Here is a 144,179-nt window from a genome sequence, read left to right as displayed (position 1 = left end):
TAACCTTCTTAGGTTACATCATTTCCGCTGAGGGGTTCTCCATGGACCCCGAGAAGGTTTCGGCTGTCTTACAGTGGCCTCAGCCCAGTGGTCTTCGTTCCTTGCAGCGCTTTTTGGGCTTCGCCAATTATTATCGGAAGTTCATCAGGGACTTCTCCATGCTGGCCAAGCCTCTCACGGATCTGACCAGGAAGGGCAGTAATTCCCAGGTCTGGCCGCTCGAGGCCATCTGGGCTTTTGAGGCCCTAAAATCCGCCTTTGTGTCGGCTCCGATTCTGTCTCATCCCAACCCTGGGTTGCCCTTTGTCCTCGAGGTGGACGCGTCTGAGACGGGAGTAGGCGCCCTTCTGTCTCAGCGTAGAAAACCAGAGGGTCCGCTGCTTCCTTGTGGGTTTTACTCCCGGAAACTGTCACCCGCGGAGTGCAACTATCAGATTGGTGACAGGGAGTTATTGGCCATAGTGCAGGCTCTCAAAGAGTGGAGGCACTTGCTCGAGGGCTCGGTGGTTCCGGTTCTCATCCTGACGGACCACAAGAATCTGACCTACCTTTCTGAGGCCAAGAGATTGACACCACGTCAGGCCAGATGGGCTCTGTTCTTGTCACGTTTTAATTACGTGGTCTCCTACCTACCCGGTTCCAAGAACATCAGGGCGGATGCCTTATCACGGCAGTACTCCGAGCTGTCCAGGGAGGAATCTATACCGACTTCGGTCATACCTCCGAATCAGATCCTGGCCGCCATTCGCACCAGCCTGACCTCTCCCCTTGGTGAGCAGATTTTGGCGGCTCAATCTGGTGCTCCCTCTGGGAGACCCAACGGCAGATGTCTTGTGCCTGAGGAGTTGCGCACTCGGTTGTTGCGAACCTACCATAACTCCAAGACCGCGGGGCATCCTGGTAAGAATCAGCTGTCCTGGGCTGTTTCACGTCTGTTCTGGTGGCCTTCCCTACGTTCCGACATCGCCGCATATGTAGCGGCATGCTCCGTTTGTGCCCAAAGTAAGTCCCCTCGGCACCTTCCGTTGGGCCTGCTGCAACCCATAGCCACCGGGGAGCGCCCATGGTCACACCTAGGGATGGATTTCATTGTGGACCTCCCTGCATCCCGAGGCCATACGGTCATTCTCATGATTGTGGATCGGTTTTCCAAAATGTGCCACTGTGTTCCTCTCAAGAAGTTACCCTCTGCACAAGAGTTGGCCACGATTTTTGCCTGGGAGGTCTTCCGGTTGCACGGTTTGCCCAGGGAGATAGTGTCGGATCGGGGGAGTCAGTTTGTGTCCAGGTTCTGGCGCGCCTTTTGCTCCCAGTTGGGGATTCATCTCTCCTTCTCCTCGGCCTACCACCCTCAGTCCAATGGGGCCGCAGAACGATCCAATCAGGCCTTGGAGCAATTCCTTCGTTGCTATGTCTCCGATCACCAGGACAATTGGGTTGACCTCCTGCCTTGGGCTGAGTTTGCCAGGAACACGGCGGTGAACTCTTCCTCTGGGACGTCTCCCTTCATGGCCAATTATGGGTTCCAACCTGCCGTGTTACCAGAGGCATTCTCTCCCCAGGATATTCCGGCTGTGGAGGATCACCTTTCCGTCCTACGCTCCTCTTGGGTACAGATCCAGAAGTCCCTTGAGGTCTCTGCGCAGCGCCAGAAACTCCAGGCTGATCGCAGACGAGCGCCTGATCCTTCCTACCAGGTCGGAGACCGTGTATGGTTGTCCACTCGCAACCTCAACCTTCGAGTGCCCACTCCCAAGCTGGCTCCTCGCTTTGTTGGTCCCTTCCGAGTGCTTCGCAGGGTAAACCCGGTAGCCTATGCCCTTGCGCTTCCTCCTGGCATGCGGATCTCCAACGTGTTTCATGTCTCCCTGTTGAAGCCACTGGTGTGCAATCGCTTCACTTCCTCGGTTCCTCGGCCTCGTCCGGTCCAAGTGGGCAATCATGAGGAGTATGAGGTGAGCAATATCCTGGACTCACGCCTGGTCCGCGGTCGGGTGCAGTTTTTGGTCCACTGGCGTGGTTATGGTCCAGAGGAGCGTTCCTGGGTTCCCTCCGCAGATGTCCATGCTCCTGCCTTGCTCCGAGCCTTCCACGCATGCTTCCCTCAGAAACCGTTTTTTGCACCGCGGAGGAGGTGCCCTTGAGGGGGAGGTACTGTCATGGTCTTACCTCTCTCCTGTCTCCTTCGTTTGACATGTGCTGGCGGCCATCTTGGTTTCTGGGTCTCTTGTAGCCTCCCACCCTGCGGCTCCTCCTTCCCACTGGGAGGAGCTGGATGCCTGGCTCATATATATAGGAGGTCTGTGGCTTCAGTTCCTTGCTTGGTCCTCCTGTGTTCACATGCTTCTAAGACTGCTGCTGCTTCTGGTTCCGATCCTGGCTTCGTCTGACTTCCCTGCTGGTTCCTGATCCTGGCTTCGTCTGACTACCCTTCTGGTTCCTGACCTCTGGCTTCGCAAGACTCTGCTTCGGTTTCACCATCCGTTTGGACTTTTGCTTTACAGCTTGATTTTCAATAAAGCCTTCTTATTTTCACTTATCTCTTGTTGTACGTCTGGTTCATGGTTCCGTAACACAAGGACAGTTAAAACCGTGTACACATGATCGGTTTGTCAGATGAAAACAGGTGTTAAAACATCGGTGTTAAAAAATAGAACATGTTTTATATTTTTCCTATGGATAAAAAAAACAATAGAAAAATCCGATCGTCTGTGTGGAACTCCATTGGAGAAAAACCCACGCATGCTCAGAATCAAGTCGACGCATGCTTGGAAGCATTGAACTTCATTTTTTTTTTTTGGCTCGTCGTAGTGTTTTACGTCACAGCGTTTTGGCACGGTCGGAATTTAGTCTGATGGTGTGTATGCAAGACTGATGAAAGTCAGCTTCATCGGATATCCGACGAAAAAATCCATCGGATTAGATTCCATCAGATATCTGATCGTGTGTACAGGGCTTTACACTTTGATCAAAATGTAGCCGGTCTCTGCTGAACCAGCTGCATTTTAATCAGTGTAAAGCCAACTATAGTAAAAAAAAGAATTTCCAGGTAGGAATCGCTCTTCGAATGGAGGTCACACAAAAATAGGAGTCTATGCTTCCACAGTTTGATGGACTGGTAAAATGGTTTTGTGTTAAAAAGTCGATAAAGCAATTTTAAAGAGGAAGTAAAGCCTGATGGGTTTTACGTCCTCTTTTTTCCCTTGGAAAGTAAAAGCATAACGGGCTTTTGTACATACTAGCCCATTATGTGGCACTTACCTGCAAACAAAGCCAGCATTGTCCCCGCTGGTGGCCGAATCCCTCTTCCTTCCGGGGCCGAGGACTCCTGCTCTGTAACTGGCCAGAGTCGCGTGACGTCACTCCCACGCATGAGCCAAATTAACCAGCAACTATCCAGTTTTCGGTGTCACAGACACACCAGTTTGGAATATATCCCCACTCACCATTAACCTACAGCAGCAGCCCATGAAGGGGGAGTCTTTGTTGGCTTGATAATTTTTTGCTACTTTAAATAAAACGACTACATATTCACCTCCATTTTGTGTCTAATTTTATATCAGGCGCTCCGTTTAGCCACCCCTACAAGTATATATGGAAACGGCCTTGAGGCCATACCCAGAAGTAGCAGCCCAAGCCCCTCAACTGGGCTCACCTCCACCCTTCTGTTAAGTTGGGCCAGAATTATCAAGAGCGAACTCTCCCAATCCGCCTCCCCCATCACCCAATCACAGACGCTCAACTAAGGGAGTCAATCCAAGGCAATCTCCAACCTTTAAGAGGTACACCAATAGCAATGGCATTATTTAAAGTGATTGTAAGGGATCTTTTTAAAACAAATAACAAAAAAGAGGAGCCAATGGGTTCCGATGCAGCATTGCTGTTCTTGCTGACAGCGCAGGTCTAAGATTTGGCTTAGGTAAGTATTTAGGAGGGGGAAAGGAGAATGTATTAAGGTAAAAAAAATTGGGCCTTTACAAGCATTTTATAGAGGAGTTCTGCCCCCCACCCACCCAAATTAAAAGTCAGAAGCTACAAATACTGTAGCTGCTGACTTTTACTTTTAGGGAACTTACCTGTCCAGGCATCCAGCAGTGTCTTCATCCAAGCCGATTCTTAAATCGGCTCTCGGGTGCAGGTGCCGCCATCTTGGCTAAGGGAAACTGGCAGAAAAGGCTTGCGGCTTCACAGCCGGTTTCCTACTGCATATGCATGAATTGTGCTGCGGGGGGGGGGGACAAAATGTTGTCTTACTTCGTCGCAGCAAACAAGGTACCTGCTCCCCCCCATAAAGAGGTGCCAAATGTGGCAGCAGAGGAGGGGCGAGAGGAGGCAGACACGTGGAGCTTCCCCTTTTGGGTGGAGCCCTGCTTTAAAGGGTCACTAAAGGAATTTTTTTTTTTAGCTAAATAGCTTCCTTTACCTTACTGCAGTCCTGGTTTAATGTCCTCATTGTTTGTTTTTGCTCTGATGTTGCTGTAATTACTCTCTGTTCTGGACACTTCCTGGTTGTCTGTTTCCTGAGGACCACAGTACTGGGAGATTCTAGTTTCATTTTCCAAACCATCACTGCTCTATGGCTCTGTACATGCACAGAGGCAGGATAACATGCAAAAACGAAACTAGAGGTACATTATATGATTGATTTTTATCTATTTTTAATCAATTTTAAAATGAATCTGTTAACTATTATGTCTCTATACCCTGTAAACAGTCATTTCAGCAAAAAAAAAAAAAATCCTTTACAACTCCTTTAACTTTGATCAAAACTGCACAGATTTTATTCTCAGGAGTATTTTGGTAAGAGTAAACCAACCCATACTCTGGCAGACCCTTAAAGGGAGACATAGCCAAACAGGTTGAGAATTACTGTGATACTTTGTATTTTATTCTACTGAAAGCACAGCAACAACATTTTGTAACAGTGATAAACCATTTCTCAACCCGGGGCACTCAGGTTTGTTCCAGTTCATGGACATAGCATGTCTTTCAGAACTGGGTGTGTGTTGCTTTACTATGGGTATAGTCCTGCCACTATGTATATAAACCGGGTGTGTATATCAGCCACTGATTGATTGTGTAACCACAGAATTATCACAGCTTGGCTGCTATGGAAATGTTCAGAATTGTGAGAGTCTGAATAGCAAAACATTAACACTGCCTTACGGAAGGATTCCTGGAAAGTATATAAAAGCATATTTACCTATTTAAGAAGTCCAAGGTCAGAAAAAAACACTTCTTAGTTCAATTAGTATAATTGCCTGAAACCTGTATGTAGCGCCTATGTACTTACAGTACTGGTGCTAGTAAAATTTAAGGGTAGATCAGAGTGTAGTTAAACTCTGATCCAGATTGTTAGTAGCAAAATGCGGTCTCTGTCTCAGCTTGGCTGTGCTGTGAGTCCATTCTGCTGTACTGGGGTGTTCTTCCAGCCCCTGTGCTGCAGGTGGCAGCAGTGGAGTCAAGGTTTGGGTGCTCTTCCCAGCAGCCAATAACGGGGGTTTGTCCCCACTGTGCATGCTGGGGAGGGGTATTTATGGGGCAGACGCCATCGGCTCTGGCTCTTCTTCGTCAAGTGTGGCACCCACCTTTAGGGTGGCCACACCACGGCGCCCCGGTGCTATGGCCTACCTGGCTGGGGCGTGCGTGTCACGCGGTGTTTCTGGTTCTGGGGCCATGCTGACCCGGAGCATCTGAACAGCGACGGGAACACAGTGAGTGACTGGGTTCCCATTCTTGAAGATCCCAAGCTGTACTGCTGTTCGGTGGGGAGTCGGTCTGAGGAGCGCCATTGAGAGGCTGACGGTCCAAAAGGGCGTGGAGAAACCACCGGGGATCAAGGTAGCCGGAAACCGAGGGTTTGCTCACCTGACGGTCGGTACCTGGGTGGCAAGTTGAAGGAGATCCAGACGTAACTCAATTAAGAAAGCATATCTCCAATAATTCAACCCGGAGGGGACCTGTGGCAGAGGTATCTGAGGCTCTTTGAGAGGGGTCTGTGGCAGAGACTTTCTCCCAAGTTCAAGTTCACTAAGGAGGGTCTGTGGCAGAGACTTATCCTACAATTTTCCGAGTGACACTCCGGCTGCCAGGTCAGTGAGAGAGGCCTGTCCGGGTACACTAAACCCACTCCGGCAGGAGTGGTAAAAAGAAGTGTTACGCTTGGGAGCTGGACTGTTTCCCATCATTACGCCTGAATCTGCTATTCTCCTATCTTCTTCAACTTTACTTTCCTCACCACAAGTTTACTGTTTTTACCTGGCTGGGTAATAAAGAGCACAGCAAAGAGCACCTGTCTGGACATTCCTTTACTTCTACTACATGCAATACGCATCATTCACCCCTAGGAATTTCAGAGGAGCCACAAGGTAACACGCCACCCAAAAATCCAGCAGCTCCACTGGGGGTAATGCTACATGTATAAATCTGTATGCTGGGCTGCCAGCTAAAATTAAGCTTGGGGTGTCTGGGCAGGAGGGGGGTACTTAGCTGGGCTTACAGAAGAAGTTGAAGGCACAGGCGTCACTAGACTCAGGAACAGTGCCGATCCTGACCTCCCTGGGGCCCTAAGCAAAGTTCTGCTAAGGGGCCCTCTATCTGACCCGTGAATAATGGGCGTGGTTTAAGCATAATATCGGGCGTGGCTTAAAGAGGCGTGGCTCAAAGGGGTGTGGTTAGAGTCCAAAATGGAGGGAGAAACAAATGAAGAAAGCAAAAGAGAGAGAGAGAGGGGAAGTAAAAAAAGGGGGATGAAGGGACAGCAAGCCCAGATCCTACACCACAATAGCAATATGTGTATACCAGAAAGTTTAACAGTCAGTCAGCAGATAAAGATACTCCAAACACCTGGTGTTAGTGCCTCAATTATCCCGGCACCATGGTTGTTATGGTGTCAGGATGATTGAAGTACATTATTTCTCATGCTTGTGGCTGTCAGTCTTGCTATGCCTCATGGGACTTGTAGTTCTGCAACAGCTGGAGGTCCGCTAATTGCATATCCCTGGTGTAGAGGATATATATACATCCCAGGAGTTGTAAATATATTTATACACTGTATAGTTTAGTTAGATTAGTTCTTCCTAATCTGTCAGGCAGTTGATTGTGCTAGCTGAAGTGTTCTTCTCACGTGTTGTATTGCCCGTGTGCTCAGTGCACCTAACCCCACTTGCTGTATACTGCAAGTTTGCTCATTACCTTGCAACTAAACCCACTTGGTGCATAGTGCAAGTGTGCTCATTACTTTGCAACTAAACCTACTTGGTGCATAGTGCAAGTGTGCTCATTACTTTGCACCTAAACACACTTTGTGTATAGTGCAAGTGTGCTCATTACTTTGCACCTAAACACACTTTGTGTATAGTGCAAGTGTGCTCATTACTTTGCAACTAAACCCACTTGGTTTATAGTGCAAGTGTGCTCATTACTTTGCACCTAAACACACTTTGTATATAGTGCAAGTGTGCTCATTACTTTCCAACTAAACCCACTTGGTGCATAGTGCAAGTGTGCTCATTACTTTCCAACTAAACCCACTTGCTGCATAGTGCAAGTGTGCTCATTACTTTGCACCTAAACCCACTTGGTTTATAGTGAAAGTGTGCTAATTACTTTGCACCTAAACCCACTTGGTTTATAGTGCAAGTGTGCTAATTACTTTGCACCTAAACCCACTTTGTGTATAGTGCAAGTGTGCTAATTACTTTGCACCTAAACCCACTTGGTGCATAGTGCAAGTGTGCTCATTACTTTGCACCTAAACCCACTTGGTTTATAGTGAAAGTGTGCTAATTACTTTGCACCTAAACCCACTTGGTTTATAGTGCAAGTGTGCTAATTACTTTGCACCTAAACCCACTTTGTGTATAGTGCAAGTGTGCTAATTACTTTGCACCTAAACCCACTTGGTTTATAGTGCAAGTGTGCTAATTACTTTGCACCTAAACCCACTTGGTTTATAGTGCAAGTGTGCTAATTACTTTGCACCTAAACCCACTTTGTGTATAGTGCAAGTGTGCTAATTACTTTGCACCTAAACCCACTTGGTTTATAGTGCAAGTGTGCTAATTACGTCCAGCAACCATCGCCAGCGTCTGGTTTACATGGTGCGGGAATACCTAGGGGCAAGATCAGACTTGGACACCTTCCCCACCGAAAATCCTCTGGCTTACTGGGTCTTGAGGATGGATCACTGGCCAGAGCTTGCACAGTACGCAATTGAGCTACTGGCTTGTCCTGCATCCAGCGTTCTTTTAGAACGCACATTCAGTGCTGCTGGAGGCTTTGTGATCGATCACAGGGTGCGCCTCTCCACCGACTCCGTCGATCGACTGACCTTCATAATAATGAATCAAGCTTGGATCAACGCCAGCTACCAAGCACCTGATGCTGATGTAACTGAATACTTTTTTTGAAATGTCAGATTCCTTGGAGACTGCCTATGCTGATGCTGAGTGACTGTCCTGTTATGCTGCTGACTGAATATCCTTTTCCTCCTCAATGATCTTGCTGATAGCTAGTAAGAACATTGTTGGTTCTGTGCACCGCCAGCAGTGCCTAAGGCCCAATTTTTCTGCCCCTGTTTAATAGGGGCGTATAATAACAATTGTTAATGCAATACTTTGCATGTGGCTCTTTGCTGCGCTCCACTTACATTATCTGTGAGGGGTTGCAGTGTTGTGCCTAAGGCCCAATTTTTCTGGCCCTGTTTAACAGGGGCTTGTAATAACAATTTTTGATGCAATACTTTGCAGCAGGGCTTATTAATGCGCTCCAACTAGAGTATTTGTAAGGGGTTGCAGTGTTGTGGCACCGCCACCAGTGCCTAAGGCCCAATTTTTCTGCCCCTGTTTAACAGGGGCGTATAATAGCAATTTTTGATGCAATTCTTTGCATGTGGCTCTTTGCTGCGTTTCACTTACAGTATCTGTGAGGGGTTGCAGTGTTGTGCCTAAGGCCCAATTTTTCTGGCCCTGGTTAACAGGGGAATGTAATAACAATTTTTGATGTAATACTTTGCAGCAGGGCTTATTAATGCGCTCCAACTAGAGTATCTGTAAGGGGTTGCAGTAATGTGGCACCACCACGTATTTTTCTTTGTTTGATTATTTTCTAATTTGGGTTTGTCTGCTCAAGTCTTGAAGCTTGATTGCACACTATGAGATTGTAAAAAAGGGATACATGATTCAAAAAGATTAGAGGCCTGAAAGAGGAATATCAATCATTCTTTTTATAAAGTGTGGTACAATTGTGGTACAATTGTCTGTTTTTGCAATCCTTCTAAGCTTAACACAGGATTTTATCCATTACCAAAGCTGCTACATTTCTCTATCTTTGGCCAAGTTTCCTACATGGAAACACACCAAGTATCCACTGGATCACCTCTGTGCGACACCCTAACTAGGTTGTTCTTGTGGCCAACACTCAGTGGCGATCCTGACCTCCCTGGGGCCCTAAGCAAAATTACATGGCACATTAAAAATGAGAAGCGGGGGGCGCTGACGACAGTGACATGTCACATTAAAGAAAGTTGAGAAGTGGGGGGAGGGGGTGTTCTGCTGTTGGAAGTTACATCTTACATTAATTTGAGAAGCAGGGGGTGCTGACTTCTTACCTCGGGGTGAGGGGCGAAAATGACTTCTCACCAGGCGGGGCCTCTAGTAATTTGGGGGGCCCTAAGCGGCTTGCATTGTGAGCCTATAGGGCGGATCGGCCCTGCCAACACTTGTGCTACTGAGTCAATATGTGTAACCAACTACTGAGCATACTCTCCTTTTACTGTATATTGACTTAAGTTGGATTATTTAAATCTAGTTAAGAGCACATCTACATTAATAAAAAAAAAATTGGTCTCACATTAATAGATCTTAAATAGAATGAACGACGACTCAAACGACCAATTATTATGCCCACAAACATGAACCTTGAGACATCTATTTTTGAACTGTATATATACAACCTGAAAGAAAAAGCACATGCCGCACAATAATAAAAACAAATAATCAGAGTACACATGAAAATTACTTACTTCTTCTGATGACTTTTTTAATCCTCTACATTTTCTCTGGCTCTCTTAATTTAAGGTCAGACCACCTTATACGCAACTGTTCCCTTGACCTGTGCACCCCAAATTTATGACAGATACTCCTCTGCACATTGTCCATGATCTGGGCCTTTAGTTTGTTTGGGTTCTTGTAAGGGCCATGTTTTGCATTATAGTCCTCCCTCCTTAGGATTGCCATCATTTCTACCAACTCCTTAAACGCCATATTTGTGGCCTTGTACCTCCTGCTCCTATGTCTGGTGTGTGCTGCCGCCTGGCCTCGCTCCTGGCTTGAGGTTGCAGCTTGCTGTGTGCCCTCCATGGTGTCTTCACTGTCTTGCATTGATTGACCGACCGAAAAGGGGCGTGGAAAGTACTAGAACGATCGTCAGGAAATGTGCGGAGCTTCTCCCATGCGCAGTGTATAAAGGGATATCGCGTGAGTGAAAACATCGTTCACAGTCTGTAGAAAAAGGCGGAAGAAACTATTGTGTAGTACGACGGTACGTAACTTGATTTTGGACTTTATGATCAGTGGATGAGTCTGTGGGTTAGATATGGGGAGAAAGCTTAGTAGTAGAGGCTTGACTGACATTAGCTTTTTTTGCTTAATTTTGACTTGCAGAAATAATGGAGGCCTTCAGAGAACAGGAGTTCTTCACAGAATTTGTTTAACCACTTGCCGTCGCCGCACCGTCATAATACGTCCACAAGGTGGCTCTCCTGGGCGAGATCACGTATTATGACGTCCGGCGCGTGAACAGCGATGGGGCGCGCGCGCGCGCCCCCCCGCCGTTCCCGATGATCAGATTCGATGCAGAACTGATCAATCACCAGGTCCAGGCCAATAAAATCTGGCCTGGACCTGGTGATCGCTCCAACCAATGTTTGTCTTCCCCTGGCAATGTTTTGTAAACATTGGCAGGGGAAGTACTGCTCTCTCCCTCGTGTCGGTCTTTCCGTTCCAGACCGAGAGGGAGAGAGCATCTGAAACGTGAGTTGTACAACACTACTCTAACACAGGTCACATAGGCACACATTTAACCCCCTGATCACCCCCCGATCACCCCCCAAATTAACCCATTCACTGCCTGTCACTGTGTCACCCAGTACAGCAATCAGATTTTTTTTTGATCGCTGTACTAGTGTCATTAGTGACAAAAATAAGTGTTAGGGTCATCAGTCTTAGGCTCTAAATAGTCTAGGGACCCCCCCTAACCCCCCCAATAAAGGTTTAACCCCATAATTACCCCCTGTCACCAGTGATCACAGTATAAGTGTCACCGGTGACGCAGTTTAGCTAGTTAATTTTTTATTGCATCAAGGCACCCGCCATATTTTTTGCAATAAAATTTTAACCCCCTGATCGCCCGGCGGGTGATCAAAGTTTGGTTTTAGCGCCAGATAGGGTCTGCGTCGCCCCAGGCAGCGGCCAATAGCGCTAACACCCACGCACGCACCATACGCATCCCTTTAGTGGTATAGTATCTGATCGGATCGATACTTGATCTGATCAGATCTATACTAGCGTCCCCTGCAGTTTAGGGTTCCCAAAAACGCATGGTTAGCGGGATCAGCCCAGATACCTGCTAGCACCTGCGTTTAGCCCCTTCGCCCAGTCCAGCCCACCGAAGTGCAGTATCGATCGATCGATCGATCACTGACACAAAACACAAAAACACATAACTGCAGCGTTCGCAGAGTCAGGCCTGATCTCTGCGATCGCTAACAGTTTTTTTGGTAGCGCTTGACTCGGTCACTAACAGGTCAGGTGCTTTTTTGCCTGTGAATCTCACCACTGTACCCCTAAATTTAGAGCCCAAAATGGCAAATCGATGGTACAGTGATGAAGAGGCCTACTTGTTTATGAGCCTGACGGATAGTGATGAGGAGGTCACGCATCTGTCAAATTCTTGCTCAGAATACGATCCTGTAGACGACAGTGGCTCCCTGACAGATAGCTCTGACGACGGAGTGGTCCCTGCTAGGGTCAGGCGTACCAGACCCCGATCTTCTGCTGTCGCTGAGGTGCAAGAACCGCAGGGCTCTCGTATGGAGGAGAGAAGTACTAGCGCCGCTATTCCTTCTGGTGAACTGGCAAGCACCAGCGGCCTAGTACATCCTGGTCATATATCCAGCACTGCAGTAACACTTGGTGACGTGGCGAGTCCCATAAGTGCAGTTCAAGCTGGAGAGGTGGCAAGCACTAGTAGTGTCCCGCTGCCACCAAGAAGAAGAAGACGACAAAGACAGGCCCGTCCCCATAGTGCCCTTCCTGCTGCATTCGCCAATCCTGATTGGGTACCCACCACTTCTGCAGCACCCGTACTTCCCCCATTCACTGGCCAACCCGGAATTCAGGTGAATACAGTTGATTTTACGTCACTGGATTTTTATTCGCTGTATTTCACGGAAGATCTCTATAGATCTATTGTGGACCAAAGCAATTTGTACGCTGGTCAATTCTTCGCCGCTAATCCCCAGCTGTCCCTTGCCAGAGATTGGAAGCCAATTACGGTTTCCGAATTTAAGATCTTTCTGGGCCTTTCCCTCATCATGGGCATTACTAAAAAAGAGTGAGCTGCGGATGTATTGGTCCACGCACCCAGTTCACCATATGCCCATTTTCTCTGCCTCCATGACCAGGACACGATACGAGCAGATCTTGCGGTTCATGCATTTTAGTGACAATGAACTCTGTCGTCCTCGGGGAGACCCTGGATTCGATCGGCCCCTCGTAAACCACTTCAACGAACGGTTTGCAGCCTTGTATAATCCCAATCAAGTTGTCTGCGTTGATGAGTCCCTGGTTAAGTTTTCTGGCCGCTTGTCATTCAAACAATTCCTTCCCAGCAAGCGTGCCAGATACGGGGTCAAGTTGTATAAGCTCTGTGACAGGGCAACAGGCTATACATCTAGCTTTATGGTTTACGAGGGAAAAGACAGTCACGTAGAGCCGGAGAATTGCCCTGATTACATAGGGAGCGCTGGTAAGATAGTGTGGGAATTGGTGTCACCCTTATTCGGAAAGGGGTACCACTTGTACGTGGACAATTATTACACAAGCGTGCCACTTTTTAGTCACCTTTTTGATTATGGAATTGGCGCATGTGGCACCGTGCGACCTAATCGCCGGGGCATCCCCCAACGGCTTGTAGAATCCCGTCTTAGTCGGGGGGAGAGAGCCTGCTTACAGTGTAATAATTTGTTAGCAGTGAAGTGGAGGGATTCACGGAATGTTTTCGTTCTGTCCACGCTTCACGCAGACACGGCAGTCCAAATTCCTACGGCGACTGGTGTTGTGGAGAAACCCCTCTGTATCCACGAGTACAACCTTAACATGGGAGGGGTGGACCTCAATGACCAGTTGTTGGCGCCGTACCTAATTGCCCGGAGGTCCAAACGCTGGTACAAAAAAGTGTCAGTTTATTTGTTTCAATTGGCTTTGCTGAACGCTCATGTGCTATACAGAGCTTCAGGACGGACTGGATCCTTCCTAAAATTCCAGGAAGAGATCGTCGAAGCCCTTCTGTTTCCAGATGGTGCTGTGCCCCACCTTCCCAACGCAAATGCAGTGAGCCGGCTGTATGAGAGGCATTTTCCTTTTGTCCTCCCTGGTACCCCTACCCAAAGATCCCGCCAAAAAAGATGTCGTGTCTGCAGCAAACTCGGATTTAGGCGTGACACCCGCTTTTATTGTCCCGACTGTCCTGACCAACCTGGTCTCTGCATTGGTGTATGTTTCAAACGCTACCACACACTAATTGAGTTTTAGCGTAGGGTACAGCACCACACAGTCCTAGGCACACCAACACAGGGTCTCGGAATATGTGATGGCCATCACATTTTGAGAGACCATAATCTGCAAGGTTCAGTTTACAGTTTTCTTACAGTTTTTTATAAAAGTGAAAAAAAGTGGAAAAAAATTTAAAAAAACTCACACAAAAACACAAAAAAAATATAAAATAAAAAATCCAAAAATAGTTGTGGTTGTATTTTTCTCCTCTCTTTATTGTTCTCTTATGTTCACTCTCTACTGTCCACTCACTATTGTTCTATATCTATTCTCTCTATTTTTACAATGTTTTATTGTATTTGCTTTGCAGGTATGGTATGTTATACTGTAATGTTTGTTTTATTGTTAACCATCATTTGTTTAGCAGGTACGCCATTCAGTTGCATCGCGGATTTATTTAGCGTGACAGCAACAGCGTTTGCTCCCACGATTTATAAAGCTGTGACTCCAACGCTGTAGGAGGTGATTTCACCACCACGGTTAAAAAAAAAGCATATATGCCGAAGCATGGGGGCAGCAGGGGCGGAGGAGCGATTTTGCTCCTAATGCCGCGTACATACGGTCGAAATTCCGACGGAGGCTTGCCCATGGAAAAGTTCGACCGTGTGTATGCGGCATAACTTTTTATGCGGGATGATGCCCCCATGCTTCGGCATGTATATTTTTTAGGCACAGGTTGCGTTAAAAAATGTTTTATTTTTTACTGTATTTATTTTTTTGGTATTTGCTTTGCAGGTATGGTATGGTAAGATCTTAATGTTAAAATGTAATGTTACTTTGTTATAATGTTTAACCATCATTTGCTTAGCAGGTACGTCATTCAGTTGCAGCACGGATTTATTTAGCGTGACAGCAAAAGCGTTTGCTCCCACGATACATAAAGCCGCGACTCCAACACTGTGGGAGGTGATTTCACCACCACAGTTAAAAAAAGAGCATATATGCCGAAGCATGGGGGCATTAGGGGCGGAGGAGCGATTTTGCTCCTAATGCCGCGTACATACGGTCGAAATTCCGTCGGAAGCTTGCCCGTGGAAAAGTCCGACCGTGTGTATGCGCCATAACTTTTTATGCGGCGTACATACGTGTGTGAGCGGCATAACTTTTTTGCGGGAGGATGCCCCCATGCTTCGGCATATATAAATGGTGTGTGTATGCCCATCATTAGAAGTGGGTGGATGAAGGGAGGTATTCTAATGGTGGGCATACCCACCGATCAATCTTTTTTTCGTTCAGCCAACAGGCTGCATGAAAAAAAAAAAAGATTACAATACATGTCCAACAAGAACCATCAACGTATGGTATGTTGCTGGACTTTGAATGGTTATACCAGAATGATGCCTGCGGGTTTAGGTATCATCTTGGTATCATTCTTTTCAGCCAGCGGTCGGCTTTCATGTAAAAGCAGTCCTAGCGGCTAATTAGCCTCTAAACTGCTTTTACAAGCAGTGGGAGGGTATGTCCCCTCCCCGGATATAAACTGCGCCATTGGGAAAGTGGGAAAACATTTTATCACACCGATCTTGGTGTGGTCAGATGCTTTAAGGGCAGAGGAGAGATCTAGGGTCTAATAGACCCCAATTTTTTCAAAAAAGAGTACCTGTCACTAACTATTGCTATCATAGGGGATATTTACATGCCCTAAGATGGCAATAAAAATTATAAAAATAATAAAAAAAAAGTAAGGAACAGTTTAAAATAAAATTAAAAAAAGCAAATTAAATAATAATAAAAAAAAAAAAAAAAAAAAGCACCCCTGTCCCCCCCTGCTCTTGCGCAAAGCGAACGCAAGCATCGGTTTGGCGTCATATGTAAACAGCAATTGTACCATGCATGTGAGGTATCACCGCGAAGGTCAGATCGAGGGCAGTAATTTTAGCAGTAGACCTCCTCTGTAAATCGAATGTGGTAACCCGTAGAGGCTTTTAAAGGCTTTTAAAAATGTATGTAGTTTGTCGCCACTGCGCATTTGTGCGCAATTTTAAAGCATGTCGTGTTTGGTATCTATGTACTCGGCCTAAGATCATCTTTTTTATTTCATCAAACATTTGGGCAATATAGTGTGTTTTAGTGCATTAAAATAAAAAAATATGTATTTTTGCCCAAAAAAATGCATTTGAAAAATCGCTGCGCAAATACTGCGTGGTAAAAAAAAATGCAACACCCACCATTTTAATCTGTAGGGCCTTTGCTTTAAAATAATATATAATGTTTGGGGGTTCAACTTAACTTTCTTGCAAAAAAATAATATGTTTTTATGTGAACAAACAGTGTCAGAAAGGGCTTTTTCTTCAAGTGGTTAGAAGAGTGGGTAATGTGTGACATAAGCTTCTAAATGTTGTTCATAAAATGCCAGGACAGTTCAAAACCCCCCCAAATGACCCCATTTTGGAAAGTAGACACCCCAAGCTATTTGCTGAGAGGCATCTCGAGTCCATGGAATATTTTATATTTTGACACAAGTTGTAGGAAAGAGAATTATTATTATTTTATTTTATTTTTTTTGCACAAAGTTGTCACTAAATGATATATTGCTCAAACATGCCATGGGCATATGTGGAATTACACCCCAAAATACATTCTGCTGCTTCTCCTGAGTACGGGGATACCACATGTTTGAGACTTTTTGGGAGCCTAGCCGCGTACGGGACCCCAAAAACCAATCACCACCTTCAGGCTTTCTAAGGGTGTAAATTTTTGATTTCACTCCTCACTACCTATCACGGTTTCGGATGCCATGGAATGCCCAGATGGCACAAAACCCCCCCAAATGACCCCATTTTGGAAAGTAGACACCCCAAGCTATTTGCTGAGAGGTATGTTGAGTATTTTGCAGATCTTGCTTTTTGTCACAAAGATTTGAAAATTGAAAAAAGAAAAAAAAAATATATATATATCTTTCTTCATTTTCAAAAATAAATGAGCGCTGTAAAATACTCACCATGCCTCTCAGCAAATAGCTTGGGGTGTCTACTTTCCAAAATGGGGTCATTTGGGGGGGTTGTGTGCCATCTGGGAATTCCATGGCCTCCGAAACTGTGATAGGCAGCGAGGAGTGAAATCAAAAATTTGCGCCCTTAGAAATCCTGAAGGCGGTGCTTGGTTTTCGGGGCCCCGTACGCGGCTAGGCTCCCGAAAAGTCCCACACATGTGGTATCCCCGTACTCAGGAGAAGCAGCAGAATGTATTTTGGGGTGCAATTCCACATATAACCATGGCATGTGTGAGCAATATATCATTTAGTGACAACTTTGTGGAAAAAAAAAAAAAAAAAAAAAAAGTTTGTCATATTCCAGCAACTGGTGGCAAGATATAAAATATTCCATGAACTCAAAATGCCTCTCAGAAAATAGCTTGGGGTGTCTACTTTCCAAAATGGGGTCATTTGGCATTTGGGGGGGTTGTGTGCCATCTTGGCCTTTTATGGCCTTCAATACTGTGATAGGTAGTGATCGGTAGTGAGGAGTGAAATCAAAAATGTATGCCCTTAGAAATCCTGAAGGCCGTGCTTGGTTTTCGGGGTCCCGTACGCGGCTAGGCTCCCAAAAAGTCCCACACATGTGGTATCCCCGTACTCAGGAGAAGCTGCAGAATGTATTTTGGGGTGTAATTCCACATATGCCCATGGCATGTGTGAGCAATATATCATTTAGTGACAACTTTGTGCAAAAAAAAAAAAAATTGTCATATTCCCGCAACTTGTGGCAAAATATTAAATATTCCATGGACTCAACATGCCTCTCAGCAAATAGCCTGGGGTGTCTACTTTCCAAAATGGGGTCATTTGGGGGGGGGTTGTGCTATTTGGGCATTTTATGGCCTTCAAAACTGTGATAGGTAGTGAGGAGTGAAATAAAAAATTTGCGCCCTTAGAAATCCTGAAGGCGATGCTTGGTTTTCGGGGTCCCGTACGCGGCTAGACTCGCAAAAAGTCCCACACATGTGGTATCCCCGTACTCAGGAGAAGCAGCAGAATGTATTTTGGGGTGCAATTCCACATAAAACCATGGCATGTATGAGCAATATATCATTTAGTTACAACTTTTTGTAATTTCTTTTTTCTTTTTTTTTTTTGTCATTATTCAATCACTTGGTACAAAAAAAAAAAATATTCAGTGGGCTCAATATGCCCCTCAGCAGATTCCTTGGGGTGTCTACTTTCCAAAATGGGGTCATTTGGGGGGATTTCGTGCTATTTGGGCATTTTATGGCCTTCAAAACTGTCTTAGGTAGTGAGAAGTGAAATCAAAAATTTGCGCCCTTAGAAATCCTGAAGGCGGTGCTTGATTTTCGGGGCCCCGTACGTGGTTGGGCTCCCAAAAAGTCTCACACATGTGGTATCCCCGTACTCAGGAGAAGCAGGAGAATGTATTTTGGGGTGCAATTCCACATATAACTATGGCATGTGTGAGCAATATATCATTTAGTGACAACTTTTTGTAATTTCTTTTTTTTTTTTTTTTTTGTCATTATTCAATCACTTGTTACAAAAAAAAAAAATATTCAATGGACTCAACATGCCTTTCAGCAGGTTCCTTGGGGTGTCTACTTTCCAAAATGGGGTCATTTGGGGGGGTTTTGTACTTCCCTGCTATTTTAGCACCTCAAGAATTGAGATAGGCAGTCATAAAATAAAAGCTGTGTAAATTCCAGAAAATGTACCCTAGTTTGTAGATGCTATAACTTTTGCGCAAACCAATAAATATACGCTTATTGGCATTTTTTTTACTAAAGACATGTGGCTGAATACATTTTGGCCAAAATGTATGACTAAAATTGAGTTTGTTCGATTTTTCTTATAACAAAAAGTAGAAAATATCATTTTTTCTCAAAATTTTCGCTCTTTTTCCGTTTATATCGTAAACATTAAAAATCGCAGAGGCAATCAAATACCATCAAAAGAAAGCTCTATTTGTGGGAAAAAAAGGACGCAAATTTTGTTTGGGTACAACATTGTATGGCCGCGCAATTACCAGTTAAAGCAGCGCAGTGGAAAATTGTAAAAACACCTCTGGTCTTAAGGCTGACAAATGGTCCGGTGGGAAAGTGGTTAAAGGGGGCCCCGGATGGCAACCCCCCTTTTTTCTAGGATTTTTCTTTCCCAAAAATTTTTTTATTCAGCCAAGATCTGGCATTGGAATGCCCCCCCCCCCCACCCCTAAAATAATCAACATATTGTTGCCGCACAGCACGTGCGCTTTGGGGGGCCAAGCCTGTATGGCCAGGCTCACAGGCTGCCACTGGAACATCAATTGTCATGTCGTTTGTTGAGGGTCTCTTTAGGAAATTGTGCAATATGCAGCAGCAAAGTATGACATGGTTCAGATTCTACTTAACAACAAACCTACAGTCCTTGTCTTGTTTGCACCGCCTGTATACTGCTGTTCAAAGTATATAGGGCCAAAGGGGCTTGTAATGACCTGGGGGGAGTGGGGGGAAACCCATGCTATTTTTCTCAATGATTTTCATCCATATTGCAGGGACCAGACATTACATTAAAGCCGCAAGCAGTTTTAAATGACTTTTTTCTTATAGTAATCTCATTTTGTGCAGGGACAGTTCTAAACACGTGCCACCTCACAGGCATACTATAGACACCCAGCAGGGACTATATTTAAAGGAAATTTGCATTTTTTTTTTACTTTAAGCATCATTAAAATAGCTAAAAAGATTCCCAAGAGAAATCCCTAGGAAAAACACTGCGCTAACAAGTGATAAATATAATTAAATATTGTGAGTAAAAAGCTGCCAGTACCTGTTGCTCAAAATACCCAAAGCAAAAAACACATAAATACAAAGAAGGTACAGCGCTAAATGGATAATTGAAGTGGCCAGCAGTGCGTGTCACGTCATTGCGTTTGCGCAAGAGAGTTACACACACGGAGAACAGCTGACAGGACCCGATCGGATGCACATGCCGCGTTCTGTCTTTACATGCTATTGACATCAGCTTAACTGTAAGTGCAATCTATCTTATTAAAACCCCCCCGAATCCACAGTACTTCACCATGGAGTGTTTTTATTTTGTTTCCTTCAATGTATAAACCATTAACCTCTCATGTGCTGGGGACTGTTGCTGAGGATTTGACCTTCTTCTTTTTTCACCTGCTGGATCTAAGTCTGATTGAGAAGACTATAAACATCTCTGAGCCTTACTGACCGCTGTACTTACGGTCAGTGGATCTGGTAAGGAGACTACATTCATCACACGGGTGTTTCCTTTTGGTGGAAGAAAACCAATTTTATCTCCTCTCACTACTCAACATTTAATGGACTTTATATGACCTTTTAGTACTTTATTATTGAGCAATTCACTATTTTGATTATTTCACTAAACCCTCCTGCTTTTTTCCATTTTTTTCACAAATTTGGTTTTATCAATTATCCATTTAGCGCTGTACCTTCTTTGTATTTAATCATTAAAATAGCTGCTCCAGAAAAAAACTTTTTTTTCCATTGATACATGTTTCCTGGGGCAAGACCCGGGTTCTCAAAGACGTTTTCTGACAATAACTTGCATATTGGGCTTTAAAATGATCACTTTTGAATTCGAACGTTCGAGTCCCATAGACGTCAATGGGGTTCTAAATGTTCGCGCGAACGTTCAGTCCGTTCGAAGGTTCTGGTGCGAACCGAACGCGGGGGTGTTCGGCTCATCCCTACTCCTGTCACTAAATAAAATGATTAGCTTACAGTCCTGTTTACACCTTTTGCTTCCAGCCTCCATAGAAGTCTATGGCAAAGATCGCTTGAAGATTCATTGAAGCCCCACCAAAGGCTCATCGAAGCCCCACCAAAGGCTCATCGAAGCCCCACCAAAGCACCAAGCAAAAGCAAGGTGTAAACAGGACTGTAAGCTAACCATTTTATTTAGTGACAGGCAGGGCAGGACTTAGGGTGGTGGGGGCCCCTGGGCTTGAGTGTTGAAGGGGCCCCCTGGAGCCGAGAATTGGGGTGGGGGATCGAAGATGTTGAGCGAGGGGGGGGATCATAGTTGTTGAGCGGGGGGGGGGTGCATTAAAGTTGTTGAGCGGGGGAGGTGCATTAAAAAAGTTGTTGAGCGCGGGGGGAGGGGGTGCGCATTAAAGTTGTTGAGCGGGGGGTGACTCTTACCTGTGCAGACATCCACACACCGCTCTGGTTCCTTCTGGGGGGGGGGGGTTTGCAGTTGTTGAGCGGGGGGGAGTGCCTCTCACCTGTGCCGACAGCCGGGGCCACAGACTGTCATTAGCCCGGCTGTTGACTTTCTTCCCTTCAGCAGCCACAGTCCTCCACACACCGCTCCGGTTCCTCCAGCTTCCGTGCTGCCTCCAGCTTCCGTGCTGCCTCCTCTTGCAGTGCGGGAAAATTAACCCTTTTGCGGGACTGCGGGAAGAAGCTGTCTGTGCGGGAAAGTCCCGCAGAATCCGTGCGTGTTGGGAGGTATGCGCAGGGCCGCCATCAGGAATTTTGGGGCCCCTTACACAGCTTAAGGCATGGGCCCCCTAAAGCAGAGAACCAGGGGGGGGGGGTGCTGCGGGGGGGGCCTTTACAAAAAAAAAGAAGAAATAAAGAAAAAATTATATATATATGTATAAAAAAAGAGGGGTAGCCATCCGGGGCCCTGGGGACCTCTGGGCCCATTAATAAAAAGAAAAAAGAAACCTCTGGGCCCTTAAATAAAAAATAAATATACATTTAGAAAAAATACATAAAAAAAGGGAGGTTGCCATCCGGGGCCCTGGGGGGGGGGGGCGTTTAATAAAAAAGAAAATATATGAAAAAATGTTTTTATTTTTTTTTATAAAAAAAAAAAAGGGGGGGGGGTTGCCATCCAGGGACCCTGGAGACCTCTGTGCCCTTTAATAATAATAATAAAAATAATTATATATATATATATATATATATATATATATATATATATACACACACACTGTATATATAAAAAAAAAAAATTTTAATAAAAAAAAGGGGGAGGGTTGCCGTCCGGGGCCCTGGGGGCCTCTGGACCCCTAAACAAATATAAAAAATAAAATAAAAAAGGGGGTTGCCATCCGGGGCCCCCTATTGGGCGGGGCCCATGGGCTTGAGCCCAGTCAAGCCCAATGGTAAGTCCGGCCCTGGTGACAGGGGCTTTGACTGGCGTTCAGAGAGCTTTAACAAAGCAAGTCCGAAGCCATGTTTTGAAGCAAGTGTAAACTAGCCCAAAGAGTAGGTCCATCCTACAAACTTACCTTTCACTTTAGCAAATAGTTGCATGCAGACAGCAGTAACAGGTCAGCATTTAGTAATTTCAGATCTTTTACTGCATAATAGCAACAATCAAACATAATGTTACAAGCACCCAGTGCCTTGAGAAAGGAGTCCTGTGTGTCCTTGAAATGTCAGTAGGCTGCTTTTATGCAGTAAAAGATCTAAAATTACCAAGCGATTGCTGGTGTTCTCTCACTATAATAGAGAATGTCACTTTGACAGCATAACTTAGAACCAGCAACGAGTCTGGGTTTAATCGGAACTGGGTTCAGTCTGAACCTGGAGGTTAGCTGTATCGATGGGCAGTAGATTCCCCACCCAGCTGCTGCATGTATACAAAGGGAACGCGTGTTACATCATTGACCTAATATGGCCACATGGGATGACATTGGATAATGTGAGGAAGACCACAAGCCAGCTGGGCCCGGGAAAGTAGCTTTTTCTAGGAAATAATTTACACTATACAGATGTTTAAAGAAGCACGCCTTGCACAACTTCCCATATGTGAGCTCTGCATTATTGCCTCACGTTGTGTTACCATTATATTTGTGTCTTGTTTGGAAATTCATGAGGAGGGGAATACCGTGTTGCAACTGCAGATTTCTCTAATAAAGGTGAAGGAGAAATGGTGCCACCTGTTTATTTTCAATCTCTGCCAAACACCAAGCACCCACTAATTGCACTTTTCTTTTGCCCAGTATTGGCACCCATTATGGTGATGGTCAGTAGAAAAGTGCAGAAGGGAAGGGCAAGACCACAACACAACAGACTAATGTTCAAATTGTACAAATTGCACCATGGACACTGGATGTGGCTTGGGAAGCTATACATTTCATCCTAGTGCAGGCAGTCCCTGACTTACGAACTACTCCTGACTTACGAACGGCCTCAATCCCTTCTGCTTGTGCTCCACGCTGGTCCTGGATACCTCCGAGCAGCTATCTTGCCACATTCCACACTGCAGTACTTTATGTACTGCATGGCCAGAGGAGCCCCAGAAGCGCCCGGAACATCCCACATCCCTCCACAGGCGGACGCCGCAACATCCCACATCCCTCCACAGGCGGACGCCGCAACATCCCACATCCCTCCACAGGCGGACGCCGCAACATCCCACATCCCTCCACAGGCGGACGCCGCAACATCCCACATCCCTCCACAGGCGGACGCCGCAACATCCCACATCCCTCCACAGGCGGACGCCGCAACATCCCACATCCCTCCACAGGTGGACGCCGCAACATCCCACCACAGGCAGACACCGCAACATCCCACCACAGGCAGACACCGCAACATCCCACATCCCTCCACAGGCGGACGCCGCAACATCCCACATCCCTCCACAGGCGGACGCCGCAACATCCCACATCCCTCCACAGGCGAACGCCGCAACATCCCACATCCCTCCACAGGCGGACGCCGCAACATCCCACATCCCTCCACAGGCGGACGCCGCAACATCCCACCACAGGCAGACACCGCAACACAGGGATGGACTGGTCATAGGGACTACAGGGAGTTTCCCGGTGGGCCGATGGCTCAGTGGGCCATTTTTTTTTTTTTCAAACTGAGACTCTTTCAGACCCCCCCTTTCTCTCAGTCCCCCCCTATGTCTCTCAGTCCCCGTGTCTTAGTCCCCCCCTCTTTTAGCCCCCTCCTCTGTCTCTCAGCCCCCTCCCTCCCTCTGTCTCTCAGCTCCCTCCCTCCCTCTGTCTCTCAGCTCCCTCCGTCTCTCAGCTCCCTCCCCCCCTCTGTCTCTCAGCTCCCTCCCTCCCTCTGTCTCTCACCCCCCCCCCCTCTGTCTCTCAGCTCCCCCCCCTCTGTCTCTCAGCTCCCCCCCCTCTGTCTCTCAGCTCCCCCCTGTCTCTCTGCCCCCTCCTCTGTCTGATTCACTCCCTGACTCTTAGGCTGCTTTCACACCTGGGTGGGCATTGACGGTAAAACACTGCTAGTTTTAGCAGCACTTTACTGTCGTTTTAACTGCACTATTCGGCGTCTAGCAGGTGATTTTAACCCCCACTGGCAGCCGAATTCAAGGTTAAATGCGCCCGTGTAGTGCTGCTGCCGAAGTGCTTTGCAGGCGCTTCAGCAGCGGTGGCAATTCATTTCAATGGGCAGGAGCGGTTTGTACACCGCTCCTCCACCTCCCCAAAGATGCTGCTTGGAGGACTTTTTTTAACGCCCTGGCAGCGCCCCAGTGTGAAAGCACTCGGGCTTTCACACTGGGACTGCAGCGGATGCGTTTTCAGGCGCTTTACAAGTGCTATTTTTAGCCCAAAAGCGCCTGAAAAATGTCTCAGTGTGAAAGGGGTCCTACACTCACCCCCTCTCTTTTACACTCACTCTCTTTTTCTTACACTCACCCCCCTCTCTCTCACCCCCTTTCCCTCAACCCTCTCTCTCTCTCACCCTCTCATGATATACAATAATGGATGTAGGGGCCTTTTGGTGGGCTTGATTTTTCGGGGGGGTGGGGCAGCATTTTATTGAATTAAAGTGGGCCGGTCTGGATGAAGTCCAGGGCCAAATTTTTGTCCCAGTCCAGCCCTGCCGCAACATCCCACATCCCTCCACAGGCGGAAGCCGCAACATCCCACATCCCTCCACAGGCGGACGCCGCAACATCCCACCACAGGCAGACACCGCAACATCCCACATCCCTCCACAGGCGGACTCCGCAACATCCCACCACAGGCAGACACCGCAACATCCCACATCCCTCCACAGGCGGACGCCGCAACATCCCACCACAGGCAGACACCGCAACATCCCACATCCCTCCACAGGCGGAAGCCGCAACATCCCACATCCCTCCACAGGCGGACGCCGCAACATCCCACCACAGGCAGACACCGCAACATCCCACCACAGGCAGACACCGCAACATCCCACATCCCTCCACAGGCGGACGCCGCAACATCCCACCACAGGCAGACACCGCAACATCCCTCCACAGGCGGACGCCGCAACATCCCACCACAGGCGGACGCCGCAACATCCCACATCCCTCCACAGGCGGAGGCCGCAACATCCCACATCCCTCCACAGGCGGACGCCGCAACATCCCACATCCCTCCACAGGCGGACGCCGCAACATCCCACATCCCTCCACAGGCGGACGCCGCAACATCCCACATCCCTCCACAGGCGGACGCCGCAACATCCCACATCCCTCCACAGGCGGACGCCGCAACATCCCACATCCCTCCACAGACGGACGCCGCAACATCCCTCCACAGGCAGACGCCGCAACATCCCACATCCCTCCACAGGCGGACGCCGCAACATCCCTCCACAGGCGGACGCCGCAACATCCCACATCCTTCCACAGGCGGACGACGCAACATCCCACATCCCTCCACAGGCGGACGCCGCAACATCCCACATCCCTCCACAGGCGGACGCCGCAACATCCCACATCCCTCCACAGGCGGACGCCGCAACATCCCACATCCATCCACAGGCAGACGCCGCAACATCCCACATCCCTCCACAGGCGGATGCCGCAACATCCCACATCCCTCCACAGGCGGACGCCGCAACATCCCACATCCCTCCACAGGCGGACACCGCAACATCCCACCACAGGCAGACACCGCAACATCCCACATCCCTCCACAGGCGGACGCCGCAACATCCCACCACAGGCAGACACCGCAACATCCCTCCACAGGCGGACGCCGCAACATCCCACCACAGGCGGACGCCGCAACATCCCACATCCCTCCACAGGCGGAGGCCGCAACATCCCACATCCCTCCACAGGCGGACGCCGCAACATCCCACATCCCTCCACAGGCGGACGCCGCAACATCCCACATCCCTCCACAGGCGGACGCCGCAACATCCCACATCCCTCCACAGGCGGACGCCGCAACATCCCACATCCCTCCACAGGCGGATGCCGCAACATCCCACATCCCTCCACAGACGGACGCCGCAACATCCCTCCACAGGCAGACGCCGCAACATCCCACATCCCTCCACAGGCGGACGCCGCAACATCCCTCCACAGGCGGACGCCGCAACATCCCACATCCTTCCACAGGCGGACGCCGCAACATCCCACATCCCTCCACAGGCGGACGCCGCAACATCCCACATCCCTCCACAGGCGGACGCCGCAACATCCCACATCCCTCCACAGGCGGACGCCGCAACATCCCACATCCCTCCACAGGCGGACGCCGCAACATCCCACATCCCTCCACAGGCGGACGCCGCAACATCCCACATCCCTCCACAGGCGGATGCCGCAACATCCCACATCCCTCCACAGGCGGACGCCGCAACATCCCACATCCCTCCACAGGCAGACACCGCAACATCCCACATCCCTCCACAGGCGGACGCCGCAACATCCCACCACAGGCAGACACCGCAACATCCCTCCACAGGCGGACGCCGCAACATCCCACCACAGGCGGACGCCGCAACATCCCACATCCCTCCACAGGCGGAGGCCGCAACATCCCACATCCCTCCACAGGCGGACGCCGCAACATCCCACATCCCTCCACAGGCGGACGCCGCAACATCCCACATCCCTCCACAGGCGGACGCCGCAACATCCCACATCCCTCCACAGGCGGACGCCGCAACATCCCACATCCCTCCACAGGCGGATGCCGCAACATCCCACATCCCTCCACAGACGGACGCCGCAACATCCCTCCACAGGCAGACGCCGCAACATCCCACATCCCTCCACAGGCGGACGCCGCAACATCCCTCCACAGGCGGACGCCGCAACATCCCACATCCTTCCACAGGCGGACGCCGCAACATCCCACATCCCTCCACAGGCGGACGCCGCAACATCCCACATCCCTCCACAGGCGGACGCCGCAACATCCCACATCCCTCCACAGGCGGACGCCGCAACATCCCACATCCCTCCACAGGCGGACGCCGCAACATCCCACATCCCTCCACAGGCGGACGCCGCAACATCCCACATCCCTCCACAGGCGGATGCCGCAACATCCCACATCCCTCCACAGGCGGACGCCGCAACATCCCACATCCCTCCACAGGCGGACGCCGCAACATCCCACCACAGGCAGACACCGCAACATCCCACATCCCTCCACAGGCGGACGCCGCAACATCCCACCACAGGCGGACGCCGCAACATCCCACATCCCTCCACAGGCGGAGGCCGAAACATCCCACATCCCTCATCCCTCCACAGGCGGACGCCGCAACATCCCACATCCCTCCACAGGCGGACGCCGCAACATCCCACATCCCTCCACAGGCGGACGCCGCAACATCCCACATCCCTCCACAGGCGGACGCCGCAACATCCCACATCCCTCCACAGGCGGAAGCCGCAACATCCCACATCCCTCCACAGGCGGACGCCGCAACATCCCACATCCCTCCACAGGCGGACGCCGCAACATCCCTCCACAGGCAGAGGCCGCAACATCCCACCACAGGCGGACACCGCAACATCCCACATCCCTCCACAGGCGGACGCCGCAACATCCCACATCCCTCCACAGGCGGACGCCACAACATCCCTCCACAGGCGGACGCGGCAACATCCCACATCCCTCCACAGGCGGACGCCGCAACATCCCACCACAGGCAGATGCTCGAACATCCCGAGTGTGGTTTTAACCCCTGCTAGCGGCCGAAAAAGGGTTAATACCGCCGGCAATGCGCCTCTGTAGAGGCGCACTGCCGGCGGTATAGCCACGGTTTCCCATTGATTTCAATGGGAAGGAGCGGTGGAGGAGCGGTAAACACAGCTCCAAAGACATTGCTAGCAGGACTTTTGGAGTGGTCCCGCCAGCGCACCGCTCCAGTGTGAAAGTCCTCAAGCTTTCACACTGGAGAAACAGCAGCCGCTGTTTAGGGTCAGTTTGCAGGCGCTATTTTCAGCGCAATAACACCTGCAAACCGCTCCAGTGTGAAAGGGGTCTTACAAGCAGTGTTCCGACTTATGAACACATTCCACTTACAAACAAACCTACAGTCCTTAGACCCCTTTCACACTGGGGTGTTTTTCAGGCACTTTGGCGTTAAAAAAAGCGCCTGAAAGAAGCCTCATCTTCAATCCCAATGTGAAAGTCTGAGTGCTTTCAGAGCCCTTTCACACTGCCAGCACCAGAAAAACGCTGGTAAAGCTCCGCTAAGACCCCTTTCACACTGGGGCGTTTTGGCGTTAAAAATGGGAAGCACTGCAAAGAAGCTGCTTGCAGGACTTTTTTTGATATCGCCTCTATGTGAAAGCACTCAGGCTTTCACATTGAGATTGCAGATGAGGCTTCTTTCAGGCGCTTTACAAGCTAAGACCCCTTTCACACCGGGGTGTTTTTTCAGGTGCTTTAGGCCCCTTTCACACTGGGGCGGGAGGTGCACAGACGCTATTGCGGCGGTATTCGGCTGCTATCGGTGCGGTTTTAAACCCTGCTAGCGGCCGAAAAAGGGTTAATACCGCCTGCAATGTGCCTCTGCAGAGGCGCATTGCTGGCAGTATTACCGCGGTTTCCCATTGCTTTCAATGGGACGGAGCAGTGGAGGAGCGGTAAACGCACTGCTCCCTTACCGCTCCAAAGATGCTGCTAGCAGGACTTTTAGAGCGGTCCTGCTAGAGCACCGCTCCAGTGTGAAAGCCCTCGGGATTTTACATTGAGACTGCAGGGCAGGAGTTTTTCAGGCGGTATTTAGGTGCCATTTTTAGCACTAAAACGCCTTAAAAAACTCAGTGTGAAAGGGGCCTTAGTGTGAAAGCACTCAAGCTTTCACATTGGAATTGCAGATGCAGCTTCTTTCAGGCGCTTTTTTTTTAACGCTAAAGCGCCTGAAAAACACCCCAGTGTGAAAGGGGTCTAAATGTGTTCGTAACTCGGGGACTGCCTGTATTATATTCTAGTGGCACACATTGAACATTGACTGAAAAGAGGACATCAGCCCTGTGCATTGTCATAGAAGAGTTCAACATGTGCTGCAACGTCCTGAAAGCTGGTATCTGCATAGGTACTTCATGGGGCTCTTTGCATGGTTGGCCACTAACCCTAAAACACCTATGCGTTTGTAATGCATTTCGCAGTTTACAGACACGCACATACAGTCCATTTAGCATGGTTTCCTATGGTATATGTTCACATCTATGCATTTTGTGGCCGGTGAATTTTTGGAAGGGGTCAGGGACTTTTTTCTGCGTTTTGCATGTAATAGACTTCAATAGAATCACACCAGAAAGGCAAGTGTTGTGTTTGTGATGCGATTTTTGATATGTTCTGTGTTTTTTCTTTTTCTGTTTAAACGCTGTATATAGCTGGTTGCTAAGGAAGGGGTCGGGAAGCCGGCCGCTGCGTCCTTAACAGCCGACGAGTCATCAGCTGTCAGCAGGGTTCCCCGCTGACAGCTGAATGTGAAAAAAAAAATTGCTGACAATAAGAAAATGATGATCCCAGACCCCCCCCCCCCCCCCCATGTGAATGGGTATTGGGAACATCATACCCCTACCCGTTCATCCAAAAAAGCAGGAAAATGTTAAAAAAAAATATGTATAAGAATAAATATCAGCCTAAACTGAGAAAAAAATAGTTAAAAAAATGGGATATTTATTATAGCAAAAAGTAAAAAATATTATGTTTTTTTTTTTCAAAATTGTCAGCCTTCTTTGTTTATAGCTCAAAAAATAAAAACCGCAGAGATGATCAAATACCACCAAAAGAAAGCTCTATTTGTGGAAAAAAAAAAAAGATGTCAATTTTGTTTGGGAGCCACGTCGCACGACCGCGTAATTGTCATTCAAAGCGTGACAGTGCTGAAAGCTCGCCTGGGCAGGAAGGGGGTATATGTGCCCAGTAAGCAAGTGGTTAATGGCAAAATATATGTAAAGTTTATGCAAAAAAAAAAAAAATTGCTCTGCGCTGTTAGTGTTTCAGGTTTACTATGACTTGGAAAAAAAAGGTGGCAACCCTAATTGTCCCACATCTGGGGTCTGACCTTCCACAGCAGATCAGGGAGATAGAAATGTAATTAAAAAAAAAAGAGAAAACATGAGCCTAATGCATTCATTCAATAATGAATATCTTTATTGACCATAGAGCTGCCAGTCATCACGTGACTCCAGAGGGCTCAGCCCTGACAACAAATCCTTCCTCGCAGTCTCGGACGCCAGGACCAACAATGGCCTCCGCCCGGACATCTCCTGCACTTGCAGAGACAGACGTGTGTCTAGAATGACGTGCGGCGTGCATGCTCCGGATTCCTGTGCGCTCACACCTCCCCGCTGTCATCCTATCCTTCCCTTTCCATTTTCCCGCGACCACACGCCACACCCCCCTAACAGAGCCACGCCCACACACGTCAGGCAGCTCCTGGGGTACGTGCACACCGACACAGTACTCATGGCAAAACATTCCTCACTACTGGCCTGGAAACTCCCACTGAAGCGATGGAGGGGTCTAAAAACAATATCCCTGACATGCCATATAGAAAGCTCCTAAAACGATTATTAATGGCTAGAATTATTACTAGGACTATAATGGTATCGCTACGAGCGCTCCTCCATCCGGGGGGCGAGGATTCTTTAATTGGCTCAGATCGAGATTAATCAGGTTCCACCTCTGGGTGGGGTGATAAGTGGTACACTCCTCAAAGTAAGACGTGCAGAAATGAACGCACCGCTCCCCAACCGATGGGCTGGGCGTGGCTTCAGGAGGTGTGATACGCCCATCGTTAGAGCAATTGGCTACTTATCGAAAGAAGGTGGGCTAACAAGGTGGAAGGCTAAAAGCTTATTGGCTGAACCGCCTGAGACCCTTGAAGGGCGGATGAAGCTGTTGCGGGTGGCAGGTGTTGTGGGCAGGGCTGAGCCAGCTGCAAGTTACAGGCTCATTGATGTATCCCAAGCCAAGGAAACTTTCAGCTTTAATTCTGCTCTGCAATCTGGATCATTGGGATAAGAATACATGTTATGGGCAAGGTGGGTAAGTGGTGATGCCAATAGTCTACATTGATTTCACATTGACCAGTTTTATCAGGTTGGTAATACTGCTGAGATCTTTTAGATGCACATAGACAGAGTATGTATGTATATAGTCTGGCCATGGAAACCCCTGAAATCCTTCATCTTCTATTATGGCTGTATCTATAATGTTTTGTTAAATATATAAATTCAGGAATACAGATCATTTATTATTATTATTATTATTATTATGTTGAAATGTGGTCATTAGAATTTTGAAGTATGTATGTATGTGTGTGTGTGTGTGTGTGTGTATATATATATATATATACACCCATACACCAGATTTTATGCTAGTGAACGTTGTCGTCCTATAGAAAACAAATCACATTTTAAACTTTGTCGGATTAATTTTTTTGGGCTTATTTTCCATAAATATATCAAAATGTAAAATTGTGTATATACAATTTCACATGTATTATTGATAAATCCCTATACTGGAGGTCAAGGAAGTTCAGGAATAGGGCATGGACACATCATGGCATGTCATAAATAAATAATAAAAAAAAAAAAAAATTATATATATATATATATATAATAATTTTTTTTTTTCTCTGTCTTGATTGCCAAGCTTCCATCTTGTCTTGTAGGAATTCTTAGAAACTTCAGTGCCCTCGCTGTCTATTGGGTTAAACTTGTAGAGGAAGTTTTAGTGGGTGAGAGTGGAGAGTTATACATAGTCAGGGCTGACATGTCTATAATGAATCCATATGATGCCCCTCCTCCCCCAGCAGAGGAATGCAGGAGTCCATTCTGCGACATCAGCTCTGGAAAATAAAGCATGGGCAGAAAAGAAGATTTAGTGTCGGGGTGTGACTCCAAATGACACCTAAAACCCCATTTAAAGTGGAGGTTCACCTGGAAATGTACATTTTTAACATTAGATTGAGGCTCATTTTGTGAAGGGGAGTCGACTAGTTTTTTTTAAAACGAAGCAGTACTTACCGTTTTAGAGAGCGATCTTCTCTGCCGCTTCCGGGTATGGGCTGCGGGACTGGGCGTTCCTATTTGATTGACAGGCTTCCGACGGTCGCGTCACGATTTTCCGAAAGTAGCCGAACGTCGGTGTGCAGGCGCCGTATAGAGCCACACCGACGTTCGGCTACTCGTGACGCGATAGATGCGACCGTCGGAATCCTGTCAATCAAATCGGAACGCCCAGTCCCGAAGACCATACCCGGAAGCGGCGGAGAAGATCGCTCTCTAAAATGGTAAGTACTGCTTCGATTTTAAAAAAACTACCCGATTCCTCTTGACAAAATGAGTATCAATCTAATGTTAAAAAAAAAATTCCGGGTGAACTCCCGCTTTAAGCTTTAAAATATGAATGTCATCCCAAAAGTTTTAAAAGTTGCAGCTTTCATTAATCCCTTCACCTCTCACACCTGCACATCGCCCGTGGGTCAGAGCAATTTCTGCAGTGGGCCTGTTTATTCAGCAATCACTTTATCTGGCTTTACACAGATTGTGTGTCTTTTCCCACTCTTGCTATATAGTGCTGATGGACGAATGTATTCAGACTGGCAGCTGTCAGAATACCCAAACAGTATCTGCATCTGATTGGATGTGGTCACTGTTGGAACAACAGTGTTTTTTTTTTTTTTTTTACCCAGCACCTTCGATTTTTAATGGTAGGTTGTCAGACCAGGCTTGTAAAAGCATTAAGGCCCGTACACCCGATCAGATTTTCCGACGGGAATTGTGTAATGACAGGCTTTTGTCGTAAAATCCGACCGTTTGTATGCTCCATCGGACAATTTTTGTCAGATTTTCCGACAACAAATGTTGGATAGCATGCTTTTAAATTTTCGGACAACAAATGTGTAATGTCGGATTATCCGATCGTAGGTACATAAGTCAGTCGGAAAAAAATCCAAAGTACAAACACGCATGCTCAGATGCAATACTAACCATAAGACAATGTTGGCAGAGGTTGCCCAAAGGGTGGCGCTAAAGAGCAGAGAAACCATATAGTTTTGTGCTTGTTGGACCACAATTCTTTGCAGTTTGTATGCAAGACAAGTTCACGGCCAACGCCCTTCGGACAAAAGTCCTATTCTTTGTCTCGGAAAATCCGATCGTGTGTACCAGGCTTAAAGCGGATCTCCACTCTAAAGTGGAGTCCCGCTGATCGGAACCCTCCCCCCCTCCGGTGTCACATTTGACACCTTTCAGGGGGGAGGGGGGTGCAGATACCTGTCTACAGACAGGTATCTGCACCCACTTCCGGCCCTACGATACGGGCAAAGGACGGGTTTTTTTTCCCCTTCCCGTCCGTCCCCCGTTGTATGCTGGGAACACTCGGCTCCCAGCACACAGCGGGAGCCAATCGGCGGGCGCAGCGCAACTCGCGCATGCGCCGTAGGGAACCGGGCAGTGAAGCCGGAGCGCTTCACTTCCTGGTTCCCTCACCGTGGATGGAGGGGGGAGCAGCAGGGTGACGAGCGATCGGCTCGTCATCTGCTGCGATCACCGCTGGACTCCAGGACAGGTAAGTGTCCTTATATTAAAAGTCAGCAGCTGCAGTATTTGTAGCTGCTGGCTTTTAATATATTTGTTTAGTGGCACATCCGCTTTAACCCGTAGATAAAAAAATAAAAATGACATTGCAATGCTTTTATTTTTGTATGTGAATAAAACTAGAACATGTTTAAAAACAGTTAGGGGGAAAATTAAAATCTAAAAGAATAAAAATCTCCTGGGATGTTGTTGTTTAGAGGAAAAGGGGAAGATGTTAAAGCTTATTGGTGTAAACAAGGTTAATAAAGGGTTAAAGTGGTTGTAAAGACAGAGGGCTAGATTCAGAGACAGTTACGCCGGCGTATCAGTAGATATGCCGTCGTAACTCTGAATCTACGTCGTCGTAAATTTAAGCGTATTCTGGAAACCAGATACGCTTAAATTAGGCTAAGATACGAGTGGCGTAAGTCTCCTACGCCGTCTTATCTTAGGGTGCATATTTACGCTGGCCGCTAGGTGGCACTTCCGTCGATTTCAGCGTAGAATATGCAAATGAGCTGGATACGCCGATTCAGAAACGTACGTGCGCCCGGCGGATTTTTTTACGTCGTTTGCGTAAGGCTTTTTCCGGCGTAACGTTACTTCTGCTATATGAGGCATAGCCAATGTTATGTATGGACGTCGGGCCAGCGTCAAATTTTGCGTAAGTCGTTCGCGAATAGGGCTTTGCGTAAATTACGTTCACGTCGAAAGCATGGACTATTTGCGACGTGATTAGGAGCATGCGCACTGGGATACGTTCACGGATGGCGCATGCGCGGTTCGTGAGAAACGTCCTACGTTCACGGATGGCGCATGCGCCGTTCGTGAGAAACGTCATTTACGTGGGGTCATGTTTTATTTACATAAAACACGCCCACTTCTTGACAATTTGAATTCGGCGCGCTTACGCCTGCAGATTTACGCTACACGGCCGCAATTTACGGAGCAAGTGCTTTGTGAATACTGCACTTGCCTCTCTAAATTGCGGCGGCGTAGTGTAAATAACATATGCTACGCCCGCACAAATTTACGTCCCCCCTACCTGAATCTAGCCCAGAATGTTTTTATCTTGATGCATTAAGATAAAAAGCCTTCTGTGTACAGCAGCCCCCCTCTAATACTTACCTGAGCCCCATCTTGGTCCATCAATGCTGCAAAAGAGACTTGGCTGCCCAGGTCTCTCCCTGCTGATTGGCTGAGACAGCAGCACTGTGCCATTGGCTCTTAGTCAGTCAGTGAGCCAATGAGAGAAAGGGGACCAGGCCGCAGCTCCCTGTCTGCCTCTGCTCGGGTGCCCCCATAGCTTGCTGTGGGGGCATTCAACGGGAGGGAGGGGCCAAGCAAGCCAGTGGGGGACTTGTGAAAAGGAGAAAACCACTGCACAGAGCAGGTAAGTATAACATGTTTGTTATTAACAACAACAAAAAAACTTGACTTTAGTAACACTTCAAATAAAAACACATTTTATTAAAAAAAAAAAAAAATACAATAGTAACAGTGCTCGATATTTATCTCTCCAGAATCTGAATGGCGTTTAGAAACGCTGTCAGAAGGTCCAATTTTGAAAGTTAATCTGACCGTTGGAATTGCTGGCAAATGTGAAGGGGAGACGGCAATGGAGTAGGAGGAAAGGGCTCCTGTGTACCTGCATTAAGGTGTGTGTGTGGCACACCCAAGGTCCATTGCTTCTTATAATAACTGCTGATCCTTCTATTAAAGGAGTTGTAAAGTCTCAAGGTTTTTCACCTTCATGTATTCTATGCATTTAAATGAACCTGTCCGTTCCAGCCACGAGAACAGCCGCTGTCTCGCGTCAGGCCGTTGACTCTCGCTGCTGTTAATCAAATCCAGTGATTTGGGGGGCGGGGTCGAGTCCTGCTGTCTGTCAATGGACGCAGCAAGACCCGGGAGCGTGCCCGCACGGGGGGGCCCCCATGGAATGCGGTGCTTTGTGGGGCACTCGCTGAAGGGGAGGAGCCAGGAGCACTGCCGGGAGGATCGGGTTAACTCTGTGCAAAATGCTTGCACAGAGCAGGTAAATATAATGGGCCAGATCCACAAAGAACTTACGCCGGCGTATCTATTGATACGCCGCGTAAGTTCTACGATGCCCCGTCGTATCTTTGTTTTGTATCCACAAAACGAGATACGACTGAATGTGGGCTCGATCCGACTGACGTATGTCTTAGTACGCTGTCGGATCTTAGGTGCATATTTATGTTGGCCGCTATGTGGCGCTTCCGTTGATTTCCACGTAGAGTATGCAAATTTGCTAGATACGCAATGTACGTCCGCCCGGCACATTTTTTTACGTTGTTTACGTAAGGCTTTTTACGGCGTAACGTTACCCCTGGGTCTATGAGGCGTACACAATATTAAGTATGGATGTCGGGACAGCGTTGAATTTTGCGTAAAACGTTCGCGAATAGGGCTTTGCGTAAATTACGTTCACGTCGAAAGCATTGACTATTTGCAACGTGATTTCGAGCATGCGCACTGGGATACCCCCACGGACGGCGCATGCGCCGTTAAAAAAAAACGTCATTTACGTGGGGTCAAGATGAATTAACATAAAACACGCCCACATCTTAGTCATTTTGAATTGCGTGCCCTTACGCCGACACATTTACACTACGCCGCCGTAACTTATGGTGCAAATTCTTTCTGGATACGGAAAATACGCTCTAAGTTACGGCGGCGTAGTGTATCTGAGATACGCTACGCCTGCCTAAAGATAGACAGATCTTTGTGGATCTGGCCCAATATGTTTTGTTTTATTTAATTTATTTTAACTAAAACCCTTTACAATGACTTTAATGTCCTTGTTCAGGCACTTTGTTATGGGGTGATGGCTCTCTCCCAGTTGTGCTCCTGCTTTGTTAGTCTGTCACCCACACCCCTGGCAGAGACTTCAAGGATCTGTGCCAACACACATTGTGTGGGCATGGCCCACTGTTGTCTCACTCGGGATGCTGAGCAATGATGTGCACACAGACCCAGGCTGCAGGAGCGACTGAGATACTAAAATAGGTGAAAGCATTCTACTTCAGGGAAATTGTTTCATACATCGTGTTCAGTTAGGGTTTGGATCCAATTCTAAAACTTGTTCTATGCAGACTCCCTGGTAATGGCGTTTTGCTGGTCTAGTATAGTCGGGTGATTCCTAGAGAGCACATATATTTACTGTCTGTATTTCCTTCAAAAGCACATTCCTTTTAGCACTCTACATACACTTAGTAGAAAAGATTAACTAACGGCATGGATTAAATCCCTGAGATTTCTTGTGTATTGCTTATGTTGTCTGTCCAGATGTCCCATCCATAGAAGCTTCGTCTCATTTTGCACACAGTTGTTGCCTATACAGCGCTGTCCCTTGTCTGCTGTTCCTAGCGGATCAGCTACAACTTCACGTGGAATCCTGCGCTAGACACACAATCATTCCCTCTTTAAAGCGGGGGTTCACCCTAAAACATCTATATATCGTTACTTCAGCATACTACTGACATCAACAGTATGCTGGATTTATTTATTTTTATTTTTTTTCTGCTGTACTTACATTTTTTTTCACTCGGCTTCCGGGTTCTCGCTTCCCGGGGAGTAGGCGTTCCTAAGACGAGGCATAGATGATTGACGTGCGGGTAAAGCGCCTCACGCCTTCCGAAAATATCCGAGATGGGACTCGGCACTTTACAGCGCCTGCGCAGTCAGCTCTACACGGCAGGCGCCGGCGACGTACAGCGCCTTAAAGAGCCGAGTCCCCCCTCGGATATTTTCGGAAGGCGTGACGCGCTTTACCCGCACGTCGATCATCTATGCCTCGAGCACAGAGCGTCTCCTGGGAGGATCAAAACTCACTCCCAGGAGACATTGCGCAGTGCTCCCCGTCGGGGAAAAGGAGCGACACGCCCATTCCCCGCAAGGAAGAAGACCCGGAAGTGAGGCTGAAGACAGGTAAGTGTACACATTTAAAAAAAAAATGACAACGCTACAAGCCTTTATTAAGGCTGGAGATAGGTTAGCTAAAAAGTTCATTTTGAGGGTGAACCTCCGCTTTAAGTTGATCTCTAAAGATATGAATGTTGCACCCAGTGCAAACATTTGTGTGTACAATTTTTATATATTTTTTTTTTCTGGCACAGATTTAAGACTACATTTTCAGTAGGCAGGATGACTTCCAAACCAATATGGATTTTTATTGCCAGTTTCGGAAAGCCTACAGAATTGGCACCTATTTTAGTATTGGAAATGGGTCAAATGGTGCCCTCCTGTACGGCAACACATTGGATCAAGAAATGATATAAAATGAGAAATTGTGTCGTTACATTGGTAAAGTAGGTGTATACATCACCACTCTAAAATATAACGGGACATAATAAAGTGTCTGCCCATAAATCAAATGTTGAAATGACAATATCTTTTCTTTTATGTCAGTATTTGGTCGATGCCAAAGCAGTAGACCCCCCCTGGCAAGTTCTTATATTCCTCAGGGACTGAGGTGTCTGCTTACTTTCTGTGGACATTATAGGGCAGGGGTGTCAAAGTCCATTTCATTGTGGGCCGCATCAGCATTATGATTGACCTCAAAAGGGCCGGTTGTATCTGTAAGATTAGATTTCCAGCGCACCCCCCCCTCCCCCATAGATTAAATGTCAAGAGCCACCCACCATCAGAAGTTGAGTCCCCCACTCTCACTTGCATCACAGTGCACCCCCCTTTCCTTATGCTGCTGCTGGATGCATTGCTTGAAAGCAGAAAGTACAGGGTCTGGAGGAGGACCAGAGGAGGGTTGGAGCTCTCCTGCAGCTGCAGGAGAGGTGCGAGGGCCACATGAAATGGCCTTGAGGGCCGGATTCGGTCCGCGGGCCTTGTGTTTGACACCTGTGTTATAGGAGTTCCTATTATAAGTTCCTATTATATGTATTGGGTCTTTTGAGGAGGAACTGAAACACATAAAGGTGTGGTCAGGAACACCCAACACTCCCCAGCAGACGGGAACCGTGTCGGCAATTATGACTGGGGAGTTCTCCTTGTTAAAGAGAAACATAAAAGACGACCGGGACTGACTCAGTCTCCTATAACAAGAATATGACTTTGGAGTGGACTGGTAAGATGGGCAGAACATAAGCTAGTGTTGTAATGGGACAAGCATGTTGTATTGTACAATGTGTTGTATTATGTTAGAGAAGCTTCAGTCCTTTCAGGAAAATTAAATCTGCGGCTACAGAAATGTAGCTGCTATTAAAACCAGCGCTCGTCTGTGCAAGGATTCAGCGCCATCCTCACTCGAGTCAGTTATTCACTGGTCTTTCGGGTCACCTGTGCCAGCATTTTAACTTTACAGCCGACTTCCACCCTGCGGCCCTTTGTGAATGGTCTGCGACTCTTCCAAGAGTCAAGGGCTCAGAAAACATTGAATATATACCGTATTTATCGGCGTATATCGTGCACTTTTTTGCCCTGAAAATCAGGGAAAAATCGTGGGTGCGCGATATACCCGCTTTCCCGCGCCGAGTTTTGAATACTGCGCCGACATATACCGAGCGCAGTACGCTCGGGTATAGTCGGCCAGTCTTGGCTTCTTCCGCGGTCACGTCCTGGACATACAGGACGTGAGGGCGACAGTTGCCGAGCCTGCCCGAGTGTACTGCGCTCGGTATATGCTGGCGCAGTATTCAAAACTCTGCGCGGGGAGGACGCCGGACCCGCCGCAGAAGGACGCCGGACCCGCCGCAGAAGGACGCCGGACCCGCCGCAGAAGGACGCCGGACCCGACGAGGCCGCCGATGGACGCCGCGCAAGTCACCAAAACTCTTAAGTACAAAAATAACTTTTTTTTCCACAGGATTTGGGGGTGCGCGGTATACGCGGGAGCGCGTTATACCGCGATAAATACGGTACATTGTGGCTGCTTTACTAAAAGGTGAAGCATGTTTTTGCAAATACATTTTTATTTAGCTTTTATTTCCGGCCGTCTCCGAGGCTCTCCAGCGCCCCCCACCACCTTTGGCCGGTATTGCATGCCATTGAAGTCAATGTGGAACAAATTTTCGTTTTCATTGACTTCAGTGGGAAAGCTTGTTTTGATATGCAAGTTCTTTGGATTACGCGCATTCTCCAAGAACTGATTATACTCGTAATCCGAGGTTCAACTGTACTTTATGGAAGCAGAGCTTCTATTTGGCAAATGTATTTAGATTGACGAGAAGTATAGTTTCTATTTGGGAACCCTATAATGCAGCAAATACGATTCTGAATCACTAGTGGGATTGGGAGTAGAGAGGTGGGGGCACCCTCTAATGCTGCTGCTGACTATGATTTATGGCATAGATATGTTTGTATCATAAAGAAACGTGTTGCCAAGTAAAAAAAAAAAAAAAAAAACCTTTTTATGTTCACCTGTCCCACTTTCCCATCCTCCTGATCTTTGCTCTGTTCAAGAGTTGCAATTTTATCACATCCAATAAGTGTCAGATGTCAAGAGGTCAGGGAGCAAAGATCGATTGAACAAGCAGCAGTAGTGTGTGTGTGTGTGTGTATTTAATACATTTTTTTTTTTTTTTTGTACATTCACTTTAACTGCAATAATGCAGAATGTTTTTATTTCTTCTGCAGACTTTATGGCAGAGTTACTTTTTCCTGCTTATAGTGTAAGAAAATCTCACCATGTAGAATTAAAGGGGTTGTAAAGTTTGTTTTTTATTTTCTAAATTGGTTCCTTTTAAGCTAGTGCATTGTTGGTTCACTTATCTTTTTCTTCCATTTCCCTTTTTCAAAAGTTTGTTTTCTTTGTCTGAATTTCTCACTTCCTGTTTCTCCTCAGTAAGCTGTTCTAAATGACTTTCCACTGCTCGGATGATGGAAAGTTTACTGAGGAGAAACAGGAAGTGAGAAATTCAGACAAAGGGGGAAAAAAAAACGTTTAGAAGGGAAATCAAAGGAAAAGGTAAGTGAACCAACAATGCACTAGCTTAAAGGAATTTAGAAAATAAAAGACGAACCTTTACAACCCCTTTATGTACTAACATGGAGTAGCTTTGACAATGTCTGACTAGTTGTAGCTGGCTGTCAGATTATCTAGTCACTGACAATCGGAATGTGGTCATATATTTCCGTGTCAGATGATAAATAGACATTGTTAAATGCATTCAGCTCAAATAGATTCTGTGACCCAGTTTAGATTGGTCCTTCGATGAGAAAGGAGCAGGTTGAAAAATTTCTCTGATGAACAAATTTCTAACAGTACATGTGGTTTTCGTTCAGTAAAGTCCATTCATTCCAAAATCAAATGTTAAACGCAAATTTAAATCTTTCTAACAAACTGACACAGCAGGAGCCAATTGGTGGGTCAGGTGGATGCCACGTCTGCTGGGGCCGCCAATTGTCCCACAGTACAAACGCTCGCCACACAGTTGGCAAGCACTCCCTTGGAACACATTTAACCCTTTGATCGTCCCTGATGTTAATCCCTGCCAGTGTTAGTACAGTGACCAGTGGCGGCCCACCCATTTTTTATTTCAATACTTTTGATCCACTGAAGTCTATGGCAGTGTTTCTCAAGGCACCCCAACAGGTCATGTTTTCAGGCTTTCCATTATTTTGCACAAGTGTTTTGATCCGTTTCACTGCCTTAGTAATTACCACAGCCGTGTCCTCTGAGGGAAATCCTGAAAACATGACCTGTTGGGGCGCCTTGAGGACTGGAGTTGAGAAACGCTGGTCTATGGAACCAAAAAACAGAAAAGTCCCAGTAGGGTTCCTGGCTTGAAGCAGAAAGGCTACACTGCTGCGGTTACCCTTGCTTGCAATGGCGGCTTCAGCACCTGACAGATGATGGAAACATTAGCTGCGGTGCTGACATTGCTGGACTCCAGGACAGGTAAGTGTCCTATTAAAAGCCAGCCGCTGCGTGCGTGCGTGCGTGCGTGCGTGTGTGTGTGTGTGTGTGTGTGTGTGTGTTTTTTTGGGTTTAGATATCCTTTTTAAGGCTGGCACTGGGGGTTGTCTATCTGCTTATCCCATTCTTTCCTTTATAGTCCTAAAGATGCTTGGTTAATCCAGGTCTGCATGGTTATTTAATGGTAATGCTTTTTGATCTCCATAGCCTATTTAAACAGAGTTGTCTTTATAGGCCTGGTAGACATTTTATAAATGGCTTGGTCCCATCTATACAGTAGCAGTTCTTTTCTTTTGCAGTGATATGCTTTACACAGGAAGGATGCATAGTTTACATTTTAGAGTGGAAAGTGTTTTGTGTATAGAAACATGAATTGTGTAATGGTTACTTCACAGGATGTGCAATATTTTATTATGTCTGCTTCTGTTGCAGGAGAATGTGGCGACCAATGAAGCTGACGTTTGCTATGAAGACCCAAGAGTATTTCTCCTCTACAGTCCTGAGAAGATCCTCCAGATGCAGGTGAGCCACTGACTAACGCACATTGCGCTGCTTTGTAAATGCCACTGTGCGTGTGACAGCGGCTAACCAGCTTCTTGGAATGACACCGTCTTCGGCTCAAGTGATTCCAACGAGTGCATGGAGAAGGCTGGATCAAACCTTTGACTTTAATACATCGTGTACACCGGACACTTTTACAACCTCTCCTGAACGATTTAACTTGACAGATGGTAACCGACATTTTAAAATGTCCGTTTAGCAGCGTTAGGCACTTGAAATGCCTCTAAACTCTGCTTCTGAACCCATTTTTTTTTCCAACTGCGTGTAAGCGACTATAAATGACCCCATGTACATCATGGACAGATAAGATGACAACATGGAGGGAGAGTTCAGAGGCAGTTGTGGGGGGGGGGAGGGGGTCACGGGACTTCCAACTGCTCCTGAATGTCAATTTACCAGCAGCAGTGTAAGACCCCTTTCACATTGAGGAGTTTTTCAGGCGGTACAGCGCTGCTATCCCGCCTGAAAAACTTCTTCACTGCAGACTCAATGTGAAAGCCCGAGGGCTTTCACACTGAGGCGATGCGCTGGCGGGAGACAAAAAGAATCTCCTGTCAGCAGGATCTTTGGAGCGGTGAGAGTGGCATGTATACCGCTCCTTCCCATTGAAAACAATGGGAAACCGCGGCAATACCGCCCGCAATGCGCCTCCTATAGAGGCGCATTGCGGGCGGTATTAACCCTTTATCGGCCGCTAGCGGGGGTTAATACCGCACCACTAGCGGCTGATTCCCGCGGCAATCCCGGCGGTATAGCGCCGCTATTTTTAGCGGCGTTATACCGCTCCCGCCCCACTCTGAAAGGGGCCTAAATGAGGCTTAAACCTACGACTTGAGCTGAGGCTGGAAAGTGAGTTAAAGCGGTAGTTCACCCTCACTGACATGATTTTTCCATCGAGACAGGCATTGTAGCGCGAGCTACAGTATGCCTGTCCCGATTTTTTTACCCCCGTACTCACTGTGTACTCGTACATTAAAGATTTCGGCTCCCGCGGGGAATGGGCGTGCCTATGGAGAGGGAGGATGATTGACGGCCGGCCCTGGCACGTCACTCTCCCCGAAGACAGCCGGAGTAGGTCTCGGCTCTTCACGGCGCCTGCGCACAGGCTATGCGCAGGCGCCGTGAAGAGTTAAGCCTATTTCGGCTATTTCCGGAGAAGCGTGACGCGCCAGAGCCGGCCATCAATCATCCTCCGTCTCCATAGGCACGCCCATTCCCCGAGAGGAGTCGGTATCTTCGATGTACGAGTACAAGGTGAGTACGGGGATAAAAAAATCGGGACAGGCATACTGTAGCTCGCGCTACAATGCCTGATTTTATGGTAGAAGAAAAAAAATTTTTTTTTTTTTTGCGTTTATAGGGTGAACCCCCGCTTTAAGTGAATATACAGAACTTTTTAGGTTGGAAGTTAAAGCAGAGGTCCACACTAAGTGCACCACTACTTTTTGGAGTCGCGCCCCTTTGTGTCAGCCCACCCCGCTGTCTTCTGGGAAACACACTGGTCCTAGGAGACGTCGTGGCTCGCGCATGCGCAGTAGTGGACCGGGCAGTGAAGCCGCAACGCTTCACTTCCTGATTCCCTCACCGAGGATGGCAGCGGGGGCAGCTGAGATCCGAGCGATTGCTCAGCTTCGGCTGCCGACATCGCGGGCGCGTTGGACAGGTAAATGTCCATTTTTCTCTTCCGTTCATAGACGGACACAGCATCCTTTGACAGTAGGGAAGCGGATATAACCCTACTGTCAAAGGATGCTGTGTCCGTCTATGAACGGAAGAGAAAAATGGATTTTCCGGTGAGTACAAAAATCCTATTATTCAGCAGCTGCAGTATTGGTAGCTGCTGGCTTTAAAAAAATAAATAAAAAATTCAGTGGACCTCTGCTTTTAAGGCAAGCAGTGAGGTCCTGCATTCCTTGATAATATTAGTTTGCATTAAACGCACATAGAGCACTACAGTGGTGACCTTACACAACCTGGGTGACTGCACTAGGATTTTAATCCTGCCTGTTTGTAAGTAGTTTTAATATTCTTCAATAAAAAGCTTTGAACGTTGAATTACACTGGGAGTTCTTCCTTGTCTTTCCCTTTTGAGCCCACGGATGACTCTCGGTATGTGACAACCCACCCTGGAATCCCAGCTCATGTTGTCCATCAATCCCATAATGTTATTAGGATAAGGTGCAGCCAGACATCTTGGAGTCAAATCAGCTTGTAAGTGGAGTGTGCACTTTCTGGGTGTGAAGTGTTTTCTCATTCACGGTGGAGCATTGAATCCTGCTAAAGGTACAAGTGTATTAACCACTTGCCTACTGGGCACTCATATCCCCCTACCTGACAAGGCCAACTGTCAGTGCTGTCACACTTTGAATGACCATTGCACGACTGTAATACAAAATTGTACCCAAACAAATTTTTCTTTTAATGCATTCTCTGCATGAAGGTTAAGACTAAAACAGTATTTTGACTTTAGAATGTCACTAAATCCACATCATAAAAACTGTAGTCTGCAAAAAAAAACTGGTTCTCTCTCTCCTGTAGTGGCAACTCTGCACATGCTCAGTTTTCGATGAGCTTCTATGCTGAGTGCTTCCTCCCTATCAGCAGCCCATGTGACTACAGAGTCTACACTGTGGTAAATGACAGCCCTCTTCAATGCCACTTACTAGCTAAACACAACGGGGTGGGATATTACATGTAGATTAATGGAGGATTCACTTCCCTTTTATGCTAAGACAGGCAGGAGGGGTGTGACACCCACACCATGTTATGTGAGAGTTGATTTCAAATATACAGTGTCTCACAAAAGTAAATACACCCCTCATTTTTGTAAAGTGTGGGTTACTGACAGCGATACCCATCTCGAGTCACTGTCAGGGGCAGGCGAACCTTAGTAATCCTTTGTTACTGGGCGCTTCCTGTATATGGATTCATCGGGTAGTGTGCGGGTATTCCGTCACTTCCTCGATGTCACAATGTCTCCTGGGAGCAAGTTCTTTCTAAATCCCACGATAACTCGCAGCAGACCTCCGCAATGTCTCCTGGGAATAATGACAAAAGCTCCCAGGAGACATTGCGGGATAGAGGAAGTGACGGAATACCCGCACACTACCTGATGAATCCATATACAGGAAGCGGCCAGTAACATAAAGGATTACGGTACAGTGGATCGAAAAAAAACAAATGCGGTTTAGTAATTATGCATGAGCGTATCTTTTTTTTTTTTTTGGTGGGGGAGTGGATCTTGGGTGGGAGTTCCCATACTTTTTCCCCCAGGACTTGACCCCTGATCAAATTGGTCTGCAAAACTGACATCCCAGTAGCAAGCCTCTTCTAAAGATGATGCACAGGAAAGCCTGCAAACCGTTTGCTGAAGACAAGCAGACTAAGGACATGGATTACTGGAACCATGTCCTGTGGTCTTATGAGACCAAGATACATTTATTTGGTTCAGATGGTGTCAAGTGTGTGGCAGTAACCAGGTGAGAGGAGTACAAAGGCAAGTCTGTCTTGCCTACAGTCAAGCATGGTGGTGGGAGTGTCATTGGTTGGGGTGGCATGAGTTGCTGGCACTGGGGAGCTACAGTCCATTGAGGAACCTACCGCCCCATACACACCTCCCAATACAACCACTGCCTTGCTAAAGAAGCTGAGGGTAAAGGTGATGGACTGGCCAAGCATGTCTCCCGACCTAAACCCTATTGAGTATCTGTGGGGGTATCCTCGTATGGAAGGTGGACGACGGCTGCGAGGGCTTTGATCTAAGGTAAGTAATACATAATGAGCTAGTATGCTATGCATCATTATGCCTTTTTGTTTTAAGGGTTTACAACCACTTTAAGGCAGTGCTGGAATATAATGGTGGCCATACAAAATATTGACACTTTGGGCCCAATTTGGATTTTTTTTTAGGGGCGTATGTGCTTTTGTTGCCAGCAATTTAGACATTAATGGCTGTGTATTATTTTGAGGGGACAGCAAATTTACACTGCTGTACACTCACTACTTTACATTGTAGCAAAGTGTCTTTTTTTTCACACTGGGGTGTTTTTCAGGTGCTTTTGGGCTAAAAATAGCGCCTGAAAAAACGCCTTGCCTGCAGCCCCAGTGTGAGAGCCCGCGTGCTTTCACACTGGGGCTCTGCGCTTGCAGGATGTTAGAAAAAAGTCCTGCAAGCAGCATCTTTGGGGCATTGTGGGAGTGCTGTATACACCGCTCCTGCCCATTGAAATGAATGGGCATTGCTGCCGAAGCACTTCTGCAGCAGTGCATTTAACCCTTTAAAGCACCGCTAGAACAGTCGTAAAGCGGCGCTTTACGGCTAACGCCATGTCACCCCAATGAGAAAGTAGCCAAAAAAAAAAATGTATGTTGCTAAGGGAAGGCTACTGGTACAAAGTTACTAACCATCACCCATCTAAAAAATTGCATGGGTAAAATTTATAAATTCTATACAGAATCTTGCATAAAATTGCGCAACATATTGTTAACAAGAAAAAACAAACACAAACCTTTTCCCTTCAAGGGGCCAAGCTAAAGGTTATCCAGAAAGCAATTGATCTTCAAATCTACATTTATAGCTAGATTCAGTAAGAGTTAGGCCGGCGTATCGGTAGATACGCCGACCTAACTCGGAATCTGCGCCAACCTAGGTTTAAGTGTATCTCTGTTTGAGCATACACTTAAACTTATCTAAGATACGACGGCTTGTGCCGTCCTATCTTAGGGTGCAATATTTAGGCTGGCCGCTAGGTGGCGCTTCCATTGCGGTCGGCGTAGAATATGTAAATCACTAGATACGCCTATTCACGAACGTACGCCCGGCCGACGCAGTACAGATACGCCGTTTACGTAACGCATTATCAAGCCTAAAGATATTCCATCAAATTGTTGGAATAGTAATGTTAAAGTATGGCCGCCGTTCCCGCGTCGAAATTCAAAAATTTTACGTCGTTTGCGTAAGTCGTCCGTGAATAGGGTTTTACGTCTACGTCGAAATCGATAGGACCGTGCACACTGGGAAATGTAGTCGGACGACGCATGCGCAGTTCCAAAAAACGTCAATCACGTCAGGTCAAACCAAATTATAAAACACGCCCCCTCAGCCTATTTTAAATTAGGCGCTCTTGCGCCCGCCGCATTTACGCTACGCCGCCGTAACTTAGCAGGCAAGTACTTTGTGAATCATGTACTTGCCTTGCTAACTTACAGCGGCGTAGTGTACACACGATACACTACGCCGCCGCAAAGTTAGGGCGGCCTACCTGAATCTAGCTATTAGAATCCATTTCATAGACCCAATGGGTTTCCATTTTAGAAACCTCCTTTTTCCTATTACTACCTCTCCTGTTTGGGTTGACTACCATGCAGTGCTTTACTTTTTTTTTTTTTCCCCTCCACAAATAGAGCTTTCTTTTGGTGCCATTTGATCACCTCCGGGTTTTTTTTTTTTTTTTTTGCACTATGTCTGCTATAAAACCCTTTCACTAAAAAAACTTTTATAAAAAAAAAAAAAAATTTTTAGGCCCATATGTACTATTTACTAGTAATGGTGGCGATCAGCAACTTCTATCAGGTCTGCGATATTGTGGTGGACTTTTTGGGGACCAGTGACACTAATGCAGTGATCAGTGCTAAAAATATGCATGGTCACTGTACTAATGACACTGGCTGGGAATTGATTAACATCAGGGGTGATTTTAAGGATTACCTGTGCCTAACCAGTGTTTTACTATACGGTTAGGTGTTTTTACTAGGAAAATAGATGGAATTTATTCCCTGCTTTGCAGGAAAACAAATTCCATCCCTTCCCTCCTGTCAGTTCTGCGCCTCTGCCTAACGATTGGCGGGTGTCGGAGTGGGTACCGTACACCCTCTGATACAGCTTCTGCATGCGCGCCCCCTATCTGGAAGTGTCAGATCACACATATGTACATGATCTGGTGCACAGGTTAATGCCATGTAACAGTAAAACGGCTATAGGGTGGACCTGAAGTGGTTAACAAACAAAACACAATTTTAACATGTCAAGTTGCTTTAACAGACATATGTAGATTGAAGTTCAACCCTTGGATCCCTAGATGGAATAAACATTAGATACAAAAGTAAAAATGTTGCCTTTCATTTTTTTTTTTTTTGCCTGCAATACGTTGGCTTTTTCCCCCTCACTGTAGGAGCTGCACAGCAGGTACCAGCTTTTTATTTTAGGAGCTGAGAATTATTGGCAAGAGAAGGGGAGCAGAAGGACAGGATATATCGCATGCTCTCTGTACTTTGAAAAAAAATAAAAATATATATATAGATTTTCATTATGTTTTTTTATTTTTTTTTGGTGCATGTTTAGCATGCCCAGTGTTCTCAACTGGTTTGTTAAAGTGTGTGTGTGTGTGTGTGTGTGTGTGAATATGATGACTGACCTCAAACTTATAGTTGCATGGCTTACTCTGGCTTCAGCAGCACTAACTAAACCAGAGCAAGCATACACCATAGACAGGGAAAAATAAGGGTCAGTACCCATCAATGTAGCCTAATCTGTGCCCTTCTGCAGCCTCACCATTGCCATGAATGCAGCTTCGTTGGGGGGGGGGGGGGGGGGGGTCACAAGAGATATATATACAGTCCTGATCAAAAGTTTAAGACCACTTGTAAAATGGCAAACAATCATATTTTACATTGTTGGATCTTAACAAGGTTCCAAGTAGAGCTTCAACATGCATCAAGAAGAAATGAGAGTGAGACAAAACATGTTTTGAGCATTCAATTTAATGAAAACAACGAATAAACTGAAACAGGCTGATTTTCAGCTGATCAAAAGTTTAGGACCACACCTCCAAAAAAAAATACCTAAACCCCCCCCCAAAACAGAAATCCAACTTCCAAACATGAACTCAGTAATGAGTAGCTCCGCCGTTATTGTTTATCACTTCAAAAATTTGTTTCAGCATGCTTGATGCCTCGCGTTTCCATGAGGTGAGTGGGAACATTTCTCCAAGTGGTGAAGACAGCCGCACGAAGGCCATCTACTGTCTAGAACTGTTGTCCATTTTTGTAAACTTCCCTTGCCATCCATGCCCAAAGGTTCTCAATTGGATTTAGACCAGGGGAACAGGCAGGATGGGCCAAAAGAGTAATGTTATTCTCCTGGAAGAAGTCCCTTGTCCTGCGGGCATTGTGTACTGTAGCGTTGTCCTGTTGAAAAACCCAGTCGTTACCACACAGACGAGGGCCCTCAGTCATGAGGAATGCTCTCTGCAACATCTGGACATAGCCAGCGGCCGTTTGACGCCCCTGCACTTCCTGAAGCTCCATTGTTCCACTGAAGGAAAAAGCACCCCAGACCATTATGGCGCCCCCTCCACTGTGGCGTGTAGAAAACATCTCAGGTGGGATCTGCTTGTCATGCCAGTAACGTTGGAAACCATCAGGGCCATCAAGGTTAAATTTTTTCTCATCAGAGAATAAAACTTTCTTCCACCTTTGAATGTCCCATGTTTGGTGCTCTCTTGCAAAGTCCAAACAAGCAGTTCTGTGGCGTTCAAGGAGACAAGGTTTTTGAAGACGTTTTTTGTTTTTGAAGCCCTTCAGTCTCAGATGGCGTCTGATGGTTATGGGGCTGCAGTCAGCACCAGTAAGGGCCTTAATTTGGGTCGAGGATCGTCCAGTGTCTTGATTGACAGCCAATTGGATCCTCCGGCTCAGTGCTGGTGGAATTTTTTTGGGTCTTCCACTTGACTTTTTTGTTCCATAACCCTCAGGATCATTTAAGAAATTCCAAATGACTGTCTTACTGCGTCCCACCACAGCAGCGATGGCGCGCTGTGAGAGACCCTGCTTATGCAGTTCAGCAACGTTCAAAACCGACCACGTTCAAAAAGGGAGTTTTTTTTGCCTTTGCCATCACAACGTGTGACTACCTGACAAAAAATGACAATGAATCCAAATCTTTGCACAGATTTGGCCTTTTAAAGGCATGTGGTCCTAAACTTTTGATCAGCTGAAAAACAGCCTGTTTCAGTTTAATCGTTTATTTTCAATTAATTGAATGCTCAAAACATGTTTTGTCTCACTCTCATTTCTTCTTGTTGCATGTTGAAGCTCTACTTGGAACCTTGTTAAGATCCAACAATGTAAAATATGATTTTTTCCCATTTTTCAAGTGGTCTTAAACTTTTGATCAGGACTGTGTGTGTATGTATGTGTATATATATATATATATATAAATATATATATATATATATATATATATATATATATATATATATATATATATATATATAAAAAATCTCTCTATATCCAAATTATGGGTGGGGCTACATTAAACTGGAACGCGGGCGGCAATTTGGACATGCCTGCCATAGGAAGTCAACTTACTGTTAGAGATTTACATTCAGGCCCAATCTCCACATCTCTTCTCTAGTACATTTAATAGGGGTTTATCCTATAGTTCTTTTTTAGTAAAATCATATGCTGGTAGTCATCTGCAGAGGCGCATTGCGGGCGGTATTAACCCTTTATCGGCCGCTAGCAGGGGCCGAATCCCGCGGCAAATCCGACGGTATAGCGCAGCTATTTTTAGCGGCGCTATACCGCCACCGCGCCTCCCGCCCCAGTGTGAAAGGGGCCTTAGACTTGCTGATCCACTGCCACTGTTTCCACTGAGCTCTTCCAATTTTCTTGCTCAGTATTTTCTTCAAGCGTCACCCCTGTGTCCCTGCTGGGTCCCTAGCTTGGCACTCATAGATACTCTTTAAGCTTCACCCCACTGGCCTGCTTAGTCCCTGGCTTGGCACACAATAATGCTTTACAAGTGTCGCCTCCACTGGCTGGGTCCTTGGCTTGACATCTGCTGAGGTTTCCAAATCCCTGTCCCCAGTTGGTGAGAATACTGCCCTGGTACTTCAGCTACTCATAGTGATCCCTGGTAATAAGGTAGTTGGCCCCTTAGTGGCAACAGCTTCCTCTCTACCTCTGACCATGACAGGTTCTCTTCTGGTTGGTCCCAACACTACGCTGCTCTCTTGCTTCTGGATAGGCTCCCAGACAGCCTAGAAAACAGATGTCCCCAGGAGAGGCCTTGGTTCTTTTGCATAGCAGCCGGGGGTAATGTGACACACGTCCACCCAGACAGCTGCCCAGGTGGTACCAAACCCTGATCACCTGACTCCACCTAAATAAAGAGGCTCTCTCAGCAGGCCAAGGGACCCAAGAAAATCCCTGCCCACTGGCTGAAACACCCCATGCATTCCTAATCTGTCCTTGCAATGCCCTTGTCTTATCTAATGCCACCAGATACCTGGCCATATAGTGACAAAAGAGAGAAGTGCAGCAATTCCAGAATTAGGGTGAAATCAATTGACCCCCTATCAATTGGCCAAGGCAACTATTACTTGGCAGAAAAATTTAGTAGCCATCCTGCCTCAACATCAGGGTGCTACAAATGCAATTGGGAGCGGCCGATCATGTGACAGTGGTCACACGATCTGAAAGTCCACCACCTTTGCCCCTGTAAGAGGATCCAAATCTTGGGAGGCAGTGGCACAGTACAGCATATGTAAGGCCTGGTTCACACCTATGGATTTTTTAGTGCGTTTTCACTCTACCTTACATTTCACATGGTTTTCTATGGGTCACGTTCCCATGTGTGCATTTTATAGAAAGGGCGAGGGACTTTTTTCAGTTTTTTGGTTCCATAGACTTCAATGGATCAAAAATGTGTATTGAAAAATGCACCTGGAATATGCAACCTGCAGGGTGTGAACCAGGCCTTAGATGTGATGGCTGCATTCCAATTTTTAGATTAACTATTTATTTCTCCAGGTATAGAAAATACCTGTAGAACTTGTCATATTTACTTAGAACTTCCTTAAACTGAACAGATTTTTCAAACAATGCAGTTTACCCAGCTGGCATCTGTGAACTACAAATCACCTCCTCCCTATGTAATGGATAGAGATTGGCCGGTTTGGTTCATGCCAGAACTTTGGAACATTGAAAAAGCTTGGATCTGAACAACAAATCCCCTTGAAGGCTATGGGACCCGAACAGCAAAAACCAATAGTTCCCATTTTGAAGGCTTATATGCAAGTTATTTGCCATAAACAAGGGTATGGGGACCCAGGTAATGCCCTAGGGGACATGTACCAATGGGGGGTGGGCACAGCTGTACCTTGCATAAAACATTTAAATAGATTTTCCCTGCAAGCTTTCTCTATTTAGTAAACAATGGTTTGGGGACCCAGGCTGTATGAGGCCATATTTTAGTGCACTTGGAACAAGATTAAAGATTTTTTGGATAAATTCTGGTGTCTCTTTGGAAATAAATAACGTTTTGCACCACTGTGAGCAAGCCTTATGTGAAAAAGCCAAATAATAGTACACTCAGGTCAAAAGTTCTGGCCAGTGGTCTATTCTCATGACCCAAAAACCCAGTGGGTTGTCTACTGGAAAGCTCTCCATGTCTGTTTTCTTCCTAGATAATCTTCCACCTATTGATGCAAATGCTGACAAGAGGATGCTGAAGTTGACAGCCCTGGGCGCCAAGGACTAAAAAATTTGAAATGCCGCCCCCTACCATTCCTCCTTTGACCAACAGAAGCCTCAAAACAAGCTTTTTAATGAGACTGTAACTTACCAGAGTCTGGAAAGGCGTTACATAAGCCCCTCTTTAGGTGTCCTCAAGATATTATATCCTCTGCGAGGACAGAATGAGTTCCGAGACTTTGCCCTTGTAAGGGTGGTCAAGGAGGGTTACCAACCAATAATAATCCTTATCCTTGATGCTACGACTTCTCAGGTTCTTTCGCAGGCTTTGAAGAGTAAGGGAGCCCATGCACCGCAAGTTTACGAAGGCAAGAGAAGTCCTCAGCGTCGCTGAGGACTACAGTGTTTGGAACTGCCTCCTTCCAGCCATGTACTACTCCCAAGGTTTATGGGGCATAAAAACTATTTTAAGGTTTGACGTATGTCTTCCTCTAATTCAGGGATGTCAAACTGGCGGCCCTCCAGCTGTTCCGAAACTTCAAGTTCCATCATGCCTCTGCCTGTGAGAGTTATGCTTGTAACTGTTAGCCTTGCAATGCCTCATGGGACTTGTAGTTTTGCAACAGCTGGAGGGCTGCCAGTTTGACACCCCTGCTCTAATTCAATGCCTCCAAAACTGCCATAATCACCCTCGTCCTCCTCCCACTTTTCTTGTATGTTCTGTGGCGTGGAAGAAGGTTGTCTGCAAAAACGGACCTTGAGGGGACAGGAGCTTCCTCCTGCAGCTCTGCCTTTAGTGCCCTGTCCATAATGCCACGCAGAGTATGCTCCAGCAGGAACACAAGAGGGATTGTGTCACTGATGCATTGTCACGACTCACCATCTTTGTTGCCTCCTCAAATGGCGACAGTACAGTATATGCATCCTTTATCAGCAGCCATTGGCATAGGGGGGGAAAAAACTGGTGCCCTGAGCCTGTCCTTGTGCCATACTCGCACAGGTACTCAACAGCCCTCCTGCAGCATTGCCAAAGTTGAGTTCCACCAGGTGGGCATGTCACAATCGAGTGGTTTGCTACTGAATTTCAGCCAACCGAGCACTGGCTGTGTATAACTGCCTGAAATGGCTACAGACTCTTCTGGTCTGCGTTTGAAGATCTTGCAAACCTGGTTACCTGTTTAAGAAATGCTGCGCCACCAAATTGAGAACATGTGCCAGGCATGACACATGCGTCAACTTTTACTGTGAAAGGGCAGACAGAAGGTTAGTACCATTATTGCACACCACTATTCCTGGCTCAAACTTCATGGCGTGAACCACCTATGGGCTTGCCCCTGCAGAGCTGAAAGAATCTCTGCTCAGGTGTGGCTCTTGTCCCCTAGACAGACCAGCTGAAGCAGTGCATGACATCTTTTAGCCTGATTCGTTTAATAGACCCTTATGCGCTTAGGGGGTACTGGTGGTTCATAGGACAATCCAGCAGAGAAGGAGGTGGAGCTTGAAAATCTTACATCATCATCATCACCACCAGATGTATAGAGATGTGGCAGTAAAACAAGCTCCAGCACAGAGCCCTGTCCTACATCCTTCCTAGCTGCAAGCAGAGTTACCCAGTGTGCTTTGAACTAAATTTATCATCTCTGACCATGCTTGCTGGACCACGAGACAGCAGTAAGGTGGACCTTGCCAAATGATGCCAAAACATTTGCCTTCCACGGCATGGTACAGAGCTGACCTTATGTAAAAAGCTGGGAACCTGCCATTGTGGTACAGCACATTATGAAAATTCACAGAAGGGGCAGAATTCACCAGACAGAAAGGGAGGAGTTGTAAAGCAAGCAATTTGGACAAGCTGGAATTTAGACCCTGAGCATGTGGGTGTCAGGGAGTGTATTTTTTTTTTTTGCGCTGCAGCATGTGGGCCAGAGAAATGTGCCTGCTATACGCTACAGCTGGTGGTGTGCTGCTAGTAGACGTGTTGCAAGGACCTGTTATACTATACCATCATCCATGTCAGTGGAGGCTGCTGAGAGGTCATGAGATATAGCAGGGTTAGACATGAGAGGTGAGGAGCGAGGAGAAGACGAATTGTGTCCCTTGTGTGTGGCTTTCTGGTGCTCTTGCCAATGGGCTGAGTGGTGGGAGGTTAAATGCCTCATCAAGCATGTGGTACCCAAATGGTTGGTGTTTTTGTCATGCTTAATCTGCTTGCAGATTGCAAATTGCAACAGTGCATTCGGCTGCACATGTGCTAAAAAAAAGGCCCAAACAGCTGGGCTGTAGGAAGTGGGCCCAGAGATGACCGCTCCAGAATCTGATGAAATATGGGTAGCTGCTTTCTACTCTTCCATGATGGAGGATATCCTGCCTCCTCATTGGGGTTGTTTCCAGTGGAGGCTGGTGTTTTTTTGTTTGGGGGGGGGGGGCAAGCGGCCACCCCCTCACGGCACCTCAACCCCCCCCTGCCGTTTGCTGGTCAACCAGCACTTACCAAATCAGCAGGCACATCGGAGATCATCAGGCAGGGGGACAGGCTGTGGTAGGCATCTTGCAGCGTCTTCCGTATCCTTCCGAGATGACGACGGCCTACGTCATGCATCTCCTCCTAGGCGTCCAATAGAACCTCCTAACCTTTCAGCCAATTGGGAAACGGGCAACAGACCCGTGCTTCCTCATTGGCAGAGAGGCGATTTAGTGTTAAAAAAGCAAATATTATTTCCAACAGGAATCTTAGATTTTGCTGGCAGCATCTGCCAGACCCTCAGAGCGCTGACGCCAGTGGCTGCATGCAAGGTGAATATCTCCCAAACTGTGCAGGATTAGGAGATCTTTTTTTTTACCTACAGGTAAGCTTTATTATAGGGTTACCTGTAGGTAAAAATGTGAAAGCGGGTATACAACCACTTTAGGCAAACAGCTACATTTTCAGGCAGTATCGCTTGCGAATAATCCCTTGCATTTTTTTTCTTTACCATGTTCAGGACCACAACATTTTAGGTAAAAATTAAATGCTGCATGTATTTATTTCACACAACTTGGAGACAGAAGGTGACTTTTCCCCATTTCTGCACAGCTATGTAAACTGGCCATAGATGGATTGAAATTCGGCAGTTGTATTATTGTACCGAGTGGTGGTAAGTGTGAATCTGTCCAATGGGGACACTGACATAATGGCTTGCCACATTGGTGATACCTTACAAGTACAACTGCAGGCAGCAAACTGCTTTTTGACATCTAAGAATTGCGTTGGATAGGATAATTAGATTAAAGAAGAATTATCCCTTTTTTTTTTTTTTAAATGAACTTAGTTCCAGATGGAACAAAGTGCGTCATACCTGTCCCAGCTTCCTAGATGCCCTGCTAAGATGTCGGACAATACACTCACCCTTGGTGCAATGGCTGTAGACACCACATCAAGCAAGGACATAGTTGCTGTGATAGCAAGCACCTTTCTCGGACTCGTGTGGCATAAGCGGCACCACATATTTGGTGAAACGCCAATGCCGACTTTGATTTTGGATCAAAAACTGCAATATGAAGACACTCTTTTCTGACGCCTTAAACCTTTATTGCAGCAATTACATTTACTTAAAGTGGAGTTCCACCCATAAATATAACATTACATCAGTAGTTTTAAAAAAAAGTCATTAGTCCTTTACAAAATATATATTTTTTTTTTAGATGCCTTCAAAGTGTTGTTGCTAGGCAGAATAGTTAATCTTTCCACTTCCTGCACCTAGGTGCTTAATGCTTCCTAACCTACACCGCACAGACTCCTGGGAATTTAGTGGGTGTAACTTTCCAGGAGTCTGTGCACTCCCCAGTCTCAAAGAATCATGTGACTTGGACAGCACAGGTGCTGAAACCTGATCTGACACTGCTTGTGCAGCACTGAGCATGTGCGAGATTTGCAAGGCTGAAATCCAGGAAGTCATACAGTCTGGCTTCATGATGCACACACTTAAGATGGCCCCAGTCAATTTCTATTTTATAAAGTGTCTAAATGCTGTAACAACCTAACAAAACGGACCTTAGTTTACAGACCAACTTTACTAGAATACATTAAGCTTGTGTATTACAGGGGTATTTATATTTAAAAAGTGAAATTGTGGCCGGAACTCCGCTTTAAGGGTATGCATCTATTCACACTTGTATACATTTTCATACATCTTAAAGATGTGGTGGGATTTTCCTGATGTGCAATGGTCGCAGTTCCACTTTCCTGATTCAGGCTACATGTATTCTCAATACTTCTGCCAGAATTCCTAGCCAGTTTTCCCTGAGGAAGCAGGCTCTCCCTGTGAAACACGTCAGAGGCAGTTATGTACTACTCCATCATACCTATTAATATACAGTATGTAAGTGCAATTCAATTATAATTACCACCTATGTGTTAAGGATGTTTTCCATTTTAAACTTTTTAAAATGTATTTGTATTAATAAAATGGTGAATTTTAACTTTGTGTGTAGAATTCATTTTCTTTTTTGTTAGGGATTCATTATTTTTTTAGTGTCATGTACGAAGAGATGCAGTACCAGTAAATCCATGTGAATAGAGATTGTCCTGTCGCAATCTCCGTCCAATTCTTTATTCTCCTGTGGCATAAACTCACATTAGTGCAGTGTTTCTCAATTCCAGTCCTCAGGCCCCCCCAACAGGTCAGGTTTTCAGGATTTCCATTATTTTGCACAGGTGATTTGATCAGTTTCACTGCCTTAGTAATCACCACAGCCTTTTCATCTGAGGGAAATCCTGAAAACCTGACCTGTTGGGGGGGCCTGAGGACTGGAATTGAGAAACACTGCATTAGTGCAATAGAACTTTAGTCAGAAAATGATGTCAGGCTGCCCCCCTTTTGCAGGTATAAATATATAAAACATTTAAGTTTAAAATACATAAATACACCCTCCTACCCTGCACATGCTCAGTTGTTCTCAATTTTTAAGCACTGTGCCGCAAATGTAGAGGCTGATCAGCTGACAGCCACAGTGCCCGTTCACACTACCGCGACTTGGGATCCGACTTGTGTCGCCCGACATGAGAAATTACATTAAGGTGAATGAGAACCATCTTAATGTACACTACTGAAGTCACTCCAACTTCAGAAAAGGTTCCTGTACTACTTCAAGGTGACTTGTACCCATTGATTTCAATGGAAGTCGCCTCCAAAGTCGGATCAGTGTCTTAACTGAAGCAACTTTACAGGAAGAGAAAATAGTTTTCTCAGGCAAACCCCTCCTTCCCACAGAGCTGATTATTGTTTGATTGGCCACTGGTAAAGTTGCCTGTCCTGGAGGCGACTCTAAGTTGCCTCGCAAAGTTGTGCCGACTTTCATGTCGCTGTAGTGTTAAGATTTAAGACTAAAGATTTACTGCTGCTCAGGGCTTCTGCAAAATGGCAGCCTCCAGCAAGAAGAAAACAAGAACAATGCTGGAGGCAATTGACGGCACACACCAATTTCGGTAGCCTAATTCTTGTGGAATTTATGTTCCTTGCTAAAAGAACATTCTTTTTTTTATCAAGTTGTTATGGGTAAAGTTCTGCTTTAATTTAGATTTGTCAGTTTTTCAGATAATAAACAAAAAATAAAGCATAGAATGTATCCCAACACTGTACCAATAAAAGCTTTTACATCTATAAATACAATTTACAAATTATTTTGGTAGGTTATTGTCTAGTTAATATGTACATACTGATGCTAAATTCCATCTGGATATCTAGGTTTTAATGACCTTTGAGAGAGGTCCTGTACAAAAAAAAAAAAAAAAAAACATTACACAGTACAAATGTTTTTATTTAATATTTTTTCAAGATATATGAAAACTGTATTTCATCTGTCATAGAATACATACATACGGTACATATTAAACATCTTTATTTAATTGAAAATAAAACATTCCCACCCCTAATTTGTGCACATTTTAAACTTCCAAGTTATATACACGTAAAAAAGGAAATTTATAATACAAAATATTATAAACTACTATATACACACGTATTTATATAGATATATATATATATTTTTTTTTTACATAAAAATGTAATTTCATTTATACAGTTGCAATGTCTCAAACATAACAGGGTTGGTTGCTGGTTGTCGTCATTCTTTTATGTCCAGGATGTGTCTCGAGAAGGCAGAACTGCAAGAGATAAAAACCTGGGATTAATAGCAATACTTACATTCATCAATGTATAAAACATTTAGGTCATGCAACAAACTATGGCCTGATTTTAGTATCTGTGATAAATATAAATACGTTTCGAAATGTTTCCCCCAATTACATATTTTTCAGCAAATAATCATTTTGAGTACAAGAAGAAAACGTGTATGTAGAGTTTTTTTTTTATTTACATTGCATAGGATTGCTGTTCCCCCAAAGTATTTTATACAAGGATACTTAGGGGCACTCTGCAATTTAGTGGTCTCCAAACTGCAGCCCTTTTCTTGCCTTTATCTGGCCCTTGGGGATCTGTTCCTACCAGCCCCTATTCCTTCCACCAGTGAAGCGCCATTTCTTCCACTGAGACCAACAATGGGGTACTACTCCTCCTCCTACTACTACTGATCACCAAGTCTGAGACATTGTCTACTCTCATTGACACTGGGGCATTTTCTAATCTCGCTGAAGACTGTGGGACAGTAAACTGGCCCTTTGTTTATAAAGTTTGGAGACCCTTGATCAATGAATCAATTTGGATTTTTGAGATTGTGTGTACACTAAGGCCCCATTTACATCTGACCTCTTTGTAGCTTAAAAGGGTTGTAAAAGGTACAATTTACCTTGGTGCAGTCCTCCTTTACTTACCTCATCCTTCGCTTTTGCTTTTAAATGTCCTTATTTCTTCTGAGAAATCCTCACTTCCTGTTCTTCTGTCTGTAACTACACACAGTAATGAGAGGCTTTCTCCCTGGTGTGGAGTGTCATGCTCGCCCCCTCCCTTGTACAACAGGAGAGTCAGGACGCCCACTAACACACAGCTCCTTTATCTGCAATTAAGAGAGCGTCCTGACTCTCCTGTTGTCCAAGGTAGGGGGCGAGCATGACACTCCACACCAGGGAGAAAGCCTCGCATTACTGTGTGGAGTTACAGACAGAAGATCAGGAAGTGAGGATTTCTCAGAAGAAATAAGGACATTTAAAAGCAAAATGGAAGGATGAGGTAAGTGAAGGAGGACTGCACTAAGGTAAAGGAAGCCATTTAGGAAATAAAAATTGTACCTTTACAACCCCTTTAACATTCTGCTAGAACTTTCTGTATTAGTACTACTTGAATAAGGCGGTACACCTCCTTAAAAGCTTGACCTTAAAATGTGGATGTTAGTGCATGTTTTTTTAAAGGCATTGTAAAAACCACCCACTTGCAGCACTTTATAGCATTAAATCTCCCTTACAGCTCTGTGGCAAACTATGGTAATTGTGAAAGATAAAAGGGTGATCCAAATGATATACGCTAGGTACACATCCATTTGTCTGCGGCACCCAGATACATCTTGCACAGTATCAAGCAGCTGCGCTACCAAGTGTAAACAACATGGGTTTAAAAAAAAGGAAGCAGCCCTTTAGGAATTTAGGGCCACAGGGAATTGTGCAATGCTGCAACAGCTCATGATGAGAAATTGAATTGAGATACGACTCCAATTTTACATGTGACCTACTGGTCTTATCTTGGTCAATTTGAGGAAGACCTCTACCGAAATCTAGTCATTTCATTTTAGCAGAGGGAAGTAAGAGGCAGCAAGTGGGTGAGACTACATGTACCTCTGTGGCACAATATGAAAAGTGTGATGCCCTCCAGTGACCACCCTCCATTACTGATCACTCTGGAATATCTTTGGGTCAGAGAATCCCTATTGAAGGCAATAGGCCCAAAAGATAATGGCAGCAGCTGAGGTAAGAAATCACTGGAGTTTTTACGATGATTGTCACATTAAGGCTACGAGGGTATACACTGATCAGCCATAACATAACATGGGTCAGGGCGGTTTTAGAAAAAGGGGGCCATACTCAATATTAGGTAGGTGGTCATAAGGTTATGGTTGATCAGTGTCAATAGCATGGCACCCAATCACCCTCCTAGATGAGATTAAACAAGATCTCTGGTCTTTTTTTTTTTTTTAAGTATATATTTTTACAATTATTTGAAGTTGTTGAAGCAACACACACACACACACACACACACACACACACACACACACACACACACACACTTTGTAGGAGATGGGTTTATTTAAATCCAGGGACATTTCTAGGAATTCATATTTTCCTAGACAATACTTGAGGCTGTACCTAGAGTACATGGACTGTTGCCAGCTATGTCTTCACTGAAAAGCAGACTATGAATTATGTATCTGTGCTCCTCCACCGAGCCATACTGATGGTTCAGCTTACACAAAGCAAAGTGAAGAAAGCTTGCCTTGTGTTAATGTAAGGAGATCATTTTCTGAGGCTAAAGAAGTCAATTGCAACACATACCTCCAATTTTTTTAAGATGGGAAACAGGGGCACCTGTAAAACAAATTACCAGAATTGCAGCATGAAGGATTCACGTGCAATAAATGATCAGTAAGGCCGCGTACACACGGTCGTTCCAAACTGATGAGAATGGTCCGACGGACCGTTTTTTAATCGGTTCACCGCTGAAGTGGCCTGATGGTCTGATGTGCGTACACACCATCAGTTCAAAAACTGATCGGGTCAGAACGTGGTGAAGTAAAACACACGACATGCTGAAAAAAACGAAGTTCAATGCTTCCAAGTATGCGTCGACTTGATTCTGAGCATACGCGGGTTTTGAACCGATGCTTTTGTGTACTAACCATCGGTTTGGACTGATCGGTCAGCGGTCCATCGGTTCGATTTTAAAGCAAGTTTTAAAATTTTGGTCCGAAGGACAACAAACCGATGGGCTGTACACACGGACGGTTTGGACCGATGAAACTGAACTTCGGTCCATTCTCATCGGTTTGGACCGACCATGTGAACGCGGCCTAAGTGTACAGGCCGTTCAAAAATGTAATTTTAGCTATAAATGGAGCCTAGTGGGCCAATTCATCCCCTATTTTTTTACGTCTTAGATTGTATCCAAAAGTGAACTCTACAGCAACTGCCATAATTCTTGACTCTGTTCCTGTGGACCTAGAACTTGTGGGTGTTCTACCACCTTTCCATGTTCCTCCTTCTCTCGTTGCATTTTATATAAGATTACAATTCCAACAAGAGTCGGCCCCTAATAGCCACAGCAGCCAAGCAGACCTAGGAAGTCAAAAGAATCTGTCACTTTGAACATTCCAGAAAAAATGACAGGTTGTCTTGATAAGGCACTTCCTACCTGCCGATACTCACATTTACTGTGCTTTTGCGCTGCTGCACTTGGTTTTAAAAATGATGAGAAGTACCCAGCACAATGCAGTGCTTAGAATGGTGTTTCACAACTCCAGTCCTCAAGGCACCATAACAGGCTTTCCATTATTTTACACAGGCCATTTGATCAGTTTTACTGCCTTAGAAATGACCACAGCCGGTTCATCTGAAGGAAATCCTGAAAACATGACCCGTTGGGGTGCCTTGAGGAGTTGAGAAACACTGCCTCAGGCCTCATACACACGCACGGTTTTCTCGACAAGAAACAGCAAGAAAACTGCTGGCAGAGCTTTTTGCCGAGAAAACCATTTGTGTGTATGGTTTTTCGTATAGAAAACTGCCGTGAATCTCGACGAGAAAAATATTTTCTCGTTGGGATTTTCGGCAGTGTTTTCCTTCCGAGAAACCCGAGCGTGTGTATGCTTACCTGCCTCCATGGAAACCAGTGCATGCTCGATGAGACTGACGCATGCACAGTAGCTTCCAAGGCATAGGTAGGGTGAAGCAAGAGGGCGGCAACGGCATTGAATGCGACGAGCGCATGCTCGTTGTAGTTGATGACGTCACCGCATTCTTGCCATTCAAAAGAACGGAGGTTCTTTTGAATGTGCGTCTGTACACAGGGCTTGGCAAGAAAATCTTGCCAGGAATCCCGTCGAGAAAACCGACGGTTTTCATTTGACAGGATTCTCACCCGTGTGTACAGGGCTTCAGACCCGAGTGGCCAAATGCCAGGCCCGAACACTGTCCAGCATTGAGTTTACACAGGGACTAGGTGTAGGATTCCCATGAGTGAGGGACTTATGTGGTAAATAGAGACACTGCTTAACAGAGTTGCCATTTTAAGTTTCGTGCAGAGGTCAATTTTAGCAGACGTGTTGAATTCATGCACGACACAGGTAAATCAAGTAAAGAATACAGTAACTCTGCAACAGACTCATGATGAAGAGCATGCATCCATGCCACTGATCCAATTAAGAGTAATTTAAAGACAATCCCATGTTATACTGTGCACAAGTCTGGCATGCTTCATGTTTCTGTAGTGTGAATGGGTCTAGGATTGAAGCCAACTCACCCATTCTGACATATTTGAAATATAGAATGAAACCCTTATAGATGGAAATACAAATGCAGATAGCGGAGTTCTTTCTAAAAATACTGGACGTCTGGCTGTCATTGGCTTTGATACTCTGAGTTCCTGACAATCATGGAGATTAGAAAGTCCTGTATAAGTCCTGTATACTTGCTCCAGGTCAATTAGTCAGAAAGTAAAGTCATTAGATCAGCATGACAGCCAGGAAAATTTTACTTTTAGAAGTGGAGGTCAACAACATTGACAGCCTACATATCCTATATGTATAAAAGTTTCCTTTAAGGTGGAATTAAACTTAAATAAAAAAATAAAAATAAAAAAAAGTCGACAGGTAGGATTATTTTTTTACAGAAAAGACCACATTATCTTCTTCTGTCAAAACTGCTTCTGCCTACCTGTCTGCATTAATGTACACTGAGCTGTGCAATCGCTGGAGGGGATTGCTTGGCAAGGTATGTCTGGCAATAATGTGCCAATTTGAGGTGCATACCAGTATATTATGGCATAAGGTTCTGGGGCCATTCTTTTACAACCACATTTAATTCTGCTTTAGGGAAGGGAATCTGTATATAAATATATATATATACCGTATTTATCGGCGTATAACACACTTTTTTCCCCCCTTAAAATCAGGGGAAAATCGTGGGTGCGTGTTATACCCCGATCCCCGCTGTCTGAGGGGAAGAGCAGCGAGCGCCGCCGAAATAGACTGAGCCGAGTGTACTGTGTACTCGGCTAGGCTCGGTTCCACTCGCAGTCACACCCAGTACCCCCTCCTAGTCTTTACGTCCCATCAAAAAAACACAGGACATCCGGCTCTGTATCTTGGTGGCTTTAAAACCCATTATGCTGCAATTTTGGGCAAGGCTGCAGATAGACACTGGGCAAGGCTGTATTGTAAGTTTTTTTCCTTAAACTTGCCTCCTAAACTTGGGGTGCGTGTTATACGCCGATAAATACGGTAGTTTCCACCTGCTTGAAATAAATGTCATGTCCAGGCTGAAATAGTAAAATAAATTGATTGTAATCTCCAATTATTATTATTATTATTATTATTATACAGGATTTATATACCGCCAACAGTTTGAGCAGGGACCTCTCATTTCTCCTGTATTGATTTGGATTGTAACTGTACTGTCTCCCCCCATGTTGTAAAGTGCTTCTGCTGCACAAACTGTTGGCCGGGCAGGCTGGCGGCTGGTGCCACTGGTCCACCGGCCACCCACGCGGTTGGTCGGTTAACCGGACTTACCCAAACTAGGTCGTACGCAGAGATTCCTCTGGGGCGGCAGCTTAACCCTGAGCCTCAGCTTCATGTGGATTCCCCCTGTGTCTCCTCCTTGGTAGCCAATGGGTTCCCTTTTCCTCTTGGCCAATCGGGTCTCAGGACCTGCTTCCTGATTGGCTGGGAGGAGAATCAGGAAGACAATAGTAAAATTTTAATTCGCTATTGTCACACAACTGGGTGCGCTCAGGGCGCAGTGCTCTGCGAGTCCACCCTTTTTGGCTCTAATCACGTGCTTCTAAAAAACACCCCATTGGAATCCATGTGTCCGGTGCCCTACATGTAGATTAGGGGCCAGGTGCATGGATTGGGGGGGGGGGGGTGACGCCACTGCTGTTGGCGCTATAAAAATTTGGTACAATAATAAATTGCAGGTATGGCCTATACAATATATGACAAGGATTTGATTTGCTCGTCAACAAAGTCCCAAGGATGGCGCACACATTGGAAGGTACATGTGCTAGCAGTCATAAAGGACATACTATACAAAGAGCCGCGTCTACACTCCCCTCAGAATGACAAGCAATATGGTGGCATTTCAGAAGCACAGTAAACACTTTAAGAGCCTATGCTAGCATAGGGCAACAGAATAGGTCATCGTTATACATAGTACTCTTTATCATACAAGATCAAATATGTGAAAAAAGGTAGGGTTCTTTTTTTTTTTTAAGCCTCCATACAATACAGAGGATCCAGGTTCCTCATGTTTATGTTCTCACAAGAAGCAATGCCGTTTTATCTGCATGCTGCACACCCTCTATGCAGGCCCAGCAATAAGCATTTATTTCATCATGAGTCTGTAGACTAGAAAGCAATGAAAGCAATGAAAGCATTATTATACATGCATAAAGCACCCACCACCAGGAGAGCAAGAAGCAGCGTGCGCAGAGCGAGGAGTCACACATACACACCCTCAGGGTTCCGAACAGAGAGCAGGGAGTTCTGTAAATTCCGAGGATGCCCCATCAGATGATTGGCAGGGAGTCGTGGTAAAGATTCAGTGGGCTCTGTCGAAAAAGAATCATTTCTAATCAGAATATCACGTTGGTCTACACAGCATTATTAGATCTGGAGAAAAATCGGGCAGCTTTTTAGATATCGGCAATTAGTTTCTGACCTGAACTAACAGAATCATTCAGCACATTTTGTTGTGCGCTTTTGTCTATAGTGATGCACAGTAAGTATCCTATTAAATCAACAGTTTAGTTGAACAAATGTCATTTTATATTAGGGAAACAATTTTTACCTTGGAAAGGTAAAAAGTATTACATATAGCCAATAATTTTGTACACAGTATGGAGGGTTTTGAACCCCTGTCGGGTTTTTATTGTTGTCTATGTTCCTGCAAGGTACTATAGATTCATCCTCTTTGTTCTGGTGACCCCTGGGACAAACAGTTATAGGTAATCATAAATTTGACAGTTAATCACAAAAACAAAAGAGGAGGGCACATCTTCCAAAAGGGACACCTTTTCCTGTGACAACCATCTAAGATGTGGATTTCCTCACATTGCCGATAGTGTCTCCATTGGAGGAAATTACAGGAAATCTTCCCAACTGAATACAGAGAGGAGAACATAAATTCAATGGAACTTAAACCCTTTTTGAAAGAGTCAGAAAGGGGTTTAACTATGCATACACATACACTTTAAACCCAACATTTGCTTTAGTTTTGGGTTAATGGGAATTGACCAGATGTTACTGCAGTCTGTATTTCTGGTAAGATTTTTCCACAGTTCTTTTCCTGAGGCTTAGGCAGTAAAACCCTCACAGATGGCATTAAAAACCTGGCAGGCTCTAATCCTTCCACACTTTGCGACAAAAGAGATTGCCTTACTTAAATTTTTACTATTGGAGAGACAAGGGCCCAGATTCTCAAAGGGCTTACGACGGCGCAACGCCATGTGCGCCGTCGTAAGTCCTAATCTGGGCCGTCGTATCTATGCGACTGATTTAGAATCAGTTACGCATAGATAACCATTAGATCCGACAGGCGTAAGGCTCTTACGCCGTCGGATCTTAAATGCAATTTTTTTTTTTGCCCGCTAGGTGTCGCCTCCGTCGTTTTCCCACGTCGAGTATGCAAATTAGCTAGATACGCAAATTCCCGAACGTACGCGCGGCCGACGCAGTGAAGTTACAACGTTTACGTTAGGCTTGTCCCGGCGTAAAGTTGCCCGTGCTATATGAGGGGCAACCAATGTTAAGTATGGCCGTCGTTCCCGCGTCGAAATTTAAAAATGTACGTCGTTTGCGTAAGTCGTCCGTGAATGGGGCTGGACGCCATTTACGTTCACGTCGAAACCAATGACGTCCTTGCGACGTCATTTGGAGCAATGCACCCTGGGATATTCTTCGGACGGCGCATGCGCAGTACGTTCAGCGCGGGAACGCGCTTAATTTAAATGCTTCACGCCCCCTACCCGGCTAATTTGAATTAGGCGGGCTTGCGCCGGGTGATTTACGCTACGCCACCGCAACTTTACAGGCAAGTTCTTTGAGAGTAAAGCACTTGCCTGTAAAACTTGCGGCGGCGTTACGTAAATCAGATACGTTACGCCCGCACAGTTTTACGCGATTCTACGAGAATCTGGGCCAAGGATTCTCCAACTCCATCTAAAGATTTGATTTAGGTGCGGTGCAGTAAAAAAAAAAAAAAAAAAAAAAAAAACAACAACGTTCTGCATGCTGCATCTTTGATGGGCTTTCATCAATACGCATGTTGTATTGCGTTCAAATGGTAATGTACCTTAAATGCAAAGAACCGCACTGATGTGAACCAGCCCTTACACAAATGAGACCCTGACTGAATAGAGCGCTCTAATACAATAGAGTACGGTAATTTAGTTATGTTGTACAACGTATCCTTACATAACCTCCTCCACTAAAGTGTATGAGCCAGGCAATGATAATAATCATGTCTGATTTAAAAGACTGCATGATGTTTTTTTCTGTTTAAAATAAATTAGTCTAATACAATTAAACTTCATAGAAATCTTCCACCAGTCACTTGCAGATGCACTCTAAGGCCAAAATAATTGGATTGCAGGACATCAGAGTATATGTGGTAAGGAAGCACCCCTGCCATCCCATTTACCATCCGGAGCCCCCTGCCCCCATAGTTGTGACACATGTTCCAACTATTATTCTAGGTCAGATGTTGCAAAGTGAGGAGGATCCTATTCTGCTCCCATGTGGTTCAGCTGCACTGCCTTGAATCCATTGCATACCCGAGGAGTCAAAGGATGATCCTCCAACAAAGGTAACTTGTTTATTACAGATGCCCTTTAAATGCACTAACTTGCAATTCTGGTAGTAGTTGTTGGTTGGTGTGAGCCTCAGTCATCCCTACTTTAAAGTTATTGTAACCTTAAAAAAAGAAAAGAAAAAGAAGGAAGAAGAGAAAGAAGAGCTCCTGTTCCCCAATAGCAGATTAAACAGCACAGTGCTTGTGCTGTCTAATCTGCCCCTTTCTAAGCTGTAAAAAACCTGGTTGATCCTACCTGTTCCTGTGTCGCCCTCTGTGTGCTGACCACGGTAAGCATGGCTGCTGAGCCCTGATTACAGTGGTCAGTTGATGTGCCTCCATCATCCGCTGCTGTCCTCTCTCTCCTCCTCCCTCCCCGTTAGTGCACATGTGTATGTCCCCCTCTCCGCCTCCCTCCTGCCACTATTAGTAGCTGGCAAAAAAAGTAAAGACATATTACTGCAAGCCCCTCTGTTCTAATAATCTACCCTACACTGTAAAACATTTTTTTTAAAACAATGCCTGTAAATACCTTATCTTCTTACTGTTCTGGCCAATCACATGACCACCAGCTGCTCTCCTCCCCATCTAAGGGCTACAGTGGGAGGTGCTGAGCAGCCAGCACAGCAGTCATGTGACCTCCCCAGCCGACGTCAGAGGGGGTTCTTGGCCCCTCCTTATGTAGCCTGTAGATCTGAGGAATAGAGCGGCCGGAGGTCACGTGACTGGCCAGAAGAGATGGAAAATAAGGTATTTACAGGCAGATTATATATATATACACACATACATATATACATACACACACACACACACACACACACTTACACTATGTAGAGTGGATTAATAGAACAGAGGGGCTGGCTGTCATTTTTGTTTACCTTTACAACCACTTTAAGTACCAACATTTTCACTAAAGCCTCAAATATTGAGGCTGTGTAGTAGAATGAAAAAGTATTTTACTATACCTTGGAAAACAAACGTACGCTGCCACATCCCAAAAATATACTCTGGAAAGCAAAATTATAAAAAGCCATTTCCAAAATAAGGACTAAGAATTTGTTTGGGTACAGTGTAGCATGACCGTGCAATTGTCATTCAAATTGCGACAGCGCTTAAAGCTGAAAATTAGCCTGGGCAGGAAGGTGTACAAGTGCCTGGTATTGAAGTGGTTAAAGGCTTCGTACTGAAGGTGAGGCAACACAATTCAATTAGGAGAGCACATTTTTAGTTCACAACTAAATTACAAAAAGTTATGGTCCTTCAGAATCACCCCAATATAGTTACAATCGGTATCATAAAAAAACACAATACAATTTTAATAATTGATAAAACCTGATCTACCAATTTGGCCTTTGTTCCCAAGTGCTGGATTTTACCCTTAAATTAGGATTATTTCCTGCTAAAACTAAAATACAAGTCCTTTTGGGAGCTCATTTAGCTACCAAAAGAACTTCTATTTCTGTCCATCCAGATCTAGGATTTATATAGCTATACCCCATGGCACAGGGGAGGGGACCTGAGCTTTTCTGTTGCTGTTCCATTTTTACTTACAGGTCTCTTTCCCACCCCAAACATGTGACTGGATTGTCAAAGAACAGAAGCACAATGATGATCATATATTTATAAACCATGGTTTATTTTGCTCCACACCTTTCCGATTCCCATAAGGCAATTAAATACACCCAGATCGATCACCTATGGCAGGGGTCTCAAACTGGCGGCCCTGCAGCTGTTGCGAAACTAGAAGTCCCATGAGGCATTGCAAGGCTGACAGTTCCAAGCATGACTCCCCCAGGCAGAGGCAATGATGGGACTTTGGGTTTTGCAACAGCTGGAGGGCCGCCAGTTTCAGACCCCTGACCTATGGTGTCATTTCTTATAAATATTATTAGCCAGGTATATTTTGTGCACCAACAGAAATGTCTAGAACTGGTGGCTGTTAGGTGGCCCTGCCAGCATAGGGTCACTTTGTATATACCAGCATTTGTTAATCACGGTTTCCTGAACACTAGAAGTACTCCACACCTTCTGGGAGTTTTCAATACTTGCCGCCAACCGCAATGATATCTTTTTGCAGCTCTTAAGTCACTACATGATCTAAGAATGGGTGGGAGGAACCACTGTAGGTGGCAGGGGAAGCAGGACTTCAACCCCTCTGTCCTTTCTGAATACTTGTAGGGGCCTGGGGGAAGTGAAGGAGGCAACCAGAAAAGGTAAGCATATTGCTTTTTTAGTGCTTTTATATACAAAAGTGACCCTGTGCTGGCAGTCTATTCCACAGCTCTCATTCTAAAGATGCCTTTCCACATATAGAGGTCAAATGTTCTTCAATTGCAAAGAGTGCCCCCCTTGTCAATTCTGCACCAGGTTCTCTATGGACAATAGATCAATCGATGGCTTTATTAGTAAAAGAAAAGAAAGGGTTAGGTAGAACAAGACCAGCATTCATACCTAAACTGCCATGCTGCAATTCCCATAGTGAGATGCTTTGTTCATTTAGGGGGTCTTCATTTGGTCGTAGCTGCCCATTGGTGACGATGGATCCCGTCTGCTGAATGAATTGCTGAAGGTTACACTGTCTGAGGTCCTTGTTGAGCTCCTCGAGTTCCTGGGCCTTGACCTGTGGAGAGAATTCAATACGTTCTCACTGAAGTGCATAATTATATTATTAAGATACTAATGAAAGCCATGAAGAGAGTCTATGGGATTGTCAAGCATGTTCTTTGCATTCAGAGACACTGAGGGAGATTTACTAAAACTGGTGCACACAGAATCTGGTACAGCTGTGCAGAGTAGCCAATTTACACAACAGTATTCAGATACCAGAGGATAAAAACTAGGAGGGAATAGAACCTTTCCACACTGTATCCAACGCTTAAAAAAAAAAAAAAAAAAAAGGGAAGAAGATTTGCCTATACAAAACAGTTTTGAAGTAAGAAAACCATTTTTTTTTTTCTTTACAATAGACTTAATCAGTGACTGCAGTTCTGTACCCTGTATAAGCTGCAGGAGATGGGTCCTCTCTGTTATTACATAAAGGGGTCCCACTAACTTCCAAAGATTTTGAGCCTTCCTGAAAATCACTCGTTAATGCCCCCATTCACACCTGAGCATAGCGTTTTCAGGCAGAAAGTCACGCAATTGTACCACGATTTTTTGTACAGGTCAAAAGGTCACCAATGTAAAAAGTAGAAAATGCCCAAATCTGCCTTAAAAAAAAAAAAAAAAAAAAAAAAGTCCCAGAACTTGTTTGAGCTTCAGGCGTTTTGGAGTGGAGATGTGAACCATCGCCATAGAGAATAATAGATTTTTTTCCCCTCCAGCGTTTTGTAGCTTCAGGCTTCAAGCTACAAAAGGCTCAGATGTGAATGTGGTCTAATGCCGCATACACACGATCGGACTTCTGATGGAATAAGATACGATGGAATTTTTCGTCGGAATTCCGATGAAGCTGACTTTCATCAATCTTGCATACACACTATCAGACTAAAAATTCTGACCGCGCCAAAACGCGGTGACGTAAAACACTACGACGAGCAGAAAAAAAATGCTTTAGAGCATGCGTCGACTTGATTCTGAGCATGCATGGATTTTTCTCCGATGGATTTCCACACAGACGATCGGAATTTACTATAGTTTTTTTTTTTTTTTCCACCCCATCGGAAAATTTTAAAACATGTTCTATTTTTTTCACCGATGGAAAAAAAAGTCAGATGGGGCCCATACACGATCAGTTTCTCCGATGAAAAAAGTCCATCAGACTTAAGAGTTTGCCAATTCTTTTTGAACTTTGTTTCAGATAATGTATACAGTTCTCCAGCTAAAAAATTGAAAAAAATTTAAGAGGTTAGGGCCCTTTCACACGTACGGACCATATGTACGCATTCATCCGTCCATTTGCGGATTAAAACGGGACATACATGGGTCCCTATGTGATTACGGGTGACAGCGGATGACCATCCGCTGACACCCGTAATTGTCCGCCTCCGCAAAGATCTGCATTTGCAGACGAAAGAAAACCCAATTTTTCTTCCGTCTGCCGGATCGGATGAACATGGACATACGGTCCGTGTTCATCCGATCCCCCATAGGGGAGAGCGGAGGAAAGACAGGGCGGTCCCTGCACAGTGTGCGGGGACCGCCCTGTCAGCTGCCAGCTCAGCAGGGATTTTAGGGAGGATCCCCGCTGAACTTTTGAGGACACACGGAGAGGATCATTACTGATCCACCCGTGTGAAAGGGCCCTTACCCCATCATTTCCAATTCCTGATATTTGCCTGTTATACCACAGAATTGCGTTAAAAAAAAAAAAAGTATACGGTTCTCTTTATATTGCTTAATTTGTGTGAAATTCCTGGTGATCCTGCTAATCTTCCTGCTCTCCCATTTTTTTTTTTTTTCAATTCTTTATTTGTGCGAGACACGCAGAAATACAGAAACCTTCACAGTGGTGTGCGTGCAAAGAAACATATCAAATACAAGAATAAGCATATAAAACACCCCTTTACAGTAGTAAGGGAAGCCATCCCCGGACGTCCGGGTCTAGGGAGTCTCTGCAGCCTTTCCACGACTGTCGTATTTATAAAATGGAAAAAGAAGATAGAGGGGACCCAAAGCTGCTCTCCCATTTCAAACTCGCCATGTTAGATGGAGAGAGCACATCCATTCCCAGTTTTCTGTTGGTGACTGCCTGTCATCCAATGATGATCAGACTTGTGCTGACAACCCCCCCCCCCCCCACACACACACACTGCACAGCCATTCACTGGGAAGATCAGTATACTGCCGTTTCTCTACCCTCAGCTCTCTAGGCCCCTTATGCAGCTTGGAAACAGTGGTTATGTGAGATATATATAACACACACATACATACATACATACATACATACATATACACACACACACACACACATATATACACACACACACACACACACACACACACACACATAAATATACATACATACACACATACCTATCCATCTATATATATATATATATACACACACACACACACAAATGTTTTTTTAAACTGTATGGGGTTGTTTTACAAGGCAAGTATTCATCTCAAGACTTCAAGTATATGTGAACCCAGAGAGCCCAGTCTAATCATTACTAGCTACGTATAATTTCTGTAATCCACCCCTTTCCTTTTGTTGTCATCTTGGATGCCCCACTTACTGTATGCATTATACAGGTAAGACCAAAATCAGATTTAAAATGATTCAGTGACAAACCATGATAGGCCGGAACCAATTAAGTTTTACACACGCGCACACACACAATGTTGCAATCCAAAAGCAGAAACTACAGTTCAAGTGAAATTCAAATTTGAATCCATGCAAATGTTAGATTCAATTCACTAAGCTTTAATGCATTTTTTGGTATGTGACCGTTATTCCCAGCTTTCATTGTTGAAAATATTGTTTGTATAGCAAATCATCAGCATCATCGCAGTTTTGATTCCATTTTAGGCATTAAAAACCTTTATCAGATACTACTGTACAAAATTGAATCAAATATGGCAGAAAAATTGAGAAGCCAATTGCAGAAGACAGTTGGGCCGATTTAATAAAACTGGAGAGTGCAAAAATCTGGTGCAGCTCAGCATCGAAACCAATCAGCTTCCAGGTTTTGTCATCAAGGCTTAATTGAACAAACTGAACTTAGAAGCCGATTGGCTACCATGCACAGCTGCAGCAGATTTTGCACTCTCCAGTTTTAGTAAATCAACCCAAGTGTGTAAGTGTGTATGTAGTATGGTAACAGAGGACATTATGAAAAAGTCCTGAGACAGCAAAATATATTGAAGTATATATCTTTTGTGGTTTATAAAATAGTCCACTAGATGGCACTAGTGAGCCATGAATGTGTAAAATGAAAGTAACACTATTTTTTACATTGTATGGAGGAGTGCAAATAGCTGGTTTGTTTGTTTTTAGCATTATAAAGCCAGAGCATTTTGTTGAATGTAAAGGGTTAGTTTGTTAAATTGTTGTAGTAGTGCAATTGTTGAGCATTGTATTGCATGATTATCAGAGTTTGCAAAAAAAAAAAAAAAAAAAGTTTGAGGGACATTGGACTGTTGGAAGCAGGAGACCAAAAAAAATAAAAATTAATAATAATAATCTGTTTAAATATAGAAAATTAACACATGGAGCGTATTTATAAAGCAGTCCATCTGGCATTCACCAAACATTCACTGCAGGTGAATTTTCCAGGTACATGTACAGTGTACAATGACTGACTACCATTGTCTAATTGACTGCTTAACGAAAAATTTCCAATAGTGTTATTCAACAAGCAAGAGTGGAAAAGGCTCCAGGTTCTCTAGCTGAACAAATAGATGACGCCCCCTCCAAAAAAAACTGGATAATCATCAGTTAGTGCCGGTTCACACAGGGGCGATCCGTTCTGTACTATGGAACTGTTCAAATAGGAGTGACTCAAGTCGCTCCGACTTAGAAAAAGGTTCCTGTACGACTTTGGGACGACTTGCATTGACTTCGATACTGAAGTCATTTTGCAAGTCGCCTTTGAAGTCGTGTGCAGATCGCCTTGCAGAGTCGCGCTGCAAGTCGTGCTGCCCCAGTGTGAACTGGCACTAAAGGATACATCCAAATCCACACTGATCAGCCACATGGGCGTCCGCTCCATAGGGCAAGGGGGGGGGGGGCAAATGCCCCCCCCTGGAAAATCAAGAAGGTGCTGAAAAGTCTCGTGGCCGTGGGCTGTCTGAGCAGTCCTGGGCCGGATGTCACACAGGCACAACGAGCAGAGTGAAGCCGCCTCCCCCTCCAATGTTTATGTGTAAACAGGGGGAGGGAACCTGCTGCCTGTGCCGCGCTGATGGCTGATCTGAAGTACTGAATGAGATGGGGGAGGGGGGTCCGTCTGTGCTGAAGGGGGGGGGTTTGTGCTGAATGGGGGGTTCATCTGTGCTGAAGGGGGATCCATCTGTGCTGAAGGGGGGGTCTGTGCTGAATGGTGGGGTCTGTGCTGAAGGGGGTCCATCTGTGCTGAATGGAGGGGTCTGTGCATAATGCGGGGTCCATCTGTACTGAATGGTGGGGTCTGTGCAGAATGGGGGGGGGGGGTCTGTACATTCTCTAGGCTATATTTATATGGGCATTGAGTGAAGCTGAATTATCTCAAGAGCGATTTCACACTGCTAGCTGGCCGCGTTATCGGAAAAGCGCCGCTAAAAAGTGGCATTTTACCATCGTTTTAGCTGCGCTATTTGGCCGTTAGCGGGCACTTTTACCCCCCGCTAGCGTTTGAAGAAAGGGTTAAATGCGACTGTATCGCCACTGCCAAAGTGCCCCCCCCCCTGAAAAAATGTCAGCGGATGCCCATGATCAGCCATAACATGATGGCCACCCACCATAACCAGTTGAGGCACAGACTCCTCTAGACCTCTGAAGATATACTGTGGGATCCATTATCAAGCCATCAGTAGCAGAGCCTAGAAGTCCTGTAAGTTGTGAGGCGAGGCCTCCCAAGGATCATTTTGGTTTCCAGCACATCCCAAAGATAATCGATTGGATTCTGGAGAATTTGGAGTCCAAGTCAACACCCCAAACTACCTATCATGTTCCTTAAAACCATTCCTGTATTCATCAGAATAGACCACCTTCTTCCATTGCTCTGTGGTTCAGTTCTGATGCTCGCATGCCCATTGTAAGCACTTTCTGGCTATGGAAACGGGTCACCCTGACCAGTCTGCAGCCAAGCAGCCCCATATGCAAAAAAAAAATAGGGAAGCACTGTGTTCTGAAACTTCCTATTGGAACCAGCAATAACCTTTTCAGCAATCTGAGCTACAGTAGCCTATTGCATCGGACTATATGGACCAGTCTTCGCTCCCCATCGTCCACGAACCTGTCTGTTCTCTGGTTTTCCTTCCTTGGATCACTTTTGGTAGGTCCTGACCACTGCAGTCCAGAAACATCCCACAAGAGCTGCAGTTTTGAAGTTGCTCTGACCCAATTGTGTAGCCATTATAATTTGGCCCTTGTCCAAGTCTCAAATCCTCACACTTGCCCATTTTTTCGGCTTTTAACACATTGGGGGTTATTTACGAAAGGCAAATCCACTTTGCACCACATGTGCACTTGGAAGTGCAATCGCTGTACATCTGAGGGGGACATGCAAGGGAAAAAAAATTTTTTCGGTACTGCGACATTATGGCGGACACTTTTGACACATTTTTGGGACCATTGGCATTTTTATAGCGATCAGTGCTATAAAAATGCATTGTTTACTATAAAAATGCCACTGGCAGGGAAGGGCTTAACACTAGGGGGCGAGGTAGGGGTCAAGTATGTTCCCTGGGTGTGTTCTAACTGAAGGGGGGGGGTGGACTGACTGAGGGAAATGACTGATCGCTGTTCATACATTGTATGAACAGAAGATTAAGCATTTCTCCCCCGACAGGACCGGGAGCTGTATAACTGCGCCCCTATTGGCTGCTGGGAGAGATGACGTATAGCTACGTGATCTCGCCCAGCAGAGCCGACCTGTCGCCGTATAACGGCGGTGGTTGGTCGGCAAGCAGTTAATATATTCCATCCACTTTCAGATGTTATTGTAATGAGATATCAATGTTATTCACTTTACAGGTCAGTGGTCATAATGTTATGGCTGATGAGACACACAAAACACACACACACACAAAACACACCACTTGAGCCCCGTGCTGTAGACAAAAGACTTCCACAGTGCGGCTCTCAACTGCCGGGTGGACGTCCCTGGACGTACTTTTATTTGCATTCCCTGGGCGCGCAGCGGGGAAAAACTGTGCCCGGCACATTGCTTAGATGCCGATGCGCATACCTGGCGGCCGCGATCTCCGCCAGGTGCTCGTGATCAGCAGTGACAGAGCAGGGACGTGGAGCTCTGTGTGTAAACACAGAGCTCCACGTCCTGTCAGGGAGAGAGGAGACCGATGCTGTGTCCCTTGTACATAGGGAGACAGATCGGTCACCTCCCCCAGTCATTCCCCTTCCCCCACAGTAAGAATCACTCCTAGGGAATACATTTAACCCCTTCCTCGCCCCCTAGTGTTAACCCCTGCCAGTCACATTTATACAGTAATCAGTGCATTACTATAACACTGTTCGCTGTGTAAATGTGAATGGTTCCAAAATAGTGTCAAAAGTGTCCGCCGCAATATCGCAGGCCTGACAAAAATCGCAGATCGCCGCCATTACTAGTGAAAAAAAAAATTCATAAATCTATCCCCTATTTTGTAGGAGCTATAGCTTTTGCCAAACCAATCAATAAACTCTTATTGCGATTTTTTTAAAACCACAATATGTAGAATACGTATCGACCTAAACTGAAGATTTTTTTTTTTTTAAATTGGGATATTATTATTATTATAATAATAATAATAATAATAATAATAATAACAAAAAGTTTCTGTCTTTTTTGTTTATAGAGCAAAAAAATTAAAAATCTCTATTTGTGGGGAAAAAAAATATAAAAATATAATTTGGGTACAGTGTTGCATGACCGCGCAATTGTCATTCAAAATGCGTCAGCGCTGAAAGCTGAAAATTGGTCTGGCCCAGTAAGTGCCCAGTAATGAAGTGGTTAAGGGTCAGCTCACAACGGGCAGCTGCTGGATTGCATTACCTCTCTGGCATCGGTCTATTCTGACGGCATTAAAGGCAATGTGGTGCGCGATTCAATTTTTTTTTGTTGTACAAACCTTCAATTATGTACACTTCATTCATGTCACTGTACAGTGCCATGCGATTCTGTACTGCGCACTGCGATAAAATGGAGCAAGTCTCAATTTTAGTGCAGCTCTATACTGCATTGCAGTGTGAATGGGGCACATAGAAAACAGTTGCTTTCTGTGTGTCCTTGCAGCTTTACAATGCAGTAAAATGCCTGTCACCACACTATGTGTGAATTCAGCCTAAAATGTAAATATGTGGTTCAGTTTATTGTGTAGGTAATGCAATACGTGGCTTGTACGCACTTGTCATGAACAATGCAATAACACAGGTGCATGTGGATATTTATGGAAATATACAGATATTCACCCATTGAAAACCTTTATTTTACTGTAGGCTACTACCAAGGGTTTGGGAAGTGTACTGTAAATTCATGGGACCTTTAATTGGCAGTGGGGATTGGGCAATCAGAAGATGGTGGCATTCCCACAGTACTCCTCATATAAATACAATTTCAATTCCAAAAAAGTTGGGACGCTGTGTAAAATCTGTGCAACACTGGACATTATTACTGGGAATGCAAACCGTTTGCCAACAAGATGGCAGTAGTCGCAGTTTTTCTTGGCCATAACGCTAATAAAAAGGCATTCAGAGCAATCTAGGAAATGTAATCTCGAAAAAGGATCCTGCCTACAGTTAGGCTGGGGTCCCAACTACAAGGCCCATAATTACCAGCAAAAAGGGGAGAGACGGGGAGAGATGAAACGAAAAGCCTTGGAAGAAGCCAACTGGAGTGGTGGAAGGGAGAGCTGTACTGTGTTGAGTTAGAGCAGGTTGGACTGCATTCAACAGGGCCAAACCATAGTTCGGAGAACAGGCTGTGAAGCTGACTGCCGGGCTACTAAGAAGATCCGAGGGTGGTGCTGTCATTCTCCAGAACTGCCATAAGTTGCACCTATCCAAACCGCTTCTGCTGCATTGCCAAGTAAGGGGCCCCCCCTCACCGTTCCAGCATCCAGAGACAGCCGCAACAAGACCAGGTATAAGGGTCTTGGACCTACGTAACAGCTTTAACCAACACGTGACTCCCCTTTGCAAATGAGACCCAGGGAATATCTTATCCCTATATTCGTCTGGTTCCGCTAAGAGAAAGCAAAAAGTACTCTATTGCTGCCCCTTCCCACTGGAAGTAGAGAACCCCCGAAGGTCAAAGACAATTTCCATAGTTACTATCATCCCAGACTGCTGATCATAGGTGTGTGCAGCCTATTGCATTAGGGTGTGCACCCCAAATCTCAAACACAAATGAATGCCGCCTGCTGTCACAGAAAGGAGGCTCTGGTGGTGGGAGATAGTTGATTGGGAGCATATTACGTTACACCCTAAATACAGGTGTAACATGTTCCTACTGTTGAACCTAGCCTTTAATATAATGGGGGCATTTACACTGGCATCCCCAACCACCCACCTGGTGCTGTCCCTTGATAATGCTAATGCACATGGGGTGATTAGGGTGTGCCCAGGCACACCTGGCACACCCTGTGCGCACGCCTATGCTGCCGATTCTGTTTATACCCCTTTTTACACTGCAAGTGCAGCACAGAAATCTAAACTTAACCCCTCCAAATTCCCTGTTCAAAGTGCATTCCCAACTCCTTGCACGTACCTACATTTTCCTGCCACGGCCCACTGGCTGAAGGGAACCTGTTCTCTACATGTCCTAAACTTTCCATCCCACAAAACACCACAGTTTATGCATGCTAATGTTAAAGGGCCCCACCTGAGCTGGCAGAAGCCAACATCCAGAACTGTCGAGATTTTGTGGCCTACCCGTATGCAGAGTTGGATTGAGGGTGGTGTGTCAAACTCTCAAGCCTAAGCCTAGTCCCACTGGTCTGAGAGTCCTCAAGTGAATTAGTCTGTTGCATTTATTGTTAGCCTATTTTGGTCACTTGAAGCATAATCTCTGCATTGGAGGGATATGGTTTCTGCTTAGTACTACAGTACATACGGAGTTTAATCATAGAGGTACCTGGGTTGACTGAATAGTATCACACTGGTTTCTTATGTGTTAAATGTTGAACTACTAATTTACGGTGTTGCTTGTCTACTTTGGTTTGCCTATACAAACTGTTTATTTTACAACAACCTGTGCATGCTATTCCTGTGTGACAGCTGGGAGTTCCCAGCCGAGGTACTATGGTGGTGCCAGGAGGCTCCAGCCAGGGCCACAGAACAAGCAGTAGACCCAGCATCATCAGCGGCTTCTGCGGGGGTAGTACTACATCTACATAAAAACAGAATGCAATGGATTTGCAAATCTCATAAACCCAGATTTTATTCACAATAGAAAAACAGAATAGGAAACATATCAAAATGTTTAAACTGATAAGGAAAGCCAAGGTAATTTTGAAATGGATGGTCTTCTGACCTGTGTACAGAAGAAAATGCTACGTCACACCGGAGTGTATACTGGAACGGCTAAATGAAAGCATATTTCTTGGTGTTATTGTTCCACCTGTTTTTATTGTACATTATGCAGCACAGATATATTTTGTGTAAGCGAGATTACTGACTTTCATTTTGAGTGTTAAACTGTTTTTATCAAGTCAGATCTGTGTAATGTGTTGAACATTAAACTCAATATTGATTTTCTGCCTGTCCTGTCTTGCTTCATACATGGCCTTGGGTGGTTTTAAAACGGACCTTGCACGACAGGCAAGACCCCCTTTTTTACTTTTTCACTCCCCATGCCAAAACACGGCTTTAAAATAAAAAAAATAAAACGACCTGTAGAGAAAAAAAAATAAGTAATACCTATACTTGCTTTCCCCCATACTGTAGGGCATTAATGTCAAGCTCTAGCATAGTGCATTCCCTGGGATCTCACTGGAAGGAGCATGACGTCACCCTGCATTTTTAGTGCAAGGTCTGTCTTAAGCACTATACTAAAACATGGGACACTATGCTGTTGAGACTTGTGCAAAACAAAAGTTTTGGCCGATTTGTTATATTGGTTGCTGAATCACAGTATGAGCCTACTAGAGCTACTGCAACCAATGCACTCATGCCATTAAGCGCTAGTTATGCATTTTATTGTAAACTGGTGGCACCTCTAGAAATATTGCCTTGCTCTACAAAATTACTAACACTGGTGGTATGTACCCTTAAAATTATCAGCACAGACCCTGAACTGACAGATTAAAACAGAATTGAGCAGAACATTAGGCTGAATAGAAAGGTGCATTTCATTGTACATATTCATTTGTTACAAGGATCCAGTCTTACTTAATACTGTATGTTTTCATACTTTGAAAAAGAGCCACTCTGCGACAAACCCGAGACATAAGACTTGAAAAGTCCACCGGTGTCTATTAGAAAAAGCTTAGCTTTGAATTAAAAACAGACTCTTGTCTTTACATACATAATCCAAGCCTTGTTCTACAGGTGAGTGAGCCTACCTCAAGGATTCTTTTGGCTTCTTCGCAGGCCCTTCCCACATTGGACAAATTAGTCTCCAATTGTTGGCTCTGATCAATCTTTGTTTCCATTTCTTTTTTCATTTTAGTCACCATTTCCTCAATTTCAGCTGGGCTGGGTTGCCCAGAAAGCCTTTTTGAGGTCTCCTTATGGATTTCCTTCTCTAAAGCCTCAGTCCTTTCACTCAACTCTTTAATTTTCAAGGTGTAATCTTCCATGGTGGTCCTTAAGTTTTTCATTTTCTCCTGCCTTTTATGCTCATCGGCTCTTTCTCTCTCCAGTTCATCCTTCCAAAACATTTCCTCTCCAAGTTCTGAATCATTTCGGCGAACAAGTCTCTCCAAGAAGGCCACTTCATCCTCATCCTCCTCATGGGGTCCACCAACCCTGCCTCGTTCCCATGTCTGAAGGTCCTTGCCTAAAGAGACGTTCTGCATTTCAAATGCCTTCAACTGTTCCTGTTGTTGTAACACCAGTTTAAATATATCATCCTTTGTGGTTCGCCTAGGGGAACTGTCTTTTGCTACTGTACCATTGTGTTGCTTCTGCCTGTGTTTTAGCAAAAGGTCACTTGAACTCATAGGTCCTAAATTAAAAGTCAATGATTTTTTTGGTTCCTTCGACCTTGTGACCTCCGTACTGTGTACTTTAGGATTAAGAGGCAGACTGGACCTTGCAAAAGTTCTCTCTGGAGGAAGTGGACCACTGTCTGAGGATGGGCGTTCAGTTAAGCTGGGCCCTGTGCGTTTCAGTATGAAATGGACGTCATTGGCGTATTGTCCACTTTTGGACAAGAATTCCAAAGGTCTCTCATGGGGAAGAAGTTGTCTCTCCTTGTCCCGTAGTGTCTGGATTAAGACATAGCGCCCTGTCTGACCTGTAAGAAAAGAAATATATAAGATAACGTAGTAATACCAAATCATGCAATTCAGCGAGAGTCTCATGAAAGTTTATGAGATCAGACACGTATATACAGTATATACACACACACACACACACACACACACACACACACACACACACACACACACACACTTTACACTGGACATTAATAGGATTCTGCTATTGCGTTATTTCATTGAATACTACTTTACATAAGAACAATGAATTTTAAAACTGCGCATTGGCTTAAGCATAGTTCTTCTAAAATCGGTTAAAAACTCATTCTGTTGGTTAGCGGTCAGCAACACACAGATTAACAAAAATCTATTAAAATAAAAATCTAATTTTGTTGAAGGAACCAGGCGGAGAATTTTCAACCAAACAGCACCTGCACCCAATTAAATGTAGGCACTGTTCAGGTATTCTGACAGCTGGTAATGCCGGCTGTCAGAATACAATAGTTTACAGTGGGACAATCAACCATTGATAGAAGAATCTCTTCGATTTCGTATATATATATATATATATATATATATATATATATATATATATATATATATATATATATATATATATATAAAATGAGTGTATGGTAGCTAAATAGATGCAGATGGATGTCAAATAAAAGGATGTTCAAGAAGTTATGTAGTGACCTGATGTGTTCTGGTCGTGTATATATTTATATATATATATATATATATATATTAGTGCTGTCAAGCGATTACAATTTTTAATCGCGATTAATCGCATTAATGTCATAGTTAATTCACGATTAATCGCGCCAAAAATTTTTTTTTTTGTTTTCTTATTTATTTTTTATTTTTTTATAATATTAAATTGTGTTTTTTTAATTTTTTTTACATTTTGATCACTTTTATTGCTGTCACAAGGAATGTAAACATCCCTTGTGACAGCAATAGGTGGTGACAGGTACTCTTTATGGAGGGATCGGGGGTCTAAAAAACCTCCGAGCCCTCCTTTGCACTTCAAAGTATTCAGATCGCCGAAAACGGCGATTCTGAATACAGTGTACTTTTTTAAATCCGGCGCCATTGGCAGCCGAGAAACCCGGAAGTGACGTCATGACGTCGCTTCCGTGGTTTCAATGCGGAGACTGAATCAAAGCCGCTTACGGCTTAGTGTCAGTCTCCGCCTGGACACAGAAGGCGCCGGATGGAGGATCGGGTCTCCCGGTGGGACGGGAGGCCCGGTCAGAGCGGCGAAAGGCGGCGGGAGGGGGGGGATGTCCCCTCCCGCTCCTCCGGCATAACAACCGAGCGGCTTTTAGCCGCATCGGTTGTTATGTTTGGATAGCCGATCGCCCGCTCTAAACAACGGTACCGGGATGATGCCTGCGGCTGCAGGCATCATCCCGGTATAACCCCCGAACGCCGCCTCGTTAATCGCGCGATAAAAAAATTGACGGCGTTAACGTGGGTTTGCGTTAACACCGTTAATAGCGCGTTTAATTGACAGCACTAATATATATATATATATATAATCTGTTCAAATCACAACTTGTGTGGCTAGCAACGCAACAGACTTGTTCACATGGGCATTAAGACTCCAAGCTAGGCCTGTGTCTCTAGGTGTCAATAACACTACGTTCACTCACCTATGGCCTGGGCCAGTGCAATGACCACGTCTTGACATGATGTTTTGTCTGTTACTCCACATACGACTCTCTGTACGCCATCCACCCAGACTTTTAACTCCATGCTTCAGATAAGGCACAGGCAGTGTGGGAGAGGCGGTTTGATGTGGAAGTCTCTAGCTTAGTTTCTCCTCATCACAGTTTGCCAGGTATTTTCCTAGAAGCAATATCAATATAATATATTAAATAAAACCCAACAGTATAAAACAGGAATTGACTCAATGTAATAATGTAAAAGGCGCATTTCATAAAATTAAATAAAAAATTAAATAAAAAAGTGATTACCCCTTCCAGAATACATTTTTGTACAGATAAATGAAAAAGGACCAATTAAAAGGAAGTCTGAACAAGTAAAACAAGAGCTGTGGTTGGCTGCACAGGCTAAACTGCTACTTACATTAAAGCTGAACTCCAGCTTTAATCTACCGGGCATAGTAATTTCTTACACACAGAAATACAGGCTCCTCTCCTGTACTGTGAGCCTCTCACAGTGCTTATATATTAACCACCTCCAGCCAAGTCAACTCACCCCAAAATTCATCCCGTTTTTTACTCCTCACCCTGCCCCCTGCATGATGCCCAAATCTTCCTCGATTCCTCTTATTTACTGTACCCGCCACAGCTCTCTTCCTGGCATAGTTGCCAGGTGTTTCATATTTTGAAGTGTTGCCCTCATAAGTGTAAAATGCAGTGAATGCGGTATTGGTTGCCGTTTACAAAAGGTTGACAACATTTACATATAGACATTGCATAGTACTAATTCTTTTGTTCTTGACAGCATTATTTTTCTTGGTTTGCTTTGCACAACCTCACTGCAGGGTATAACTTTTTGAGTGGTGGACAGGGCCTTATGCCCTGTACACACGATCAGTTCATCCGATGAAAACGGTCTGATAGTTTTTTTCATCAGATGTCCGATGAAGCTGACTTTCATCAGTCGTGCCTACACACCATCGGTTAAAAAAAACGATAGTTTCAGAACGCGGTGAGGTAAAACACAACGACACGCTGAGAAAAATGAAGTTCAATGCTTCCGAGAATGCGTCGACTTGATTCTGAGAATGCGTGGATTTTTAACCGATGGACGTACCCACAGACGATCGTTTTTTTCTATCATTTTTTTAACCATCAGATAATTTTAAAACAAGTTCCTAGTTTTTTCACCGATGGATAAAAAAATGATGGGGCCCACACACACGATCGGTTCGTCTGATGAAAACGGTCCATCAGACCGTTTATCAGGCGAACCGATCGTGTGTACGCGGCATTAGAGTCCTCACAGTGCAGCACTGGTGGTCCTTCATTTTACATTATGGTGTCAGAACATACATAAGTGGTCCATATCGTGAACTTGGTGTTGAGTTATTCACTTAAGGTCATCACAGAGGACAAGGCGGCACCGTTTACATCTAGGAGGAAATACGGAAAGGTTTTTTCACAGTAAGAGCTGTGAAAAAATGTGGAATAGACCTCCATTCCTAAATGTACACAATATAACTGGGCACTAACATTTATAGGAGAAGTTGATCCAGGGAAAATCTGATTGCCTCTCAGGGCTTGCTATTATTTTGCAAGAGAATCCGGCAATCTGGTTGTGCCCAAGTTGATTAATCAACTTGGTACATTTAGCCTGCCTATTAATGGCTCGAATCTCGCTGGTTCAGCATTTGGCCTTAGGACCCTGAGTGTTAAGTCTTTATGGTAAGGTGGATACACCCAAATAGAAATCATTACTGCAATATTCTCAAAGCAACAGACTTAAAGGTGCGCCATCAGCAGTGCGATTGATGGTGAATTGTGTTTATAAACAGAATGGCCTGGGCACAGTAGAGAAAGAGGCATGGAAGAAAGACCTGCCCAGAAACGCAGAGACTCAAGTCATGAGTCAGAATGAAAAAATCCAAGATGTAACATGCAAATCAAGCTATGGGATATTTATATCCATAATTGCACAGCATATCTCACTCAATGGAGTCACAACGGGAGCCACATAGGAATGGAAGTCATACTGCATTCATCAAATACATAACTTTAAGTCATCCGTTTGCTTAAGGAGTTTTCACCACGTCATCGATCATGCGTGTCACAATATACCACACACACTGGATTGCCCTTCCTTAGCATGTTCTAGCAAGCACTATTCACACAAGTTAATTTACAGCTACTGGATATATATATGCTGTAAAATCACTAAGTACATTCTGTAAATGATTACCATGTGCATTGTAGGCGATTCCGTTTTTTCCTTTCATTTAGTCAAATTGAAAGACTGCTTGCAGAACTAAAGGACTATCTATAAATGAAGTCCTACTTTAACAATAGTGTGCTATATAGGGTTTTCTTCGGTTGAAAAAAACGGAACTTAACGCAGATGGATGCTAACGGACGTTAGCGGATGCTCATCCGCTAACGGACGTTAACCCATAGGGAAGCATTGCGGTCCGTTAACGGACGTCCAAAAAACGGACGAACGGAAGGGACGTGTGAAAGAGCCCTTAGCGCTTGTTTTACGGTTTAGCCATTGCAAGAGTTAAGAGCGCATGTTGATGGAACCATCATTTGTTGGTTGGATCATCTAAACATCTGCTGAGGTTTATGGTTAGGATATTATGCCGCAGCTGCAATTTTGTCACTCTGAAATGCTCGTCAAAGACCTTTGTCCATGCCCAGTCCAATCATCACAGGTACTCTGACCCAAGATTTAATTGTTTTTCCCTGTAAGCAACTCCAACTATTCCATTTATCATGACCGCATAGCATGGGTCTTCAAACTATGGCCCTCCAGTTTTTCCAGGAACTACCATTCCCATCATGCCTAGTCATGTCTGAATGTCAGTTTTACAATGCCTCATGGGATGTGTAGTTCCGCAACAGATGGACGGTCATAGTTTGAAGATACCTGGCATACAGTCTTGTATCTGACTTCGTACCTCAAACATTATAAAATTGTATTTTATCTCTTTTGGAGTTTGCCACTGGACCCCATATGCAAATTCTTATTCTATAGCAATGTAGAGGGTTCCCTTACGTCACTTTACTGTCTTGGAATTAGGACCTACAAATCACAAATCTCTCATACAGCAACAGTGCAGGTGAAATAAAAATGTGACAGCCCGGTAATGTAGATACCAAGTAAAGGTTATCAAAAGATGGATGAAGTCTACGCGGTTTACAGGTATTTCTCAGAATCTCCCTCTCTCTATTACTATACGAAGGAGTAAAGCCAGTCTGAAGCCTCATGCACACAATCGGACTTCCATCTGACTTTTCCATGGATTTTGCTCCGAATAGGCGTTAGCCATGAACTCGGTATGCATACACTCAACAGGAATTTTCAGCCAACTTTCACCAAATCACATGATTTTTCAGCTCTTTACCGCCACACTTTGGGCAACTTCTGCTATTGTTGTCTGAGCTTTAGCATTGGTTCTGAGCATGCGTGTTTGTACTTTGGACTTTAGTAAACACGATCGGATTAGCCGACGTAGGACATTTGTTGCCGGAAAGTTTGGCCGTTTTCACAGGGAAAATTTGTCCGATGAAAAAACGAAAACATTTGTCTGATGGAGCCTACACACGGTCGGATTGTCCGATCAAACAGGTCTGTCGGACATTTGTTGTCAAAAAGTCAGATCGTGTGTATGGGCCTTTACTTGTGAAGGCAAGGACATAATTTCTTGCAACACAAAATCATCATTGAGGTCATATGCATATGACTAAACAATGTGAAGAATGCAGAGACAGCTAGTTAAACATTATCAATCTAGTGGATGTCAACATTAAAAAACAAAAAAACTGACGTAGCCAAATCCAAATCCCTACAAAACTTGATGCCTGGACAAAAACGACATGAAATCCGCCTACCATGCTGTTCTATTATCATCTTCATGACTCATTAACCAAATGATCATATGCTGCAAATATGGAGGCACTGAAGACACGCCCAAGTTCAGGAACATGAACGAGGAATTAAAGATTGCAGATGTTAAAGTTTGTAGATCATTTTCGTAGACTACCTGTTTCCACAAAAATAGTGCACTAAAGAGGTCCTATGTAGAGCACCCTACCCAACTTTTGCCATAGCACAGCATAAGTATGTGAGTAATAGCGTATCTAGACCCCATTCACACTTGCGAATGGGATGGTTTGAGATTAGATGCAGGAGACCCAGCAGGGGTTTCCCTATGATTAAACTGCAGGCAGGAAGCCCCATGGAACTCAATGGAGCTTCCATCCAGGCCCAATCATTCACAAGTAATCACGGCTTGACCAAGCAGCCACCAATAGGTGCGGTAGCAGTCAGCCTCCCATTTTTTCATTGGGGCTTTTCGCGGCTAAATCGCAGGGAACCCCCGCTGGGTCTCCTGCATCTAATCGCAAATGGCCCTATTCGCTGGTGTCAATGGGGCCTACAAGTCACTTCAATTGGTGTCATTTTTTTCAGGGAAGAGACAAAGAACCTTGTATATGAAGACATTCAATGCCCATGCAGCACAGTAGATCTAACCAGGGCCATCTTATCCAGTGGGCACACCTGGGCATAGCCCAGGGGCCCCCAGGTGCCCATGGGGCCCCCCCATCAGGACGGGCAGGGCCGATCCCAGGTGGGTGCACAGCGCCCCGGCACTGTAAGCTGCTACAGAAAAGGGGCACCAAGCCTCCGAAGCCGTGGAATGCCACTTGACTGCACTGGTTGCTAGAATCTCGGGCCGCCCGGCGCCTAGCAGCCAGTGACGTCAGAGGGCGCCGCCGCCCCAGCATTCAGAGTGCGCCACCTCCGTGGCTGGAAAACTAGATCAGCTCCACCCACCTCTGCCATCTTCAGATTTAGACAGCGTAGAATGTCGCAGGTTACCATATTCATTGTTTGGGCCCCAATGCATTTCTTTGCCCAGGGGCCCATGATGCCATTAAGATGGCACTGGATCTAACCCAAAATCAGTTTTTTTGCCATCTGGGGAGAGTTCCCTTTACTTTCCAGAGGTACATCACGAAGTAAATGGAAATCTCATAAAAGTCACTGAAATTCTCAACAGCTACCTGAAAAATTATCCTAGCTGGAAGATTTTGTCCTCTATTCCTGACTCTGGTAGAATTTCCCTTCAATTTTAGTTCTGTTCACAAATCGAGAGGGTGAATTTAACCAGTAAAAACACAGATCATCAAAAAAATACCTGATAGGGTTGATAACATTTTCCTATCCACAACTGAAAAGCTTTAGATACACTTTAGGAATTCTGTTATGAACACCTTGAACAGAACTGAATTGGAAGGGCTATTGGCACAGAGTATAACCCCATTCATGCCCCGGGTTAGATGGGGCATGAACAACAAAAAGAAACAAAGAAAAAATGGCTGCACATCCAGAGGTACCGATTTCCCTTTTATTGATCACCGTGATAACACCAACATAGAGTCACGTAGACGCGTTTTACACATTCATCACGTGCTTAATCATGAGCAACAAAACCCCTTGCCTCAAAATTGTCTACACATTTGAGGCATCTGACACTTGTGAGTAATCATAAAGTTATACTGGCTATAACATCCTCAACCTTTTTAACAACGAAGAACCCATGAAATAACTATCAGGGCTCAGGAAACCCCTGCTAAGAATTGCTATAGCCATCTACAGCTCATTGAACATTAAGCAGGCCATAGACACTAGATTCCCCCATCAACACAGCCAGGGTTAATAGAGGAATCCCTGCCGCAGAGCTGCGTGTTCTCCCGACGGGAGGAAGCCATCCCTACTGGGAGAACAGTGATCATCCGCTAGCAATAATTGCATTTAAAACCCAACAGGCTGGTTGTACCCAAGTTGATCAATAAAACTTGGGTACATTCAGCCTGCCCACACATGGATGAAATCTTGGCCGGTTCCTGATGAACTGATTGAGTGTCAAAACCATCTATGGCCAGCCATTGGGCCATTGCTTCTTACATTGCTGGTCAGTAGAAAGAATTTCCCACCTAGCAGATCGCCAAAAAGATCACCAGTGTCAGTGGTTGTATATTTAGGAGGCAGAAATTGCTGAGATATCAAGATAACTCTACCAACCTCTTGAGGACCTCTGATTGAGAAAGGCTGGATTAGTGTTCATCAACTGCGACATTCAATATGCAAAACAATTGAAAACTTGTGTTGGATGAATTTAGGTAGCAGGGTTTTATGGATAGTTTCGTAGATTATTGTAGATGCCCAGCCAGAAGAGATTGGTCTAATAACACGAGTGATGATCCTTCAAAATACTCATGTCACAACAAATCCAGATGACCAAGTAGCCTTTAGAGAGAAGATTTGCTTCCTCTTTTCACACTACTTGTCTCTAGTAAGAAAGTGCCTCTTCAGAGGGAGCCCATTGTACAAATATAATAACAGTCATTTGTCAGCCATTATACATCTCTCACAGTCAAGGCACGTGGAAAACAAATTCTATGACTGACTCATAATCCACATTACACATTATGAACTGCCATGTAGCCGATTTCAGTGATAGAATCAAGGATGAATGTAGGCATCACAATATAGGAGTGTATAGCCTCATGCCACTAAAAAGGATTCCCGAAAACAAATATGTGGACACTAATCAGAATACGCTGCACCTGTGGTAAAGTTTTAAAGCTTACTTAATTTACCCTCATCTGAACACCCTTTTCTGACGCCCTGCCAGCGCACCGCTCCAGTGTGAAAGCCCTTGGACCTTCACACTGGAGTGAATGGAGCCGCTCTTTCAGGGCGCTTTGCAGGCGCTATTTTTAGCGCTATAGCACCTGCAAAACACCTCAGTGTGAAAGGGGTCCAAGTGTAAACTAAAGGGAATGGACACACCCAACGTCACACAGCACACAGGAACAGATCCGAGTCTGTCAATCAGCTGGAGGTCCCTCCCCTGTCACCATTTTTTCTCTTGGTGTCAGGAAAATTTGTCAGAAGTGACTCATTCTGATAGCAGAAGAATGAAGCAGCAGACAGAAATGGCACTTTGTGCTTTCGAGACAAGTAAACACTATAGAGGGATATTCTTTGTTCATATTTCATGCCTGAGGTTTACAACCACTTTAATTCTTACATGTTTGTGCAGCTCTGAATTTAGGTAGCTAAAAATGAATCTTAGAGCCTCGATGAAATAAAACAAGTGTAGCTCTCTGGACCAAATATGGATGTAGTTAATAATTGTGCAAATAAAAAAAAGGCAAGGGAAAGATATTTTAGTTGGAATAATAAAATAAAAAAATTATAAATAATGAAATAAATTATAAATTTATTTTTAACATCTATCCAGTGATCTGGTATTTGAAATGATGTACCTGCATCTCACAATACTGTAATTCAACAAAAATACTTGTAAATACCCATGGTATTTTTTTTGATGTGCATTTAAAAAAAAGAAACACGCTTTTAGATTTGTGTTTTGTAGAGATTTATGATTCACCCGTTTCAGATGTAATTGGTATTTTGTAGTCATGAGACAAAAGACTGAAAACAGAATATGAACAGTTCATAGTAATTTAGCTTGTGGTTTTTAACTGTGAAATTTTTTATTGGGTTTATAATAAAAAAATAAAATAAAAAATAATCTGCTTTTTCAAAGAAAAAATAATCCCACGGCTATTTGCAAATTTTTTTGATGAATATATTTTTTGAACTTTACATAGTCAATACCCTTCACTTTTCTACTACGCATTTAAAGCCCAGCACCCATTTGTTTTGCTTTGGGTGGCGTGGGAAAGGGTTACAACCTCTATTAGTTTTGTATTACTGTCTGTCTACCCACTGGGGGCAGGAGGTCAGAGGGACAGGCAATGATGGGAAATCCATCCAAAAAGGGACAACACGACAAAAAGCACTTTAGTAGATGGGAAAGGCTTCTATGTTATGTGTATTTATTGCTGTCTGTCCCCCCCTCCCATTCCCTAATTTCTTGTCATGGTGTCACTGCGATATAAAGTGAGACGGAATCTCTCCAGTGGGATCACAGACAGTAATAAAGATATGTTGCCAGTTGTAATCCTAAAATTTACCCAAAACAAAAAATAAACCAATAATTAAAAATAAAATAAAAACCTGGAATAGGAAATGTAAGAAATATATTGTAAATCACTGCGTAAACTGTTGGCGCTATATAAATCCTGTATAATAATAATAATAATAATAATAATAATAATAATAATAATAAATGCAGCCAGTAAAGTTATAATTTCTGTCTACTAGTATAATAAAGCCCAAAAGGTTGCAGAACTGTGTGTGTGTAATTTATTAATACATTCTATTGTACTGATGACCTGTAACTGGTTGAGTGTCAGAGGCACTCATTGGCTGAAAAGACATTGAAAGTAATTGTTGCAAAATCAATACAGCACTTTAATATGTGCTTTTGTAAATGTTTTCTACACCTGTAAAGGACTATATAGTAAAACCTTGGTTTGAGAGCATTTTGCAAGACAAGCAAAATATTTTAATAAATTTTGCCTGGATATACAAGCGATGTCTTGATATAAGAGTGGCGTCATGTCACAACTGAGTAAAAAAAAAAAAGAGAGAGGAGACTCTAAGTGTAGCAATATGGTTACATTAAATGAAGGTACAACATTTAGTAACTTATTGCTACACTTAGAAGTGCCTCTTTTCTCTTTTATACCCTGTAAAAAAATGCTTTGATATACAAGTGCTCTGGATTACAAGCATGTTTCTGGAGCGAATTATGCTCGCAATCCAAGATTTTACTGTATATTACATTTACAAGAATACCTGACAAACCTGAATAAAGATCTTCATTTCTCAAAACACATGTAAGCAGAACCAAACTCACATAAGCTTTGATACAATTTCAAAACCATGTTTTAATCATGTTAAACCTGCAGGCTTCCATGTAAAACCACCTGGTGATCCTGCCATGAAGGTCTTTGTTCAGGCAACAATCTGTCCCCATCTCATAACTGATCTCCTGTGTTATCACCCCAGCTCTCAATGAAGATTACTAGTGGCCATTTCAATACACATTACACAGGCGTGGGTCCAATATCACCATCAGGCATCCCACCCTGAGAAATGCCAGGCAGCCATCACTGTTCATGCATGTAGAGAGGAAGTGGACAAAGAAGCTGCAGGAGACCAGCCACTTTAAAGCAGTATCAAAAAGGGTTGTAAATCCTCTTATTTTTTAAATAAAAATATCAGAATATGCCTATAAAACTTACCTGCTCTGTGCAATCGTTTTGCACAGAGCAGCCTATCCTCTTCTTCTGGGGAGCCCTGCAGTCGCTCTAGGCCCCCTCCTCTTTATCAGGTGCCCCCACGGAAAGCCACTTTCTCTGTGGGGCACCTGTGTGGGCTCGCTCCATTGACACAGACAGTGGGACTTGGTTCCCCTGCTACCGTGTCACTGCATTTGATTGCCAATGACTCCCACTGCTATCAATCTGTCCAATGAGGAGAGAGAGACAGTGGCTGGAGCACTTGTGCACATTGCTGGATCAGATCGGGGCTCAGGTAAGAGAAAAAAAGGGGGGGGCCTGGGGGGGAATGCAGCACAGAAGTTTTTTCACCTAATGCATTCAGGTGAAAAACCTTGAGGCTTTTTTTAACCACTTTAAACCTACCAATGCTTAGATGTGACGACTGCATTCAATTTCTTTTTAGGGATTTTTTTTTTTATTTCCATTTGGTGATCCAGCCAGTAAGTCTTTTTCAAAAGAACAAGCCCCCCTCTATATTAAATAAATATGGCCACCACATCTAATTGGTCAGCTGCAATTTATTTTTAGTTTAAATACAGTTTTAAGATGCAACAAAGGGCAAAACAGGGTGAAAGTTATGCGATTTAGGAAATAGCAAGTGTTTATGATTCATAGTGTACTTTATTTACTAAGACTGGAGAGTGCAAAATCTGCATGCTAGCCAATCAGCTTCTAACTTCAGCTTGTTCAATCAACTTTAACAAAAAAAAAAAAAAAAACTAGAAGCTAGTTGCCATATTTTGCACTCTCCAGTTTGAGTAAATCAACCCCAGTGTTGGCACACTACAGATTCCCGCACACCCTGGCAGACAAAATCTTGTACGGAATGCTGGGGTGTATAGTTCCTCAGCAGCCAGAAGCCTCTAGGGACTAATAACATACACACACACACACCCAAAAGGAGTAATCAGAGTGAAAGAATGAAAAAATAAAATAAAAACCCCATAAAAAAAATATATAAAAAAATAAAAATAAATAATTGTATGATTATACAGAAAAAAATAAAATAAAATTACAAAAACACCACCACGCCACAGAAACCATTTAAAATAATCCAACTGCTCCCTCCCACCCAAAAGAACGAATCGTTGTGTTAATAATTATACAGGAAAAAAAAACACACAAAGTAATACAAAACACAATTACACACAAAAAAGCAATTAAGATAATGTAACCACAAAAAAAGCACTTTGTTAAAAATAAATAAATGGTTTTGTGTTAATAATTATACAGAACACATTACTAGTTAGTGGAAGGAAGTATTAGCTGGGATGGTGTGAGAATACGTACCTTGCTCTGCAGAGATTCCTGAGATATTTGGTGAGGGTGAGTCACCTGCTTTATGATACAGCAACAGTTACTCACATTGACCCGACCAGCTGGGAGTGACAGATTTCCAGAAAACATAAAAAGTCAACCAAGACCAGCTAAAGAACAAAGAGTTCAGATGAAGAAAAACATTCCTAAGTTCAGGAGAATAAAGAGTCCCTCAGCTCGGTGGACAAGGTTACATGGGCTTCTGTCCTGTATGTGCATGGGATTTAATGTGTTCTTTTCTGGAGCTCAGATTTTTGAAGCTCCCCCCCCCCCCCCCCCCCCCCCCCCCCCCAGTTTCAGTGTAAGCGGGAGTGGCTGCTGGACTTGTAGAACCTGGTCTGCACAAAGAGGATACTACTGGCCGGAGGAAAACAATAGGGTGACAGCACTCAGCTACTGCTACTATACCAGGACCTTCAAAGTGTGTCACTTGTGAAACCACCAAGCATAAGAGACGTGATAAACACAGGGCACGTAGTATTAAATATAAAAAAATATCAAATAAAAAAATATTGTATTTCTATAGCACTTTTATCCCTGTGGACTCAATGAGCATTATCTGCTGTTGGGGCAGATGAAAAGTTAAAAATTAAATCATCTCAGCCTGTGTGATGTGCTTGAAAATACTTACAAGTTGTTCTAATGTTGCTACAAAGCACTAAATGGGTTCCCACGTGCAGAAAAACATAAAAAGTATAAATAAAAATACAAAAAAAATATGCTGCGCTACATTAATAAATCCATTGTATCTTGAAAACCAAATACATCAAAATTAAAGCGACCCAAATGTGAAAAAAAAATTGGCGAATTAACCTTTGACAATTTTTAGATTTTTTTCACATTTGGCTCACTTACTTTTGGTATACAGTAAAACCTTGGTTTGAGAGTAACTTGGTTTTAGAGCGTTTTGCAAGACAAGCAAAATGTCTTAATAAAATTTGACTTGATATACAAGCGATGTCTTGATATAAGAGTAGCGTTGTGTCACAACCGAGTATAAGGCTGCATTCACACCTGAGCGTCGGTCGTTTTTTTTCCGGCGTTTTGTCCCGCGTATTCATGCTTAGGCTCCATTCACACCTAGGCGTTTTGTCACCGCAAATCGCGGTACAAATAGCGGCGTTTTGTACCGCGAATTTGCGGCGACAAAACGCCGGTATTGTCCGCCTAGATGTGCCCCAGATTGACCCCCACTATGGAGATGGTTCCCATCTCCTAGCCGAACGCCGCCTGAAAAAAAGGTCCGGGACCTTTTTTCAGGCGGCAGGCGTCCGGCATTCAGCGTGGAGATGTGAACCATCTCCATAGAGGGACATGTGTTTTCATCCCTCTGGCGGCAGCGGCGTAGCACTACAGGCGTAAAAACGCCTAGGTGTGAATGGGGGCTTATTTGCGCATTTGCATACAGCGTCGTCCGATGTTTTTGTACTTCGACGTTTTTTATTTTAGCCAATAGGAAAAATGATCATCTTTTCATCACTTGTTGCTATGTTGGTAGATTTTTTTTCATCTTCTGCCTGGGTGAAATGTTCTATTGATTAAAGCGACGAAACGCCCGTAGCAAACGCTCGTTGTCGCGCTAGTCGATTGAATCGAGCGTTTCCATTACTTTCTATGGAAAATGGAAACACTCAAAAACTACCAAACCGCCCGATATGCGCGACAAAAAAGGGTCCGGAACTTGTTTGAACTTCAGGCGTCCGGCATCAGGCGTTTTGGAGTGGAGATGTGAACCATCTCCATAGGGAATAATGTATTTTTTCCCCTCTAGCGTTTTTGAGCGTCGCGCTTCAGGCGACAAAACGCTCAGGTGTGAATGCAGCCTAAAAGAGAAGAGAGGAGCCTCTATGTGTAGCAATATGGTTACATTTAATGAAGGTACAACATTTAGAAACTCGCATGGTTGATGATTAAAACAGGCACATCCAAGTAAGCAGACAACCAGGGTAAAGCTGTCCACATAGACCATCCTCCGCACCACCATTGATGTCCTTCCTTCCATGAGAGGTTCAAGCCTCGCTTTCAGATCGCTCTACTGCAGGGAAGTCTTCCCAGTCACGATTGCAGACCAACAGCGGTGAGAGACAGCGGTCAGGAGGACGGTCTATGTGGATCACTTTATCCTGGATCCCTAGATACTTACTCTTTTAATCATCAACCATGCGAGTTGCTAAATGTTGTGCTCTGTAGCTCCTGCTGGACTTTGCTTCTGATCCCCTTGTGGATGGACATTTTATGGCTACACATCTTATCACATTGCTATAATCTTTTTATATGGACTATAAACTGAATAAACTTATGACTTATGAATAAATGGTTGTGAAAAGAATCAGTTGAGTTTCCATTATTTCTTATGGGAAAATTTGCTTTGATATACAAGTGCTTTGGATTACAAGCATGTTTCCGGAACGAATTATGCTCGCAATCCAAGGTTTTACTGTATTTGGTTTTTAAGATACAATGGATTTATCAATGTAGCGCAGTACATTTTAGTTTGTTTTATTCAGATGGAAAGGTACCCATCCTAAGAGTGTTTAGTAAAATATCATAATAGCACCAATCTACCTACCAGCATGTCTTTGGGGTTTTGAAGAGAGAAAATACTTGTATACAGAAAAATGTATACAGGTACCTCTAGAATCCAAAAGCCTACACAGGGCGGTCAGATGCACTTCTGCAAATAAAGCATCATGTATCCAAGACAGCTACTCATGGATATATAGATGTATATCTATCCATCATTGTTTCGTTTCCGATTTTTTTTCCTTTCTCACCACGGTTGCTAGTTCCGCTTACAAAAACTGGAGGGTAAATCTAAAGGAGATTAAATAAAAATTGAATAATGTATGGGCATTTGATGGCATGATGTACTATGTCACTAAACCTTTCAGAAGCCATGGCTGCCTGAATACCTGAAAGGTGGCTACATCCAATAGGATTGTCTACCTGAATCAGTAAATTTTTCGACTGTCTTCTGTTAAGCCGGGTGGTACAGACGAAGCCGGTTTCTGCTGAACCGGCTGGGATTTGAACCGTCTATGGATGACTTAAGCCACCCTTTTAAATGGCACCGACAAGTCAGCTGACCTAGGAAGTCCTATGCAAGCTTCACACATGTAAAAAATAAATAAAAAATCATCATTGGGTGATTCAACATGCCGGTATCTACCAAACATTACTTAACATCTACTGTGCGTGGGCTGGCTCTTTAAATAAGCAACATGATCATCATTTACTTAGGTTATAGTTTATGCTAGTTCACGCTAAGCAGTTTAGTCATTTACAAACAAATGCAGTCTTAAGAGGCTCACTTCTACAATTATTTACAGATGTTATCCGATTGTGAGTCATTATCGGATCCAAAAATCAAAAGCAAATAGACCAAGTATGAACAGGTACGCTCTCCAAGTGCTGACAGACCAATCTATCCCTAACCACAGAAGAAAAGCTACAGATATTCACTGCTGCCCAGAAAAAAAAACAACAGCTTAAACCTACTACGTTAGGAACAAAATTGCAAGAAAATGCACCTTCATCTGAGATGGTGAAAAGGACTCTTGGTTCCACCTTGGAAGAAATAGGCCCTACTGCGTTTAGCAAAGGACTGTGAGAATTTGGTGCCAATGTTTTTGTAAAGGGTAATTTCCAGAAAGTAAGGTGCCGAGGTTAAAATAAAGGATAAAAAAAAGGTAAAGTGTGGCAGGGTAAACAGACCTTGTCAACAGGCCATCTATTTCAACAACAACAACAAAAAAAATTGGATTAAATGTGCATTTAAAAATGGTTGTAAAAGTTCGTTTTTTATTTTCTAAATAGGTTCCTTTAGGCTAGCGCATTGTTGGTTCACTTACCTTTTCCTTCAATTTCCCTTCTAAATGTTTTTTTCTTTGTCTGAATTTTTCACTTCCTGTTTCTCCTCAGTAAGCTTGCCCCCCATCATCTGACTGGGGGTTAGTCAGCCAGAACAGCTTACTGAGGAGGACCAGGAAGTGAGAAATTCAGACAAAGAAAAAAAAACATTTAGGAGGGAAATCAAATGAAAAAGGTAAGTGAACCAACAATGCACTAGCTTAAAGGAACATATTTAGAAAATAAAAAGTGAACCTTTACATTTCATGCATGTTATTCACCAGTAAAACTCTATGTGTGGACAACCTAAAGCCCTGAGATTGCTGCTGGGTACCACCATCTAAGAAGTGATGTCTGTTGACCCAGCCAACTTAAGTGACACACTCCTGCTCGCCCCCTCCCCCCTCAAGAGACTTTCTCCACACCAGGGAGAAAGCCTTGCATTACGGTGTGTAGTTACAGACAGAAGAACAGGAAGTGAGGATTTCTCAGAAGAAATAAGGACATTTAAAAGCAAAATCGAAGGATAAGTGAAGGAGGACTGCACTAAGGTAAAGGAAGCTATTTAGGTTTTTTTTTTTTACCTTTACAACCCCTTTAAGATTGGTGATCAGAGCATCATGTTATATTTCCAGCACTGAAAAACTTCTGCTGAAAAACTACATGAGGAAATTTGCTTTGATATACAAGTGCTTTGGATTACAAGCATGCTTCCGGAACGAATTATGCTCACAATCCAAGGTTTTACTGTACTAGGGAATACCAGTGTACTGAATATTATGCAGATACAATTTACACTACTTCTTGCTCTACAGTATTAGATTATAAACTCGTATGAGCAGGGCCCTCTTAACCCCTTTTGTATTTTAAGTATTGTAACTGTCTCCCCATTATATTGTAAAGCGCTGTGTAAACTATTGCCACTATATAAAGCCTAAATAATCATAATAATAATAATAATAATAATAATAATAATAATAATAATTATTGCAATTACCAAAATGTCCAAAAAATTTTTTTGCCAGAAATACGTATTTTACCATTTAACTTGGTTTCTGTATTACATTATGCTTGTCCTCCTTTAATTTGAATAAAAAAAACCTTATGGAAGAGAAAAAAAAAAAAAAAGAAGAGCTACAGAATTCTTTAAACTGTAAAGTTGATTTTAAGGGGCAACTTGGACAACAAATTGCATTCTAAAAAGTACTTCCTTGTTACTCTCCTAAGAGTACAATGTCTACAAAGGATTGTATCTAGGGTGCAGTGGTGTGCTTGGTCACAATCCATCAGATAAACACAATGGTAGCCTACATGATCCAATTTAAAGCCGTTGTTGTCTTATAGTAGACCATTAGCGAATACACAAGATAACACCCATTTAAAAACAGAAAAAAAACAAAAAAAATAAAAACACCTTTAGTAAATCCCTCATAAAAAGAAGTCAACCCTTTCTAGTTAATGGCGTTTAAAAGGCTTGTGTAAACAGGGCTGAACACCAGCTTTGTTTTATTGGCCGATTTAAGGAAAAATTGGATGTACTTCCTGAGTACAGCTTGGAATATCAAAAAAGTGTCCACACCTTATTAATTATTCTAGTTTCTTCATTTATGTGCCTCTAAAACTGCTTATTATATTACTACCAAACTGTGGACCATCCCGGGTGAGTGGAAAAGAAGTTGCCAATGGCATCTACAGGGTCACAGAAATGGTTAACTGGGGACAATGGGACCAGCTGGTGTTACCCGATCATTTGGTAGATCACCAATAAAAAGAAACTACCAGGTTCCAACTAGGGCATGATGTGAGTCCTGGCAAGGCAGGTGCCTCAGTGGGGTCCATTGAGGAACAATAGAGAAACGATTAACTTTCACCTACTCCCAGAGACTCTCTCCTTCCCTGTGCATTACAATGGGAAGCTTCTTAGGTATCACTGTGTAGGTGAATCTCCATTGACAGTATCGCCGTACACAATGGCCGCACATAGAACAATGTGTGTCAGTATTATCTCTATCTGATATATTATTGTATTTATCTGCTGTCTTAAGAATTGGGTTTCCTACTTAAAATAATCACAGGGATTAGATGCATACACTCTGATAACACTATGGGGCACAAATATCTACAGGTATCCTCTGATCGCCACCTCCGCACGAAAAACTCTGTTGGTCAGACTGGAAATTTGTGGGCATCCATCTGCATTTTTTTTCTTTTCAGTTCTGCACATGTTGCCCTTTGCTGCCAGAACCGTTTTTCTTTTTTTGCACACATATAAAAAATAATTTTAGACCTGAAGATTACATAAAACTCCCAAACATTATATATTTTCTGAAAGCAGACAAGGTTCAATTATGTCACACGATATTACTGCATAAAAAAGTCTAGAAAACACCAAATTTCTGTAAAAAAAAAAACAAAACAAAAAAACGCACTAAAATGAATTTTAGGGCAACCATACGCAACTACCCACATTTTGGGCAAAATATAATACAGGTAGATGAGGTTGAGTAAATAAAATACCCAACATGTCAAGCCTTAAATTTTTGTGTGTCCGTAAAATGGCGACAAACTTCAGTACCCTACATTTTCTATAGACGACACAAAAGCCCCCCTATAGGTCATCGGTTTAGTTTTATGAAGGAGGTCTGGTGCTACAAATAATGCGCACATGCCGGGCATTCAACATGTGTATTGGAATCAACAGTTTTATACGCAGGTGGCCCAACGCATGCTTTCACGTTTGTATATGTGGGGGGGGGGGGGGTGGGGTTGTGCTTGGGTGCAACTTTATTTATTTCTTTTAACTTTTTTCATCAGCCGATTTTTGTGTGGCCATCAAATTTGAGTGATTGGGCATGTTGGAAATTTTTGGAAAAACTAACAATTTTTTAATTAATGATGGGAGAATCGTGCGAGAGATGTAATCGAAAAAGAAATGCTCATGTGCAAGAAAAGGAAATTCCAGGAAAGAAAAGAAGATTTCCAGCTACGAAAATTATTTTCTGTAGCAACAGTAGGCGAAATTGAAGGCTTGGTTGGTCAAATTTAGAACTCAATGGTGGCACCATCAGATCACAAAACACGCACAAAATGTCTGATTTTCAAAAGAAAATTCTTTTGAAATTTGACTATATATGGCCAGCCTAAGCTACGCATTAGCTTTTTTTTTTTGTCTTTTCAGTAAAAACATTTCCTACTTTCTTGTGAAAAAAAAACAAAAAACATTTCCTAGAATGTAAAAAAAGCTTAAAAAAACACACAACACTAAAAGTGGCTAATCGCAACTAAATGCTCGTTACTTTTAGCAGCATTTTTTAGCTTTATTTTACAGCTCCACAGCCTCTACTCCTGGACACACAGGCTGTTTTTTTTTTTTTTTTTACTGCCCCAAACGCCTCTGAACGTTTGTGTCCATAAACACATAGGCTAACATGGAGGGGAGTTTAGAGGCAGTTTAAAAAAACATCAGACGCCCCTAACAGCAGCTGTAAAAACGTCCTGTGTGCATGAGCCCTTAATAGACAATGGCTTAAAAGAGATATTGTATTTAAAATGTATCCATTTAGCAGAGACACCATCTGCAAAAGTAAACATATCTGTTTAGCGTCCATACAAAGAAAGAAGTTAATTGATGAGGTTTGTGAAGAGCTTAGAGGTGTATCTGAGTCCATTACTTTTTTTGATTGATGCCATGGAACTGGCGCCTTTTTTATCTTGTGTGTTTATATCCATGTTAAGTTCTCTAAACAACTGGTAATGGCCTAAATACCACAAAAAGATTTCCTTCCCCTTATTGGACTTTAATTGCAAAATTAATCAGTACTAATTTGTTCCTGTGACACTTACAAGCCTTGGAAGTCTTGTTCAGATATTCAGTAATGAGGACACAAATTCTACACGTTGCTCAGCAAATACTAACGAGGCTACTTGTGAACGTAATTTAGACATTTAATGGACAAAAAGGAGCTTTGTATGCATCTCAGATCTGTCTATAGAAAGGTTCAAAACAGAAATGAAACTAAGGACTCTTTCACACGGGCGGCCCGTTCAGGTCCGCCTGCCAGTTTTTTAGACAGACCTGAGCGGGCGCTCCGTGCTCCTCTATGGAGCCGCGGATGTCAGCGGTGAAATGCCCGCTGACATCCGACCTGCTCCGATCCGCCAAAGCGCGACGGAGGACAAACCTACTTTTCCATCCGTCTGGCGGATCGGATCGGGTGAACACAGACAGACAGTCCGTGTTCATCCGATCCCCCCATAGGGGAGAGTGGAAAAAAGACAGTGATCCCCGCTGAGCAAGCGGAGGTTCACGGGGCGGATCATTACCGGTCCGCCCGTGTGAAAGGGGCCTAATAATGATAAAGTATTGGGACATCTGCCTTTACAAACACATATGAAACTTTAATGGCATCCCAGTCTTCGTCTGTAGGGTTCAATGTTGAGTTGGCCCACCCTTTGCAGCTATAACCGCTTCAACTCTTCTAGGAAGTCTGTCCACAAGGTTTAGGAGTGTGTCTATGGGAACGTTTGACTATTCTTCCAGAAGCACATTTGTGAGGTCAGGCACTGATGTTGGAGAGAAGGCCTGGCTTGCAGTCTCCACTCTAATTTATCTCAAAGGTGTTCCATTGGGTTGAGGTGCAGGCCAGTCAAGTTTCTCCACCCAAAACTCGCTCATCCATGTCTTTATGGACCTTGCTTTGTGCACTGGTCCAAATATTTTGGTGGAAGGGGGGGGGGGGATTATGGTGTGGAACTGTTTTTCAGGGGTTGGGCATGGTCCCTGAGTTCCAGTGAAGGGAACTCTTAAAGGTTGTAAAGGTTCATCTTTTATTTTCTAAATTGGTTCCTTTAAGCTAGTGCATTGTTGGTTCACTTACCTTTTCGATCGATTTCCCTTTTAAATGTTTTTTTTCCTTTGTCTGAATTTCTCACTTCCTGTTTCTCCTCAGAGTAAGCTTTCCACCATCATCCGAGTGGTGGAAAGTCATTTAGAACAGCTTACTGAACAGCTTACTGAGGAGGAACAGGAAGTGAGAAATTCAGACAAAGAAAACAAAGAAAAAAACACATTTAGAAGGGAAATTGAAGGAAAAGGTAAGTGAACCAACAATGCACTAGCTTAAAGTAACCGATTTAGAAAATAAAAAGTGAACCTTTACAACCCCTTTAAGGAGTCAGCATACTAAGACGACAATTTCATGCTCCCAACTTTGTGGGAACAGTTTGGAGATTGTCCCTTCCTGTTCCAACATGAATGCCCACCAGTGCACAAAGCATTTGAGTATGCCTTTAGCTCAGTGTTTCCCAACTCCAGTCCTCAAGGCACACCAACAGGTCATGTTTTCAGGATTTCTCTCAGATGAAACGGCTGTGGTAATTACTAAGGCAGTGAAACTGATCAAATCACCTGTGCAAAATAATGGAAAGCCTGAAAACATGACCTGTTGCTGTGCCTTGAGGACTGGAGTTGGGAAACACTGCTTTAGCTCATAAGTTGACAACCACTGATTTAACCAACGCAGTGCAGGGGGAGGGCACTGCAAGGGTCGATTTATTACTAATTCCTGGAGTTGGGGTCTAAAAAGGGAACCTGTACTCTGATAAATATTAAAACTCTTCTTCTGAAAACACTTGTTGCCTGGCTGCCATTCTGGTCCAATGGCTTTGAAACTTTTCAAGTCATGGACCATCGACAAATGCAAAGTACTGACTTTACACCAGCTTTCTAATCAGCATGTTTGTTCCAAGTCAGTACCTCAAATTACTAAAGCTGGCCAACTAGTATTTATTATTAGTATTTTAAAAGGAGGTCAAAATGACAGTCACTACATTTCTCTTGTATGCAGGTTTCCTTAAAATAAGCCTGTGGGTTTGTAAGCGTCAACTCCGTCTGTAAAAACACCATATGATGCCATTAGGCGAACCAAGAATTAGTAAGTAATGGAACCAAGTGACCTCAAGGCATTGTCCTACCATTGTAAAACAACTCAGGTCACTGAGGGGTTACGATTAGTGGTTACTCGGTTGCTGCTGGTTTTACTTGTTGGTCAAGCAAGGTGCAAGGTCCAGCTTCAATTGAGAGGTAGCACTCAGAATACCAGTCCTGCAGCATGATGTGTGAACATGGACAATGGAACATTCCCAATGGACTACCCTGAAGTAATTGCAACCAGCAGAATCGCCTAGGGAAAAATATCCCAACACTCATCACTGCAAAAGTTCAATTCAGGTGAAATGCATCCTGGTGTTTGAAACCAGCAAGAGGTCTGAGCGTTAGCCATGTAACCACACATAAGATCTTGACATTTAGTCGGTGTATTCAGTAAAATGATCCTTGTGGACAAGGATCATAACAATACACCGAATAGGTTTTATGCTAATCTGCAGAAATGGCAGAACTTTAGGCCTTGTACACACAATCGGAATTTCCGATGGAAAAGTCAGACAGACTTTTTCCCATCGGAAATTCCGACCGCGTGTATGCCCCATCTGACTTTTTTCCGAGGAATTCCATCGGAGTTTAGATAGAGAACATGTTCTCTTTTACTCCGATGGAATTCCGATGCGAGTTTGGCTGGGCAAAAGCCTGATCATGTGTACGGGGCATTAGAGATTTTAACACTATCCTGGGGACTGGAAGTCTAACCAATACAAATTTCAGCACCTTGCTATGGGGGCACTCCGTGTGTGTGTGTGGCCAAGAGCACCGGTGAGGGACCCGAGAAATGGAGGATCACGTCTGCTCTGTGCAAAACCACTGCACAGAGCAGATAAGTATAACTTTTATTTTTATTTTATTTTTTTATTACCTTTACAATCACTTTAGGCTTGGTGCATGCCAGGAATGCGTGCAAAATTATTCACCTTCCCAACACGCACAGAAACAGGCTACTCTTTAGTAGACGTGTAGGTTGCCATTAAGGCCTCATGCACACTGGACATTATTAAAACACCAGTAGCTTTGCAATAGTGTTTTTTTAGCGTTTTTTCCAAACAAAAAAAACATTTGAGCGTTTGTGCTTTTAGGAATTTGACGTTCGAGTGTTTTTTTACAGCTGAAACATGTCTCTCGGAACCCACTATTTTTTTTTTTTTTTTCCAGCCAAGAAAATGCCTCAGCCAAAAAGAGTTGATAACAGCCTATGTGTGCATGGACACATAGGATAACATGCTGGAGAGTTTATTGAATGTAGAAAAAAAAAAAAAAAAAAAAAACACACACATCTAAAAGCCCAAAACAGCAGCTGTAATAACGTCCAATGTGCATGAGGCCCTATTCTTAATTGAGCCCCTACACATTGCAGCAAATATGCATAGTTTTGTGCAGTGCGATTTTACAAAAAGGTTGTGGACTTCTTTCCCCACGTTTCCTAAGGGTAGGACAGCCCTTTGAAATGAATGGGCTGCCCTACATGCACACACGTAGACGTGAACAAGGGTAAGCTGCCTATACAAGGTGTATTTGTTGCATATTTGTTTTGCAAGCGAAGAAGGATCTGAACAATGCTCGCACCAAAAGAATACCGACTCTCAGATAACTGGAAGCCAATAAAAAATGGTTCCATACCATAAAAAGACAATATTTCATCTTTAAATCTTTTGTAGAAGAGAAAAAGTACAACCCTTTAATTTCCTTGTTGGCGAAGTTTTGGTGCGCTAAGAAGATGACGTTTAAAGCCAACCCTTCATAGTACCATAGGTTTTAGGTACATAAAGCCATAGTATATGAGAAATTGTATAATTTCATTATCTTAGCTGGTCGTGCGATTAGGAAATCTAACTCCTCCATTACCTGTTCAATGGAAACAAAGGAGGGCTGGCAGTTAGCACTGGCACAGCTTACAATGAACTATAGCGCTTGCCAAGTTCAGGTGCAGCGGTGTGTGTAGGAGGGGAATCTACCCTCCTCCAATCTGAATAAATAAATTAAAACACTTGATGAGAGATGAAACACCCTCCTGCACTCCCTACTATACTCAACACTAGGTAACAGTCCAACACAATCGCCCACACACAAGAACCTTGTGTTCAGACTTATCTTATTCTCCTGGACTTTGTTGAGTAGGAAATCTGAAGATAGATAAAACTCCAATTGTGAGCTCAAGGGTTATTAACTCTTCACAGGAGGCTGCCAGACAGGTTGTACCAGAGAGTCAAACCAGCCGTTATCTCCATAGTATCCTTCACACAATTCCAAATGCTGTCCATGCGACAAGTCATTTCAAACTTGCAGATCAGGTGTTGCAAGTGCAAGAAAAATGATCTTCGAAACTTAAATTCCTCCAGTAAGAAAAAGTTCAGAACTACTACCAGTTTCATCTACACAAATCATTTTTTCAAAGCTCCTAAAAAAGGAAGATGGTCTGTGCTGACCACTGCAGCCAATCACAGTCCGACTGGATATTTAAATCTAGAAAAGGGACCGAAGAGACAATTCGGCAGTCAAGTTTTCCTGTAGCCACTCACCAGATTTAGAAGTCCCATTGCTTTCACATGGTAAAGGGTACTCATATGGGGCATATAATGGATATCCCCGGATTGGGATGGAGTCCACTAAAGCCAAAAAAACAGTAAACTAGAAAATGATCCATTGCAGCGGAGACACAGCCTGACATCTCAAAAAAGGCTTGGTGGGCACATTGGGGAAAGCAAGGGTAAAGTTCTTGCTATTAGCTTAGTTGTCTCACGTAAAAAAGGTGAAGTATAGTCAAACCTTATTTGGTTACAATTCTCCTGTGGATCACAAGAGTCCAGTTCGTTCTGCACTCTTGTGATCCGTTTTCAGCTGACAGCGGGCTGAAGTCTGCTGTCGGCTGATGTCACAGAGCCGGTTTAGGCTCTAAAAAGATCCCAGCCATATGGTCGGGATCCACCCAGAAGCCTGGACTTGCAACTGGCTCTGCCTCACAGTGATCCACAGAGAGTCTGAGCCCGCCCCTCCTGCCCACTGCACAGTCCACCACGCCAGTGAGCGCTGGATGGGCAGAGCAGAGCGCCAGGGGAGAACTAAGCAATTGCGGTGTTTGATCGCTCAGTTCTCACTACAGAGCCAGCTGGGGACAGATGCAGTACCCACCTAGGGGAGTATAATGTTTTTCTTTTTTAGACAGCCATACTTCTATTTTAAGGCTTTTTTTTTTTTTTTTTTTAAGGCAAGTGGTAAATGTTCCATGCTGGGGCTTCAGCAAACAACATTTAACTCTATGAATGCATAACAAACCCAAGCATTGACATTGGCATGCACAGGACCATGAGTAGTTTTACCTGCCAGCATCAATTCCTGTGGCCACTCCTGTTGTATTTGACTTGCAGCTTTATCTATATTCTGAGTTGAACAAAGCCAGTCATATGTGTCCAGGAAAGGCTGTCTAACGCAGCGTACACACGATCGGATTTCTGATGGAATAAAATCCGATGGAATTTTTTTCGTCGGAATTCCGATGAAGCTGACTTTCATCAGTCTTGCATACACACTATCAGACTAAATTCCAACCGTGTCGCAAATCACACGACAATGGAAAATCACATTGTTTTAAATGATGCACATTCACATCAATGCAACTCAGCATGGCGTGGTTCTGGAATAGGTTCCTGTACTATTTTGGTGGAAATCCAGCACGATTTTGGCCCCACAGAATAAGCAAACTACTTCAAAGTAGCATCCAAGTTGCACTACATAATCACACTGAAAGGTGGATCAAAATCAGATCGCCGTTATTAACAGATGCCGTTTGGCTCGACACTGACAAATGCACAAAATTAAATAATGGATGGGTGGATTTTTTTGTTATGGACTACTATCCATGTCACATGTTATATATATGTTGCATTTTATAAAATGCATTTGTTCACTTTCATGGATACCATGTATCATATATAGAATATAAGGCTTGGTGAGATAATTTTTTCACATTTTAGAAAGTTCCTATCACATAGGTAATTTTCACCTTTTTCTGTAGCGGCGCTGCACTTTTTATATTTTGTTGCCTTTATCCTTTTGCAGTGTTGGCAGCCACTACAGACACACACCATTTGAGGAGCGCAGTATTTATTTAATGTAATCATAGATATGAGTAAACACCTGTGTGCGTGAAACATGTAGAAGAGGTCTTTATTCCTGCTATGCCATGTTAATGAAAGAGTAGAGAAGCCGCAAGCACTTCAGTGTGCCGCTATGCTTTACTATGGGCCGGTTCACATAGGTGCGATGCGGGAACACTGCAAATCCACTGTGGGTTCCCGCATCGCACGGCAGTGCAAACTGCTGGGAGTGTCAATGCACTGTATCAGGGGAGCAGAAAAATAAAATAAATAGAACTACCCCGCCCCTCTCATATGCTCTATAACAGAGGGGAGCAGTTATGTAGTCCCCAGAGATTGCAATTAATGGCAGTCAGCACAAGCAGAGCGCACAGGAAGTTAAAAGCCCACAAGCTTTCTGCCAAGCTCGACTGGCATTTCTTTTTTTACTTATCAAACAGATATAAAAAAATGATTTCAAATTACGGTATATACTTAACATACCAAAGGGACCAACTACGGGAAGTTCATCGTCAGGCTTACTGTACATACAGTACCCCTTAAGTGGAAATCAGCTGTACTGCTTCTTTGAAGATGTGACCCAACACGCATCATCCAGTAGGTGTGCACATTCGGTAAAAATATATGACTGGTTATTAATGCTAGAGTGATAATTTTATATTACCATCGACCTTAGAACATCCTTCAATAAAGGAAACAATACGTGCAGTTATTAATATGATGCACGCGGTATTGTTCACTAAAGTCAGGAAGGAGTTAAAAGTTATTATTTCCTTTTATCATCAGCCACCTAGTGATAACCTCAGGGCGAATAATTAACATTCCTGGGCACCCCGCAGTCCTCCTCCCTCTCTCACAGTTCTATGCACAAGTTCTGAGAGACTCATAGGTCTCTTAGAACTAACAGAGCCGAAAACCAGTATGAAAAAATAATAATAAAAAAAAAGACAAAAAGTCATTAAAATGTAAAAACTAGATAATAAACCTCTTAAAAATGGTAGTTTGTTTTAACTTTGTAATCATGAATAATAGTTAGGCAGAGATTTTAGAGGATTTGTTGGTTGCATGCCGTTAGGCCTCATGCACACTTCAGCTGTCAAACACCCGATTTCCAGGTGTTTTGAATTTTTTTCTGCCCCCAAACACCCCTTTATGTTAGCTCTTCTATGGCACACATAGGCGTTTAGAGACAGGGGCATTTAGGGGCAGAAATCTGAACACATTTAGGAGGAAACTCTGGGAGGATTTAGCACTTGCTTTCATTTCAATGACCAGGTCAGGTGAGGACTATGGAGTTGCCAGCTGTCTTTTCTCCAAGACTGTCAGGTGAAAGGCAATCAAAAGAGCCCGGTGTGCGTGATTTGGCTAAAATTCGAGCAGTGGGTGCCCTGCAAGCACCACCTGTCTGGACCAAAGTACATTTAAAAATCAACTGAGCTGGGTGGAAAAATGAATGGCCGACCAAGAACTGCATCCCATCAGAAGTCATTGTCAAACAGCCTGGGTGCTGCAGGTGCCTGTATGCAATTGTCAACTGTGAAGATTCCTTTAGCCATGCTGTTAGCGTGGATTGAGAGAAATCAAACAATTTTCTCCCATTCAGCTTATGGCCTGATCAAGAGAAACTTCTGCCGTGTGTGGCTACTTTAAAGTGGAGGTCCAGGTATCTGCACCCCCCTCCCCCCTGAAAGGTGCCAAATGTGACACCGAAGGGGGGGATCCAAAAAGCGGAGGTTCACTTTTGTGTGAAACTCCGCTTCAAGTAATGTAAAACTTTATAAGCCTGTCAGTCTGTCGGATACCCACCAGAGCTTGCAAGATGCTTCAGAACAGGTGCTGCCACTGGCAACATTGACGTCACCACCCCAACTCTCCAATCAGAGAACACTTTGAATTAATTGAGAAAATACAAAGCAATCTGTGAATGGTGTCCATACCAAGCAGCCAGCCTCGTGTTCAGAATGCAACAGGGAAGCAACTCGGCATTGGGACCTGACAGCTAGTGGAGATCACTGGAGTAGCAGTGTCTACTATACGGATTTCCAGATTCCAGGGGCATCGGCCAGGTATGGTGTGTATATAGAGTTACATTGATCAAAGCTGGACCAATATAGCCATGTAAAAATATTCATACCTACATTTCTTCTTTAAGTATAGGCAATTTGCTATATGGTCCTGATGGGTAGATGTGATGCACTACTTTCGGTAGTAGCCTTGAAATTTGGTATTTGCAATATCAAATATCATTATGATCCTCTGTGTGAAAAACTCTTATGGTTGAAAGTAACTGTTTTGAGCAATACCAGTTTTCTACCTTTAACTAGCTCATCTATCCTACGTAACATATTTTCTCTGTTACAGAGTAATACATAAACAGTGTCCAAAAATAAAAATTTAATAACATTTTAATAAATAAAATAAAAACACACACACACACACACACACACACACACACACACACACACACCTGGCCGATGCCCCTGGAAGCTACTAAAGTAGACTCCACTACTCCAGTGATCTCCACTTGGTTCTGAGGGCCTCACCAAGCAGTTGTCCTGCGACAGCGATTTCCATCTTTCAGGGGTATCAGCCAGACTATATACATAATGATATTGGTACAAGCTGGACCAATGTAACTATGTATGAAAAGAAATCCATATCTGAAATTCCTTTGTAACTAACGAATGGAAGCCTACGGATGTGTTTAGTGAAAGGGGAGAAAAGCCCACTTTAACTGAGCATGCACTGATTTGATTTGTAAGGCACTACATACGTCTCTCGAAGCCTGAAGTTTTCTTTCAATGTAAAGTCAGTGAATGACTCCCAATATGAGGATTTTTTTCTAGAGACCTGCAGGAAAGTTATTTTGAATGTGTGGAAAAGGCATTACATAAGATTTCAGGCTTCAGTCACACAAGTTATTCACTTAACAGCAATCAAGAAAATGGCCAGTAAAACTAACACCACAACCTAGACATCTTTTGTCATATTACCCATGGCCACATTTCTATACTATGCTGCAGTCTTTGGCTGATCAAGAGATAATTAAAAGTCCCGGCTTATGAGGGGCATGCAAGTCAAACCGGGACTTTTAATTTTACAGGTATAAAAAGAGATACTAGCATGGTGGTACAACATGCAGTAGTTATTGGCACGTGTATCCCATTATTTATAGACGGGACACTTTTTGCAGGCCAGTCCAGAGACTGATTATCAAGATGGCAGACAACAGTGTTAGTATGTGCATGAAACAGCGTATGGTGATAAAGTTTCTTGTGAACAAAGCCATAAAACCCATGGATATCTGCAGAATACTTCAAAGCACAGTATGGTGATGAGAAGCTCAGCCGCAGTAAGACATTTGAATGCTGTGTAGCGCCCTGCTCCTGTTGAGTAGGCGCCATTTTGTAAATTTAGTTACCTGAGCTGTAGTTTAGCTTAGGGCATTGTACCAAATTGTGGGTTTCTGTTCCAGTCCAGCTGCGTTGCACATGTTCCCCTTGCCTGCAGGTGTCGCTGTCACCAGGAGTCAAGGTTGGGAATCCAATAGGTTGGGCGCATTCTTCCCAGAAGCAGCCCAGTGAGTGTGGCCAACCCACTGTGCATTCTGGGAGAGGGTATCTAAGTGGCAGACACCTTTCTGGCGGGGTCTTCCGATCCTGACCTAGTGGCCCTCCTGGCCTCAGGGATGCGCTGACGGTTTTTCCGAGGCTCCGCAACCGAGAGTAGGCCCAGAAGTTTCTAGGGCCTACTGGTCCAGGGGTGGTCCTGTGCTGTCTTGCCTGCGGGAAGAAGCTGAGCAATTGGGGACTCAACTGAAGGACGCACCCCGATGAACTTGTCTCACTGTGCTGCCGGCCTGGCTGAAAGATCCTGGTACAGTGAGCTGTGTACTTTCTTTGAAATTTCTCTAAGTGTGTGCATGGTTACACGATCCTGTGACAGAGGGCTGTGCAACGACCCAATGACACTCATCAAGTCTGTGGCAGAGACTTTGAACAAGCTTCGCACCGGCTGCTAGGACAGTGAGAGTGGGCCTATCCGGTGGTTGCTAAATCCAGCGTGGAACCGATTTGTCCTCTGAATCCAAGGCTGTAGCCGTGATGCGCAAAGCAAGGTACCCAAAGCTTCCCTATCCCTCTACCCCTTTGTTGAGAACCTGTTTAATAAAACTTTTGAAGAAAAAGGAAACCGAAGTGTTGGTGCGGACATTCTTTTGAACAACTCTTCAGGAGAGATCCCTAGATCCAGTGTGGTGAACAGTAAGGCAACGGCAGGCCCAACGGCAAGCAGCAGCTCCTTCAGGGGGTAGTGCTACACGTGTAAACCAGGCATGTCCAAAGTCCGGCCTGCGGGCCAATCGCAAGTCGTGTTCAGGGCAGCCCGCCTGGTCATTTTGACATGCATGTCTTTTGTGGCCCCCAACAAATCCCTGAGCGCCGGGGGCCACAAAATAAATACATGCTGGCTGCCTTGGAGGAGGCGGAATGAGCGCTGTGCATACAAGGAGTACTTACTGTTTACATGGCGACATGTATAAAAAGAAGTCCTGTCTCCTACGCTGCAATTGGACGACTGTTCTGTCCATCACAGGTGGCGGGACTTTCGATTAAAGAGGCCGCCGATAAAACAGGAAATTCCCCTGTATGTCTGTTGACGCTTGTCCCGCCCCCTCCCTGTCTCCAAGGCTGCAGATGAATGAATCAGGCTGCAATGGTGAGTCTGCATTCAGGGCAATGGGGGTGCTGCATTCAGGGCACTTGTGAGGCTGTATTGATGGGTAGTGACCCTTATTTTGATTCACAGTTCTTTATTTAAAAATGTTTAAAGTGAAGGTGCATGTTATACGCCGATAAATACGGTATATCCAAATAACACGCCTGAGCTCATCACTTCACCACACACAGCCACAAAAGGCAAGAAAATTCTTGTTGGGCATTGTGTATTAGTGCTCGGACGCACACACTTAGACCGAATTTTAATGGTTCACAAAATGTCAGGCAAAATGGTCGGCCCTCGAGCATATTAACTTCATCAAATCTGGCCCTCTTTGAAAAAAGTTTGAACACCCCTTGGTGTAAAGGTTTCAAAGATGGCTGTACGTCTGTCAGGGACGATCCCGGCCATGGTGGTTCCCAGCCCACAGCAGTCATTCCTGTGCACATTCAGCACGTGAAACGCCGGACCCTGGATAATCGACGCATTATCTGTCGTGAAATTGCACAAAAGACGAATCTTTCCGCATGCTGGGTACCAAGACAAATTTCTACTTTTGACCAGCACAGATGAGTTAAAGTCTGCACTGCATTAAAAAAAGCCCGTTGATAGGGAACTCCAGGATTTTCTGGATAGCATTGTAACCTGGGCACATAATTTCACTCCGGCCACATTCCCTTTACAGTGATTTCCACCTGTTTGGACCCCTCAAAGACTTCCTCAGAGGTCAGCATTTCAGCACTGATGACGAAGTGAAGCAGGCTGTCCTAGGATGGTTCAGGCGTACTGACAAATCTTTCCGTGCCAAAGATTTCCAGGCATTAGTTCAATGCTGGGATAAGCATATAACTAGCAGAGGAGTATGTTGAAAAATAGTTTCCACTCCTTTAAATTTGTTCTTTTAAATATATAAACTCAAAAGTCCCGGTTTGACTTGAATGCCCCTTATATGTGAAGAACCTGTTCAGCTGACTTTCTTCCCTGTGGGTCTAGATAAAATACCATGCAGGTTTGGGACGTTTATAAAATAACTTTTCCTGGCCTTGCTAATTCTGCAGGTAGACGGATCTAGGTTATCATAATGGGGCTGCAGGCAGAATAGCCCAGCCCTTCCATCTAAAGACAATAGTTCTTTTATTATAGTGCCAGAGGGTGTAACCTGAATTTTGGCAGCAAAAAAACAAGATTTAAATATTTCTCATAGATTGTCAGTTCTTTGGTACACACAAAGATTACATATATGACTAAAAACAGATGGCATGTCAAAATATCCCACAGGCACGGGGTAATCCACAAAAGAAGATTATTTTCCCATTGCCAAATAATGCATACTGTCACTGGAGGTTGAAACTCCCATTAAAATTACTTCAACAAGTTTTTTTATTCACTTAACCCCAGCAATCATATTTGACACATTAAATCTCCTATCATATGGAGTTGGCACACAAGAGCTATAGGCTGAAAAGTAGGCTTTGCACTGGTATGGCCTGCTGTGTATGTTGAGGAATATAAAAGGGAAACTAGTTAGGTGGGAATACATTATGGAAAGCACACAGGTGGGACTTATAGAAGGATGAGAGTTCCAGGAAGGTGATGCAGACTGGTAGTCCTTAGGCAGACAGCAGGAATAGCAGTAGTGTTTATTACTATTCTATTGGTGTATTCTTTTGGCAGGTAAAGCATGTCAAGTTAAAAGGGCTTGTATGGCTTCATTTTAGAAAAATGTAAAATAACAAAACATGTTATACTTGCCTCCACTATGCAGTTCGTTTTGCACAGAGTGGCCCCGATCCTCATCTTCTGGCGGCTGTCTCGGCTCCTCCCCTCAAGAGCCAACCCCCTTCATGGGAAGCGTTCTCCCAAGGGGGTTAGCTTGCGGGGTGCTCCTGTGCTATAGCCACCAACTGTATCACTCGGCCCCAGCGTCATTGGATGTGATTGACAGCAGCGCGAGCCAATGGCTGCACTGCTACCAATCTATCCCATCTAGCCAATCAACGGCCAGACTCCGTGGAGGGGAGGACCCCGGGGGTCGCGCACAGCAGGTAAACGGGCTCAAGTAAAACGGGGGGCAGCAGTTATTGCCAGGTGTTTTTTTTCACCTTAATGCATGGGATGCATTAAGGTGAAAAAACACGAACCTTTACAACCCCTTTAAAAGGGGTTCATATACAAGGGAGTGAATGACTTCTAACTTATGGTGAAATCAGTTTAAGAAATTAGCCCCAAAAAAAGGAGAAAGTAACTATGGGTAAATTTACTTTATATAGCAGTTTATAAAACATACTGCCACCTAAAGAGTGGTCTTTGATGCACTGGTAACATTTCAGCCTATTGGCCCTCGGCAGCACCATGAAGCTTGAGGACTTGGTCTTAAGACATTGCAGAAATGACCTCACTAAATATATTATATTATAAATAAAATGAATAAAAAGTAGGGAGGCTTGAGGTAATGGTCTGTGGAAATGTATGAAAATAAGGCTCAACTAAGGAAGTACTTCTTGGTATGTACCACTTTTAAAAGACATGTCTTTAAGGGAAGGCTCACCTATTTTTTTTAAACGATAACCAAACCCAAAAACAAAACATAAAATATACTGTAGCTTACAATTCCTTAGACGTGGTGACTTCTTTAGTTTTAAGTGTTCAGACCAAGAACATTTTCAAAAAAGTACAGAAAATACCAGTTGATCTTTCCAGAAATGCAGCATCCTTGTCACTTACTATGAGATAATCTGGATGCAAAAACAATTTTATCTTTCTTGTGTAAACTACTAATCCCATCATCCCAAAACGTCCCGTAGATGAGCAAAAAGGCAGGCATGTTTAAAGTCCAACCTGGGTGGAAATCATGGCTTCCTCCAATAATCCAGTGGACGAGTGAGTAGCAACTATAGTACAGGAAAGGCGTTATTTACAAGGATTATGGGGAACAGCCTGAAAAATAGTGAAGCAACCTCATCTAAGGGCTGGTACGCTGCAATATTGTAATTTTGTGTTTAGATACACTTTAACTCCCCATAGTCTTTCCTGGAACAGAACACCAACAAATTGACAATGCATTTTCAGGCACCTAAACTGATGAGATAAGGGGAAACATTTACCCCATGGATCCTTGTACCTGCCTTCTACTAAAACAGCTAAAGAAACATTAAAAAGGGCTGAACAGGATTTTAATTAAGCATGAAAAAAAGAGGAATAGAATATTTGTCTCAACCCAATTTGCACTCATAAATACTTGCAACACTGAATAGTAAGGCAGAAGATGGATTAACTGTGCAGTGAGTCATGCCTCCATTGCAACCCCAAACTGTTTAGGTGTCAAAAATATATCTAGACGGTGGTAAGGGCACAAAAGGTTTCCCCAACAATGTGACTTTTCAATGCTTAGTCATTATATGATCTCTGATGGTCTATAATAAAAAAAAACAAAAAAACATCCCCTTAAACCAAAGAGATTTTCTCAGCAAGCCCAGCTATGGGAATGGTATTGTTATTTTAATGAGGCCGATACTTGTCCGGATTAGGCTTTCACTCTATTGTAATATCCTGTGACATTTCTCATCTCAAATGACAGGTTCCCTGAGCTAACGGGATGGTGACCAAGAAAGACTTTAGTGAAAGTACTATAAACACAGAAGGAGGTAGAATGTAAAATGCAAATAATTGTATTAAAAAAAAGTTACAGGGATATATGGGGGAAAAAAAATAAAAAAATAAAAAAATATATTTTTAAATTTCAACAAAAACTAACTGAACTACTAGACCATAAAGCCGCTTTCAGAAAACATCCTGTATAGATGTTTGATATCAGGAAATTATGTGACTATCTAAAAGAGTCACTTTTCGACCTATGGACACTGAACCCAAGAATTATGTGTATGTGCGAATTGCATTAAATGGTGGTGACCCAATAATATCTGTTGTCACAGGAATATAACCCGTTTAAACATGAAGGAACCAATATAATGTCAAGTGAACCTGTTCTCCATTTCAAGTTGGGAATCATCAGTAACTTTACAAGGACTTACAGCTGTGTTATAACTGGGTCTTGAAGGTTTTGAGGTTTACAGATGGTGCTGGCCTTCCCGAGATGACAAAGGAGTACTGTGATCTCCATAAGAGGTAATAAATATCTGAAAAGCTGGTCTTATATTGAAGGTTTTTTTTTTTTCCAGCCAGCGGACTAAGAAAAAAAAAAAAAAAAACCCAAGTAGGTTCCTTTATCCACATAAACAAGGTGGGTGGAGGAATCTCCCTGCCAGGAAATTGTATTCTGACAGCAGAACCAAGAGCTGTCAGAATACACTGATCAGTGACAGCAGACGCTGAACTAGAAAAGTGATCCAACCTGTCTGTCCCCTTGACTGAAGTCGATCAAACAATCGACTTCTTTAGAGCTGGGATGGCCACACACACACACACACACACACGCGCGCGCGAGCGTGATCGTGATCGTAATGAGACTGCTCCCTGTAGAACCAGCTGAATTCACCACCATTTATCTAATACGAGGACCTACCTAAACTATGTAATCCTCTTGTATCCAATCAGGCATGCCTGATTGGATACAAGAGGATTACATAGTTTAGGTAGGTCCTCGTATTATATAGTTTTGTTAATTTTAAAGAAATTGTAAAGTCAGTTGTACATGGTGACCATTACCATTCCTTAGATATTTTTCATGTTAGGTGCACATTTAGTCTTGGATTCATGTTAACTTTTAAACTTCCCGGCTAAAACCAGACAAGACATGCTGCCCACTATTAACTGCAAAAGTTTATTGTACTCCTCTACATGTTTATTTCAATTTATTATTGGGGCCTGACTATTAGTAAGTGCTAGAGCTGCACGATTCTGGCTAAAATGGGGATCACGATTTTTTTGCTTGGAAGATAGATCACGATTCTCTCACAATTTTCACAGCGTAACATCATCTTTCACATTAAAACAAAAAAAAAAAAAAAATTGGGTTAACTTTACTGTTTTATTTTTATTCATGGAAGTGTATTTCTTCCCCAAAAAGTGCATTTGAAAGTCCACTGGGAAAATACAGTGTGACATAAAATATTGCAGCAATTACCATTTTATTTCCTGGGGTCTCTGCTAAAAATATCTATAATGTTTGGGGGTTCCAAGTAATAAAAAAAAAATATATATATATATTTTTTGCGAACAGTAAAAAAAAAAAAAATATTGATTTTTAACTTAAGAAACAAGTGTTAGGCCTCGTACACACGACAGAGAAACTCGACGTGCTTGGCACGTCGAGTTCCTCGTCTCGTTTTGGGATGAAGCCGCCGAAGAGCTCGGCGGGCCGCCTTCTCCTATAGAACAACGCGGCCAACGAGAAAATAGAGAACATGTTCTCTATTTTCTCGTCGAGCTCCTCGGCGGCTCCATCGAGCCAAAACTGTACAGACGACAGAGATTCTCGGCAGAATCCGGGTTTTGACCGAGTTTCTCGGCGAATTCTGCCGAGAATCTCTGTCGTGTGTACGAGGCCTTAGAGCTGGTTCACACAGGGGCGGCACGACTTCGGGGGCGACTCGGCCAGGCGACATGAAGACGACATCTAAGGCGACTTGCAAAATAACTTCTGTATAGAAGTCAATGCAGGTCGCCCCGAGTCGCCCCCGAAGTAGTACAAGAACCTTTTTCTAAGTCGGAGCGACTTGCGTCGCCTGACGAGTCGCCCCAGTGTGAACCGGGTCTAAGAAAAAGATTTAGACTTAAACTGGTTAAACTTCCTGCATTTACACACAGAAGTTTGATTTAGAAAGGAAGCATTAGTTGCAATGTTTTATAAAATTGGAATATGCTGCGCTGCATAAATAATACTTCATGTGAATAGGAAAATAGTACATAAACGAAACAATTGAACACAGGGTTGTAGTGCACAAAATCACCTGTGCAGAAACAAAAAAACGTGACCTTGATAATTCAAAATATATATGTTGTGAAAAAATTGTCCATAGGAGTTCAAAATTCCCATGAAAATATAAAGAAATTTCTAAGGAAAGTGCCAAACAAGTCCAAAGGAAATCGTGGCAGATACCAGGATAGATGAAAGCCTCCACCTCTTATTTCCTATCCGCTTACCAGCTCAAGTTGATCTCTGTTAATGAGATCTCATGCGCGTGTGGCTAGCAGCCCTGCTTGGGATTTCCTGGAATCTCTTATCCAATGTACTCGTTTGTGCTCTACCTTTATGCTCTCAAACATTTCTCCTCAATGTGGATGACCCAAAAAGGAAAAGTGCCAACATAGTGTAGCAATGTAAGATAAAATTAAGTTGCACTAACATGTATGTAGAATAAATAGTGTGTGTATTATAAGCTGTACCTGGCCGGCTCTCACTATCCACCCGTCCTTCCGGATAGCAGCGAGGTATACTGTGGTGACGTCAGCACGCCGCTCCTCCCTACGCCGTTTCGTCAAATGGCCGACTTCTTCCAGGTTCCCCTATCTAATACATTTTAGATTACGTTACTACACTATGTTGGCACTTTTCCTTTTTGGCTAGTTAAAGCTTTGGCTAGCTTCTGACTGACTATGATACTGCAAGAGCCATGACCCTCTGTCTGGACAGTGCTGATTGGCCCTGTGCTGACCACATGCACTCTCCCAAGGAAAAAATTTATTAATTAATTAAAAAAATAAAAAACAAACACACACCTCTAGCAATACACACCAAACTGAGCATGTGCAGCCTGACTCTATAGGCTCTGTGGTATCAGGAAATTATCAGGGGATGGTGAAAGGAAGGATCTGTGCATACAGGATCCAACAGCCTTCTTACACAATGCAGAGGATTAACCCCTTAGGTTCCACAGTGAGTGAGCACAACAAGCATTCTTTACTGCAGCTACAGACTGATTTTACTGTTGTGTGTTTATTAACACTTTAACCTGGCAGCTATTCCTATGAGCATCTTAACAGATCTGCAAACCTTACGAGTACTGTACGTTTTTTTTTTATTTGCATGCTTCTAGGACAGGCTTTTGGGAGGAGATCTTCTTCCTTCCTATATATAAATGTAAGGAAGCCTTAAAGTAGAAGTTTCATTTTGGATAGAGTAAGATAGAGAGTTATACAGTACCTCATGTGTCCCATTGGGAAATTTCCTTTCACGTCTGATCCCACAACCATAATAGGAAGGAAGAAGAAATCCCTCCACAGTGAGGGGGTTACTGGTGTCCTCACTGGAAGATTTCAACTCTGTTCCTGTTCTAATGACAACCCAAAATTTGTGATAATCTTTCACTTTTGGTAATAACAGTACAAATAGAGAGGGTGAATCACCCTAAAAGAAGACAGACAGGAATAAAAACCTGTCAGGTTTTCTAATCTTTCTGTTCTACTTAAGGCAGAATAAAAAAACAAAGCACTACCTGAAAAAAGGAAAAAAAAAAAAAAAAAAACGCACGCGCACACACACACACACACACGTTATTTGCTGTCAAACTTGTTGCTCTTGAGATTTTTCTGGTTGTTTCACAAAACCTGGCATTGCTTTATCCCCTTCCCCATTTTCCCAGTCCTCTCCCTCTGCCAGGCACTGCCTCAATCTCTTATCTTGTACCTGACACTAAAAGGGTCTTTTGTTTAGGGGGGAGGTATTCCCAGTCACTATAGGGAAAACTATTAATTCAGCAAGACATGAATGGTGCTACTGTACTAGTAGCACCTCCATAAAACATATTAGACAAAGCACATTCAGCACTTCTCTGCAAACCCACGTTATAAAATACCAGGGAGTCTCATTAATAATGGATTTAAAGAGGAAGTAAACCCTCTTAAAAAAAATCTGGGAAAAATAAAACCCCTGCAAGAAAAAGGCATAATGAGCTAGTATGCATAGCATACTAGCTCATTATGAATTACTTACCTGAGATCGAAGCCCCTGAAGCAGTCCTCGATCACCTCCTCCTCTGCCGCCATCTCTCCCGGAATGAGTTCTGGGTATCGCTCCTCTGGCGCTGTGACTGGCTGGAGCAGTGATGACGGCACAATCACATGCGCGCAGGAGCCGCTAGTGAGGGCACAATCACCTTCACTAATGGAACGCCCGGTGCGCCTGTGCCGTAGACATCTGTGCCCTTTTTTGGAAAACCCATGTAGGTTAAGAAAATATTTCTTGGACCTACAGGCAAGCCTTAATCTAGGCTTACCTGTAGGTTAAAGTGGTCTGTAAGGGTTTACAACCACTTTAATAAAAAAAAAAAAAAAAAAAAATTCTTCCAAAAGTTAGATAAATATTTTACCACTTTTCAGCGCAAGTTAAATATAGTATGTGAAATCAGTTTCGTTCTCCTTTGCGGTACCCTATACACAATTTAAATATTTTTCATTTAGTTGAATATTCCAATTCTTTACATACACAATGCCATTTTGTGAAAAATTACAAACAAATAGGCTTCCAATCAATATAGACCACATAATGCTGCTCAAAAATTCAATTTTCATAGAGATCCAGCGCCATCACTTTTATCAGGTTCACTACTTCCTGCGTTGCCAATATCGATTACCCTAATCCTATTGCATAGCCTTTTCAGGGATCCTCAAACTACGGCCCTCCAGCTGTTGCGGAACTACACATCCCATGAGGCATTGTAAAACTGACATTCACAGACATGACTAGGCATGATGGGAATTGTAGTTCCTGAACAACTGGAGGGCCATAGTTATAAGACCCATGCTTTAAATTGTTTAATACTCCCTGTTGGGGACCAGCTTCTCGAGAAAGGGGCCCCAGCTATCTGAAATGGAAGGAAATTATACTCAAAGACCTCCATGTGAACCCCAATGCATCTCACGTAGGAACCTAAAATCATTATGAATCCCAGTGCAAGAATACAGACTGTACCAGCAATCTAGTATTATAAGTGCATAGCGTACAAAGATAAGTTTAACACAATAAATTTAACCACAGGGCAAGAGGAGATAAATACGCAGATATTAGACATGTGCAATTTGTCTCATTCCAAATTCGTTTAACGAATTCCGACAAATATTCATAAATTCTAAAACCCGAAAATCTGAAATAACTTAAACGATATCAGTTGCACATAGGAGGAGAAAAAATAAATCTGGGTACTGATTAAAGCTGGCCATACATGGATCGAAAATTCAGCTGAACTTCGATCCATGTCGATCCATAACTAGAAGTTAAAGCGGGAGTTCACCCATAAGAATTTTTTTTCAAAAAATCCCCTTAGATTCATGCTCGTTTTGTCTAGGGGAATCGGCTAGTTGTGTTAAAATATGAGCTGTACTTACCGTTTTAGAGATGCATCTTCTCCGTCGCTTCCGGGATATGGGTCTTCGGGAGCGGGCGTTCCTTCTTGATTGACAGTCTTCCGAGAGGCTTCCGACGGTCGCATCCATCGTGTCACTAGTAGCCGAACGTCGGTGCGGCTCTATACTGCGCACCGACGTTCGGCTTCTTTCGGAAAATCGTGACGCGTTGGATGCGACCGTCGGAAGCCTCTCGGAAGACTGTCAATCAAGAAGGAACGCCTACTCCCGCAGCCCATACCCGGAAGTGGCGGAGAAGATGCATCGCGTAAACGGTAAGTACGGCTCATATTTTAACACAACTAGCGGATTCCCCTAGACAAAACGAGCATTAATCTAAGGGGAAAAAGTGTAATTTAGGGGTGAACCTCCGCTTTAAGTCCATTGGTGGAACCCACAGCAGACCCAGTTTAAGATTCTGAGACCCACCTGTAGAGATGGCATCATATATCCTACCTGGTTGTTGTTGTTTAACCCAGTGTTTCTCAACTCCAGTCCTCAAGGCGCCCCAACAGGTCATGTTTTCAGGCTTTCCATTATTTTGCACAGGTGATTTGATCAGTTTCACTGCCTTATGGCCCGTACACACGATCCGAATATCGGACGAAAACGATAAAGGATCATACGATTTTCGGATTGTGTGTACACTACTTTCGAGAGCCGATCACGACAGTTCATCTGATATTATTCGATCGGACATGCATGAAAATTTTCCTCGTACGATGTCAGATCGTACGATTTTCGTTTAGTCAGTATAGTTGTCGTCCGAAAATACATTACAACACATGACATCACTTCCGATTATTTTTTTTGGTCGTACGAGAATTTTTGTGACTTTAATAACCCATTTCATTTTACTTGCAAATATTAAGCGAAAAAAGTCGTACGATCCGTCGTACGATATTCGGATCGTGTGTATGGGCCATTAGTAATTACAACAGCCATTTCATCTGAGGGAAATCCTAAAAAACATGACCTGTTGGGGCGCCTTGAGGACTGGAGTTGAGAAACACTGGTTTAACCAACAATGTCACATTGCTTGTTATTGTTGCTGCAACCCTTCTCTGTGTACTTCCTCATATTTATTTCATCCATTGCTCAATACTTTAAATAGCATACAGAACAAACACAAACACAAGCAGTCCACCAATGTTTGTTCTGTACATTCTCCACAGGTGAGCACAAAACACTACAAAAGTCCAAGGACTTTTAGCTTACATGACATGCATGTACTACAAAAACTACACTTACACATAAGCTCTCAATTAGCATACCTAATAACCAGCCAAGCAAGTTTTAAAGAGCCACATAATGCATGTACTAGAGTTTACAAGTATATTGAAAAGTGCTTTTTTTTGTTTGTTTGGATGTTAATAAAAATTCCAAAAAGCAGTACTCAAGCATTTGGGACCATATTGTAATGTTTGAAATAGAGGAAAGGCTTGCATTGAGTGTTTCAGCAATTTGTGATATGCAGAGACTACAAGTACAACTGACACATTTTTGTGGGGGAGGGGGTGGGGGAAATGCCAGCCTCTTTCCCAATATCTTTCTAAACCAACTTAATTTTTACTGGTCAGGTAACAACTACAACTGAAGTTGAAAATGCTTATACAGAAAGTGCTGCAGATTTTCAAAGCATTGTGCGAGATCCATCCCAACTGATGAAACAAATGCTTATGTCTAAAAATGTTGGCAACCTTTCAAATAAATAAATAAAAAAATGTTCATAGTGTTACACAGGACTGAAGAGTCAGGGCTCTTTCACACAGGCTTTCCGATCAGGTCCACCTGTCAGTTTTTCAGGCGGACCTGATCGGACACTCCATTCACCTCTATGAGAGAGTGGATGTCAGCAGCGACAACTCCACTGACACCTGCTACTATCTTATCCAATCTGCCAAATCCAGACGGATGTTGACCCTATTTCCATCCGTCTTGCGGATCGGATGAAAACTCACAGGTGGTTCGTTTTCATCCAATCTCTGATTTATTTATCAACCATGCAAGTTGCTAAATGTTGTACCTTCATTAAACGTAACCATATTGCTACACTTAGAGGCGCCTCTATTCCATTTTATACCCTCTAGCTTCATCTGGATTTTGCTTCTAAGCCCCTTGTGGAGGTTTCCATTTGTGAATGGACATTTTATTGTTACAACAACCTTGCATTGTGTCACATTGATATAATCTTTATATGGACTATAACCCTTTCATGACTAAGCCTATTTCTGACATTTGGTGTTTACAAGTTAAAATCCATATTTTTTGCTAGAAAATTATAAGAACCCCAAACATTATATATTTTTTTTCAGGAGAATCTACAGAATAAAATGGTGATTGTTGCAATATTTTATGTCGGACAGTATTTGTGCGGCGGTGTTTTAAAAATGCAACTTTTTGGGAAAAATTTTTTTTCATGAATTTAAAAAAAAAAAAAAAAATGAAGTAAAAAGTAAAAAGTTAACCCAATTTTTTTGTATAATGTGAAAGATAATGTTACGCCGAGTAAATAGATACCAAACATGTCACGCTTTATAATTGCACGCACTCGTGGAATGGCGACAAACTACAGTACCTAAAAATCTCCATAGGCGACGCTTTAAACTTTTTTTTACGGTTACCAGGTTAGAGTTACAGAGGAGGTCTAGTGCTAGAAGTATTGCTCTCGCTATGAAGATCGTGGCGATACCTCACATGTGTGATTTGAACACTGTTTTCATATGCGGGCGCGACTTCCGTATGCATTTTCTTTGTTGTGCGAGCTCTCGGGGAGGGGGGCGCTTTAAAAATGTTTTTTTTTATTATTTTTTTTATTTTTATAATATTAAAATAGTTTTTTTTTTTTTTTACATTTTGTTACTTTTATTGTGGTCACAAGGAATGTAAACATCCCTTGTGACAGTAATAGGTGGTGACAGGTACTCTTTATGGAGGGATCGGGGGTCTAAAAGACCCCCGATCCCTCCTTTGCACTTCAAAGTATTCAGATCACCGAAAACTGAGATTCTGAATATTGTGTATTTTTTTAAATCCGGCACCATTGGCAGCCGAGAAACCCGGAAGTGGAGTCGCTTCCGTTTTTACATTGCGGAGACTGAATCAAAGCCGTTTACGGCTTCATTTCAGTCTGCACCTGGACACTGGAGGTGCCGGATCGAGGATCGGGTCTCCCGGTGGGATGGGAGGCCCGGTCAGAGCGGCGAGAGGCGGCGGGGGGCGATGTCCCCTCCGGCATAACAACCGAGCGGCTTTTAGCCAATTGCCGGCTCTAAACAATGGTACCTGCAGCTGCGAGCATCATCCCGCTATAACCCCCGAAGGCTGAGGACGCATATATGCGTACGCTCGGTGGGAAAGGGATAAAAACTGAAGAAGGATTTATGAATAAATGGTTGTGGAACGAATCATCCGAGTTTCCATTATTTCTTGTGGGGAAATTCACTTTGATATACAAGCGCTTTATGATTTTACAAACATGTTTCCGTAACAAATTATGTGTGAAATCCAAGGTTTTACTGTACTACGAATTTCCCAAAATTTGTTAAAGGCACATAATTTGGTCAGGGAAAAAAAATAAAATGAAACAAATAAGACATCTATAATCAATTTGGATTTAATTGCAACCAAAATTCATATTTATAGCACCATATGGTGTGCACCGTTTTACTGCAGAGATGACCAAGTTTGTAGAAAGACTATAGCCTCATACACACGACCGTTTTTCCCGGCAGGGTGTGTGTGTGTGTGTGTGTGTGTGTGTGTGTGTGTGTGTGTGTGTGTGTGTGTGTGTGTGTGTGTGTGTGTGTGTGTGTGTGTGTGTGTGCGCTCCCTCGCAGTTTTTCCCGTCAGGAAAACAGCCAGGAATCCTGGCAGGAAAATAGAGAACCTGCTCTCTATTTTCTGGTCAGGCCTCCCGGCACTTTTTTTCCCCCAGATCTACTTCCTTATGGGAAACACTGCGAGGCAATGCCCATGGAGCATACACATGGCCGGGATTCCCGGCCAAAGCTCCATTGCAGTTTTCCTGCCATGTTCTAGGCTTTCCCCTCGGTTTTCTAGGATGACTTTTTACCGCCAAGAAAACCGAGCATGTGTACAGGGCATATAAACAAACTGCAATTCACCCGTGTGTGGGCAAAGATATTTCCTCGACCCCACACAATCATGGATTTGGAGACCAGAACGGATCTGTGTGTCTCTATTGTGCCTCACCCAGACAGGGGATAACAGACCAAAACTGATCTTCATATTTCCAAGCTCCAACCAGATTTTTCAGATCTCTCTGGAATATACAACATTTCTCAGAGAAGATACTATTCAACCAACCTGAGAACATATACAAACCAGGAGGAAGGTTTTGTATACACAATAAAGATCTATACCCAAAACAATAAAACCGTTTCAGAAACAGGACTATAAATTTTATTACTTCTGAAGACATATGGTGGCTATAGATAGATATAGATATGAGGATAACAAAATAAACCTACATGCCACTACTTAATGTGGTGACTACAAAACTAAAAAAGCCGCTGACACCAATCACAATCCCAAATGTGTACCAAAGATAAATCAAACATTAGCAGCGCTAATATATCCAAAAACACATTATCTTAAATAAAAAAAAGTGCATCATTCATTGCTGTGAACAAATAATGCGAAAATACACACAAGTTGGTAAATAGCATCAAATATGTGTCAACAATAATAAAAAAAAAAAAAAAAAAAAAAAAATTGTTTTAATATATATTATATATATATATATATATATATATATATATATATATATATATATATATATATATATATATATATATATATATATATATATATATATATATATATATATATATATATATATATATATATATAATATATATATATATATATATATATATATATATATATATATATATATACACATATACACACACACACACACACACACACACACACACACATAAAATAAAGAAGTTGGATTATAGCTGGAGTGTACTGACACACATTCTGGTAAAGCAGTACTTGGATCTAAATGTTTTTTCCTTAATTCCCTGCATGACGGTAATCAAAAAACCACCACACACACACACACCACACCCCAACCCCACTACCTGTCCTACCATCCCTCAATGCCATCACTGTCTTCTCCAGAGTCCCTCCTCTCACTTCCTGGTTTCACAGCTGACACTAATGCCGCATACACACGATCGGATTTTCTATCGGAAAATTCCGCTCAAGCTTGGCTTGCATACACATGGTCACACAAAAGTTCTCTGAACTTTCGACTGTCAAGAACGCGTGACGTACAACACTACGACGAGCCGCGAAAATTAAGTTCAATGTTTCCGAGCATGCGTCAAATTGTTTCCAAGCATGCGTCGGAATTGCTACAGACGATCGGAATTTCCGATTGGAATTATTTCCATCTGAAAATTAAAAAAAAAAAAAAAAAAAAAAAATCCTGTTTACAAACCTCAGTAGCGTAAAGTGAAATTTACACACAGTAGAATGTTACACAGCGATAATGCATCCTAGCGATTATTCCCTTATCCGAAAGTTCGGTTTTTAAGTTTCAATTAATCAGATGAAGTCAGCTACAAGGCAGGCCGTTACTCCTGTTCTGTCGCTCTGCCTGACCCATAGTGCTCTGGAAACCCTTTGTTAGGTATGAAAAATGTTTGTTCTTTCCCCCTATAACAAATATGGTATACATAGAGTAAAAATACAGATATTAAACAATAGTATTACATTTTACAATTACCTCAAACCATTATAGCTTTTGCTTAACATTGTATAGCTGAAGTGACTGTTGTGGCAATAGTCAGTAGGGACTGATCTCTCGATCACAATGGATTACACAGTGCATATAAAATTTGATTTCACCTTTACAAAATACACAGAAGGCTGATAAGAAAAATGGAGCTTGGAAGGTCACTGAACCGCCCCCTTCTCCTAGCTTAGATATACATACCTATTGCCAATTAGTCAGTCGGTGTACATGAATAAAGGACAAGGCGATAGATAGAGAACTAATGTGCATTTACTACATGTAATGTATGAGTAATGACATTGTTATATTTAGCCAGAGATAAAAGAATATTTCACAGCTTTAGCTCGGCTTTCTACACCTAAATGACATAATAATATTAATTTTGCTAAGTTAGGGAAAACAATTCCAAGAAAACATTAAGCAAAAAATTATATTCAAAGCTACCTTGAACAGGTTCACAAACGGCAAGTTCTACAAAGGATCAAACAGCGTTTGTAAGGCAAAGAGACGAGTGACAATGATTCATTTATAAACCGTCTTTGAACACTTTTAGATAAATGAAGGAAAGCCCGATAGCAATCCATTATCCTCTGAGGTAAAATGCTGGAGTTCAGCTTATGTAAAATAAGCTTAGGACACCTGTGCCTTGGCTCCTAACCCTAAAGACCATTGAAAGTGACATATTCGCTGGTCCTGCATCGTAGTTAATCATGTTGGTGAGGGGTGGGCACAAAACCGGTAAAGAGGAATGAAGGATACTTTCTGGGGCAAGGAATAAAATAAGTCATTATGCCTACTTCATACTACTGCAACTAAAATTCAGATTAAAGCCTTATATGCTAGCCATACACTGCCAGCAAAAGGCTATAATACCAATTTAAAGGGTTTGTAAAGGTAAAAAAAAATTCCCCTAAATAGCTTCCTTTACCTTAGTGCAGTCCTCATTCACTTACCTCATCCTTCCATTTTGCTTTTAAATGTCCTTATTTCTTCTGAGAAATCCTCACTTCCCGTTCTTCTTCTGTAACTACACACCGTAATGCAACGCTTTCTCCCTGGTGTGGAGAAAGCCTCTTGAGGGGGGAGGGGGTGAGCAGGCAAGTCTACTTTGCAGATAGAGAAAGGAGCTGTGCGTTAGTGGGTGCTCTGACACTCCTGCTCGCCCCCTCAAGAGGCTTTCTCCACACCAGGGAGAAAGCCTCGCATTACTGTGTGGAGTTACAGACAGAAGAACAGGAAGTGAGGATTTCTCAGAAGAAATAAGGACATTTAAAAGCAAAATCTTTAAGTTTAGGACTAAATCGGGCAAAATGTGAGCCACAGGTGGCATTGTTGGCACCACCCACCTCGACAGGCTTCAAAAATAAAAATATAATAAAAATAAATCAAAAAAGAACCAGGCAGAAAGTTGTCAGCCAAACAATGCCTACAGCCAATAAGATCCAGTCACTGTTCGGATATTCTGACAGCCGTGGGAGCAACGACTGTCTGAATACGATAGTCAGCAAGAGATTCCTCCACTCCCATTGTTTAGAGTGGATGGGGAAATCTACTGTGGAGCTGAACTGTTAGCTACTTAGTTTGGATGGCCAAGGTTAAGGGGGAGGGGTCCTGTCTGACCTTGTAAATAGGCTAACAACGCACGTAGGTACAAGGGACAAAAGTTACTACATATTCCCTAGGGGGGACAACCCACTATAAAAATAAAAATAAATAAAATAAAAACTGAAGTAAGAGGTCTTCCTTAAAGTAGATGTAAACACATAACTGGTTGACATTGTTTGTATTGCCCCATGTATGCAATGGCAGGAAAGGTGGACTTGAATGCCCAGCTGACGCACATATTCATCCACAGTGGCATGGGGTTGTATGCCAACAACCTCACAGCACACTGAAAGAGCACTCGCTAAGGGGTCTCGGTCAAGGATTCTGATCGGGAGCCAGCAAGAGCCAATCACAGCAGTCACATGAAATGGAAGCTACACTGCATACCAGAAATTAAAGCAGATCGGCATCTGAGCACCACAAACCAAAAAACACCAATTCATTTGTTTTTGATATTCAAAGCAAACTCCCCCATCCATTCAGGTCTCCATGCTTTATTTTGTTGACAAATCTCTTAGAAAAATACACCCTAGAATTTCTGGCCATGGCCATCTTGAGTAAGGGCAGATGATTCATGTAGCATTTTCTTCCTGAAATCCATCTGCTATCAGCTTAAGCATGCAGGTGTTCTGTCAAAAGAGCCAACTCGTTTTTACTTCACTTTCGGTGGCTCTCCAGCAGTAGTAATTGCAGATTTCGACAACTTGGCTGTTTTGACAGAACACTGGGTAAGGAGGAAAAAAAGTAGTCGCCACCTTGGAGGCGGCCATGTTGTTGGTTACCAGCGGGATGACCAACAATGACCACTCAATATATCGTGTAACATAGTGTATACGCTGCAGGTGTTCTGTGAAAAACAGCCAAGTCGTTGAAATCTGCAATTACTGCTGCTGGAGAGTCACCGGAAGTGACGTAATGGAGATTTTGATGAGTTGGCGCTTTTGATAGAACACACAGGAGAAGCGCTGTGGGCTCTGAGGACCGCAGGGATCCTAGCGCTGGGAGTAGAGGATGCCTCGCCTACCCTCCTCCCCCCTCCAAAGTCAAGGCAGTTGCTTCTCCTCCCGGCCAATTAGATCTCAGGACCCGCTTCCTGATTGCTAGGAGGAGAAGCAGGAAGACATTAGCGAATATTAATTGGACGCAGTGCTCTGCGCCCCGAGCCCACCCTGTTTGAAGCCAATTAGAGCCTTAGGCTCCAATCATGCACTTCAAAAAAAATAATTGAAATCCATGCGTCCGGCACCCTGCATAGGTAATGACTAAGCGCACGTGAAGTGTGCAAAACACACGCCTACCCAGAATTCTGATTCCTGTCATTTTTGGGATGTCCAAATAAAAAGGATTTTGATCTACAGTGGTTTGCGGTCATTTCTTCTAATTTCAGGTTTGGGGCTGGGTGCATGGATTAGGGGGAGGGAGGGGCGCCCCTGGAGTGGCCGCCACTGTATCCAATAACAGGAAATTCCTGAACAAGGACCTTCATGGCAGCATCACCAAGTATTTTAAAGTAAGCTGCAAAATGATAAGCTTGTTTGAGATTTTAGTCATCTGGTTTGCAGATAGGCCTCATGCACATTGGTACCTGGAGCCACACAATGTGCCATTCACGTGAATTTTACCCCCGCCAGGGAACTATAGGTCCAGAGTACAGCTGCCTATAGAAATGAATGGCTATAAGCAGTTGTACATGGGGATACGCTGGCACTTGTATAAATATGAGCAGGTGTATGGATGTACGATGCAGACTGTCTGCGTCCAGGGGTGTCTGTACACAAGGGTGTGTTACCAGAAGTATCAGCATGTACCCGTGTACTGCCCTTGACTTCTTTAGGCGGCTGTATGCAGCACCTATGGCTCCTGAATAGAAAAATACACCCAAATTCTACCAGGTATAGCCCCAGGTGCCCATGTGCGTGAGGCCCATCACTTGCAAGGAACACATAAAAATGTATTTTGGGAAAAGCTTTTGTAGCCCAATAGCAATAATTCAATGTTCTCCATATTGTATTCTGCAGTCAGTTCTTTGTTATGTGATTTGTTGTCAATCTGGCCTTTTGTTTCCTACATAGCCCATCCTGTTATCACTGACACACAGGCTTCTACTTTCTGACAGCGCCATTGCCAGATAAAAATTAAGGCATTTTAGACAAACAGATCTTTATTTACAACAAGAAGGGCTATTGTACATTAAACACTCAGAAGACAAAAGCCAATACAAATGTGTGTAATGTGGCCGGAGGAGGAATGGAGATCCCGGGTGCACCTGTAAGTAGAGCGCTTCATTTAGTGCATCAGAGCAGATCATGATGAAAGGCAAGGAGGCTGCCTGCTCGCCCCATAAAGGGAGTCACCACTTTGATCTGCAGGTGTGACTATGGGAAAAAGAGGATTGATGGAAGCCAAGCGTGCAGGGGAGTGACATTATTTTTCATTTTACTACCAATAAAGTCCAAATACTAAAGTAAATATATTGCAAGCAATTTGCTGATAGCATAATTTATTTAATCTCCCACTCCATAACATCATTATACATTTGTATCTGGTAACCAACAATAAAAGTGCTGGCAAATGCTAGCTAAAAGATGCAAAGCTCCTACAAAAAAAAAAAAAAAAGAAGAAGTTTTGGCTACCAAGAGGGCATGCTGAGATCTGTAGTTCCTAAATATCTGGATAGCTAACAATATCATCCCAGTCAATGGTTTTTGACCCCATGTGGCTCTTGGCCATGTTTTTTGCAAAAAACCCTTAACAGGTGTTTAGTGTCTCTTACTCTAATGACGCGTACACACGACCGTTATTCATGTCATTGAAAAAAAGGAAGTTTTTCTCGACACGATTCATCTCAAGCCTGCCTTGCATACGCACGATCGTGAAAAAAAAAAATGCTCGAGAAAGCGCCGTGACGTACAACGGCACTATAAAAGGGGAAGTTCCATTCAAATGGCGCCACCTTATGCCATTTACCCTTCTCATAACTTGCTTCTGAGCATGCACGTTTTTTTCCCTCTCGTTAAAGCGTACACACAACCGTTGTGAAAAAAATAGAGAAGGTTCTAAATTTTTAACGCCCATTTTTCTCGTTGAGAAAAATGCTCTGGAGCCTACACACGACCGTTTTTCACAACCAATTTAAAAAAATGAATTTTTCTCGTCATGAAAAACGGTCGTGTGTACGCGGCATAATGGTTTACTAAATTATTACCTCAGATAAACTTAAAGTCAGATGACATAGGTGCATTTTGAAAATTATAAAATATTTCTGCTTTACAAGCCTGTATGTTACCACCATAAGCACAAGACCACAGCAAAAGCGTTGATCTAGCTATAAGGGCAGAACAGTCTACACATTCTCTGATACTCTAGGTAGAGAAAGTACTGCCCGCAAGAGGAGGCCAGTGGCTAGCCTGCCAACCGGACTGGTTGTTATTCACAGGCAGCCTCCCTGGTTTTATCTTAAGGTCAGTGTCTTCCTTCTAAATTAAGATATATAAAGGCAGCGCCAGCCCCATACTGACAAAGGCCGGGCCACCACCTTGTTCCTTGGTAACAGCACCTGGCTATTTAGTACAACCTTACACCTAAAGCCTCTTATGGGAAAAAACATGGAGGATGTCATCTCTGCAAAGTGCACCTATTAAACTAGGGACTCTTCCCCTGTAAATATCACTATACTGTAGTTTTAAATGGGCAAAATTGAATTTGTAAGGAAAATAGAATATATACATACCTTATCTCATTACCCACCCACAGCACTTAGGTAAGGGGGTGTCACAATCCTTCTGGCCAAATCCTGAGAACGAGCATCCCAAATATCTGATGAAGATGCTCTTACACTGGGCTGGAATGTCTGCTCATGAGATTTTGGGTAGTCATTCCCTGGGAGACTCACCAGAGGAAAAAAAAAAAAAAAAACACCACTTGAGCCCATTAGAGTGCACCCTTACATCACAGTCCTCAAAGGTCACCTTTACATCAGTGTCCCCATCAGAGTCTTCCTTACTGCAAGGTGTCCCCATTTAACTCACCCTCCCTTACATCAAAGTCCACCCTTACCTCATGCACAGCTTGGATTGAAGTCTGGAGAACCCAAGAGCATGGCTGTAGGAGCAGGCAGAGGTGCAGAAGGTCTGGACAGAGGAAGGATTGTCCTCCTGTAACTGCTAGGGCAAAAACATGATTGGTTGTTAGGGCACCGGTAGTCCTAGCAACCAACAACACTATAAGGGCAGGGAATTTAGGGGGAATCTGCACTTGAGTCTGGGGGGCAAGGTTGCCACCTGTCCATGATTCACCCGGGCACCTCGGAACAGGGCATGACAGGAGGTGAGGGGGCCCTATGGGCGTTGCATTACTATTGTCTTTGGAGTGCCCAAAAGGTGTCCAAGGTCTGTTTATCATACATTATATATATATATATATATATATATATATATAATGTGTGTGTGTGTGTGTGTGTGTGTGTGTGTGTGTGTGTGTGTGTGTGTGTGTATGTATGTATGTATGTATGTATGTGTATATATATATATATATATATATATATATATATATATATATATATATATATATATTTATTACACACACACACACACACACACACACACCTTCACATATATTATATTATATTATATATATTACACACACACACTAAAAAAATAAAAAACACAATATTGCTGTGTGCCGCAAAAGTGTTCGGGTTTGGCTAGAAGAAAAAGTGGCAACCCTTTGGGGGGGGGGGGGGGGGGTCTATGGGAATTGTGGATCTTGGGAGTAATATAGGACTATAGGCCGACCTGAAAACCATGTGGGAGACCCGTGTTAGAGGCCACTGAACCAAGTTGTGGATTGAATCTTGTAGCCAGCTCACATTTGGCCCACAGCTGTAGTTTGGAGACCCCATTATATACTATAGTGATTTTTACAGGGCAATAATCTAATAAAGCAGAACTTACATTTTGCTGAAATAAATATTTGATTAATTTGGCCTACAAGATCTCGGTGCTGTACTACAATGGGGTTGAAAAGCTTTTGAAATCTTTCAGCATTTCCATTTTCTTTTGCAGCCCTCCCTCATCAGAATGGTAATAATTATACTTTTATTGCTGCAATTATCATGCATGGAATAGTTTTCACTTAAGTATTCCACAGAACGTGTCAGCTGTGCATAATAACTAGCTATTCATCATCCAGGAAGAGGTTTCCTGACAGAGATCATCAGTTGTGACCAAGTGTACACAATGAAATATTGGAATGAGGTTGATAAGTCTTGGACATGTGATTATCATATGTTATTGTTGTATCTCTACAATGTGGATACCCAGAATGATGTAACTTGCGAGGCTAAGGCCCCATTTACACTTGGGAATGGGGGGTCATGTACGATTACACGTGGGAACCCCAGCAAGGATTCCCAGGGATTACCTGCAGGAGGCAGCCCCATTGAAAGCATTAGGAGGCTGACAGCTCCCACAGCCAATAGTGGCCACATGCATGGTGATTGGCCCTGGACCCGGTCTGCATCCAGGGCCCATAACTCACAGGTAAATCGCTCCTGTCTATAAATGTATTTATTTATTTTTTTAAAAAGAAAGCTCAGATATTTGAGAGTGATGTTATAATTTGGTAAGTATTCTGTTTTGTTGAAGGTAAAATAAAAAGATACAATAATTCACTGAACTTAAGGAAATAATGGTTGTATGCAGGGCTTTTTTCGCCCCTTAGACAATAGGTGCAATAGTCACCCCTTTTCCCCAGTCCTTACCCACCTCCCAGTACCATCCCATTTAGACAATATAGAACCAAGTATCATTTTGTGGTGCCAAGTAATTTGTATGGAATTTGTTAATGATATCAAGCTTCCCCTAACAATGGGCCACCCACAACAAAATTTCCCCGCCAGCAACAATAGACTCCTGGCAGCATAAACAGATTTCCGCACAGCCAGCATTAATAGACTCGCTGGCTGCCATCAACAATAGACTCCTCCCCCAACAGTAAATCTCTTTTAGCAACAACTGACCCCCCAGCAACAATAGGTCCCCCACCAGCAGTGAGCATCAATACTCTGCAGCACACCCCAGCACCCCTAGCCATTACATACAGTCAGTCAGTCAGTCCAGGAGGCGCCAGAACTGCATTCCCGCTTAAAAAAAGCCCTGGTTGTACGAGAAGATTTTTTGATACACAAAGTCATCTCACATACGAGCATCTACAATATAAAATATCTTCCACACATATAGGTTTGAATTTTTGTTTGCAAATTCTTTATGTCTAAAACTTTTACAGGAGGTACATATTATAGTTTACATGCAGAAACATATGGGTACCATGGCCATAATAACACTGTTACATCGACATCTGCAGGATATTAACAGTATAATTCTGGTTAGCATTATTACAGATAAGACATTTATAAATGCACCTTATCCAAAACGGATAATATTTTATAACCAAATTCTTCCGGTAATATGTCAGAATGGATTTCCTTAGACTGTGGAAAGGTCTGAATCTCTCTCAGGCTCTGTGCTTGGAGTTATGGCTTTCACTAAAATAGCGGATGATGGTAGCTTTTGTTAGCTTGACTTTGACCAAATTTTATACCGTATTTTCCGGCGTATAAAAAACGACCCCCTAATTTTCCAGGAAAAATTTTGGTTTTGGGATATACTCATTGTATAAGACTACCCCCTTCTTACTAGTCTTTCTGGAAGCTGAGGGGTAGCCAGAACCGCTGACAGAAACAGGCTTTTTCAAATCTCACTGCACTGTGCCATTACATTACATTCCTCACTGTGCCATTACATGCCCCCACTGTGCCATCACTTGCCCCTCACTGTGCCATCATTTGCCCCTCACTGTGCCCGAACTTGCCCCTCACTGTGCCCGAACTTGTTGCCCCCCAGTGCAATCACCGCAAACATTCACTTTTTTTGCCGGCGGTGACAGTCTCCGTACTGCGAGCGCGAGCGTCAATGATTTGAAAGCCGCGCCTTCTCTTCAGAGTGTTCTGTGATAGGCGGAACACAAATTTTCCCAACAGCGCCTCTGTTCTGTGTTCCGCCTATCACGGACGTCTTCTCATCTCGTCCGAGGATGAGAAGGCTTCTGTGATAGGAGGAACACAGAACAGAGGCGCTGCTGGGAAGATTTGTGTTCCTCCTATCACAGAACACTCTGAGGAGAACGAGCGTCTTTTAAATCATTGACGCTCGCAGCACGGAGACCGTCCCCGGCGTATATAAGACGACCCCCGACTTTGGATGCATGTTTTTGCATCCAGAAAGTCATCTTATACGCCGGAAAATACGGTATATAAATAATATAATAAAATAATAAACTCTAATGGCATCCCAGTCTTAGTCTGTAGGGTTCAATATTGAGTTGGCCCATCATTTGCAGGTATAACGGCTTCAACGCTTCTTTGAAGGCTGTCCACAAGGTTTAGGAGTGTCTATTGGAATGTTTGATCATTCTTCCAGAAGCGCATTTGTGAGGTCAGGCACCGATGTGGATGAGAAGGCCTGGCTCGCAGTCTATACTGTAATTCATCCCAAAGTTGTTCTATTGGGTTGAGGTCAGGACTGTGCAGGCCAGTCAAGTTCCTGCACCCCAAACTTGGACCTTGCTTTGTGCACTGGTGGCTTTGTTTTTAAATTCATTCGCTAAACACAGATAAACTACAAAAAGGGAACAGTTTTAGAGCCCTTTTACATGCGAGGTTGTGTGCGTGCGTGTGTAAAACCTCACAGCTGAGCTGCGCTTTTAGCACCCCCCAACTGCTACCCGCATTAGCTGCAGAATCAGTATCTGGGGGTGTACGCATGCTGTGGCCACGTGTGTTACGCTTCGCAGCCACCGCAGGAGTTCTACCCCCTGTCGCCATAAGAAAGAAAGTTTTAAAGTGGAGCTCCATTCAAAAAGTTCAGCTTTAAGCACTCTTCCCCGATCCCACCGCCACATTTGGCATGCCATTGTTTTTTTTTTTGGGGGGGGGGGGGGTACCTAGTTTTGACAGGTTTCCGTTCAGACCGCCTAGGTCAGTGATGGGGAACCTTGGCACCACATTTCCAATGATGCTCATGCACTCTGCAGTGAAGTCGAACATCATGGAAAATTTTGTGCCAAAACATCTGGGGTGCCAAGGTTCCCCATCACTAGCCTAGGTGATCTGAGCGAAAGTTCTCCTCTCCCCCTCCCTGCAATATTCTGGGACAGGTCCCAGAAGATTGCCTGACCATTCAGGTGGCGCAGCGCCACTTGCACATGCGCAGTGTGCACTCAGCTGTGACGCTGTAGACTGTCACAGCCAGGTACCCACAGTTGTAATGCCAGGAAGAGGCGAGGGAGAGAAATAATTGTTTGGGGGGGGGGGGGGGGGGCACATCGCTGGATTGTGGGACAGGTACGGTAAGTGTGCGTTTATTAAAAGTCAGCAGCTACACTTTTTGTAGCTGCTGACTTTTAATAAACACAAAAATTACTGGAACTGCCCTTTAATGATCACAGAGCTGCATCATTTGTGTCTTTTTATTGGCCTGATGCAACGATTTAACAGAGTAGGTTTCAAGGCTGTCATCGGGGTCCTGGCTGCACTGCCTAGAGAGACACCACCAACCTAGTACAAGAATGCAGGATAAAAGACATTACATGTTTGGTTCAGGTCAGTGACTCACCAGGTAGTAAAGCCAGGATCAGGGGGACAGTCCCTGCGCCTATAAAATCAATCACATCATGGCAGCTCCCATATTTATATCCTCAATCATTTTGTTCTGAGAAAATATGTTACATAACAAGCTACCTAAAAATATACTAAAAGGAAATGAAACAACTTAATCATCACAAACATAATAATAGAAATAGATTTTCCGCAACCGACAAAGAAGTGAGAAGGATCTTCCCGGGCTTTGTGGTAGAAAGGCCAGCTCATAGGAATGCCAGGAATTCTGCCCTGTGCCTGGCGCTACCAGCCTCTCTAAAGACAGACAAATGGAGAAGAGATGATACATTTCTCAGTGTTCAAAACACCTGCCAAGCTCCACCTTCATACGCTGGATGTCTTTTTTTTTGCTATCCTGGCAATAAAGGGCTTACTGTATACACTCGAGTATAAGCCGAGTTTTTAACCCCTTTTTTTCTGCTGAAAATGCCCCCCTCTGCTTATACTAAAGTCACCTTTTTGCGCCTAATCTCCCGGACTTTGGGGACCCGGTACGGGCCGGCCATTGGTCCCCTGGGCACACATATAGCCTGCTGGGGTCCAAGGGTAACCCATCCTATACCAAAAGGAAGGGCACCAGGGCTGCATGCACAATACCTGAGGTAAGAAAAGTTGGGAAATGTGAAAGGCTCTTTTAGGTTTTTACTGCTGTCTTTCTGTGCAATGTCCTCACTTTCTGCTTGGTCACCTGAACAGGAAGTTTAGCGAAATCTCCCCAACAGGAAGACAGGTAACAATACAGGCCCGGATTCAGATACACTGGAGTATCTATCGGTGGGGCGTAACGTATCTCAGATACGTTACGTCGCCGTAAATTAGGGCGCAAGTTCTTTCTGAATACGGAACTTGCGCCCTAATTTACGGCGGCGTAACGTATCTGAGATACGTTACGCCCCGCCGATAGATACTCCAGTGTATCTCAGATACGTTACGCCGCCGTAAATTAGGGCGCAAGTTCCGTATTCAGAAAGAACTTGCGCCCTAAGTTACGGCGGCGTAACGTATGAGGTCCGGAGTAAGCCCATGAAAAGATAGATGGACAGCCGCACTCCAGGAAGTCTTTGTGGGAAAAGACGTGCTCTTTATTTTAAAAAGGAAAAAATGCACAGCATACAAGAGCATATGGTGGGATGAACAGTTGACGCGTTTCGCATTAACAATTAATGCTTAGTCATAGCTCCCTACCTAATCGTCCGGCCGCAAATCGTTATTGCTTTAGACGTGAACGTAACTTACGTACAGCCCTATTCGCGAACGACTTACGCAAATGACTGTAAAATTTTCAAAATTCGACGCGGGAACGACGTCCATACTTAACATAGGATACCCCTCATATAGCAGGGGTAACTTACGCCAGAAAAAGCCTAACGTAAACAACGTAAAAAAAAATGCGCCGGGCGGACGGACGTTTCTGAATCGGCGTATCTACCTAATTTGCATATTCAACGCGGAAATCTACGGAAGCGCCACCTAGCGGCCAGCGTAAATATGCAGCCTAAGATACGACGGTGTAAGAGCCTTACGCCGGCCGTATCTTAGCAAAATTCTGAATCCAGAAAGAAGATACGCCGGCGCTTCGTAGCACTTACGCGGCGTATCAATAGATACGCCAGCGTAAAGGCTATCTGAATCCGGGCCACAGTGTATACACATATTTTAAGAACTGCATTTCTGGGCCAGATCTCTTCAGAAGAAGAACCACAGGTCCCAGCATATATGATACATTGGGTATAGCTTGAATGAGCCCCTTTATTTCTATAAAAGGAAAACAAAAACTGACTTTGGTTTTCAATGACCTAGTATTACCACAGCCCAGGCCTTAGATTTCCCAATACTGTGATATTTTCTGAGTACATAGTAACCCTCGAGTTTTGTTCTAGGGTGGAGTCCAGGTACATTATACACGTATATCTATATTATCATTGATGGGAATTCCACAGCTGTCGGCTTATTCCAGACCTACAACTTCAGATCAGATCTCGTTGTTGCTTCTTATATATCTCCCATTAGAGGGATCCCTTGGATTTCCCTGGGCACTAGACCTGATCCTGTAAGCATATTAGATGTCACCATTCACTCTACAAAGCCTAATGATATACAATTGGCCAACACGGCCCCTGATCACCAGCTGTTGTAAAGTTACAACCTGTCAGAGCAAGAAGGAACAGAATACCGATGAGGAATTATTTAGTGTGGAAGCTGCAACTGCCCATAATACCGGGAGTACGAAGGAAATCCATATGTTACGGTTACAGGACTTTTCTCATATTTGTATCCAGCAATGTAATGGAACATATAATACTAATAAGTGCTTGAGCAGAGCAAGCCATAGGAAAGTACTATGAGCATATAGAATACACAGTACAGTATATAGATAGAGAGTCCATGGGAAGGAATCCCAATACAAGGGGACAACATGAGACTTCTATAGGATCAGCCTGGAACTGGCTGCTGGAATACACAGGTATTCAGGGATACATTCTATTCTATTCTATTCCATTCTGATACAGACCCACATCATTACAAAGTAACCAAACTGCTTGGGAAAAAAACACTCTCCACCATCTGACATCTGTGAATCTCCCAGTGCATTACCTACAACTGCCCCTGGCTGCCTCCGGCTCTCACTACCTACAACTGCCCCTGGCTGCCTCCGGCTCTCACTACCTACAACTGCCCCTGGCTGCCTCCGGCTCTCACTACCTACAACTGCCCCTGGCTGCCTCCGGCTCTCACTACCTACAACTGCCCCTGGCTGCCTCCGGCTCTCACTACCTACAACTGCCCCTGGCTGCCTCCGGCTCTCACTACCTACAACTGCCCCTGGCTGCCTCCGGCTCTCACTACCTACAACTGCCCCTGGCTGCCTCCGGCTCTCACTACCTACAACTGCCCCTGGCTGCCTCCGGCTCTCACTACCTACAACTGCCCCTGGCTGCCTCCGGCTCTCACTACCTACAACTGCCCCTGGCTGCCTCCGGCTCTCACTACCTACAACTGCCCCTGGCTGCCTCCGGCTCTCACTACCTACAACTGCCCCTGGCTGCCTCCGGCTCTCACTACCTACAACTGCTCCTGGCTGCCTCCGGCTCTCAATACCTACAACTGCTCCTGGCTGCCTCCGGCTCTCAATACCTACAACTGCTCCTGGCTGCCTCCGGCTCTCACTACCTACAACTGCCACTGGCTGCCTCCGGCTCTCACTACCTACAACTGCCACTGGCTGCCTCCGGCTCTCACTACCTACAACTGCCACTGGCTGCCTCCGGCTCTCACTACCTACAACTGCCACTGGCTGCCTCCGGCTCTCACTACCTACAACTGCCACTGGCTGCCTCCGGCTCTCACTACCTACAACTGCTCCTGGCTGCCTCCGGCTCTCACTACCTACAACTGCTCCTGGCTGCCTCCGGCTCTCACTACCTACAACTGCCACTGGCTGCCTCCGGCTCTCACTACCTACAACTGCCACTGGCTGCCTCCGGCTCTCACTACCTGCAACTGCTCCTGGCTGCCTCCGGCTCTCACTATCTGCAACTGCTCCTGGCTGCCTCCGGCTCTCACTACCTGCAACTGCTCCTGGCTGCCTCCGGCTCTCACTACCTGCAACTGCTCCTGGCTGCCTCCGGCTCACATTACTTGAAGCTATTGCTGGCTGCCTCCAGCTCATACTATCTGGCCCACACTACCTGTAGCTTCCCTGGCTACCATTGTCTCACATTACCTGTGGCTAGCCCTGGCTTCCTGTTTCGCACTACTTACAACGACTCCTAACTGCATCTTACTTGCTCTACCAGCAGCTACCCCCTGGCTGCCTCCACCTCACAATACCTGTGGCTGCTCCTGGCTTGCTCTACCTGCAGCTGCTCCTGGCTGCCTCTGACTTGCTTTATCTGCAGAAAGCTGCTCCTGGCTGCAGCTTCCCCTTCCAGCAGTAATAGGATTTCACCTCCCCTATGACAGTCCAAATATTTACACCTGGTTCTGGTTGAAAAGTACAAATCACAGACATGCCATAATTAGCCTACAATTATTCCAGAACCCAGACTTTGTATTATCCAGATCAGAAATTATAAACCTACAAAAAGTGTCAGCTGTGACCTCTACATTTCAGAGAACATTGATGGTGACATGTACCCTGTACTCTGATGATACCCCACCTTACTGTACAGCAGTAGAGCCAAATCACAAGGTCCCTATAAGTCAATACAATCATGATGTACAGTATTTATATACACAGGGGCGGACTGACCATTGGGACTCCCAGGCACTGCCCGAGGGCCCCATGCCTCTAGGGTGCCCCATCAGGGTTGCCAAGCTCAATAAAACCAGGGACAGTATGTAAAAATCTGTGTTTTTTTACATCTGTCCTTGATATGTATGAAACGGGCATGCTTTTGATGTTACAATTCTGAGATTTTAGCTGCTCCGCCTCTGCACTACCCCCCGGCGTGGTGGCCATCTGTAAGCCTGGGGGCCCCATAATCTTCTATTGCCAGGGGGCCCCATGAGTTGTCAGTCCACCCCTGTGTGTGTGTATATATATATATATATATATATATATATATTACACACATACACGGTCACTGTCACTGTGCTGTCACCTGCTGTGCTGTAGTGCAGGATCATGGCAGGCTCACCATCAGCTCCTGTCACTGCAAGGTTACCGAGTCTGCCAGCTTAGTATAAGTTTAGAGATAAAGTCAGTGGCCCCCCTTCCCCTCCATAGTATGTGGAGGCGATATTCTTACCTGGGCTGAGTAGTCTGTATGTAGATCCCGGCCAATCTCTGATCTGTGTCCTAATGTCACTCCAGCTCCTCGGTCTAGCAGATCAGCTGATCCTTCCCCCACCCTGCAATACCTTGGAATGAGCCAGGAAGCAACCTGCCTGCATCATCTCTCACAGCTCTGATTGGCCAGCCCCGGCCTCCTGACCACACCCACCCTACTACAGCCCTGTCACCTTCGCACTTCCCCAGCTCGGTGCCTCTGTGTGCAGGTGTGGGCGGGGCCAGGTGTCATCTGGAGGGTGATGTCATTCTCTGGAGAGTAGAGGTGTGTTAACCCTTCATCTCCGGGTACAACCACTACCAGGATTTCCCTAAGCAAACTCACCGACTGATCCTTAGGAAAGGTATGGCCAGAGAGACTTGCAGCATAGCTGAGAACCTATCCGATGGTCACTTCGTGTTTGGGAATACATAGATCCAATAAAGTAGAAGTAAAAGCAAAACTTTTTATTTTTGTATAAAATGGAGATAGACAAGAGCCCCTGTCTGGTTTTTATTGCTGTGCCTCTGTTGGGGAGATTCACCTTCTATGTTTGTTCTGTTTACCATGATCACCTAGGGCCGGATTCAGAAAGAATTTACGTCGGCGTATCTATTGATACACCGCGTAAATTCTAAGCTGCGCCGGTGTATCTTCTTTCTGTATTCAGAAAGCAAGATACGCCGAAAGTTGGCTAAGATCCGACTGGCGTAAGCCTCTTACGCCGTCGTATCTTAGGGTGCAATATTTACGCTGACCGCTAGGGGCGCTTCCCAAGACTTCCGCAAATTAGGTAGATACGCTGATTCAGAAACGTACGTCCGCCCGGCGCATTTTTTTACGTTGTTTACGTAAGGCTTTTTCCGGCGTAAAGTTACCCCTCATAAAGCAGGGGTAAGTCATGTTAGGTATGGACGTCGGAAACGTACGAACAGTGTCGTATTTTACGTCGTTTGCGTAAGTCATTCCCGAATAGGGCTGTACGTAACTTACGTTCACGTCGTAGGCAGTGTTCGGCGTATCTCTAGCCGGCGTAATTTAGAGCATGCGCACCGGTATACGTCCACGGACGGCGCATGCGCCGTTCGTTAGAAACGTCAAAAACGTGGGGTCACTAGTTATTTACATAAAACACGCCCACTCCAAGCCGACTTTGAATTACCCGGGCTTACGCCGGCCCATTTACGCTACGCCGCCGTAACTTAGGACGCAAGTGCTTTGTGAATACAGCACTTGCCTGTCTAAGTTGCGGCGGCGTAGCATAAAGAAGATACGCTACGCCCGCACAAATATACGCCAGACTTTCTGAATCCGGCCCCTAGAGTGAATGTGATACCAAATCCTTAATCTTTAATTTTGGGTTGTCACCAGAACAGTGATCAAGAGGAAATCTTCCAATGTGGACACTTTCTGGTGACAACCAGAGATTTCCCCTCACCAAATATTTTGGCTATGGGACAGGAAATCAAGGGAAGTCAAAAGGCACAAATAAACCCAACAGGGGCTGTAACCCTCCATTGCTCTATCCAAAATGAAAAAATAAAAGTGTTATCTTTAGTTCTACTTTTGTTATGTTGCTACACTTGCACTTCATCGCCACTTCGCTCACTCGTCAGCCGTCACCCACCAGCCCCGCACTTGCCCCATCCAGGTCGTGGCTTCCCCCTG

General features: G+C 44.1%; 1 protein-coding gene across 3 annotated transcripts; it reads right to left on the bottom strand.

Moving 5' to 3' along the window:
• Positions 1-58,509: 58,509 nt before the first annotated feature.
• On the bottom strand, positions 58,510-142,624 carry RASSF7 (Ras association domain family member 7). 3 transcript variants are annotated; one of them, XM_040328609.1, is made up of 6 exons: positions 142,491-142,624; positions 83,144-83,339; positions 80,628-81,523; positions 69,933-70,101; positions 65,093-65,241; positions 58,510-58,634 (listed from the first exon to the last, which is right to left on the bottom strand). In XM_040328609.1, exons 2-5 carry the CDS (start codon positions 83,244-83,246, stop codon positions 65,132-65,134), a joined length of 1,278 nt encoding a protein of 425 aa, XP_040184543.1. In that variant the 5' UTR covers positions 83,247-83,339; positions 142,491-142,624; the 3' UTR covers positions 58,510-58,634; positions 65,093-65,131. The 3 variants fall into 3 exon arrangements, with proteins under 3 accessions (XP_040184543.1, XP_040184542.1, XP_040184544.1); XM_040328608.1 differs by having other exon boundaries at positions 65,146-65,241; positions 142,491-142,623; XM_040328610.1 differs by lacking the exon at positions 65,093-65,241.
• Between the last annotated feature and the right edge of the window lie 1,555 nt (positions 142,625-144,179).

The sequence above is a fragment of the Rana temporaria genome, chromosome 11, assembly GCF_905171775.1.
Source record: "Rana temporaria chromosome 11, aRanTem1.1, whole genome shotgun sequence".
Classification (NCBI taxonomy): Eukaryota; Metazoa; Chordata; class Amphibia; order Anura; family Ranidae; genus Rana; species Rana temporaria.
The sequence above is the reverse complement of the archived record's forward strand: the minus strand, read 5'-3'. Positions and strand labels throughout refer to the sequence as shown.

What these genes read in the sequence shown, in the direction of transcription:
- RASSF7 (XM_040328608.1), bottom strand. Translation starts at nt 83,246, where the DNA reads ATGGAGTTAAAAGTCTGGGTGGATGGCGTACAGAGAGTCGTATGTGGA. An exon ending in TGCACTGGCCCAGGCCATAG is followed by an intron (nt 81,524 to 83,143) that starts GTGAGTGAACGT and finishes CTTTTCTTACAG; the next exon opens with GTCAGACAGGGCGCTATGTC. An exon ending in AAGCCAAAAGAATCCTTGAG is followed by an intron (nt 70,102 to 80,627) that starts GTAGGCTCACTC and finishes TTCTCTCCACAG; the next exon opens with GTCAAGGCCCAGGAACTCGA.